The following is a 144,179-nucleotide window of genomic DNA, read 5'->3' on the forward strand; positions in this document are numbered from 1 at the left end:
CATAGTGTCCGTCGTGAGTGCAAAACATCGTCTTGTGTAAATCCTCTGGTGCCACTCTAATCTGATGAAAACCCGAGGTCAAATCAAGCTTGGAAAACACACGAGCTTTGCCCAACTCATCCAACAATTCGTCAATTGTAGGTAAAGGAAAACGGTCACGAACAGTGATTGCATTAAGAGATCGATAGTCGACACACATACGCCAAGAGCCGTCTTTCTTCTTAAGTAACAAGACCGGTGAGGAAAAGGGACTCGTGTTGGGTTGAATCCAGCCTGTACTAATGAGCTTAGCCACCTGTTTTTCAATTTCATGTTTTTGTGAATGTGGGTAACGGTAGGGTTGCACCTTGACTGGTGAAGCATGAGGAGCCAAAGGGATGGTGTGGTCAGTGATTCTAGGAGGGGGGAGAGCAGAAGGTTCAGAGAAGAGATGAGAGTATTGGGTGATTATAGTTTGCACTTGGGGCTCAAGGGTGGCTAAGTCGGGAAGGGTGGGAATTGGTTCAGGTCCAGTATTTGGGGGTGGGTGTATCAGGTTAGTATCTGGGTTGGAGATGTGGAAGGAAAAAAGTTGGGCCTCTGGTTCAATTCGGGTTAGTTTGTTAAAGGAGTGAAGGCTCATAGAGTGGGGGGTGGTGTCGCCATGCAATTCTATGGTGGAATTATTATAAAGGAAGGTGAGTGACATGGTGGAATAATTCATCAGTACAAGCCCGATGTGTTTAAGCCATTGGACCCCCAACACGAGATCTGTTCCACGCAAGTCCAGAACAAACAAATCCAAGCAAAATTTGTGACCTTGAATTAACACAGTTACTTCCCTACAAGCATGAGAACAGAGGAGGACTTGGCCACTGCCCACCATAACGCGAAAGGAGGTGATTGGATCAAGAGACAATCCCAATTTATCAACAACAGAACCTCTGATAAAATTATGTGTACTCCCTCCTTCAACCAGCACGCTAACAGAGTGGGATCCGATGATGCCTTGGACCCGGAATGTGTCTCCGGCCTGGTCGCTGGAGAGGGCGTGCAAACTTAACTGAGCAGCCTCCGAGACAACCTCGACATTCCCGGAATCGAGTTGAGCCACCGCAGAGTCCAAATCACCTGTTACAACATCATTATCATCATTAGTAAGCATGAGGAATATACGGGCACCACACTTATGATTGCGTGACCAGCGTTGGTCGCAATTAAAACAAAGCCCTTTCTCCTTGCGTTCATCCATCTCTGGCCCAGAGAGATGCCGGAAACGAGGTTTCCCTGGAGGAGTAGGGAGCAATCCCGCAGTGATTTTGGGTGGCGCCGATGGATCTAACATGCTCTTCGGAGGGGGTGGTTGCCAAGGACGAGATCTGTTGGAACGTGTAATGTCTTGTTGTTTCTCCTCCTATAAGCGTGCGAGACCGGCCGCCTGAGAAAGACAAAACGGTCGGAATGCCGGAATTTCACGGCGTATCTCGGTCTTGAGGCCGGATATAAAACAACTCAGCAAATCTGCTGGTGAGAGCCCCTCCAAGCGATTCGCCAGTGCTTCAAACTCCGTCAAGTAAGCAGCTACGGTGGTGGACTGGGTGAGCTTAAAGAGCTTTCCCCGAGGGTCATCGTAGGCCGTTAGAGCAAAACGAGTCTTTAACGCCGTGAGAAATTGCGTCCACGACACAATTTGTTGATTCCGGTGCATCCATTGATACCACGCAAGGGCTGGGCCGTCGAGGTAAAACGACGCTATTGTGATACGATCCTCCTCCAACGTCTGATGGTAAGTAAAAAATTGGGAGATCTTGAAGATCCACCCGTGAGCATTGGAGCCGTCAAAACGAGGTACATCGAGCTTCATGCGAGGTCGATTTGCAGAATCGACGGTAGAAGAAGAAGACACCGTGGAAGCGGGATCGTTCATCTGTTTGCGCATCTGCTCGACCTGGGTGGAGAGGAGAGCAACCTGACGTGTAAGCTCAGCGACGGGATCTGGTGTGTTTGGAGGAGGGTGAGCCATGGAGGTGAGGTCACGAGATGAAAGCACCAGTGATGACGGGATGATATTATCTCAGATATATGAGGTCTGAGAGAGCCTCCTAAAGCATAATGGAAGAGGGGAAATATTTTCATAAAATTTTCATTCATACCTTTCCACTAGGGAAAATACTGAATATAAAGCAACAATCCAAATCTAGTGCTAGATACTACAGCTCAGCAATCATAACAGAATGCTGATTCACACAGTTTCTAGAAGCAAAAGGAAGTACAGAATGAAAGAAATAGAAACGGCAATTTATTCTCATTTGTAAGTGATATAGTCTTGATACTTGTTTGGTAGCTGAATAGTACGCTTGGGCCTTGTAGTAGGCTGCTCTAACGGGCTGGAAGTGTCTGGATTAGCAGCATCAATGTTTTACTATCAGCACCTCTAGTATCCACAGCTGTATCAATTTACTTTTTCGGTTTTGATCTTTGTTTTGGTACTAAAGAATTATAACCTTGATTTCTGTTTTTTTTTTCTTTTTCTAGCTCTTGTATATGGGGTTTTCTACTCCAATTCTGTATGATTTCTACAACTATAGATCTAATATCCCTGAATATTATTTATTGTTGAATGATTTCGTTCAGGTATGTGCAAACTATTTTTATGTGTTTCTATCTCATGATTTTATAATTATTAGTGAAGTACTCGATATGTGAGATTAGAAAAAGATATGTGTATTTTTTTTCTATATGATGATCTTATAATTAGTAAAGAATTATAGCACTTTGCCGTGCATTGCTATTTTTTTATAGAGATGAAGTACTCGATTATTAGAAGGCAAATCAGGAAGAAGATCCCCAAAGTAAAGACAATATAGAGATTAGAAAAAGATGTGCATTTGTTTTCAGTGAAAAGGTTATTAAATTTCTTTGTTTTAGTATTATGGAATAATTGCTTAAACCTTTCTGCTCTGATGATTTTGTATGTTGGCACATAATTTGATTATGAATATGCTTAAGCATTCTCATACCATTGTGTTGTACTTGCACTAAGAATTTGATTATTTTCATTTATTTTAGGATTAAAATATTTATTTATGATTTTATATATAAAAATATTAATATATATTTTTTATTTGAGTAAATTCTTATGAGTTTACGATTCAATTTTACAAGTCGAGTTTATAGAGCTTTTACGAGTCTATGTAAAATCGCGAATCGGATAACCTTGCTAATAGATCCTTCTTATGGTTATTAGAAAAAGAAAATTCAAATATCCAGATATTGTTTGTGAATCGATGCCAAGGAGTTTCCAGCATAATATATACTCATCATGGGTGAACAACACAACCACAAAACTTACACATGCAAATGCTTATACGTGCATAAACCTTGCACCATTAAATGTAATGATGGCTCATTTAACAAAAACTGTAAAGGTCCAAATGGCTTAAATGAAAATATTCTTTCAAAAACTATTAAATCCTCCAAGGTACACAGGGCTTTAGGGAACAAGAAAACCATTAAAAATACAAAGAACCACCAAGTCAAAATACTCATTGAAAAAGAGAGAAATTTGGTAATAGAATTTTAAAAAAAAATCAAACGTAGGAAAGCCCACTAGAGAACTACACGAACAACTACATGATTTGGTCGAATAATCAGAATATCAGTGCATCAATATCTAAGGTCAACAAAGACCAGTGCATCATCTAAAGGATTAATCACATAAACTGAAGTGCATAACACAAAACTCAACTACTCATCTAAATTCAAAATAGAAGTACTGACGTGAGAAATCCTGCATATTACTGACTCATTCTGTAATATACTATCAAGTACCATCGAGTGTAGGAATATAATCAGCACGAGAATTCATGAATTTACCAAATACACGTAGTCCAATTTGGATAACAAACAAGGGAAAATGAGAAATTACAACTAATATACCCCAATATCAATTGGCTTAACCACAGATAAATCGGGATGACTCATGATGGAGAAGAGGTGAAACGTGATGACTCATGATGATGATGAAAATGGACATTCTAAATGAGGGAAAATGGACATTCTTCAACATGATGACTAACTCAAAATATGAAACTCAAGTAAATATACCATTATTGAGTTAATCTAAATAAAATGATACTCAATTTGATTTTGTCATGACCTAAATAACAAATCAATTATGTTTATTAAACAATTATACTTATTATTATATTTGTTCTAACCTAGGCTTGTTTTCTTATTTTTTTTAAGTATTTATTATAATATTATATTTTCAAACAATTAAAAAAAGAGAAAAGGTAAAAATTAAATTATAATTTCGATAAATAGTCATTGTTGATTTTAAATGTATAAAATGCTAACAAAGTCATCCTTAAATATGCCACATAAAAATGCTTTTTTTTTTTATTTCCTGAACTAAAATTTAAAATTTTATCTTTCATAAATAAATTTATCTAACACTTTAGACATTCATACACAAAAATTATTATTTACCCTATTTGACTAATTTGGCGTAAATTTATCTTAAACAAATTGTTGTAGATTTTAACACGTCACAATATAATTTCTTAGCACGAGTTAAAAAAAATCAATTGATACTGACATGATATGTAGGTCTTTATCACTTTATTTTTATAATTCACAGCTTTTGGACTGTCTCATTGGCTATTGAGGCAATAATAACATCCCGTGACACGCGTGTAATCAATACATTAAAGGCAGTGTCATTATTTTACCAACTAGAGAACCTTATTATAGAATTTAATGCAGTTGATTGATTAAGCATAATACATAAATTACTATAAATTATTTGTCTTTAATTTTCAGGATAAAAAAAATTACTAGTGAGAATTTTCAAAAATTTGGCAAGAATCTCACATTTTCATACACTAATTTAAATCTTCTCATTTTTTTTCTTTCTGCTCTACTAAACAGTACATTAAAAAGGTTTCACCTTAATTTATTTAGACTGTCATATAGACACTTCAACCTAATTCAATAAGCATCACAGTTAAATCTATCGTAATACTTTTTTAACTTAAAATGACTGATATTTAAAGTTTTTCACGTAGATTAAAAAAGCAAAAATTCCAAGAAAATAGTTATTAGGAAACAATTTTACTAAAATATCCTTATTCTCTTAATTTTAATAAATATATTATTAAATCAATCAAGACAATTGTATTTATTAAAGGATAAAATTGAAATGCATGTATAAATATCTCATTGAATAATAAGAAAATCAGTCAACTTGAATTTTTGAATTTTTTTCAAAGACTAAAAACTACAATCATTTTTTGACAGTAAACGGTTAAAATGCAACTACTTAAAACCCACAAAACCTTATAAAATAAAACTGACATAAACTCTTGTTAAATAAAACTAACACAAGTTTCCTCGTTATGCAAAAATATGGAAGAGGGTCATTATTCCTTACCCTTATATATGCAAGGAGACAATCACCAAGACATAACTTTACCATTGCATCAGGACTTGCCCTCAAAGTATTATTAAGTCGTTTATCCATACTTAGCATGACAAACAAGTCAGTCCTTGATGCTGAAAGTATATTTCTGATTTCAATTTCTTAACCAAAATTTCAATAACATTTAGAAACGTGACAAAATTACAGAGGAAAAAAATAATAGCAATAATATTTTGAAATATGGAACCTAAACAAGCCAACAAAAACAAAAAAATACTAGCATCAACCAACTAAGAGGCAATAATAAGATGATGCTCTTGTGAAGCTAAACGTACTGTGTCTTGAAACATTATTCGTGGCCACCTCCATTCTTCTAGTTTACACTTTCCTAACCTGGATATTGTGCGTGGATTGGAACCTCCATATGGGTTGCCTACCACTTTGTACAAGTGCTACTTCTTCTCCTTCCTTCACCATTCCTTGCTTCTGTGCACGAAAACCATGCAAATATCATCATAAAGAAACAATAAAACAATTGCACAAGCCCTGGTTTAAGCAGTCACTTAAGGTGAGAGTAGTATTTTTGAGGCAGAAGTATGTTCCATAAGTTAATGAATTTCATTTTATAGCCACATGTAAACAATCATATCGTATATCAAAACTATATTTGATCTAAGTTTGACAAAAGGCAAATCATTTAAAAGGATTTTTTTCCTTTGATTGGGAAATGCCTTTTAAAAAGGAATTGCAGAGCCAATTGTCCCTACTCATTAGTGGCATAGCACAAAAACATGCTTGTTAAAATCAAGGTTAGTTAGTAGAAACAGTAGATATTTTCGTAGGGAAGTACAACACGAAGCATTGGCATATGCCATACACCAGTGGCAAGAATTTCACATGATGTAAAGTACTGCATGCATGAATAGACTCAAACACATAAATCTTGAATGTAAAAACTAAAAACTACCCTAGTGGGAAACCATATGGAGATTTTAAAATCAGTTCAAACTACCATTTATCATGTTACATAGTAGAAGTAATTTGAATCCAAAACAACTAAAGTTTGTGTTTGGAATATAATTGAGTCATGTTCAATGCCAATCCACCGGAAGAAAGGCTTGGCATTGAATATGCATTGAAAGTATGAATCACAGAAAATAAACACAACACTGTAAATCAGTGTACACATCCTCCAAAGATTACCTGCAGCAAATTCAAGGCTCTTCTGAAAGTTGCCTCAGAATCGTCACAGAATTCCATGTATATTGGACAGACTCCTTGATACAAAGCCAGCCTCTGTTGTACCCTCTTCCTGCATGACCAGCAAAACTAGGTTAGATAATCAATCTGTCCATGCTTTCAAGCAGATACATGCAAAGTGATTCTCATTTTTTGAGATGCATACGCCATTGAAACAAAAGAAATCAACTCATGGGTAACTGTTGCATCTAACAGCTTCTCAAAAATGGAACAGTAGTGATTCATTTAAAGAAGCTGATTCATCAAATTTATTATCTGCAAATCCTAGAGGACTCTGAAAATCAGAACATTTCATAAGGTGACCAAACATGAAGTTTTGTATGCTACAGTGTGCAGACATTCAACTAAGAAATTGAAAAATCTTAGTTAACTTTTGAACAAATGTCAAACAAGGGAAAAAAATCAAAATATCCATACAAGTTTCTTTAAAAAAATATATAAGTCATTTTATCGATAAGAAGGGGACAAAAAGAACTCACTCATCTGTAAAAGCAAATATGGTGCCCGAAGGACGATAATGGCTCAGAAGGACAGCCATGAAACCCGTTCTAGTGAAGACAACAGTTGAGGTTCCAAGAGTGTTAGACATCATGGTTGCATGGTATGCAAACATCTCACTCATGTGGTTCTACATTGAATCCAAAAAAATAAAATACAAATTTCAGATCTAACAATTAAATGAGGAAGTGCAAAGGGTTAAATAAAAAGTCAACATGGCAACAAATAGAGTGACTTAAACCTTCAACACTGGACCAATATTAGGTGGCATTTGACCACCTGGTATAGTAGCTTCAGTCCGTAATGCTACTGTGTGCATTACTTTCACAGCTTTTAGTGGGAACCTGCAGTAAAATAAAATTATTTTTGGCTCGATAATAAAAACAAAACAATTCCATTATTTTCACAGTATCAACCCATACCCCTGCTTCTGTATAAACCTAAGAAACATTACAATTCAAAGCCCAGATTTGCCAAAAAGTCATATACATGCTACTAGTAATATAAAGTGACTGAATAATTGGACACTATAGGGGAAGGAAAACTATTTACTTACTTTCCATGAGCTGTTTCTCCAGACAACATTATTCCATCAGAACCTTCTCGAACAGCAATTGCTATATCCGATACCTCTGCTCTGGTTGGAGTTGGGTGAACAATCATGCTTTCTAGCATATTTGTTGCCACAATAACAGCCTTTCCCATGCTACGACACAAATTGATTATCTCTTCCTACAATAACAAGCATTACGATGTTAAGATGAGCTCAAAATGACATCCTTCCAGTGGCATAAATGATACCAATTGATAATTATCTTTACTATGGATTTAAGAGGTAAAGGAGTTTACCTGCAAAAGTGGAACCTCTTCAATAGGGAGCTCAGCGCCAAGATCTCCTCTGGCAACCATAGCCTAAACAAAAGGGTAAAAATAGACAGGTCACTATAAGCAATCGGTACAGAAATACTCTACAAACTTTATGACTCATAACCACAAGCAAAATACATGCAACAGTAAAGCATAAAGAAATAATGCAAGGATTAGATTAGCACCCCATCAGACGCAGTGATAATTGAATGCAAATTTGGTATAGAGTCTGCACTTTCGATTTTTACGATGACATGTATATCAGCACCACAGCCTGCAGTACCAAATGGAAAATTTATCATATTTATAATCAATATATGCAGCAAACTAATTGGATAAATGTTAAAAAGTATTTTTAAAATATTTTAGATATTTACTCTTCAAATAATTCTTCAGCTCATGAACAACTTCAGCATCCTTAACAAAGGAAACAGCATAAAAGTCAACTTTGTTATCCACTCCAAACTTGATATCATCCCAATCCTTCTCTGCAACAAATTAATGTGAATATTATGTCCATAGGAAGCCACCATAACATCAATCCTGAGCAACTACCCTCCCACACAACTAGAGGCACACAAAGAAATAGACACCAGAGCATCGTCAAGATTGGGATCAATAATCTGAATTCTGACCAGTGATTGAAGGCAGAGTTGCACTTTTTCCTCTAACGTTCAAATGTCGCCTTGACTTGAGCTCTCCTCCATCAACAACTTCACATTTCACAGAATCCTTTGTCTTAGACTTAACAACCATTGACATCATACCACCTACATCACATCAAAGAGTAAGCATCATTACCTTTTCACTCAAAAGTTCAAACCTTTTTTTAATAACAAAAGACAAGTGGATATATTGTACAACTATAAAGAGTGTTAAATAAAGGGTCTGACCCTTTTCTGGACCCCACATGGTGGGAACTTTATAGTAATAGCACTAGGTTTCCCTTATATAAGTGTCAAGTAAGTTTTTGCTATGTTATATATTCTATCTAGCCGATCACATTCTTAGGAAGAACATCAGGATTACATATTTCAACAGTTTAGTTAATTTCATATGTAGATTGAAACTTATGCAACAGAGCTAAACAGCATCCCATTATCTTGCACAAACAAAGATGGAAGGCAAGATAACAGGGTCCTAACATGTTTGTGGGCAAACTTAATGACAGTATACAATAGATTACAACACTTGTGTACCAACAAATGCTTTTTCCATTAACCCTGAACATGTTTCTTAGATCAAAAAAGCTACCAATGTATCTCAAAAAGAATTGATAACATAATTTCACCAGAAGGTTGCACCAAGATGCCTATCCGTAAAAATGCATTAACTCTGTTATGACTTTGAGATTTCTTCCGCATTGCAAGGAAAACTCCTCAATGAAATTTAATAAATATTCATAAATTACACTTATGTTGGAGAGCTAATTTATCAATCCATTAGCATAACAAAAAAGTTTATGGAGTTTGAACATTTAGTTGATCAGTTGATAACCATACCATCGACAAGAAGCATGTCCCCCACTTCCACATCATTGACAAAATCATCGTAGTTCACACTAACACAATCAGCAGTTCCAACACCTCTCTGAATAGTAAAAGTGAATTCCTGACCAGGCATTAATGTAATTGGTTGTGGCAAATCCCCACTCCTAACTTCAGGACCCTAAGAAAGTAGAAAAATAAATATTAGATAACAGAATCAAATACTCAAGAATTGAAAAGAAAAATGTTTGGGAGGAATTGTGTGTATATGCCGCATATTTGATCTTGTGTATGTTCATATTAGCTTTTTTTTGTTTGAAACAGCTTATAACCAAAAGAAAAACAATTATTGTCAAATTTAATTAAATCAGACATGCACTCTTATTTATAGCTTGAATACAATCAATCAATCAATTGAGAGAAAAAGGGGCATGCTGGAAGCTGACGGCCATTAAAGTATAATCACTAGCTAGTCAATTTGATTGCAGTTGACCAAGAGCTAACATTATAAGCACGGGAGCTAAGGACTGCCCTTGATCCTTTAACAGTATAATACTTTCGGCTGATTAGCTTTGGGGGCTCTGGTATAAGTAAAGATGTTAACTTTCAATGGCAATGTGCAACTATGCAATTATTTGGAACATTTGATTGAAGCATAACACATTTTTATCTAAGTTTTAATTGACCAGAAGTTAATTTTGGATCATAGTCAACGGCACAACCCAATGGATGTAGGTGGGTTTTAGTGAGGTTGAAACAAGGCTCAATGCAGAATGGCGGCCACTATTACATCCCACCATGGTGGCACTCCATACCACAACAGTGTAGTGCTCTGGTACATGCATTCAGGAGAGGCTCTATGTTTGCTATGCTTCTATAGCAGCTATTATGCTTGCATTGACAACCTTGTTTGGGAATAGATAAGGTAATTGCTCATTGGCTTGTTTGAGGTGAAGCCATTGTATCTTTAAAGGGGTTCCTCACCAGATATTCAGAGGACTGGACAGCCTTGCTCTATTGATGTTTCCTCTTTCTTAGCAGTTTTATTTTCCATTTTTGAGCAGAGAATCCCTTATGCCTCAATGAATGGCTAGTACTTTTATTACCTACACCTTAATAAATTTCTTCTTTAATCAAAATTCAAAACATATTCCTAACGCAGTTATCCATCCGAGATATTGAAGCATTCTGGATTTGAGGCCAATCCCAAAAGTTCTATAGTGGGATAGTAGATAGCAGGATGGCCGTCATTTCAAAGACTACAGTTACAAGCTAAATAATTTATACTACACATATATACATCTGTGTCTGGACGAAGCACACCCAAAGGTCCTTCTTTAGCCATATTTCTAGCATATTCCATTGTTCTCTGGCTAGCCCATGACTCCTAGCCAGCTTGTGATCTCTGCAGTTCTCTATTCTGTTTTGTTCCCATTTCTCTTAGATCTCAGTTACTGTTGCATCCCTATGTTCTTTCTGTTTCATTAGGTCCTTTGTGGAAGCAGATTACACATTCTGAAACAGATCTTTCAAGTTTTGTCTTTCTCTGATGCGAGTTCTCTTCTGCTATCTATTGTTTTTTTAAATGTCCAACGAAGTTGATAGGGCTGTTAGCTTTTTAAACGAGCTTCAACATAAGATTATTCAGCAACAAGGATCCGACAGGTGGGAGTGGACGGGAGACCGAACAGGTCAATATTCAGCACACAATGCTTACAAAATGCTAATGGAGGAATCTGTAGGTGAAAGCTGGGAGGACTGTTTTGACAAACTGTGGAGTGTAAAGGTTCCAACTAAAATAACAGTTTTTGCTTGGAGGTTAATTCTCGATAGGCTACCCACAAAAAATAATTTACAGCGTCGACAAGTGCAGCTCACAGAAACTTCATGCCCGTTTTGCAGAAACAGCGAGGAGGATTCAGCCCACTTATTTCTTCACTGTGATAGAATCCAGCCTATTTGGTGGAAAACTATCTCATGGCTGAATTTAAAAGGTGCTGTCCCCTTCACCCCAAAACAGCATTTCCTCCAACACATAGATGTTCAGGCTGATGGTGTTAGGATGCAGAGATGGCAATGCTGGTGGTTGGCTCTAACTTGGTCCACATGGAAGCTTAGGAACAACATAGTGTTCTCTAATGCAACCTTTAATGCTAACAAACTGTTTGAAGATGCAATATTCACTCTATGGACGTGGCTCAGGCACTTTGAGAAAGATTTTACTATCCATTTTAATCAATGGTCAAGTAGCATTAGACACAGCTTTTGCATCAGTAGAGGATAGATCTTTTTGACTAATAGATGTATATTTACTGTACCCATATACTGGTTCCCTCTCAGACCTGTTTTGTCTGAGTTTGGAACCATTGCTATGGTACCCATACTGCTGTAATATAGTACCTCTGGTACTTCTTTACATATCTATAAAATATTATCTTTGCTGATCAAAAAAAAAAAAATGTCCAACTTGGTCATTTTTAAACTTCTGATTGTTTATATATGAATCATATAAATTTTTAATCTTATGATTATAATTTTGTTGTAGTGGCCACCCTGCTTAGCATTTCCAAGGTTAAAGACATTTCTTAATCTTACAATTATCATTACGTGCCACTATCCAGGATTGATAGCTATGCTATTAAACATAGGGCCTAAATACAAATACATCACATTCTCAACTTCTCAGTGGTTAAAGAAAGAGAATAAATTGAAATTGTCACCCATCAAATTAGGAATACCTAGCTCTATAACACCATTAAATAGGATTTAGACAACAGAGAGTAACGACACAAGTTTCCAAATTAAATTATTACAATATGTAGCATGTGTCTAACCACTACCTCTTGGCCATTTAATTATGTTTCCAAGAACAGAAACGAAAGTGAAATAAATATCAATAACTGCCTATTGATATCATATTTTCCAGCTATTGAATCACTTAATAAGACACCAGCTTTTGTGGTTATAACATTTTATAACAAAAAAGAGCAACACTAAGTTGTGGCAGGAGTGGATAAAATATAACCTACATATAGACAGAGTCAATATCATAGCTAACAAAGCTTCTGCCACCTGGTTCCTTGGTAAACAGCAGAGAGGAACTATTATTACACAAAATACACCCTCACTTTCCTTGCATGCCCTCTCCTATAATAATCCACACTTCAACCTCAACACCACATTAAACTTATAAAACAAAAATATAATTAGAATCACTAACAAGGATCAAGGAACATTGTATCAATCAGTCATGCTATATTGCTACGTAGGAAATTCGTATTTTCATGTAGAAGCTTAGTTACAGGAGAGACTTAAAATATGAACCACTCATACCTGCCCGTATTAAATAATATAACCATCAATAAATCAAACTGTCATTCACCTAGAAAACTCACTCAACCCAATGAAGAGGAACACTAAACATCAGCAGTCACGATCATCATGCAGGGTGCAACAACAGAATGTTAAATCATTGCAGCACCCTCCAAGAATTGTCACATCTTGTATGTAGTATACCACATCTAAAAATATTGACCAGACTATCTTATCTGTAGGGAAGTACCAATCAAATCAAGGTTTTAAAAAATAGTTTGTGACTGCGATTTCGGCCACAACATCAAGGTTTTTAGGGCCAACACAACCGCAATTGTGGTTGCATCAGTTGCATTTGTCCATAATTTTCCGCAGTATCAAAGATCGCGTCAAAACACAACTGCGACTGTGACCGCAAATTAAAACCTTGAATCAAAGCATTTAAAAGTAAAAAAATTGACTTAGCAAGTACCCCTTCTGCTTGCCATTTTTAAAGAAAAATCCAAACATTATTCATACAATAATAGTAATTTGACCAATTCCATCAACAGCAGCATTACCATTAAACCATTGTTGAGGAAACTATCGACCTTATGTCCAATACAAAATTGTTACAAAGCAAATATACAAGAGCAACACAGCCCTGTCCAAAAAAAAAAAAAAACAAAACAAAAAGGAAAACAAGTTGTTTGAGCGAAGAACTAACCAACCTTTGTGTCAAGCATGATTGCAATCACATTGTCTCCATGAGAAGCATTATATTCCTTAACCAAGTCAATAACTTTCTGATGAGAAGCATGGTCTCCATGAGACATATTCAACCGAGCAACATTCATGCCAGCCTCAGCCAGCTTCCAAATCATTTCCCTCGTATTGGTAGAAGGTCCAATAGTACACACTATCTTCGTTTTGCGCCTAAACGTGGGCTTAGACCACATACCAACAGAGTTCTCACCAAATGGCTGCACCCCACGTAAATGTTGCAAATGCTCCTCAATCTAAACACCAAAACACAAAAAGGTTCACAAGAATTATCCCTTAAAAACTCAACCGATGCAAAAAGCACGAACCTTTGGATCATCTTCGGGTGACACGGGGATGACTTCAGAAGGGGCTGATTTCCTTGCACTGATCTGAAGGCCTCTGAGGCTGAGTTTGGAGCGTTTGTTGTTGTTCCCTACAAAAGGAAACACCTTGGAAGCAAAAGATGGAGGCTTTAACAGGTTTTGGGCTCTGTCACGTGCAGATCCAGAAGTGGGGCACAAAGGGGTGCTTTGAATGGATCGTGAGGCAGCTACCTGAGCCATCGTTGGAAAGAGAGAGAAGTGGGGTGGAAGAGGAAGAAGAGTGTGAGGCGTATATGAAGAAGGTGAGGGGAGAAAATGGAAGTTGGAAAAATCGCCGCTAAATTTGGCGGAGGTTCTGAGAAGGAGACCTCGTTCGTATCGAAACACAACGTGTTTGTTGGAAGACTGTGTTTGAAGTTTGAACTTTGTTCTACGTGTTTGTTTGTTATTGGAATTATATTGAAATGGACTGTACTTTTCTTCTTTTTTTTTTAGGTAAACATGGACTTTATTTTTTTTAAAATTAAAATATTTTTCCCGTCAATTTAATTTATGGTTTATTTTTATTTTTGTTCATGAAAAAATATATTTTAATTCTTCTAAAATATATTTTTTTTGTTTTCATTTTTAAAGCATTTTTTATTGTTCAAAATATTTTTTTCATAGTTCAAAATACTATCTAAAATATTTTAAGGAAAAAAATTAAACATATTTTATAATAATGAAAGAAAAAAATTACAGAAACAAAAATAGAAAATAGTAAATTGGAAGGATGAAAAAAATATTTAAACATTTATGAAAACTTGCTCATAAACATTCCTTCTTTCACATATTTTATTGGTTGAAATTTAATAAAAAAATATAAAGTATTTACAAATATGTTATGATATAAAGTGAAACTCATAATTTTATAATTTCTAACAAATTTTATTTGAGTGTATTTGAAAGAGTATTATTAAGGGACAAGATCTTGTTTAAGGTCTTGTTTTGGATGGTTGTTAGTTTATGATTTATGATTTTGAAATACTATTTAAAAGTCAAAACATGTTTAGCAAAATCTGTTGTGAGGTTTAATTTTTACTATATTGTAAAACTGCTTTTACCATAAATACAAATAAAAAAAATAGATTTTAGAATTTTGGGGTTGATTTTAACTTTTTCTTCTCTCAAACGTGGTTTTACCCTGATTTGTTCTATTAAGATCTTGTTTTACATTATTTTATACAATTTGTTAGACATCTGTTAAGATCTTGTTGAAACTGAGTTGAATGTATTTGAGTTAAATTTGAATTGAAATTATTTCTTGATCTGTTCTGTTAAAATCTTTTCTACTCTTTTAAGATTCAAATGGAAAAGTTATTTTTCTTTACAAAAGTGCAGTTTGCAAAATTTATTATTATGTTCTTATTCAGTTGCTTATGAATTTGTGTTGTTGATTAAAAATTTTGGTGAATAAATTAGCAAAGAATACCTTATCTTATTACTTGAATTTCATATGTTGTACAGTTTTTTTTAATACTTTTTAATTATTTTATCTTGTTTAATTAATTTAAATTTTTTTTATATTTCATGGTTTTATAATGAAACGCAATAAAATAGAATCTATTTTTAACTTATTCATTAGGATTATTAAATTTTAAAAATATAAATAATAAGGTTTAATTGTAACTTTTTTCGAATTACTTTAGGATTAACTTGATCCTTCCTTATAATAAAATGGTTTTTTAATCTCTTTTCAAAAATTAAAAATAAGTGAAATAGAAAACAATCTGAATTTAAGAATATGAATAGGCTTAATAATTTTACAAGTGAGTAGGATGATTATTCCTAGTTTCACACTTAGGGTAACAATTTTTATAATGGACGTCAAACGGTGCGAACACTTTTCTTATTCATAATTGTCTCTAATTTTTAGGATTTTTTTATACTTTTCTCTTAATAAACTATGATAGTGACTTCTCTTTTTCTAATTCTTTTCTGTCATCTCATTGTGATCATGACCTTGTCTACAACATTGATTCTTTAGGAATAAAATATTATTATTTTATCAATTTAGAAAAAATGTTAATTAATAATTCAAAAATTGATAACCGAATAATTTTAAGATCATATAAATCATAGGTTTTATATTATTTTCATTAATGATCAAATTAATCAACAAATTCTTTTATAAAGTGTAATCATTATAGGAATATATTTATTATGACTTAAATATATTTTTAGTTTTTGTAATTTAATATTTGTTTACATTGATAACTGTTTTTAATCCTAGTAAATTTTGTTTATTTTTTTTAGTTCTTAAGACACTTTAAATAACACTTTGAATAAATAAAAATATGTTATCCAAATATAATTTTGCAAAGACAAAAAAAATTATTAAATTATAAGGACTAAAAATTTATTTAAACCTTTTATTCAAATATAATTTTTAAGGAGTAAATAGTATATGTATGGACAATGCAGGTAAAGATAGTATATTAAGGTATATAAGTAAAATACATATTTTAAAATAATAAATTAAATATAATACTTCCTCCGAACTTAAATATAAGCAATAAAAAAATAATTTTAGACTTAAATATAAGTAAATATTAACCAACTTTTATCACATTTAATGATAGTATTCATGTCCTTTATTTAATAGAATTTTTTTTTTTTGTGAATCATTTATTCTTATTCTACAAGCACTACTATGAAGAATATTTTAGGAAGATTTTTTGAATTAAATGTTATTAATTGAATTCCTTAATACATGTGCGGGTAAAATTTACTTATATTTAGGTCCGAAGTAGTATATGTTTATGCGTAAAATAAAATCAAACACAAATGTGGACAGTATTCTCCAAGACCTATGAAAAAAGAATATATTAAAACTAATTAACTTATAATTATATATTATAGATTAAAAAAAACATAAATAGATAGGATATTTGACCTCATCATTAGAATCAACTTCTCCATATATTTTGCAAACGCTTATCTCCCAAGTCTATATATTGTTTCAGTCTACTAATACAAATAGAAACTAGAACATGAAAAGAAGGCTAAGGATTAAACAATCTAAAACAATAATTAAAACTACCAATAGAAGCACTACTAAAAAATCATGATTTAGCGACCGAAGAATTCTGTCGCTAAATTGTTAAATTCGGCCCCTATTAGTGTTAGTAACCGAAATAGCGACCTATGTAATCACGTCGCAAAAACCCAAGTCGCTAAGTTCATTGTCACCGAATTTATTTTTGGCTGCTATTTAGCGACCGAAATAGTGATGCACTGGAATATTAATTTCGGTGGCTGAGTATTTGATTGTTATTTTCCTTGGGACCAGTTCTGTAATCGAACTTGTCCGTTACTAATTCGGTCGCTATTATGTAATTAAATTTTATATTTAAAATAAAATTGAAAAATATTCGGTCGCTATTTCAGTCGCTATAATATAATTAAAGTTAAATATAAAATAAATTCGGAAGGTGTTCGATAGCTATTTCGGTTGCTATTGAATAATCAATTTTAATATATAATTTAAAAAATTACCTTCGGTCGCGAATTTAGTGGCTAAATTTGCAATTAAATATATTTCAGTCGCTAGTATATAATTTATTTCAAAATTCATTGTATTTCGGTTGCTAATTCGGTTGCTATTTAATATTAAATTTTTTAATTTATGTTTTGTTTTTCCAGTTACATTTTGACCTGCTTAATAATTATCGAATATAAACATAAATTTTAATTAAATTGTATAATCAAAATTATAAACAAAAGTGGACATTCATAATGAGTAAATATATCTAATAACAAAGTTCTATTTTAAAGATTGATAAAGTGCAAATTCAAAGTTTTCAAAGTTTAATCAAATGCAACGTAAAAGCTTAATAAAGTTCAAATTCATAACTAATGTGGCCTAATCAAAGTAAAGTAAACAATAATCAAGAGTCAATGATCATTTCCCATGTCATGAGGACGATCAACCTGAGCATCATTAACATGGTGTTCTGTTCCATATGCTATGGTAGGTGATAGACTAGGAGCTGGTATGATAGACTGAATATGTAAGTGTTGTAGTATACGCTGCATTTGCTCATTTTGTTGACGAATTTGCTCATTTTGTTGTTGCATCTGTTGTCGCATCTCCTGACTTTGGTGGTCATGATTCTCCATCATCTACAACATCATTTCCTCAAGTGTCTTCTCCTTATTTGTCTTTGCCAAAAGCTCAGCATTCAATTTATTAATTGTCTCACGCATTTCCTCTATTTGGTCTTCCACAGGAGCAATAGAAGTAGATGAAGCTGATTTTGAGCAACTAAACTTTTTGCTTAAAGTACCTAGGCCGTACACGTTCCCCTTGTAATTTGGACCTCCAACAACATTCAAATATATTTCATTATCATTAACAGAAGTAGCAGTGTTAGGGGAATCCTGTGTAGATGTGCCTTTCTCTGTCGAATGTTGTAAGATTTCATCTCGACGATGTTGATATTTCTCCTTCAATATAAAGTGAGGTATGAAGATAAATTTTTAAATGTGTAGACATATAAGGATTAATATTCATGAAAATCATCACTAATACAGGATAAAAATTGACTTTAATCTACTATAGTAGGCTTCAAAGTTTATACTTTCCAATCACCAACATTTAACACTAACTAAAGAAAAGCAAATCAAGAGGTGTAAATAGGTTCAAGAGATATTCATCAAAGATAAGAGTTCATTTATAATAGCAACCACTATATATGAAATAAAGTGATAAAATTAGAAGAAACAACTTACAGCAAATTCGCAGAACTTGTCATTGACTCATTCTCTTGACTTCAATTTCTTAGTTTTCTCCATCACCTCCCAAGCAGTTGGTGGTCTTTGAAATTCCTTTGACTACATAAATTTAAGAAGTTAAAATTGTAAAACATTTAATTAATTACATTGAATTGAAAATCAATGAGGTGTGTGTGTGTATATATATATATATATATATATATATATATATATATATATATATATATATATATATATATATATATATATAGTAAAATTACCAGCTTTTCAAAGAGAGTTACAGTAGATATGGAACCACCACAGTATGCTGAGGCTCCTTTATCAACAGACCGATTCGCCTTGACAGTGGAGCTCTTGTTTAGGAAATCTGTAGAACCCCAATGTTCGTCCAAGGCTACTCGAACATTAGTTGTTATCCACTTTCCTTTATCTTGACCATTTCTGATCTTGTTCATTGCACTTTTTAAAATACGTGAACCTTTTGTCTCAAAAACAGCTCTAATGGCTTGCTCTTCTTGTGGGTGCCACCTATACTCTTTCTACATAAAATATGAAACCAAAACTAAATTAGAAATGATACAAGAAACAATAAATTTTAAATTACACCATAATTCAAGTTACCTTAAACTCTCCAAACCACCTATCGCGAAGGTCAACTGACACCTTCAACCAACTTGGAGCTGGTTCATCAAATTTTGCCCTAATGATATTTGATATGATATTAGAACACCCATATGTTGGTTGAAACCTATGTACAAAGACATTGTCAATACCACATTTAAAAAATATTTAAGAAAAATTATTAGTTAAATCAAATGCACTTACTCTCCTTTATATGCACGAATGAAAGGCCTTTCATCAACAATATGTTCACAATTTGGATCTGGTGGGTACTCAGGTGTAACAGAATCATCTGGTGTTGAAGGTGAAGCATCTCTAACAGGGGTAGTGGGAATTGACTCCCTTACAAAGGTAGGATTTGGTTGGTCTTTAGCTGTAGGAAGTGTATTTGGAGTCTATGCAACAACATGAACCATCGACTTTGAGGTTGATATGTGAATGGATGAAGGGGAAGGGTTGGTGGTAATTGAAACTCCCAAACTAAAACCACGTCTTGTACCACGATTAAATGTTCTACGACCACCACCTCTGCCTCTATCTGCCATCTGCATGTTTTATTTTGTTACACATGTGTGTGTGTATGTGTGTGTGTGTGTGTGTGTATATATATATATATATATATATATATATATATATATATATATATATATATATATATATATATATATGATGTTTAAGAACAAATAAATAAAAAAATGAAGTACCGCAAGTAATACACTTTAGTAACCAAATAAATCCAACTTGTTAATGAAAACTCATAGAAACATGTTTTCTACACCAAAATAGGTCACTTATCTTCTCTTTCATATTCACTACAAGAATAAACGTAATAATTATTGCAAATCATAGTCATACAAATGTAAAACTACACACACACACACACTGAACATATGGCATGCAATATATTTAAGAACAATAAATAAAAAGTGAAGTACCACAAGTAATACACTTTAGTAAACAAATAAATCCAACTTGTTTATGAAAGCTCACATAAAAATGTTTTCTACACCAAAATAGGTCACTTATCTTCTTTTTCGTATTCATTACAAGAGTAAAAAACATGCAATTAACTTTAATATATGAATTACCTAAGAAGTATCTGTATCATCAAAATCACTCTCAATGTCATTCTCACTTAATATGCATTCATCCTCGTCTGGTTCAACCAAGTCTAATTGTTTGAGTAAATCTGCATCTATCTCTTCTCCATCTCCATCAACATCTGCAAGAGACTCATTAATGACATCAACGTCAACTTCCAACACTTGAAGCTCTATAAGCTCATCATCTTGGTATGGAGCCTCTTGCTCAGTTTCACTTACTATATTGTTAGTGATTCTACTACGAGCTTTTGTCTTCATTACGGTTAACCATCCACGATGTCCCTTGGGATATGTTGTGTAATAAACTTGTTCTACTTGTTGTGCAAATATGAATGAGTCATATGCTTTAGTATATCTTTTTGATTGCCTTACTTCAACAAGCTGATACTTTTTATCTACTCGTGTCCCTATATAAGGAGTATTATCAAACTAATCACACTTGAATAGAACTAACTTCATAAATGGGATGCCAGTATACTCCAATTGAATAATATCATACAACATTCCATAAAAATCAGATTCTAGTTGACCATCAGTTCCCCGTACGTGAACACCATAATTTGAAGAATTCATGCCTTCATTCCAACTAACTGTTTGAAATTTGTATCCATTTATAATGTAGATAGGCCATGATTCAAGTTTTCTCTTAGGTCCCCATGCCAAATTAACCAATCTTGAATCTTGAATATTATCTTTTGGATTTAGAACCTAAAAAATTTAACAATTAACATCATATATAACACTATATATTTGAATAATACATAAGGTGTTAACCTACATATTGCTTGAACCATGTAGGAAAGTTGGATGAAATGTCTTGGTTAAGTTGAGCATCCGAAGTAGTGAGATTCAGCTCCCTCAAAAAATTCTCATAAATACTGTAAAGGAGAAAACAAATTACTCAAAGTACACAATATAATATCATTAAAATATTAATTAGAGTTATAAAAGTATTAATGTCATCAAAGTGCATTTTGGAAATTACATTTTGGGATAGGTGTTTTGCAAGCTTTTAAAGGTGTAGTAAGCAACTACCATTTTGCTACCTCTAAATATGGGATAAAATATGTCAATAATTAGATAAATTAACATGCATTTTTTTTTTGGGTGCAAGAGAGGGGCTAAGGCCCCGAGATAAAGAATTTATTTAAAACCACGAGGGAAAGATATCTAAGCTAATATCATCTCTTATTTCTTTTTTCTATCTCCCACCTTTATTTTCTTTCCTTCTTTTTCTTCAAATTCCTATGCTACTCATCTTTATATATTCAATATTTTAAATAATGGGACAAGGGTGCAACGAAAGGAACTGGACTATTTTTAGAGGACACTACAATATCAGTAAGACTAGTTTAGTTCTTGTTAGGAAATGGACTATTTTTAGAAAATACTTACTTTTTAAAAGCTTTCTAAAAAAGTTGAAAAAAATGAGATTATTCATTCAAAATAAATTTTATCAAACAAGCAATTACTTTAGAGTTTAAACTAATTAATTAACGCCTAAGGAAAGAATACTGAAATGGAAAAATTAATAGAGTATTCCTCAAAATTTAGCAGCAACAAACAATAATGCAAGCAAATATTAGATTTATTTTCTCCCTCCTTTCATAGCAAAATCAACACAAATTGGAACATTAGCAGTTGTAACACTAGGCATTATCTCGGAAGAAAGCGCAAACGAGGTAATATAAAATTATTTCAAACCACACCAAAGGCATCAAGATTTAATTACTCGCTACAAAGAAGAAGAAAAATACTTTTAAGAGAAATGCTGATACAGAGAATTCGTCAACACTAACTAATTTTTCCATATGAAAGCAAGAGTAAGCATAAAAATAGTGTTATTATTTAGAACAAAGAGAAAAAGAAATTGCTGGTAAAGAGAGGCAAAGTGAGCACTGGATGCAGAGGTTAATCACTCATTACTACTTTTCCCATTAGACAAGACTTCTCGTGGATATAACCCAAGAATCAATTGCTCCATTAATATAATAACTAATTATCAGTCAATTAAAGAATCTAATTATTTATTAAGAAACCAAACCAAACCTGATAGCTTCGATGCTTCCTCTCTTGTGCAGCTCAGCAAAGTATCAAAATCAATGGATCTTCGACGTGGTTGGTAGCACAAGCCTGGATCTACGATCGCGACCAAGAACAACTGTGGAAGCTAGCGCCGTTCAACGAAGCAAGCATTGTCCACACAAATAAAAAAAAAACTCAGATCTAGAACAACATAAACAACAAGTTTCAAAAAAATTGCAAAATACGAGCTTTCTTCATTCCCTTGTGTTACTGTGAACCTTGTCCACACTCCCCTCTTCGATTTGCTAACTTTGTCGTTCAAATCAATGATTTCGATGACGGTCTCCGATTTGCGGTTGTCTTCGGAGGCCACCGCAACCTCGATCTGGTTGTGGTTTTGGTTTTGAGGTTATTGATTTTTTTGGTTGTTGGTTCTGGTTCTAGGAAGGGGAGGGGAAAGAGAGAAAAAGAAGGGCAAGGGGAAGGAGGACTCAAAAGGGCAAGGTGAACGAGGACAGAGAAAAAGACCACACGACCTGCACACCTGCCCAAAATCCTCACCCTTACTTCATTTTTAGTGGCTTCAAAAGCACACTCAAATTAAAACCTACCTTCGCTTCCCACTCAACATGCTTGAAGTCAATTCCTAGCAAATATTATAATTATGTGAGAGATTTCAATTGTAATTGAATTTAATTATCATATTGTAATTGAATTTAATTACGTGAGAGATTACAATGCTCATAAGGGTGAGTGGTTTTTGGTATGATCAGAGTGCTCATATTTCATATATTGAGTATCAAACAAATTAATTACATGAGAGATTTCAATTGTAATTGAATTTAATTTATTTTCCTTTTTATCTATATTACAATAAATAACATGAATTTCTTAATAGAGATAAAAAATGTTGTCACTAAATCAAAAACATTATTTTAAAAGATAAATATAATATATAAAATAAAAAAAAACTTATATAAATATATATTTTAATTTATGTGAATAATATTTTTAACATATATTAAGATTAAGATATTTTCATTATTTATTATAATAGTATTTTTTTATTTATATTTAAATTTATTTAATCAAGTCGTTAATTTTTTTAAAAGAATTAAATTATATAGTAAATAAATGTACTTAAATAAAATGAGAATATTTTCTATTTTAAAAATATTTATTTATATAATTTATTGACGGTATTTTTATCTATATTATAATAAATAACATGAATTTCTTAATAGAGATAAAAAAATATTGTCACTAAATCAGAAACATTATTTTAAAAGATAAATATAATATGTAAAACAAATAAAACTTATATAAATATATATATTCTAATTTATTTGAATAATATTTTTAGCATATATTAAGATTACTATATTTTTATTATTTATTAGAATAGTATTTTTTATTTATATTTAACTTTATTTAATCAAGTGGTTAATTTTTTTTTTAAAAGAATTAAATTATATAGTAAATAAATGTACTTAAATAAAACGAGAATATTTTCTATTTTTAAAATATTTCTTTATATAATTTATTGACAGTATTTTTATCTATATTACAATAAATAACATGAATTTCTTAATAGAGATAAAAAAATATTGTCACTAAATTGGAAACATTATTTTAAAAGATAAATATAATATATAAAACAAATAAAACTTATATAAGTATACATATTTTAAATTATGTGAATAATATTTTCAAAATATATTAAGATTAAGATATTTTTATTATTTATTAGAGTAATATTTTTTATTTATATTTAACTTTATTTAATCAAGTGGTTAATTTTTTTTAAAAGAATTAAATTATATAGTAAATAAATTTACTTAAATAAAATGAGAATATTTTCTAATTTTAAAATATTTATTTATGTAATTTATTGACAATATTTTTTATCTATATTACAATAAATAACATGAATTTCTTAATAGAGATAAAAAATATTGTCACTAAATCAGAAACATTATTTTAAAAGATAAATATAATATATAAAGGAAATAAAACTTATATAAATATACATATTCTAATTTATGTGAATAATATTTTTAACATATATTAACATTAAGATATTTTTATTATTTATTAGAATAATGTTTTTTTATTTATATTTAACTTTATTTAATCAAGTGGTTAATTTTTTAAAAGAATTAAATTATATAGTAAATAAATGTACTTAAATAAAATTAGAATATTTTCTATTTTTAAAATATCTATTTATGTAATTTATTGACGGTATTTGTATCTATATTACAATAAATAACATGAATTTCGTAATAGAGATAAAAAAATATTGTCACTAAATCAAAAACATTGTTTTAAAAGATAAATATAATATATAAAATAAAAAAATTCATATAAATATACATATTCTAATTTATGTGAATAATATTTTTTACATATATTAAGATTAAGATATTTTTATTATTTATTAGAATAGTATTTTTATTTCTATTTAACTTTTTTAATAAAGTGGTTATTTTTTAAAATAATTAAATTATATAATAAATAAATGTACTTAAATAAAATGAGAATATTTTCTATTTTTAAAATATCTATTTATGTAATTTTTTGACGGTATTTTTATCCAGATTACAACAAATAACATGAATTTCTTAATATAGATAAAAAATATTGTCACTAAATCAGAAACATTATTTTAAAAGATAAATATAATATATAATATAAAAAACTTATATAAATATAAATATTTTAATTTATGTGAAAATAGAATTTAATCTTATATGTTATATTTTAAAATATAATATATAAGATTACAAAAATATAATAAGTAAAAATGAATTTGAACTATTTTTGCATAAAATTTATATTAATATTATATTTTACATCAAATATTCTAATGAGTACTTAGATGTCGTCATATAAAGGAGTGTGTTTCCCATTCTAAACATCTTGGTTCTTGTCTTTCCTCAAGCATTTTAATTTTTTTTTTAAATGTTACTCAACTTTTTATTATAATCAATGTTTGAAATTTAACCATCAACAATTAAAATTAGGAGTGGGTAAGTGGACCGACTCGTCCCGCGTAAGCCCACATTGGTAGCAGACACATCAGTCTATCCCACACTCTTACAAGAACTTAATACATTGGTTCGCTCTCGCTTGGCGGCATTATCTTTTAAAGAAACACTTAAATTTGAAAATAAATATAGTTTTTTCTCTTAAAAAAAATCAATTACATTCAATAATATATATATATATATATATATATATATATTTTTTTTTTTTTAAATCTTAATAATTCTCTAACAAATACTCAATTACAAAAATTTTAATACAACCAAATAAATTTTCAACATAAATGAAAAGAAATTTTTTATTAGGCTTTTAGGATTAATTTGGTTTGGGTTGGCCTTGGTTAGTAGTTGTGGGTTTGCGGGTCAACCCATGAACCCCGTTGTCCAAACCGACACAGCTTGTGGATTATACGGTTTGTTGCCTGTGCGAACCATAGACCCTGTTATCCGATCCATGGACCCAAACCTGTTTACCCACCCCTACTTAAAATCATCGACTAAAATAGTGAATTAAAAAAATAGGAGGACTAATTTGGTGAAATTATAGGTAAAATAACGGGACATATTTTGCAATTAAGCCTTAAATTAAAGTAAATTTGGGATTTTAGTGAATGCATATGTTATGCATTGCAGCTTATTGGGCCTTGTTCAATGCACATGTTATCCTAAAGTCAAATTGGGTCTTCATCAATACATAAATTTTACTTATGTCATATTTAAACTTATTGAATAATTGGTGTTACACTTATACCTTATATTTTGAATTACTTAATTTTATAAATTTTGATAATCATATATTTTCAGAATATAAAGGGTATTTATTATCATTTTTGAATATTTATTTTATAAAAAACACAAATTAAAAGACTAATGATAAGCATGACTTATTTATCTTAATAAAATAATGTAAATATTATATTCTTAATTGAAAAATATTACTAATATACTAATTTCAATATTTTCTAGTACAAAACATATTTAAGTGCATTATATATTTATTACAATTTATGATAAATAAAAATTTTGTTACTTCACTTATATAGAAAAAAGTTATTTCAGTCGCTAATTCGGTCTCTAATATAAAAACTTTAATATCCACAACGACTGAATTATTTTCAGTCGCTATAATCTTCATATAACCACCGAAATTGCTTTGGTTGCTATCTTCAACTACATATCGTTCGCTATTTCCGTGGCTAAAGTACTCTTGTTTTTTTTACATATACAGCAATCGAAATAGCCACCGAAATATTCAGTGACCATTCATTTCGGTCACTAATTCAGTTGCTGACACAGGTTACACATCATGATCAACTTCGGTCGCAAATTCAGTCGTGAGTTGCAACACTAACTTTGTGGTTGCTAATTCGGTCGCTAACAACGACTGGAATTTTTCGGTTGCTAAATTGCATTTTTCTAGTAGTGGTAATCAATTACAGCTTTGTAAATCAGTTTGAAAATAATGCTTACTACTCTTGATTAAAAGATTTTTCTTTTTGAAAAATTCTCTTGATCAAAATTGTGCTATTCAATATTTTGAAAAACTCTTTTAATACTTATCTTAATTGATTATTCTCTTGATTCTTTTATTTGAATCTTGATTCTTGATTGAACGACTCTTTAATTCTTAAAACTTGCTTTGATTGAACAACTCTTTGATTCTTGAAACTTGTTTGACTCTTGATTCTAGACTTGAGTCTTTGACATCCTCAAAATAATCTTGAAAAACATTGCTTTCACAGAATAGATTCTAAATTCAAAGTATTTTATAATTAATGTCAAAGAATATTTTTTTAAAAATTTATTAAAATTTAAAGATAGACAATATTTTACCAAAAAAAAGCATTTTCGATCAAATTCCGTATAAGGTTAAGTCTTTGTGGGAAAGCAATACTTAATAAATTAGTAGAAACAATTGAAGATTTTTACTACGTACTAAAACATTTTCATTTCTCCATCATAGACACACCAAAAAACACACACACACACACATGTACTAAGTTCTCAATTTCTGACCTTATGAATGTGAAAATACTTTGGTGAGAGATTCAAAAACCCACTTTAATAAGTTGGAACTTAAAAGGTACGTGTTAGTCACTAGTTGTTGGGTGGAAAAAAACTTAAGTTCACACCAAAGTTTATGTATTCTATCAAATGATCGCTCTTTATTTCCTAAGAATGACCCTTTATCTAGACTAAATCTTTGGCAGTATTAGTATTTATTAGTGATTCTTAATTAGCGTGTCCTTCAAAAGTTGTCATTATGTCAAATATCAAAATGACACTTTGTATTTTTATTTACATTGATAAACTATATATTACAAAATGAGGATAAACGAAGACGGGTGGGGGACACAATTTATAAAAAAAATGTATTTGTGGTTGATGTCATCAAATTCCTTGAAGTTGTCATGTAATTTGGTTGTTACATTATTAATTGATGTTATTATTGACAACAAAAAGTAAATTTGTTAGTAGAGAAAAAAATGTATGAACCGAAAAACGTTTGAATTTTTGTTTAGGGATTAAAAAATGTAAAATAATTATAGGAATTAAAAACATTTTAACTCTAAAATTATATTAATATATAAGTTTAAGCTACGTACTTTGATTAGCTTACAACTCTTAAACATGATTCAAATTTAGAATACTACTCTTTGTAGCTTACCTTCTCTTCATAACATGTAATGAGTTTCATATTTTAATTAGGAATCATATATAAGCTCAGTAACCTAAAGATTCAGTTCTACAATATTATAATACAACTTAGGTTCTTTTTATAACCTATGTTTCATGACGTATTGCCAAGCTTCATTGATACTTTCCTTAAAGGTTTCAATAGTTGAGGTGTTACAGGTAAAATAGGGGATCCGTGTTTATAAAGAGAGAAAAAACTGCTTATGATATAAAACCTTCCATAGTCTTTGTGTCAATTTGACTGATCATGAGGATGCTAGGTAGTTTGTTCCTTCCTATCCTTACTTCTAAATGCACGGATTAAAGAAATTAAAGAACCTTCTTTTTTGTTTTTGGTATCGATATGATAAGTTTTGTAGCTTGAGGGCCTAATTTTTGGGGTCATTATAGTATGGGCAACGTAACACCCTAAGAGGTGTTACCTAGCTTGGCCATGCCTAGATGGCTAGACATAAAAACTTTGAATAAAAAACAATAATGATCAAGAAAAAATTAAAATATAATTCTATTATAAAACTTAAATTGAATTGTAATTTTAATTTCTCTATGATTTTTGGTATGTTGTAATTTTAATTTGTCTATGATTTTTGATATGTGATTTTTGTTTTCCTATTTGTTTTTCATAATTTTAGTCACACCATTTTAAAAAATTCATAATTTTAAACTAATTTTAAATTTTACATATATTTTATGACTTTTATTTTTATCCAATACAATCTTAAATTTAACATATTCATCTAAGATACTATCAAGATATGTTTTGGATACACAGATACTATCAAATATAATTTAATTATATATGTATATATAAATTAAAGAAATAAATGGACGTGAAATTAAAAATTTAAACAAAATTACAATTTTTCTAAAATGTAAAGATTAAAATCCCATAAAAAAAGTAAGGGGACCAAATCAGACACCTGTACCGACCTGTTAGAGATAACAAATCTACTCCATCTAATAGAGTATTTGCCTAACCTGAATTTTGTTTTTGTTGAATCCTAACCTGATTTTTTTATTCAGTTTCCTAAACTGATTTATAGATAACAAATCTACTCCATCTAATATAATATGCAACGCTTGGAACACTTTATCGTTTCCAACACTGAATGAGTTCACGCTGAAAGAGCTTTGAAAACCCTAAAACTAAAACTAAAACTAAAACTAAAAAGTGGGAGTTTATCACACTTGAAGCATCGTTGGAGGCACACCTCATCTCATACTTAAGCAAACTAACACACAACACAATGTCATTGTCGAGGTTAATTAAGGTTTCCTATCTCTCCCTCTGTTTACATGCCAAAGTTTCTTCCTTCCATTCTTGCAAGGCCCTACTCTAATCCCCAGTCTCAGTCCTTATTTATTCACAATGTTAATGATAGTGTTTGTCTTATTCAACACATGGTTCATATATGCATATTACCCTACCGTACTACTCGGATTTGGCATGCCACCCAAGATGACCTCCTAAATGATGAAGACTTGATCATTTTAAAAGTAAAGATAAAAAAATGTGAGACCCATGTTAGTTTTTAAATTTTTTTTCTTGAATATTAATTTTCTCAATCTAACCAAACCACTCCTTAATAACACTTAAATAAAAAAAGTTAGGCCCACGGGTTGGAAGGTCTCTATTCATCCCCCTCCAATAAGCAAGAGGTAATCCAATATGATTTCTAACCCTAATCTCGATACTGCCGTTTTACGTACCTTGCAGGTACCCCAACTGCCATGCACGTTCTGCCAAATTAACCAGAAACACCACTCATTATCCCAATTAAACAAGATTTTGGGATCCTTGTAAAGTTGAATCGCTACTCAACTGCTATTTTCCTTTTTGAACCTTGTTACCTTGAGCATCTTGATCAATTGTTTAGAAAGGGAAATAGCAGTTGAGTAGTGCTTCAACGAGAAGTTACCGGCTTTAGTATTTATCTTGTTTTCGTGCACTTTGTTTTGCCAGATGAAGGTATGCGATTTTGTCTATGATTCCTAATACAATAACCTACAATTCTATCATTCATGGTTTGTGCAAATCTAATAGAACCTTTTATGTTTGAGTGATGAGATCAATATGCGAATATAATAAGCTACAGTTCTATATTAGATGCTTTGTGCAGAAACGATCATCTATACAAGGCTATTGGATTATTCAAGAAAGTTAAAGACTAGGGAATTCAACCGGCTATGTACACATACATGATACTTATCGATGAGTTGTGTAAATGTGAAAGACTTCAGAATGTAAAAGTGGTTTTTCAGGATCTATTGATTAAAGGCAACCGATTAATGTCTGTCTAGAGATATAAGGTTGACTTAGTGGTAAAAGGAGACGGGAGGGAGGGATAGGTCGTGGGTTTGAGTCCTCCCGCTGACAACAAACTAACTTATTAACAACTAATATTTGCGGATCTAAAAAAAACTAAGTGCTTGTCTGTACTCTGTAATGTTATGATTCATGGGCTTTGTAAAGAGGGATTGTTTGATGAAGCATTGGTCTTGCAATCTAAAATGGAAGACAGTGGTTGCATCCCTGATGCCACAACTTTTGATATAAGTATCCGTGCTCTCCTTGTAAAAAACGAGAATGATAAGGCAGAGAAACTTCTTCATGAAATGATTGATATTGGTAGAGGCTTATTGCAAAAGTAAAGAAGATGGACTGTGTAAATGTGTAATGGCTTACTGTCACTCTCATTGTCATTAAATGTTATACATGTTTTAAGATCATTTTTGATTTTGTAATGATAGTAGTGGTCAATTTTTGGATATTACATAACTATTTTTTTCTCTTCTCATTGTACTGTAGATCTGATTCATCTACTTTCAAGGATAGTTTCAGTCACTGGTGTAATTGTTTGTGTTTTAAATATCAAACCTAGCTGAAACGACATGATTATTTGCAAATTTCTCTTTTTAAAGAAACAGGAGATTTAAGATTTAAAACACCAGCGTATTTTGTTTGCACAATCCAAATTGTCTTAGGTGTAAAGTTGCTGACATTTCCCTGGATGTCATTGCTGCATAATTAATTGGAGCCTTTTCAAGTTCTATGGTTTATTTTGTTGGTGATTATTCAAGGAATGTGTCAGTTTCAGGTGTTATTCAAGGAACGTGCTGCACAATGAACTCAAACTATTTTAAAATGCAATTGATGATTCTGCATTCAATTAATTATCATCTGACTTTTAGTCTTTTACCAGATCAAACGACCGAACACATGAGATATAATCACCAGATCAAAAGAATGAAGACGAGATATAAAGAAGTGGTTTTTCTTTTTATTCACGGAAGATTTAGATGATATTATATTAAGTTGTTTGTGGATGCTTTTATATGATTTTGTTTTGCATAAATATGTTTACTTTTTTGTTCTCATTCCTTTCCATGATTTCATCCTGTGATTTAGCAGAAAACGTTTTCCCCTGTTGTCTTCGTCCTAAAGTTTTGGATTCTTAGTTTTTTTATTTTAAAGGAGGTGGACATGTTGTGTAGTGGGAAATTTCTCATTTTGATGATCGAATACAAATCCATCCCCTAATGATCCTTACTCTCAGTCTCTTAATCTGTGATTGTCGATCACTCATTCCCTCAGTTGTTAAGTCTTTAAATCATGGATTCTGTTCAGTTGGTGGAGATCTGTTGATGTGTCTATGCCACTTGTCAATGAAGCATTGCTTGTCATATGCGTAAAGATCCTCGGGTCTTATTGTTGCATGTAGAAACTCTGAGGGGTTTAGTGTTGGCAATTTTCAATAAACCTTATACAATACCAAATGAACATTAAAACACATTACGTCAGATTATCAAGAGATTTTAAGGAATACCTGGAACCATAGAGCTTGATTAACACGCAGCGGAATCTGGCAGTGGTTACGAACAATTGGTTTAATGACCTTCCTCAACCAAATCACCTTCTTTCTTATGGGACCTTCGTTTTCTCTTCAGATGGGAAGAGGAGAAACTGTTTGTTGATTTGGTATATTGGGAACCATAACCATCCCTTATGTTTTAAACCTATTAGGATTCCTATTATCCCTTAATGGGTCAAACTGGTTTCCGCAGTCCATATCAATTTTTTGGCCGGGCTCACTTAAATAGATCACTTTATATTGAACCTTATAATATAACATGTAGCCCATATTAATTAATTAGAAATTATAAAATTCCTAACATTTACATCATTGAGGTTGAAGCAATTGATGATTGTTGACCAGTGATCTCCGTAGATATTAGCTAATACCTTCCGTTACCCCTCATTAGGCTTTTAATATGTGGACATTAATTCCTTCAGTCTGCTGGCCATATCATACGTTGATTTGGTCCTCTGTTTTCTTAATATATTTGATATGATGAGTTAAGCTGTTCCAAAGAGAAAAGATTGTCATCAAACAACTAATCTTCACCGGTATTTAATTATGCTGATTGATTTCCCCTTTGCTTGTATATAATTTATTTATAAAATCAAATGATTGTGGTTATTGAAAGGGTTCTAAGGTGTTGAACTATGCATATTAGCTGAAGGGTTCAATGAAGTTTGTATGTGATAGTTTTTATATTTCTGCAAACAGGATGCATCTTGTTTTATTGAATATTTGACAATGGTAGTAATGAAAGTAGGCCTATGCATATAATGTGAGGCATACTTCTAGTACACTGTCAAATAAATGTCAACCCACATTTCACTCAAACACTCATAGGCCCATTATAAAGGTTTTTAGGAGGAAAGCAAAGAGGTTGCGGGGAAATGGAAATGGGCCTAAGGATATAGGCGTGTGAGTGAATGTATGAGAGGAGGAAACATGTTGCACAAGGGAAATTAGTGGGAGAGATACGACATAACAAAATTGACCTGTTGCAAGGAGGGAATGGGTGAGAGGATACAGGAAGATGGAACAAGGAGAATGATTATTTTAGGATGTGAATGTAACTCAGAGGGGGGATTTCATGTTGGTAATGGAGGTTTGGTTAGGCTGTTCAGAGGAGAGATTCCTTTTCTCAATCTATTGGTGTTACTTGTTAGCATTCGTTTTTTTTTTGTTTGTTTTTGTTTTTCCCTTTTCCATCTTGTAAGGAGTTTGCTCCTTTTTTTTAGTTACTCCATTACCTAAGTTCTAGTGAGTTGAAAATAGACTGGAGCTAAATTGGGTCTAAATTGAAAACCTATGAAAGGAGCTGTTTTTTCCTATTACACAACTTGTATTTTTCCTCCTTCATTCATGATTGACTAACCGGATTGGCTTGAGGATATCAGTATTGGATTTTTCTTTTCCTAATCTTACCGGATGTAGCAGATGTGTGAAATGACATAATTCAAAATTCAAAATCTAATTGAATTCCCTAAATGATGCCAAGTGATAACAATATAAAATTCCTTATCTTTTTGTGTCATTGTATACGAGATAATTTATATGTTAGGTGCCCCTGATTACTCCAGCTTTGAAATTCAGATTTTGGGAAAATTTATTGCATCTGAATGTTACTGTTACAAATGCTGAATAACATGATTCTATTGTTAATAAAGCCCCATTTTTTAATGACAAGGTTCAGTTTTGCTGTTCAATAGTTAGGATTGAGTTTTGGACAGGTTGGTTATGATTAGGATATATATTAAATGGAAAAATTACTGAGTGTAAAAAAAGGTAGAGACACCATATTAAATTTAATGTAAGTCATTTATCAATGAGTAGTAGTATAACACAAAAATGATTGTGAAGCAAGTTACAGATTGTGTTAATGATAGGAAACAGGTAGAGTTATGCATTAATAGTCTTCTAGGAAACAAGGGCATGGTGTTACATTTTTCTAATTTGTATTATTGTTGTTTTATCCTGTTGGTTGATTGCCCAGAATGGCACTATGGCTTGCATCATGTCTACAATTACAAAAACTAAGTTGGTTTGTGCAGGTTGTGCTCCTCTGGGTTGCCTCATTTTTTTTCAAGTTCTGCGCACTCCATGTTGGGTCTTCGACTTGCTTGGCGGTGTTTCAATAAAGTAGGGCGAGCTTTGTGCACTAATCGGCTGATGTTGATGAAGGTGTGGCTAGGATTACAACACTTCATCTTTGCCTTGCAAAGTATCAACCCCTTGCATCTAATTGTTTCAAATTTAAACTTGATGTCAAGTGACAGTTTGATGTTAGTTTAGGCAGCTTCATGTTCTCCTTTACAATTAGCTGTCACTAGTGAACCTAAATATTTTGCCGGTTCACTCAACTATTCTGTTACCATCTCAATTGTAGAGCAGCCAGTTGTGGCACACAACCTTTGCAAATTCCCTCTACAGTTTTATGTTTTGGTTCTCTCAGTTTATGTTATGCCATAATAAGGAAAGAGATTGGCTTCATCGGTTTCCTTCCTCCTTTAACTAAGTACTTATCTATGTGCTGTGCTTTGTTAGTTAGCTTAGCAGCTTTTTTTTCCTTGACACATTTTTATAATACTGAGGCTGCTACCTATTGTTTTTCTTAGCATGGTCATGGATTTGTCGTCATTTGGTCTAGGAAACTGTTGCCACCAATGTTGTTTCATAGATGTTAAATGCTTTTGTTTTACTATATCTCATGTAATAATACTTGATTATTTTCTTTTCATGCTGCCATCATCTCTGCCTTCTCAGCCTGCATTGACCATGATTTCATTTATAAAAGCTTACACTTAAGTTACCAAGAAAATTAATGAATTTCCATTTCCCACTACTTGACCAATTAACACGAGGAAGACAAAAGGATTTCTATTTCCCATCACTTTTGACAATATAACTTTCTGGCATCAGGGTAATATTTCCAAAAATGTTTGCAGGGATGGTATAATATGAAACAGCATTCATAATTTGTACTTTCTAGAGTGTCATATAAAATCTCCTAGCAAACTCTCACTCAAGCTGGTTTGATTGGAAATTTAAACACCTATGATTGACATAATTTTTTTAAAAAAAAGAAAAGAAAAAAAGAAGTGGTATGCTCTAAAAGGTTAAGGATATTTCTGAAACTAAAATTTGTGGCTTCATTTATGCAGTACAAAACCATTTAAATATAGGGAATGTCATTGCACTGTGACATATTTTTCCTTGCTGGCCCCAGAGAGTGTGTGACTCGTTGACAAACAGTTCAAGGTGTGCTAGCTGGCTTGATTCTCTTCTCCATTTGAAGTTTATCCTTAACTATATATATTCTTGCAGTTAAATTTTCTTTCGTACTTAGGTTCCTTTGTACTTGCATGAATGGTGTAACGTCTTTTCAGAATTAGACTGCATTAATGAGTGATGGATTTAGCAGCCAATACTCATTGTCTTCAATGGGGACATGGGAAGGGGACCAATTGGTTTCAAGTCACTCTGTAATCCTTGCTTAGTGGCTTTTGTCCCCAAAACATTTGTTGATGTCTACCTCTTTATGCAACATCCCTGGGACCCTTGTCTGCTCCTATTTTAAAATTTTCCATAAATTGTTTTTTTTTTTTAATTTAGCATATCAGGTAGCAGATAATTATATACTAATTTCTCGATATACTGAAATTCATTTAAAAGATTTATATCTCTTAACAGATGTTCTTCTATACATATGGATCTGGGAATAGAACTTCTGACTACACACTTAACAGACATAATTATCTGTCAACTACACCACACCATATTAGTATTTATTGTAAATTGCTTGCCAAATCTAATTAGTTCATTTCTTGATGAAAAGGACAGTTTCACAATCAATGTTTTAAACTAGAGAAGATTTGTATGCAGCACCACACATGGCTTGTAGTGGATGAAAAGGCCTGGAATTTCCTTACCCTGAAAATGATCATGATATTTTTTTAGTTCATATTTCATATTTCTGTTGAACTGATTCAAGGGCAACAATACAGCTACGTGTGTCTCTAGTACTCTAGTGGTAATGGTACCGTGCAATTTATCCATTTCTGCGCATGCCTTGAGAATGAGAACACACCCGTTGTCCTTTTTACATTTGTTTTTATGCTTAAGTTGTAAGTACTATAGAGTTTTGTAATTGGTTTCTAATTCTTATTTGTATGTTTTTATTTGGAAAAAATATACGGAAGATTTTTTTTGTGGAGATATACGTAGTATATGTAGGGATTAAGCAACATCGTTACATATTAACCGCCCTCAACACATCATTAATCGGTTGAAGGGTTTATCGTTTGCAAAATCTTTGAGATAATAGTTTTATTTCCCCAAATATACATGCAAAATTAATTTATTCTTTCGAAGAAATTTGACATTGATTTACTTCTTCAATTAAGGAAAGTGTCATCAAAATCATCTTTCGATGTAGGAGCTTCTAATTGTGGGACTCAATTTATATCATATTCTATGATTAATGAACTAAACTGATGTGCTAACCTTTTTTTTCTTCTTCAGAAGATCATACATTCATGTCAATTTATCATCCATGTGCTCCATTAAATTCAACTTTATTTAAGGCATCAAATTGATTTTCTTTGAATAAAATAATCTGTTTGTTTTGTTTTGTTTTTTTCCACTGTAATTGCGTTTTACTTGAAAGGAATATATATTTTCCTTTTTGAAAAACTTTAGAGTGCATTGAATGTCGAGATGTGGCACGGAAATTTAAATCAAATTGACGCTAAAATGTATGCTTGCACGGATATTTAATCAAATCGACGCTGAAATGTATGCTTAATAATTTTTTTTTTGTTTCTACCAATTTTGTAAATTTTTTTCCTTATTCTCTCTTGTAGCCATGTCATCACTATTCTTATACTGCAGTAATTTCATTCTTTGATACCGTACAAATTTCAAAGTCAGATAAATTTTCAAATAAACTTTTTTTGAAGGAAAACTACAAGAAATTTTCCTATAAACTATTCACACCCGAAAGCGAAATGCGATTTTGACTAGTGACACAAATTACAAGACGCGTTTAACGGGAGTCAATTTTTAACGTTCACCAAACCATGTTTAGTCTGTGATACAATTATTATACAAACGGAGCCTTAATAAATGAAATTGAAAACTTTTCTTTGAATTCTTTGCTTTATAGTTTGGAGACATTTTGCCCCACTAGGCATAGATTTGCCTATGGAATATTTTGACAATAGGGCTTACTTATAGCATAATTTCTAGATATATTAGGTGTCGTGTCTTAATTAAGACTCTAATCTAACGTATAAAAAATTGCATGACTCTTGTAGACATACGGAACACCGCTTTATTTTGCGTCTTCCATGAAACAATTATTTTGTCTAGAATATCTCATCCATATAATAATGGTCCAATAGAATATGGCATATCAATGTCCTTTAGGTTACATGCACGTAATGAATATGGTACCATGGGATATTTTATCACTTGTGCTCAACCTTATGTTGCAGCAGTTGGGATGTGATGATCATCGAAGTGATGAAATCACCCCTTCCAATATGGTCATATCCATCCAACTATAAATAAACACTACACAATAAGACAACAACCAAACAGGGCACACTTTGCAAAATCAACCAACATGGTCCCTATTGTTTTCACGAAATTGGTTTGTAACACAACTTTGGAGGATTTTGAACTAATTATTCTTTTCCTTAAATTCAACATGTGTGGTAACAAAGATTCCCTTTCCTTACTTTTTGATTTTACTGAACAGAAAAAGCTGTAGGGCTACACTACACATTCTAAAGCACAAGACTAGCTAGTTAGTTCTGCTTAATTTTTTTTCTAGATTCTTAATGTGCCACATCTGAATAACATGCATGATTCATGAACCCTCTTCATGCTTTACATAAAATATAGTTTGATATGATAAAAAATTAGTCCCAAGTTCTAGAAACATAACCGTCCAACTCCCTTTGTAAAATTTTTTTAAAGCATCAAATAATTAAAAAGAAAGGGTGAGGTTAACTACTGATGCAACAAGACATTATGGGTCTAGTGGGGCTCACATTTCTGTTTCTTTTTTTTCTTTTCTCAATTGCAATTATTAAATTTCATTGTCTCTTGCCAGACAGCCATATACTCAATTGTTGGAGAGAGATGATAGATTAAGGTATACATATATATATACACACACTGAAGTTAGAAGATATGCTGCATAAGAAGAGAGGCTTAAGGCTTTTTCTTTACACTGTCCAAATTGTGAATTATTTCAAGAATTCCTTCCACACCTTCAAAGTTACAAGCCATGGATACTTCTCATCCTCTTTCTATTGAAAGCTTCTCTTACAGCTGGTTAGTGAACCTGAAGCCATCACTAGAAAGCCTTGATGGCTCCCTTAGAACTTCCCTTGATGCTTCTGATGAAGCTTCTTCCTTCATTGAAATGGACCCAAGAATGCCACCTTCTAAAAGATTCTTCAGAAACTCCCAAGATTTCAAATTTGACTTCCCAATTTCACAATCCCCTCTCACTCTTGTTGATGCTGATGAGCTCTTCTCCAATGGCTACCTCATGCCCCTTTTTGTTGAGTCATTGAAGATGGAAGCATTTGAGGCCTCAGATGCCAATCCAACCCTACCTTCCTCATCACATGTGCCAAAAAGTGCGGTTCCAAATGGTCATTCTAGATGCCCTTCATTGAAAAGGTGCAGAACATTATCAAGGAGAATATTTCGCAAGTACCTCAACTTCTTAAGGCCCTTGTGTAGAAGATTGAGGAGTGGCAAATCAGGCTCAAAACCTGAATCTGTTGTTAAGAGAACTGAGTCAGCAAAGAATAGGGGATACTATTCTGAAACATCACCACGGATTAGTGTAGCTTATTCTGCTGATGACTGGCGCAAGTCCTGTGATTCTGAAAGCTCAATTTATGAAGCAGTTCTCCATTGCAAAAGATCCATTGGTATGTACAAATTCATTGTGTATATGAATTAAGCATATGTTGATTTTCAAGGTTTTAAATTGCGGTTGTGGTCGCGGTTTCATCGCGGTCTTTGACACGGGAAATTGTGGCTGCAATTGTGATTGTGATGAGTCAGAAAACTTTTACATTGTAAACAAAATTTCGGTCACAGACCATTTTTTAAAACCTTGATGTTGTGTTCCCTTGGATAACATTTTGTGCCTTTTTTGTGGAACTAACTTGATCAATTGACACTTAATTTATTGCAGAAAGAATGAATTAAGGATGCTGCAAAAGGGTTGCATTTGGAGATCAAAAAATGAAAAAGAAAAGAGAAGATAAAGGGAAAAGAGAGAGATGATCAAGGCTAAACCACCATGAGCAACTCCTCTGCTCCATTGACCATTATCCTCTGCTTGAATGATAAAGGAATGTTAATAGGAAATAAAGATGTGGTTGGCCAGGCATTTTCAAGCTTTATGATCAAATCCTGAAAGAAGAAAAAAACATAGTACAATTTTGTCTGTTCATCTAATTTAATATGAGAAGGAACACTTTTACTACAGATGAGAATCTGCCTCCTATTTCAGTAAAGTTCTTATTCAACTGATTTTGGAATCAGAAATGTGTGCTACAAAACAAATTATGTACATATGATTCTAATAACTTGGTATATATCTTATCTCCTATGTTATTGCCTCCCTATTCCATAAACACGATCTATGACATGCCTTGAAAGAGAGGGTTTTTGATTTTCTCTTTCTCCCTCTCTTTCTGTCTCTCTCTTCTTGTTCTCTTGTGTGTGCTGGGTGTGAATAGACGGTAAGAAAATGGTAAGAGGGAAAAAGTTTTTTCTGAGAGAAGTGATCTAAGAAAGTGAGGAGTTTGAAAAATCCTCTGCAAGCTTGACAGGCTTGTCACTTATGCAAATTTCAAGGTAATGATGAAGAAACGACACTTAAGGAGACAAAATCTGACGACAAATGTGCGGAGCCATTGAATTCTATGTGGACACTTTTAGCACAAATTCATAATAAATCTAATGATGTAGAAATGAGTGATTTTTTTTTAATTTTCTTTTATTTGTATACCCTCAATTATTATTATTATTACAACGTTAATTTGAGAAATTGAGTGTTGTTTCTAGCAAAAAGTTGCAACAGGGAAAATGTGGAGTGAGTGTCTATCAAATTAGTAGCCTTACAGAGTGACGGATCCATGCTTTCTTGAGGGGTGTACTTGCATCTTTTACTTTTAAAAAGTTAAATATAAATATATTATATTATATATTTTGTTATTCCTAATTTTATATGTTTGGATATCTGATTCTAATTTTTTCCTCTTTTTATGATAATAATAATTATTACTTTTTAAAATAAATTATCTCCCTTAACTTAAGATTCTAGATCCGCCACTAGCCTTGGATAAATTATTAAATTTGTAGATATTTCTTACTATTACAAGTTTAGCTTGGCCTTATAGCTGATAATTTGTGTTACTTAAGCACTTGAAAGTACACATTCACACAAACTGATTCTGAAAAGGTGATAATTTCATATCCACCCGGGTTAAGGATTATCTTTCACAAACTAATAAATCAAGATTTGAATTTCCATTGAAAAGGATATTTACATTGTTTAGTATCGGTCTACAGAGGGAGGAATATTCAAGCATAATCTTTTCTGATCTGCATGTGGTGTACTTGGAGGTACTCTGACATTCAAGTTAATTAGAGTTTGTAGAAAGAGGTTAAGAGCATAGAAATTAGATAATATAGTTGAAACCTCTATGGCTTATATTTATATTCTTCTTCTATAGGTTATGGGAGTGTTTCTTATGTAATTAGACATGAGAAACTTCTCTAAGCTTAAATTCTGTAATTTGCGCTTGGACCGTGTCACATCTCATGTGAAAATCAATGCAGAGTCAAAAGATTCATGACCTCTACAATGCGTTAGACTTTGCAAGCCCATGCTTGGGCTTGCTGGTATTAGAACAATGTATTAACATTATTCTTTATTGAGAGCCTAAATTCTCTTGATGAGATTCAAGACAATATTTAGTATTAATTCTATGTTTTAAATAGGATTATTTTTTTTAGAGATTTTTTGTGGAAAACTAAAAAAAGGACAAATTTTAGGTCTTAATTTATCAAATGTTTAGTAATACCATGTAAATAATCTAGTTAGAAACTAATGTAAAATGTCTAAATGATATCATAAAATTATTATTTTTAGCTATCATTTACTATTAGGAATAAAACAATAAATTAATACTTTTGAAGATCTAAACTCATTTTGAAAGTTTCATATTTGAATTAAAATTAGTTTCAAAATATGTTTATGTAATGGTGACGATAGTAATTTCAGTGGTGGTGACAACAATATCAATGCTAGTGTTGATGATGATAATGATGTTTGTAGTTGTAGTGATTATGATAATGATTATGAAAATGTTAATTGTCAAATGTATGGATAGAATATTTTTTTAAAACTAAAAATCAAATTCATATTTTTTTTAATTTTAAAAGTGAATATAAAAGTACTTTAAAATTGAGTTAAGAATCACCTTGGTTCATTTTTGCCAAATAAGATTTGTTTTGGATATTGTATTTGAAAATAAAAAATGAAATATTCACAATCACCTCAAACAACCCCTAAGGTTTGAATTAGCCAATTATAATTAGCACCAAATTGGGTAATGAGAAATGCTAACAACATATTTTCTAATACAATCTTTTGAACACTTTTTAATTTTTACTATGAGCTAAAATTTATCAAAAATCTCAAATTTTGATAAGTCTCACTTCTTATTTAATGATTTCTCTCTTAATTTTATAATTTTTTAAATAAATTTAACCAATAATAGAGCTTATATTAGAAAGAGTGTGTTGTTAAAATTCCTCACCGAGAATTTGCCAAGAATGTTTTTAATGCAAATTTTGGTTGAGTGATGCTTTTTTTTCTTGTATATGGAGATATATTATGTAGAAGAGTTTGGTCAATATTTCATTCACTTTTATGATGAAGTTTAAATATATTTTTTTTATCTTTAATGAATACTTAATTTTTGCATTTGTTCCTTAATAAATTTTTGTTTTGGGTGCCTATTAAAATAATAATTTTATTTTAGGTCTTTGATATTTTGTTCTGATCCCTGATAAAATAGCAAATTTTGTGTTTGACTTATGATACATTAACAAATTTTGTTTTAGTCTTGACTAATTACAAAAGAATTTTTTTTATTAGGAAACAAATACCAAATTTGCTAATTTATCAAGGACCAATAATAAGATTATTATTTTATTATAGACTCAACATAAAACAAATTATTATTAGAAAATAAAAATAAAAATCAAATATTTATTAGGGATAAAAAAATATATTTAAGTCTTATTATAAATTTTTATGTAAATAATATTGTAAAAGTTTTAAACAAATAATAAATTCTTAAAAGATAAACTAAATTATTCTTTTCTAAACTAAAGATAAATATAAATCAGATGTTCTGAACAGTGGGGGATGCTTCGTCTCATTAATGTCTGGTGTCCCCAATTCGCTGACTACTTAGATGAGAGACTTACAAATAATGAGCTCTCACATTTAGCATATTCATGAATTTGAATCCAAGTCATATATTGGCCATGGGTAGATGGCTATGACTTGTGCCAACTTAATTGTTGGACCACTCATGGGAGAATAACGATGTGATGTTGGTAATTAAAAATATGCATGAATTAGTAACAAGTGTTATAAGCGATTGGGGTTGGGGGGTGGTGCAAACTTTCATGAATTAGTTTTTAGGTTAAAAACAAGTCTTACAATCTTCCACGATGCGTTTAGGATCGATTTTTCTTCTCTAAAATGTGGGAAAATTAATAAAGGATATTATAGATTAAAAGATTAATTGTAACACTCAACGTTAGAGGAAGAGGTAAAAAAACAAACAAACAAATTTTAATATATATAATTATATTAATAAATTATAAGACTATAAATTCTTTTATATAAAAATTAGAGTTTACATATATTTTCAAAAGATAATTAATGAGAAGGAAAGGCCATGATTCCCTAAACGCGTCCCCCTTTAGATTCATCCCTAGTGCTAGGTTAGGTTTATTGAGTTGGCTTGGCATTTAAGTTAATGTTTTCTTGTGTATAAACGAGCAATCATCTAAGGTTTCAAGAAAGCACTTTGTATTAGTAAGAAATTACAAATTTGAGTAGATAGTGACACTTGAATATACGAAATCAAAAGTACTGCATGATGAATGTAATCCCTAATCAGGAAATGTTTTCTCTTTGGATGGTTTAGGTTTTGCGCGCTAGTTCATATTGTTTTGAATCGTGCTTTTTTAAAATCAAAAGTAGCTAGCTACCATTGTGAAACATAAAGCATGGAACCATGACAAAGCTTTTTATAAGAAAAGGTAAAATTTAATTCCAAATGTATAAGATGGTTTGATGCATGAAATTTGCATTTACTAACTAACTTCTAGTCACAAAATTAAAATAAAAGACATATAAAAAAGTGTGGTCTTTCAAAGATAAACTGTATACTCGTGTTTCGAGCTAAGTTTGAACCTATTTATCTCTTGAGGGCCACGTCTCATCATGTATGTTATGCCTCATTGTGAGTGATTCTCTCATGGACCATATATTGTAGACCCCACCTCATGCATTTATCATCACTTACACTGAGGGTTGTGAACGGACAAAGTATCAGTTTCTTGTGCCCAAATTATTTACAGTTACTCTGCCTCGGAAGCATTATCAGTTTGAGTAATGCTATCAATGGAAAGATGTCCATCCAACAAACTACATAACTGAATTTGATAATACATCCAATTCAAAATCTTGTATACGAATTACTGTTTATAACACTACAAAATAAATTAACATTAATTGCAAAACAATTTATATGTAATTTTTAAAAAGTTGTCACTAAAATTTGTGCGATAATATTAGGAAAAAGAAAGTCATTTTTGTTATTAAACTTTGTTACTATTGAATTAACTTGTTACAGTAATATAGTATTACTTAATTTGTACTAAGTGTGGATAATTCAGTTAGTTAAACAGGTTGTAATAAACCTTCTAACATCTCTTTCGTAATTCTTATAAATAAAAAAATATATATCTATATCTAATGTGAAACTTCTTTACTCACTTACACTTTAACATTTTGGTTTTTATGTGAAATTAATTTAAGAAAATTTACAACTATTGTATCAGTTTTGTACTATGATGAGAGTGATGAATGGAGATTACAAAGCAGTTGGTACATACAATACTTTGTGTCCTCTGAAAGTTAGTAGCATACTGCCATATAGATCAAGTACAAGCCATTCTTATGTGTTGGGAGCACCATACAAGTATTAGTTACTAGTACTACCTAATGCTGAGATGTAACCAGCAATTATGCTTCTAACAATGAGAGTCATTATTAGAAATGACAATCATAATGGAAAATGCTAGGGAACCCCAAAAGACAGGCAACTTCCACAACCACATCAACATGTCACTGTCTAACTTAAACCTGTATGCATAAAAGGCAGATGCTGCCTCTTTGAAATGTAAAACTGAAACTGTTAAAAGAATAGTGAAAAAAAAAATCATCGTTCATGACTGAGATAGCTAGCTAGCTCCACAGTCAAAAAGGTTATCTAGTATTACTATATATTATGTGAATGCCACTTTAGTATTCTACAAGCTGATCCAATTGGAAAGGTCTAAGTTGTAGGCATCCCTTTTGGTTTAATTTAACTTCACCTTAAAGACTCATTCATTCTTGTGCTGGTGAAAAGACATGATTAAAAACACAAAATGGTCCCAAAAGTTATGGGCCCAACAAAGTGATGGGTCTTGAAGGCTAAGTGTTTCATTGCCATATGGAATCTAACCCGAAGTTTTTGCTGGGACAATGTTAGCCATTGATAGTGGTAAGGGATTTTGGCAAAGAGCTACAAGTTCATCACATGCCAACAGGAGTGAGAAGGGGACATGGACAAGATGTGCTAGGAGAAATGCCAATGCCTGATAACTCTGCCTTTTCTGTTTCTTTCTACTTCTTTTTGTCTTCCTCATTACATTTTATACTTTGCGGTGAGGAAAGCACAACAGTACCATTATCACATTGTTTTTCTATTGTTTCTACATCAGCTTTCTGTGGGGGACCAGAGCTTTTCACATGATGCATGTTCATGATATTGATCCTTCCACTATATATGGCTCTTTGCAAAATTATAGAAATCATATATAGCTGCATCTTTCACTAAATCTAAAACCATAGATTCTCCAATTAATTAAGGCAACAAGTAACAATATTTACTTGCTATATGTAGAACAGTAAAAGTTGATCTAGCCAAACAAAAATTGAAAGGGTCTACTTAGGTTAACTGAATTGATTAATCTGTAAAACATGAATTATAAGTGTCCAAGTTTGATCTCTTACATTTCACTCCTCCCCTTTCTCACTTCCTTTTTCTTTAATCTTTCCTCTTTGAATGGCCTATATATTATGAGCCTCAGGAGAAAAAACAAGGGATAAAATAAAATGCATGTTTTCCTTTTGCCCTACATTTAGGGTAAAAGGGATGAGCAAAAGTTTTATAATTAATCAGAAAGAAAAATTAATTAATTAATTAAAAAAACAACTCTTTGTGCTTCACTTTTACATTTGATCTGTATGTCATGTACTGAGTTTATAATCACCTAGAAAGTTTGAACTGAGTCGATGCTATTATGAGACTTTTAATGATGAATGTCCGAAAAAGTGAGAGATATGGGGCTCAATTTTGAAAACAACCATAAGGATAAAATATGAACATAGGTTAATGAGCTAAAATAGCTCTCCCAATGTTAGTAACAGCATCAGCATTGTAACAACATAAATCTAAGAATTTATGCCTACGAGTAAGAGAATGTAGATAAGGATCCTTTTCATTGTTTAGGCATGATGATTACTAGGTAAAAAATTATGTAATAATTAACTCAAACCTAACTTTGAGACATCGAGCCGACACAACTTCAGATTGATGCTGACAGACTACGTTTCTTGTGGCATAAAGATGCTACTGAACATAATATTGGGAATATGATGGTTAATTGCTGCCCCTTCCTTTAAAGTAATAGTTGTATTTTATATATCGTGTCTTTTTTTTTCTTTCTTTCTTTGAAGATTCGTGAATCTTTGTCTAATAGCTAAACAACGTTTTTCATTGAAAGTAGCAAAGTGGATAAGAAAAACCTAACAAATTGTATGCCCAATTTTCATGCATGCAATTAATCGCATAAACATTATCATATTAAGAAAATTGGTTAGTTCATGCTTTCCATTAATCACATACATATAGAATCTCCAATTAATTAATGCAACAAGTAACAATACTTACCTGCTTTAGACTAAGGCACCTTCCTTTCACTCCATAAAACAATACAAAGAAAAAAATCAGTGTGACTAAGGTCGTATTGTATCATATGACACTGTTCAATTGGTGTATTCCACCACAATTGTAGATTTGTAGTCTAGTGTTGTTATGGTCATTGCTGCAATTGAAATATATGTTAGAGCCAGTGCCAGCCACAATATGTGATGTGATCTGCAACTTAATTAAAAACACTTTTGATTAAATATTCCTGAGAGAAAAATCTCAATAATCTTTAGTATGTGTGATCTATATGCTACATATATACAAAGGTTATGATCATACTCAAGGGTATATAGCATCATTGAAGATCCTTGAAACAAAACATGTCATGAACTTTGGGATTTTAGGGGTTGTATATTTCGAGAAAGATTTTCTTGTTTTTATTTTTAATTAGGTAATACCCTCTTTTCCTTCTGTTTTCTATTTTCAAGGTAGCATATTAGACCTCGGTAATTAAAAAAGAGAAAACTAAAAGTGAAAATATATACAAAGTAATTTTTAAACCGTTCCAAATGATCGATCTCTTAATTTCCTCTCTTTCTTTCTTTTCATTGAAACACGAATTTGACATGTCCTATATATTTGAGGTTTTAAGTATTTTCCATACAAAGAATTGAAAAATAGTAAAAAGATTAAAAATTAAAACACAACGCCCTCTAAAATTTATACTATGTATGTATAAGAGTTTTCTGAGCTATTAAAAATTTCATGTCCAAATCATTCACCATTTCGGACTACTCATGTGGCTTATCTTTAAGCATTGGTAGAGCACAAAGATAGCTAAATTAATAATTACGGATAAAATGTATTTAATTCACTAGTTAGGGGAAGAGCACTATACATCGACCCTTATAATCTGTGGTATGTGACTCAAAATCACTAAAGGCACAAATGAGAAGGATTCTAGTGCTGTTGTCATATCTGAATTCAGTTATTATAACTGAATTCAGTTGTCATAACTGAATTGGTCTTGACACCAAAGTATAACCTTTGTTCCTAGAGCTAGCAACTAGAATATACATACTCTTGATCATGTTATTCAAAGAGAGTTTTTTAGCAGAAAAACAGAGAGAGAGTTCAACAGAAAGAGAGCTAGGAGATTGAGGGAGGTTTTGCTAAGAGAAACTGAGAGAGATCAAGTTAGTTGTTGCTTGTATTGAACTTGGAATGTTTCATGATCAATGTGATGATGATGAACTGCATTTCTCGTGGATGTAGGCACATTGTCGAACCATGTAAACTCATGGTATAGATTCTTGCTTGTTGCTTTGCTGTGTTTTCTATTTTTCTTTGATCTTGTGCAGGTTCCAAAGGTAGGAGAAAAGGTAGAAGAACTAACAAGTGGCGCCGTCTGTGGGGACAAGATCAAGAAAGATGGGAACAACAAAATATAATATTGAGAAGTTCTCAGGGGAAAATGACTTCGGGTTATGGAGGATCAAGATGGAAGCAATCTTGATTCAACATGGCTGTGCAGAAGCTCTTAAAGGAGAAGAAAGGATGTATGAATCTCTAAGCTCAAAGGAGAAATAAAAAATGATTGATAGAGCTAGAAGTGCAATCATTCTATGCCTTGGAGATAAAACATTAAGAGAAGTTGCAAGAGAAAGGACAACAGCCTCAATGTGGCTGAAACTGGAATCCTTGTATATGACAAAGTCTCTTGCAAATCGGTTATGCTTGAAGCAACAACTATATACCTTTAAGATGATAGAATCAAGAACAGTCACTGAGCAATTGGTTGATTTCAATAAGATCCTTGATGATTTGGAAAATATTGAAGTAAAGCTTGAAGAGGAGGATAAAGCTCTTTTGCTTATGAATTCCTTACCAAAATCCTTTGAACATTCAAGGATGCAATCCTTTATGGCAAAGATCAAGACATTACCTTATAAGAAGTCCAGAACTCAATAAGGACCAAGGAGGTGCAAAAAGAACAAGACTCCAAATATGAGGATAATGGTGAAAGCCTGAATATTTCAAGGGGAAGGAGTGAAAAGAAGGGAACAAGAGGAAAAAAGTCCAGATCAAGGTCAAGGGATTCAAAGAATGGCCAAAAAACAAATTTCAAATGCTTTAATTGTCACAAGACTGGTCATTTCAAGAAAGACTGCCCAGACGGGATTAAGAAAGGATCTATGGACTCTACTGACATAGTTGAAACCTCTGAAGGTTATGAAAGTTCAGGTGTTTTGTAGCTTCAAATACCAAGACACAAACAGAATGGATTATGGATTCTGGATGCTCATATCACAGTAGCCCAAGAAATGACTATTGTGAAACCCTGGAACTAAAACCAGCAAGAACTGTACTGCTAGGAGACAACTACCCTTGCAAGGTACAAGGCATTGGAACTATGAGACTGAAGATGTTTGATAACAGAGAGTATCTATTGAAAAATGTAAGGTACATTCCAGAACTCAAAATTATTTCCATAAACATGTTTGATGATCTAGGATATTCAACTAGAACTTTGGATGGTGTTCTTAAGGTTTCAAATGGATCTTTAGTCATTGCCAAGGGTAACAAGAATAAAAGTAGTGGTTTGTTTATTCTTGAAGGTTCCACTATTATTGGACATGCATCACTAGCTAGTAATACATTAATTGATAAAATAAAACTTTGGCATTTGAGATTAGGTCATGTTAGTGAACGGGGATTACATGAAATTGAGAAATAAAATCTGTTAGGTGGCGATAAACTAGATAAACTTGAATTTTGTGATCATTGTGTGCTTGGTAAATCACATAGAATAAGCTTTGGCACTGGTATTCATGTTTTATCTAGGCCTTTTGAGTATGTGCATTTTGATTTATAGGGACCATTTAGAGTGAAAATTCATGGTGGAAGCTCATACTTTCTCACCATCATAGATGATTTCTCAAGAAGAGTATGTCTGTATGTTTTGAAAAATAAATCAGAAGCTTTTCAAATATTCAGAGAGTGGAAAACTCTTATTGGAAATCAACTTGGTACAAAACTAAAAATTTTAAGGACTGACAATGGCCTGTAGTTTGTTTCAGAGCAATTCAATGAGTTTTGCAGGAAAGTAGGTATCAAAAGGCACAAAACAATCCCTCACACACCACAACAAAATGGATTAGCAGAAAGAATGAATATGGCCATTTTGGAAAGAGTGAGGTGCATGTTGCTATGTGCAGGACTGCCAAAGACCTTTTGGGGAGAAGTTGCAAACACAACAGCCTATGTGATTAATAGATGTCCATCATCAGCTTTAGACTTCAAGACACCAATGGAAGCTTGGAGTGGTGAACCACCTGATTACTCAGGATTGAAGGTGTTTGGATCACTGACCTTTTCTCATGTTAAACAAGGAAAGCTGAATGCAAGAGTTGTAAAGTGTGTGTTCATTGGCTATCCTGAAGGAGTTAAAGGGTACAAGTTGTGGAAATTGGAACCTGGTGAGACAAGATGAATCATCAGCAGGGATGTAACCTTTGATGAAAGTAGAATGACAATGCTAAGCAAAGAGTAGAAGGATAACAACTCAAGTAGTGAGAGTGCTAAATTTGAGGTGGAGCATTCTGAGATTTCAAATCATGGCAATGGAGATGCTATTGATCACACTGATCAAGCAGAATCTGGAGATAATGAAGAGCTGGGTACTCAGCATGACTTGTCCAATTATTAATTGGCTAGAGATAGAGCAAAAAGGGTGATAAAGCCTACGTATGGTCATGTTGACATTATTTGCTATGCCCTGAATGTTGCTGAGGAGATTCAAAATTCAAACCCAAAGACCTGGAGGGAAGCAATTGACAGTGAAGACAGCCAGCTATGGCTTCATGAAATGAATGAAGAAATGGAATCCTTAAGAAAGAACAAGGCCTGGATACTTGTGGATCGACCCAAGAAGCATAAGGCTGTTGGATGTAAGTGGATTTTCAAGAAGAAAGAAGGTATTCTCGGAGTAGAAAGGCCTAGATTCAAGGCAAGATTGGTAGCAAAAGGCTTTACATGGGTTGAAGGAATTGATTACAATGAGATTTTTTCACCAGTTGTGAAGCATTGCTCAATAAGAATCATGCTAGATCTGGTAAATCAGTATGATTTGGAACTTAAATAGCTAGATGTTAAAATTGCTTTTCTTCATGGAAATCTGAAGGAAACCATTTACATGAATCAGCCTGAAGGTTTTGAAGAAGGGGACAACAAGGTGTGTTTGTTGAAAAAATCTTTGTATGGACTGAAGCAAAACCCTCCAATGTGGTATATGAAGTTTGATGAGTTCTTGATCAGGTATGGCTTCATCAGAAACAGGTATGACAGCTGTGTATATATCCTGAAAAGGAAGAAAGAGTGTGTTCTCTACCTTCTCTTGTATGTGGATGACATCCTCATAACAAGTGCTAACAAGGAAGAGATTAGACAACTCAAAGAAAGCTTGAACACAAAATTTGAGATGAAAGATCTAGGATCAGCTAGAAGGATACTCGGGATTGATATTCATAGGGATAGGGCAAAGGGTGAACTATTCTTGTCCCAAAGCAATTACCTCAAGAAAGTGGTGGAAAGGTTTAGGATGCATCAAAGCAAACCTGTTAGCACACCACTTGGCCATCATACAAAGCTATATGTTATTCAAGCACCAGAGATAACTGAAGAAAGGTCTAAAATGAATCAAACACCCTATGCCAGTGGTGTTGAAAGCATAATGTATGGAATGGTTTGCAGCAGACCTGACTTGGCTCATGCAGTAAGCATAATAAGTAGGTTCATGGGAGATCCTGGCAGTGCACACTGGGAAGCTTTGAAGTGGACACTAAGGTATCTAAATGGATCTTTGAAAGCTGGATTAAGGTACAAGAAGACAGCACACGAGGTAGCAATCATAGGCTATGTAGATGCAGATTTTGTAGGAAATGTAGACACAAGAAAGTCCTTAACTGGATATGCGTTTACTTTGTTTGGTACAACAATCAGTTTGAAAGCAAATCAACAATCAGTTGTTGCTCTTTCAACAACTAAAGCAGATTATATGGCCCTAGTTGAAGGAGTGAAGGAAGCAATCTGGCTAAAAAGAATGGTAAATGAATTTGGAATAGCACAACCTTCTGTTACAATTCACTGTGATAGTCAAAGTGCCATTCACTTAGCAAATCACCAAATTTACCATGAGAGGACAAAGCACATAGATGTGAAACTACACTTCATCAAAGATGTGATTGAATCTGAAAAGGTAAAGGTGGAGAAGGTTCCAGTAGAAGAAAACCCTGCTGATATGTTCACAAAGTCGCTATCTAATGTCAAGTTCAAGCACTGCCTGGACTTGATCAATTTTGAAGATGCCTAAGGAGATTTAGTAGAAGTGCAGCCCTGAATCACAAGATAGACACTTGCTGATTTGGAGTTAAGGTGGAGATTTGTGATATGTGACTCAAAATCACTAAAGGCACAAATGAGAAGGATTCTAGTGGTGCTGTCATAACTAAATTCAGTACGTTGTCATAACTGAATTGGTCTTGGCACCAAAGTATAGCCTTTGTTCCTAGAGTTAGCAACTAAAATATACATACTCTTGATCATGTAATTCAGAGAGAGTTTTTTAGCAGAAAAATAGAAATTGAACTTGGAATGTTTCACGATCAATGTGATGATGATGAACTGCATTTCTCGTGGATGTAGACACATTGCCGAATCACGTAAATTCAAGGTATAGATTCTTACTTGTTGCTTTGCTGTGTTTTCTATTTTTCTTTGATCTTGTGTAGGTTTCAAAGGTAGGAGAAAAGGTAGAAGAACCAACATAATCTCTAAAGACGATTTTAAAAAAATGTTACATATGAATACCCCATGTTCTGTTTGACATCTAGAAAGGGAGAAAAAAAAGAAAAAAGAATATAGATATAATAAAATTCATGATTTAATTTGATGATAAAAATGATAGAATAATATTTTAAATAATAAAATATTTAAATATCATTATTTTTTTTATAAGTCGTCATACTAGATAGTTCCGTAGCCATAAATTAAACAAAATATCTTTTCAGGGAGAAGTTTTTAATGGATGCATGTAATATAGAACGATACAAGCCAAATGCCAATTACAACTAGTATGGATCATGTTCCAAAACTTTGCCTCTTTATTCCTATAAACGACTTGGTGCATAGATAAGTATGCAGAAAAATATCTAGAGGACGGAAATCTGGTTACATATATGCCTGTTGTCGGAAGCAATTTTCCGAAGTATTAGAAATATCTTGATAAGCATAAGGCAATAATATATCTCATATGTAATGCAAAAAGTATATAGCTCTGGTTGTTTTTGGTATGAGCCCTAAGTATAGTCACACTTTATGCCGTGATTAATAGGCATATCCTATCAAAAGGGCACAGCTTCTTCTTCTTCTTCCACCATTGGCACGGGGCTAATGACAACGATACTCCTTTCAGTACTTTCGGTGAGCCATTGGTCTTATATGCATGAAGCCATGCACTCACCTACGGAGGCATGGACCCTTCCCCCTCTTGATCCAGTTTTGTGGATGAATCTGCAATTTCCCTTTTGACAAGTGTGTCACGACGACGTTTTTGCTTGGATTTCTCATTTAAGTACATACATTTGGCTGTAGCATGTAATAAATTAAGCAAAATGTTACTGATGAACTTTTATTTCTTCACGTTGGGAAAACGGAGTTCATTGCATCCAAATTATTTGTTCAATTTTACACGAACTGGTTTCAAATGTAGTCTTGCAAAATCATATCCAACATTGTTAAACGTCGATGGAGACCGTACTAGGGAAAGGAGTGAACAACAATCACGTACTACTCTGATCACGCGTGAGGCAGGATAGTTGACAATCACGTTTTTTGCATTGGAAGTACTATTTGCATTGTTTCGTATATATCATATCCTAAATTGGTGGGAGAAAGGAAAACGAATGAACAACAAAAAGTTCGTAAGCCCCATCGATCCCTTCGAGTTTGCTTATTGCTTGGAAGGTTGTGTATGAATTTCGAATCAATTTGTCACCCCTTTGGTAAACGTATTTACCCTTAAATGCATAATAATTTGCCACCCGTTTGCATCTGCATAATTATTCTATAATTATTCTATTTGATTCAAATGAGATTATTTTCCATAAATAATACAATTAGATTTTACCATAAAGAAATATTTAATATATAATATTAAGAAAATGCTTAAATTTACAAAGGATGACCGCACAAACACTTACGAATGTTTTTAATTGGTTAGTTATTTAACATTAAATCATCTTTTGATTTTCATCAAATTTAAATAATTTCTTGCTCAACTTAAAAAGATTTACACATGTACTTTCGTGCATAAAGGTCTTCGTACTAAATAGCAGCCCTCATAATATTATTGATGAAATAATTTAAAACAATTTATACATAAGTTATTTGTTCAATACATTCAAAGATGATATTACAAATAAAATAAGTTTAATTGCTTTCATCATTTATACAGAAGTTATTTTTTTTTACCTATATGCATAAGTTATTTGTTCTAACCAAATGTAGACGTTAATTTTGTAAAAGAGAACAATTAAATGTGTTTAAATTAAAAATTATTCTTAAAATGCGTATTTTCAATAAAGTGTTATATCTTAATAATTTTAATTATATTATCTACCTTAATTACAGTAAAAGTAAATCGTGATTTTAAATTAAATAATTTTACTTTCAATATAAAGCGTTGAAGAATTGTTATGCTCAAAATATTCCTTTTATAAGATATTTATGTAAAGAAATTAACATTACTATAATCATATTCATCAACAAAATTTTTGTATATGAAGTTATAAAACATAAAATAAAAATTTATTTTATAATCAATATAGTCACTAATTTAAAAAATAGATTTGTTATCTATAATCATCTTATCTCACACTCGAAAAGAACTATCTTTTGATTGTAGATGATATTTGTTGTCTTTATCATTAAAAATTAAAACAAATTTAATTTGTTATATTATTAATAAAGTAATTCATAATTATTTTGTGATGAAAATATGTCAATAAAATAAAAATAATAAATTTATTATATATTTATGAAAAAATTAACATTATTTTAAAAATATTAATAAAAAAATTGACGTGGAAATACTTTTAGGAATATTATATCCACTAAATATTGGACAATCCTTGCACACAAATTTGTTAGCAAATCTTATATGGAGAAAATAAATTTTTTTCCTTTCTAAAATAGCTTTAAAATGAAACTTTTACTGCAACGCATAATATTTTTCAATTTTTTTTTTGAAGAAATAAAATTGTTTTAATAAATAAAAATTGAATTAAAATGAAATATAATATAAATTTTCAAAACATTGACACGTGCATTGAGCTGGACAAAATAATAATAATTTTGATAGTTACTAAAGTTCCTATATAATAACAGATTATTGAACTGCTATCCTTCTATGGTGCAGTTGTGTAAGTATTTTTTTTCCTTATAATGTTTGTGTTTTGTAGATTATCACTTACTGATAACTCTATTAGTCTACCTTGACCTTAGGGTGGACACTAATTTGATTAGTCTCTAATTGGTGCCGTGGATTGTGATAGACTAGAAAACAAATGGGATTGTCGACTATACATCTGTGGTTTAAAATATTTTGAAATTGCAATGTAAAAGAGGTTCCGGGTCAGTCCAATGAAATCTATCCTTTCCAGCTATTTATTTATACATTAACACCTTTTTTTTTTTATTCTTTTATGCTAAATGACGATAGAAAAGCAAATGAATGCAAGCATGCAACAGAAAAAAGAGTAAAAGCAAATTAATCAGTACTTCAATTGCTGCAATACCCATGACACATCCATGTGTGTGAAACTATCCTAACAAGCATGAAACAAATTTGTACAGTTTTGGCTAAACATATATCTTAGCTAGACAACGAGCTGAGCTTAAGAATAATAGACTACTCTGATCACGCGTGTGGCAGAATAGTTGACAATCACGTTTTTTGCATTTGAAGTACTATTTGCATTGTTTCGTATATATCATATCCTAAATTGGTGGGAGAAAGGAAAACGAATGAACAACAAATTGGTCGTAACTCCCATCCCTTCGAGTTTTCCTATTGCTTGGAAGGTTGTGCATGAATTTGGAATCAATTTGCCACCCATTTGGTAAACATATATACCCTTTTCTTTTTGGAAGGCAAGCATATATTATTAATTAAAATATAAAGTAGGGCATACATCAAAAGCAAAAATGTACAGTGAAAAACTATTCTTTTTGTATCCTATCCAAAAAACCAGATCACCAAAAAGATCAGACTCAAACTACTAATTAGTTAAAAACACTCCAATGGATTAACACACTATGAGGAATAGAATAAGCCCGATTTGACTCCACCTTTGTACAAAAGCCATTGTCACGAAATGTTTTTTATGGAGTTCATTGCACACTCCACCACACTCCACCGTGGTAGAACCTCCCCTAAACACAATATTGTTCCTATAGCTACGGCAATGCCCAAACCGTGACATGCCAATTCAGCCTTGGATATTTTGCGACAATCCTTTACAAAATGTCCCATCTGATCATATAGTTGTCTAATTATATTTGTTGTGGCAATATACCATGTCAATCCCCATCCATCTAAAAACATCAGTCCATACTGAGTCTGCAAATGGACAAGTGAGAAATAGATGTTTTACCTCCTCCACTGCAGAATGGCAAAACATTATGGAATTCATGGTTTTAAATTGGAGCCACAGTTGCGATTGTGTTGTAGTGAGCCCAAAAACCTTTATATTAATATACTGCTGATACGATCATAATTGTAATTGTAGTGCGGTCACGTTATGATTGTAATTGCGGTTGGAGAGCACTATTTGAAACCCTGATGGAAGCCTTTCTTTTTGCATGTGGTTACCATTTCTTGCTCCTTTTTCGGCTGATTTATTAGTCGGATATGTTCGATAGGATCAAGAAGGAAACCTTGAAACAAGAAATACTATAGCTAGGTATTAGTCTTAGGTCCGTAAAAGTTCAGACACGTGATAATAATAAATATCCAAAACGGGTTTGTTTCACCACTGTGATGTTCCATTTTGCTTACATATATATGGACGTGAACATTAAACTTTTTCATATATTGACGTGAGGCATGGGCCTAACTTGCATGACAACGATACCTTTTATTTTGGTGCCAATGATCGAATTTGAAGCCATGCAAGCACGGAGGCATGGACCCTTTCTTCTTTCTATCAAGTTTTGCCGATGAATCTTCAATTTTTCCCTTGAGCTTGACAAGCATGTCACGACAAGATTCTTTCTTGGATTTCTCATTTTCATTCATACTTTTGGCTGTAGCATGTAATGAAGCAAAATTTATCTGAAACAGTTGATTTCTTCACATTGGGAAAACAGAATTCATTCTTTCCCAATTGTTTGTTCATTATTACAAGAACTGATATTTTAAGATTGTCCAATATATATCCTCGTGCAAAATATATGAAACAATGTTATAAAGGTTGATGGAGACCAGCCATGAGTGTTTAGTCGATTTCATTGATTTTTATCAGCTTGCTTTGAAATTAATTATTGTTGAAAGACCGGCCGGAGGCTAGACCAGCCATTAGGAAGTTGGAGTTTTTTTTTTCTTCTTACTTAATGATATTATTTATCTTTAGATATATGTGCAATATATATATAATTCTTCAATTATATACACCATGTTAAGCCCTTGATCCCTATCTTATAAAAAAAATTATATACAATATTAACATTGATATATTGTGTCAATAATTTGAGCTGACCCAGTTTATGTCCCATATGTTGTTAGATCTTATTTTGATCGAGTTCTAGAATATGCGTTTCTATCAAAATTTCTAGTTGAATTAGGCTGAAGGTTAGCAATAGATTGTTTTAGGTAAACTATAATTTTGATTTCTTATAATTTTAAATATGTAACTTTTTCTAATTTTCAAATTAAGATATTTATTTTTTTAAAATTTTTTTAAGTCAATAATTTTAGTCATTTATTCAGTTAATTATTCAAAGACAAATGTTGATTTTCACATGAAAAAAAGTATAATTTAGTCAAAACTTTATAAAATAAAATAATTATATTATTTTATATTTTTTTTCTTTTTATGTTATTTTATTTTTATTATATTTTTAATTTCTTTCTTTCGTTTATTTTTTATATTTTTCTTTTTATGCTTCTTGTTTTCTTTCTTTGTTTTGTATTTTTCTTTGTATTTACACTTATAAGACTATTATACTGTTAATATAATATGATATACAAATAATAAAGAAACATCACTAAAAAGATATATAATATTGTAAAAAAAAATATTTATTTATATGTAATAACTATAGCTATTCGTTATCTACTGCAAACAGTCTTTAAACAAATGATCTTTCAAAATAATTTAATTTTTTTTGTCTTAGATAACAAATAGTGTAACTTTTTATTTATGAAACTTTAAGTCCAAAAGTATTATAGAATAAAATAATTATTAATTTTGTCTGTCTACTTCTATTAATACGCATACAAATAGCATTTTGACAGTATTTAATATTTTTTTATATAAGAGTATATTATATATTATTGAACAATATGAAACCAATAAGAAGGAATGAGAATGAATAATTATCAAATAAAATGATTTATAATAAAGAAATTATATTATAATAGTATTCAAATTATAATTATAATTGTTAAACAAATAATAACAAATATAAATAATTAAACACTTTTTTTTAGTATTTTAACAATTAATTACAATAATTATAAAATAAATAAAATTTTTCCACAAAACACATTCTTGAAATGAAATGAGAAACTTTAATTATAATGACTAAGCTTATAGTTAGGAATTAATATAATATAAAAATTATGATTGTACATTGTATTGATAAATTAATATATATCAGCTTATTAGTGTATAAGTAAATCATTTTAAAACATGCATGAAAATCAATGCGATCCGTGCAATTGTACAGATACCTGCTAGTTCTACAAATACATGGTCACCGGAGTTACAGTCAAAACTGCTACTTCTGTTTATGCTTAATGAATGATTATTAATTAGGCAAGCAACTCATAACATTCTTCTGTCTTTTGAAAGACACATTACTATAATATATAACAATTATCCTCTGATAGATTATGGTGAATCCTCTGTGCCATTTGGTAGTGAGGTAGTAGAAGCTTCTAAATCAATTTTATCCGATGAGTTCACAAACTTCAAGTAATTTTCAATCTCTACGGAGTCATGGCTTCTGTTTCCAAGACCTAGCCACTTCTTTTCTGGCCTTCTCTTTCTATGACTTATGGCAATGGCATGGTCATTGGGGAAGAGGTCTTTGAAGACGAAGGCATGCAATATAGTTGATACAAGCATTACTGCTACTATGAGTGTGGAGACGAGACTCAGTATAACACACAGCGTCTTTGTAACTGTATTTGTCACCTCATTTGCGTATCTTACTGTTGCAGATGCTGCACTAGCCATTGGAAATGTATAGGCCCACCATGCAAGCGAGAATCAGTACAATATATAACATCCAAATTATTTTGTCAGAAAAATTCAATAGTACTCTCTATGTTTTTATATATAAACATAAAAAAATGATTAATTTAGTTGATAGTAACATTTTTATCTTAAATTTATATTTATTTTTAAAATTATTATTGTCATTAATCTTCTAAGGATTTATTAATATATTTTTTCTTTGTTTGAATGAAAAACATTTCTAATCTAAAGATAATTAATACAAAGAATAATATAGATTAAATATTATAAAAAATAAATATGATTTTAAATTTAAATCTTATAAATAAAAATAGAGAGTATAAAATAAACAATATAAGATAAACAGGAGATGTAACATACGTGAATCCTCTGAAAAAATTGATCCGGACTGCCTGCAAAAGCATATGATACTACTAATTAGTAATTTGGATATCAGAAATCTCTATTTATTAAGAAAGCATGTGAAATTATAGAAGCCTTGTTGACTTATTTAGAAATGAGTAAATAATTTATGCATTTAGTGTATAAGATTTTCATTCCATCACAAATTATTATTTATAATAAATTTTTTGATTTATATAACAAAATTGCGTAAAAATTCATCTCAATAATAGTTTTAATTAATTAATAGTATTTTTTTGCAATGATAGTACATAGATATTAAAGTCTTTAAAAGTTTGTCTTAATTATTATTATTATTATTATTATTATTATTATTATTATTATTATTATTATTATTATTATTATTATTATTATTATATGTTGCATTTTTCTTTTAAAATAATTCACGTTCATCATTTATTTTTATGTACAAAACTACAAATAGTTCAATCAGCACCTTTAGAATAACAAAGGGTGTAACAGTAGGGTTCGAAAACGATATTAATGTTAAATCAACTAACCTAGACTTTTTTGTATAAATATTATTTCCAGGGATCGATCTATATGTACATGTGAGAGTCGACAAACGCATCCTCTTGTATTAATAAAATCACATATATTTATTATAAAATTAAATATTTTGCATTTCTTAATTTTATATATTTAAATCCCGTAACTTGTTTTTATGTGAGGACATAAATAAATACACCTTTATTTATAAATATTATAAAGAAATTAACATCATTTGGTGTCTATTTTTTTTTAACATTTTTATCCTTAATTATTAGAAAACATTACACCATTTATTTCCAAGTCCATGAATAAAGTGTCTATTTTGCAGTAATCTTAAACCTTTATATATATATATATATATATATATATATATATATATATAATATTTAATCCAGCATGTTAAATTTATCAATTATTTATTATTTTTTTATAAAATTATCATTCATTTCTCTTTTCATTTAATTACTTTTCATCAAAGAGTAACCAATGTCTAAAAATATAATAATTTAATTAACTAAAAATTTTATAAGATAAAAATAATTAATGCACTATACTTTTATAAGATGGTCTTATAAAATATGCAAACAATAAAGTGAAAATGGTTTTATATATAAAGACAAAGGTAACATATTATTAGATTAAATTTTCTAAACAAATAGCCTCCCACTTACCTCGGATCTAGATCCGGCGCTGATTATTTCTAACTTTATAATTACTCAATATATACACTTCTATTTCAAATAAAGAATGATGTAAAAGAAAAAGAAAAACTTACCAACGACAAATAAAGGAAGAGGCCAATGAAATAGGCAATCCGTGACCCATAATCAAAAGAACCCTGAATGGTTGCCCATGCCATGGAAGCAACAATAGGTGGTGCAACAAACATAAAGAACACAGGATGGAGGTCTTTTGGGAGGGTCTCATTTGTTGGAAGTCTCTGGTAGAGAGTTATGAACACGACTACGTAGTGGGCCAGCCCAATAGCAAAGAAGAAAATGGGCCCTTCTTTGAGGCCCATAGAAGCCCCAAGTAATGCCCTCACAAAATTTCCAACAACTGATAAATAGTTTGTAGGATTGGCCACCTTTGAGAGCCTCCTTGAGCCCCCAGACATCCACTGTCCATAGATCTTAAGTTCAAGACACAATATTGGTGTCATTAGAATGTACCAAAGAGCATTGGGCAAGTCTTTGATCACTGATGGTGGAACCCCTTGGGCCAAGAACAAGAGAGCTATCCATGGTGCAAAGAAGTAGTTAACACGGATTGGATGGTAGTACTCACGAAGAGTTGCTTCAAAGTAGAGGATGATTTTCAGAAGATAGGTGGTGAAAACTGCGATAATAAGAGCAATGGATATGAACCAGAATATTAAGTTGATTTTGAGGCTTATGTTAAGAAACTTAGTGGAAGGAGATGTGGCAATTGCTTTCCATAGAATTGTTTGGCTGCCAACTCCAAGGCAAATACCAAAAGATGAAATAGGGAACCGAAGAATAAATGGCCATTGCCTGTCCTGTGGAAGCACCGTCTCTTCTGAAGCCTGTTGGAGTAGAAAAATAAATTTTTACAAATTATATAATCTTCAATAAGCAAAAGCAACATGTTGTGTATGACTACAAGGGTGATAATGTAAATTTGTATCATGGTTTTTTTCTTTATGAACTGATATAATCCTATTTGTCATATCAATAATAGAAATAATCACTCTGATCCTGAAGACATAGTTACAATTGTCGAACTTGCTAAATCTCGTATTTGTGTGTGCGCGTGCAATTACTCTGTTTTAGAATTTCGACTGATATTGCTAACACAACCATTGATGAGGACATGACCAAGAGCAAGGGCAAGGATCCACTTGAAGGACTTGGAGGACCTATGACAAGGGCTATAGCAAGGAAAGCCAAGGAAGCTCTTCAACAAATGCTGTCCATACTATTTGAATACAAGCCCAAGTTTCAAGGAGAAAAGTCCAAGGTTGTGAGTTGTATCATGGCCCAAATGGAGGAGGACTAAATGACACCACTTTGTTTCAATTTTAGAGTGTTTAGTTTGTCTAAATAATGACCCAATCCTTGTAAAGTTGGCTGACCAAAAATATGTTTTGGGTTAATCAACTAAAAGGGCTTTAGTTAGGTTTAGTTCAAGTTGTAATAAGGGCCCAATTGGCAACCTAGGCATCAGCCTTTTGGGAGACCAAATGGTGGCTGACTTGTTGGCTGTTGGGGGTGACTTTTGGTTGCCACAATTTCAGTTACACTCAGCCATTAAGTTTTTTTTTTTTAATTTCCTAGGTTAATGGCATTAAGTTATTTTAATTCTAGGTTAGTGGGTCATTACTAAAATTTGCTGTAAAGCTTCTATATAAGCTGAACTATTTTATCAATAAACACAAGTTGAGTTTTATTCAGAAAATTAGAGTTTATCTCTTTTATCTTAGTGAGAGTGATTCTCCTAAATTCTTGAGTGATTCAAGAACACCCTGGCTGTGTCAAAGGACTTTTACAACCTTTGTGTGTTGCCCTCACTGGAAAGAGTGATTCTTTCCTTCCTTTCATCTTCACCCTTGTTCTTTCAAACCACAATTCCAGAAAATCCACCTCTGCCCAGAATTATCTCGTGGCCATAACTCCCATTTTACGTACTCAAATTAAGTGATTCTTGAGCCTAAATTGACTTTCAAAACGAGACCTTTCACCTCGTTTTGGAATCACCTCATTTGGAGCCCTGTAGCTTCCGTTATTGCCATTTCTATATTTCTGTCCATCCACCTTATTAAGACCCACGAAATTAACCACCTTATTTTCCATCCTTTCCTTAATCAATTTCCGCATTTTCCATCAAGGTTTAATCCTAGACGATCCTAAGTCAGCCCTTGTGCCATGAGGGTTCATATCAACCATACTATGAAATTATTTGGAAGAGGAAAACAAAAGTCAATAAAATTAGGATGTTCAATAAGTAAATGTTGTGTTTGATGCAAATGAAACATGTCTACCAAAAGCTTGTTAGTTCAAATTGCATGACATTTGAATTGATAGAAAGAAGGTATGCACATACCCTGAGAGTTTCTAACTCTGGACCTTCCAATGCATCGTAATACCGATGAATAGGTAAAGGCCTATCAGTGCTCCTGGAGATGTTGTTACCATCTTGTGGAGTTTCTCTTTGTCGCTTTCTTCGTAGAATTAATAGTTTTCTGTTTAAACTCCCAGACCATGTTTTGAAAGAGTCAAACCTCTTGTCCTTGAATGCTTTGATTTCAGGATGATTGTTTGTTTCATCTCCATTCTCTGCCTCTTGGTGCTTATGGTCATGGCTTTCTAGCATTGGTTGAGAGTAACATTTTGATGGCTGTGGATGGCTAGAGCTAGCAGTTCCAGATTGAGAAGAGGAAATGGGAATACCATCTGTAATTGTGTCCAGTGGTTGAAGCTGAGCTTCTTCAGAACAAAGTGGCATGCTGATAGAAATAGATAACTTCCTTTGATGATGGATGACTGCAGATTCATCATGTTGTCTTTCTGGTGAGATTGCTTCATTTCCCTATTGCAAACATGGGAACAGTTTGATTTTACTAATCTCTTGAAATATAAACATATAAATAGCAATTGTAATAAATTGCTTCGAATTTAAAATAATATAGAGTTGTAGACACTCTAAATCCTACATGCCATAAATTAAAAGGAACTCAATTTTGTAGGTGAAGTACTAAAAAAGTGTTAGGGAACTAGTATCGGAAGCTAGAATTCGAGGTCTAGCACCTCCAGAATTAAGGAAGAAGCAGAGCACACACAAAGAGGAAGAAGCTTGTAATTTTTCTTATTGCCTTTGCTTGTTATTACATGGTTTTTATAGAATTCCTAATATGGAATAATCCTAGGAATATTACAATAACCGTTTTATTGATAAGAATTGCTCAGCAGGATCACAATTCCAAGCAAGGCGATCTGGGAAAGGATTTGCAGAAGCTTCTGTTTTGGCAGGATTCTTCAAACGAAGTCGTGAAGGTAAGTGGGCCTCTTCACCTTACGTTTGGGCTTTACTTCGTTATGCACCCCCTGTTTTGTAATTCCCACCTCCGAGCTCATCTAAGAGCTCATCTATTGTGGGAATTGGGAACTGGTCTTGGACCATGACAGCATTGAGGGCCCTGTAGTCCATACAGAACCTTCAGCTCCCATCATGTTTCCTTACAAGGAGGACGAGTGAGGAGAAAGGGCTTGTACTAGGTTGGATCAATCCTTTTTGAAGCATGAGGTTGACCTGGTGTTCAATCTCATTTTTCTAATAATGGGGTATCAGTAGAGGCGCATATTCACGGGTTCTGATTAGGGTAGTAAGTGTATGTGATGATCGGTTTCTCGAGCTGGTGGAAGGCCCTGAGGCTATTGGAACAAGGCTGAGAATTGGTCTAGTAAGTGTTGTATGGGTTGGGGTAATGGTGGTGAGCTCGTGGGTGATGTGTTTTCAATGAGGATGGCTATATGAAAGTAAGTGACAGGTTCGTGTGTCTGGTGAAGACGACGAAGCTGATGATGGTTCAAAAGGCCCAATTGAGCTTCACTTTCCCCTTTTAATTAGACCAAGCGGTGCTGATAGAAAAATTGCATGCTTAAGGAATTATAGTCCACGAGAATGGGGCCCAATGTTTTGAGCCATTGCACACCCAACACGATGTTGGCTCCGACAATAGGTAGAACATAAAGATGCACCAAGAATTCAATGTTCTGAATTGAAATAGGAATAGCTTCACAGATTGTAGTGCATTTCAGGTGATGACCGTTGCCCACCATAACTCGCAGTGGCGGTGTGGAACGGCATGGTAGTCCCAATTGAGAGACCAGTGGCTGCTGAACGAAGTTATGGGTGCTTCCTCCGTCAACGAGGAACACCAGAGGATGAGCTCGTATGATACCTTCAAAACACAGCATTTCGGGAGCAAGCATATGATACCTTTTGAAAATTAAAATGAAAATTTCAAGGACTAAAACATCTACTTATTAATTATAAAGACTTTAAAGAATAAATTTAAAAATTATAATAACTAAATCAGTAATTAAACCTATTTTTTTTTCATAGAAACTATGTCCCTCGTAGGTACAAAAATCCAAAAGGCATTGCGAAATATGTAGGCCCTAGGCAGTCATATACAAAATAAATTTTTCTCTAATAGAGAAGCCTCCCCTCTTCATGAAAGGTACTGGGCTATGTTTGGTTTTCCGTTCGAAGTGCTTCAAATTCAGTTCGGAGAGTAAATTCAGTTTGTTTGGTTACACTCCATAGTACGTTTACATATTAAAAATTTGCATAAACTCAGTTTGTAAAATTTCAATCCCTTCCATCTTCTCTGAAGCTGTTAACATTAGTCTATTTTGGATGAAGCCATAAATGCAACACTGCCCAGCTATTAATTCAATTCAATTCCTATTGGTCATGGATTCATATTCCACGTGATAGGGCCATCACTGAATTATGGTGACATGAAAATCATACAAGTCTTTGAAGAAAAGAAATCAAAGGCTAATGCAACCTCAAAAATTCCAACACTATACACAATGCATACTTCAAGTTTGTACTACTACAACTATATGTACATAGTACATAGCTGGATGATGAGGAAGTTCATTGTGCATGGGAAGGAAACACAAGAATTAAAAGAAAAAGGAACAAGAGTCATAACCTTAAAGCCTTTTTCTCTTATCTGCCAGAGGACTGGTTGTAGAAAGCTTGGACACGCTTTTTTAGTTGATGAGCAAAAAGATAGAACTTGAATATGAACAAAACTATAGAATTTGAATATGAACAAAATTAGAATTCACGAGACAAAATGCACCACATGCTTAAAACAAATGACGGTGGTCCAAGATATGGCCTAAAGTCCATAGGATCGGGAAGATGATATATATATATATATATTAAGGCTTTGGTAGGGCAAATGTACTTTGCAGCCGTAACCTTGAAAGGTTGGGTCCTCATTTTTTATAATCATAGCTATTCATTTGATTGAAAATGACGAATCCAAGGAAAAGGGAAAAGAACCATTAAATATTATTGTAGGACAGGTAAGAAGGTATATTAACTTTGGAATTACTTCAAATCATTAATTAATTGCCCGAGTTATCATTTTCTGGATGAACAACAGTGTTTGACAAGATATATAAAAAGATATTAAGTGGTGCATTCCAGGGTGCATGGTGAACGACGATGATAATATTGTTAAAAAGAGAAATCCTAGCACATTTTAATTTGAAACGCACTTTTTTAAATGTGTTTTTGAGTTCAAAATTATCGTTGTGACACTTAATATGTAGAGAAACTAGCATCACTTCATGTGTTTTCAATAAATTGTGTTAAAGATTATTTTTATAGTATTGGTTGTAAAATGTATATCTATAAATTTATAAGTTATAAGTGAGCCAACATATATGTATGTATACATGTAATAATTTACTTGTGAATTAGACAATAAAAAATAAAGATGTTTCTGGGTGGTTGATCATTAACAGCCTCTATCGTGAAAAGAAAAGAGTTGAAGTTCTTTTAACGTACGACCACAAAAATTTGGCACTAGATTTTCCCGTAAACTACAAACAAGTCCTTGGATGGAACAATATTGTAAACCATTAACTACATAAAATATTAGGAGACAAAAGAGTAGGGTGATATTCTCTCCCCGATTTCCCTCCCCAAACCAAAACAAGTGGACAAGAAGAAATGACGCCAAAAGTTAAAGGAATGGAGATTTTAAAACGTTGTTTCCGCGTGTTACCACTACTGCAAAAGCGCCTTTTCACGTCCTGGTATCTACATCGGTTATCAAAAACCGATGTAATACATAATGCGGTGCTATTTTCATAATTTACGCCAATTATATTATGCCGTCAACGACGGTTTTAGTGAAACCGCCTTTGATTTTAATCTTACTAAGGCGGTTTTATAAAGACCGTCTTAGATTCAAGTGATTCTTAATTATTTTATTTACTGAAAAATTATTTTTAATTATAAAAACTCGTGTTGGACACTGTTCCCATCTTCGTTAACCCTAAATCCCCTTTTATATATGCAGTTGGCGAAGAAGCGAGCCGACAACCTCGCTCTGATCGACGAGTCCGGAGCGGTGGCGGCTCTGATTCCGCTGCTCTGGTGCAGCGATTCGTGGACGCAGGAACACGCGGTGAAAGCGTTGCTGAACCTGTCTCTTTTGGAAGAGAACAAGGCGCTTATAACGAATGCGGGTGCGGTGAAGTCGCTAATATACGTGCTGAAAAGAGGGACGAAGACTTCGAAGCAGAACGCGGTGTTAGTTTCTTGTTGATTAATCTCTCATTTTTCTCTTAATCTTTTTTTTTTTTTTGAAAACTTTCAGTTTTTTCATAAAAGGCTTGGTCTTGGTGTTAGTTTCTGTTGATCATTAGTCTCTTTTATTTTTCTCATTTTTTTTTGTTTTGAAAACTTCCCGTTTTTGCAAGGAGGTGGTTCATCAAATAGGAAGCCATATTTTAAGCTGAAAATATTGCTTTAACTAATTATAATTACCTTCAATTTTTGCAAGGAGGAATGACAAAAGCATAAGAGAGACCACAAAAGAGGGCTTCATTTTGAAAGAAAAATCTTGGGAAGAAATGAGCAGGTTAATCCTTAAACAAAGAGGGTAGAGTTTTCTTCAGGTTTTTCTTCAGGTTTTTCTGAATAAATTTGTAAATCCTGGAAGGTATCGATTATTGTCTGTATGTTGGTTTCATCTAACAAAGTTGTTGGGTATTGCAACGGTTTCTAATTCTATTTAGTTGTTCATAAGTTCTCGAGGGAGTTGTGTCGTATTGTAAATTTTCTGATGGAATGATGGAACAAAGACAGCTGATAATATTTCTTTCTCAAATTGAAGAAATTCAAGCATATAATGGCCATTATCCCGGATAACTTTTATTTTGTCTTTTGATTTTAGATATACTTTTAAGATGCAAGTATATAAGAAAGATAAAGAGTAAAAGATACAAATAATTATATACAATCACATAAGATGCCAACTATTAGATTTCCAAATAATGAAAGCGTAGATTTTATGGAATGAGCTATTAGCAAATAGCAAGCATATTAAAAGATGGAAAAAGTTTGAAGTAAGCTAGCTCCAGCAGCCAAAGTCAAAGGATTAGCACGATTTTGATTTTCACATTCAGTCCTTAATCTTATGAGTACTGCAAATACACGGCTGCAATTGTTGCTAAATTTGAATTGCAGGGGTTTTAGGTTTGAATCTTAGGATTTTTATCTATTTTTATCTATAACGGAAGACATGTTTTAGCACGAAATTGAAGGTCTCTTTTATAGTGTCTCTCAAATTCACTTCAAGGTGTTGGAATTTTCTATTCCAATAATTAATGTGGACTAATATTATAAGACAATTATATTAGTTATTTATCATTAGTGTGTTTTATTTTATGTGATCAAATTAAGTGAGTCTGTTAGACAACCACATTAGATGATATGGACTTAAGTGAGCAGATATTAGGGGATAATGAGAACCTTATTAGGTTAACACACTATAAGAAGACTATGGTCCTCAATATACCGAGCCGTCACATATAGTTTCTTTTCTCCCAATTTGAAGAGAAAACAAAGGTCGCATAAGGAAGATGTGATTTGGTTGAGAAAGGTCATTCAACCAATTGTTCGTGACCGCACTGCATGTTGATCAAGCTCTATGGAACCAAGTAATCCTTAAAACCTATTGATAAATATGTTTTTGATGCTCATTTGGTATTTTATAAGGTTTATTAAAAATTCCAACACAAGGTCCCTTCCTAATCACAATTTTTCATCTACAATCATATATAGAACTCAAGATCACTTTAAAAATGCGAGATTTATTTATATTTTTATTTATTTATTTATTGCTATTTATTTCCATTTTTATTATACATGTCAGCAGCGACGGATCCAGACAATAAATATCAGTGTGGCTAAAATATAAAAGAAATTATAGACTAAAATATATTGAAAATAAGAAATAATGTTGTTTAATTAAGGAAATGTATTTACAATAAAAATCGTCTACTATCCATTTTTTGAAAATGAGCTAAAATAACATCATTGTTGATTGTTCCAAGAACATCTCTTTCTATAAAAGTTACAAGACGATTATTTAACCATTGATCATCCATTTTGTTACATAGCTGACTCTTCATAAACTTCATAGCTGAAAAAACACGTTTCACACTTGCAGTTGCTACCGGCAAGACTAAAGCCAACTTCAGAAGCCTATAAACTATATCAAATGTGTTGCACTTTTTTGTTTTCACAAGCTTTGCACAAAGGTCTGAAAGTCTTTTTAACTTTGCAAATTTTGGATCACATCAAACATTTCTAACATAATTATGAAGCTGATGTCGCACCACCACTTCCGGCACATCTACAAAATCATTAGGATAAAGTTCAATCATCCTCAACAATTTTTTCACATCAAAAGCTTCAAATGATGATGAGGGACTCAAACATGAAACACATTGTAAAAGTTCAATATTATCTTCATCAAACCTATCATTGAGCTCATGCAACTGCAAATCTAAAACACTAAATAAATAATCATGCTTATAATGATGCAAATCAGAAACACTAGAAGTGGTAGCATGTCGTCTAGATTTCTTCCCTTGCACATACAGTGCATCCAAATCAGACACATCAATATTATGCTTATTGCAAATTTCCATAACCTTAGATATAAGTTCTTCCCATCCATCATTCCTCATTTCTTGTAATTCTTCTTTGGTGGCTTTGACAAGTGATAAAGCATTCAAAAGATCTTGATCACGCTTTTGTAGCACTACACTTAAATCATTTGTAAATCCTAAAATCTCAACCATCAGGTATAACATGAAAATAAAATCAAAGGACTGAAGCACATCTAGCAAAAGCATAGTTTCACCATATTTTTCAAATGACGTATCTTTCCTGACTTCTTCAAGTACCTCAATAATGACACCATATATAATCATCAAACTAGTGAAAGTCCTAAAGTGGGAACCCCAACGAGTGTCACCCGCTTTAGTAATAGATGATTCTTGATTTAATCCACTATCAGTCTCTATCTGACACTCTTCAATCAATTTAGCAAATTGAGATACTTGTTTGTCCCGAAGCAATTCTTGTCTCTATCCTTTTGAATCGTAGGAGCATTCATAAAGTTATTACCCGAAGCACAACCTATTACATTAGCTATCTCTGGGTTATATATTTATTTCATTAAAATTTTATTATAATACTATATGTTTATTATTTTAATATCATAACTTAGTGCTGATTTATAACTACGAACATGTAGCCTTTGTAAAAAAAAACAAACTAAGAACGTGTAATTATAAAAAGAAATGTTATTTTTAACATTATATTATTTAACATTAGTAAATATTTAATATTTAAACAAAAATAATAAGTATAAAAAATTATCTTAAAAATTAAAACTAATGATTTTTGTTATAATTACATGTTCTTTAGGTTATTTTTTTATTTATCAATTAGCATAATAGTTAATTTTACTAAATATCTTTAATTTAATAAACTAACTTAAAAAGTTTTAAGTTAAAATTATAATTTCAAAAATTCTAGTGTGGCTATAGCCACACTCTGCCTCAACGTGCGCCCGCCCCTACATGTCAGGGGAAAAAGGATTGGATTATTTGTTCGACTTCAAATAAAATAGTCAATAGTTTAATTTAGGTATAATTTTTAAAATAATAATTAAGAAAAAGTCAATAATTTTCAATTATATGTAATCTATAATTTTATGATAGTAAAATAAAAAATTATATTATACTAAATGAAATTTCAAACACGGTCACATCAGTTAGTGCATATTTGTTTAAGCGTTAGAACATCCATTGAGCGATGTTTCATGCTTTCCTATGTACCAAACTAGTTTAGTATCCTTGCATACGCTCGGGTAAGCCGTGAAAATTGACAGTATAATTAGATTCGTGTGACTATAACACTCGACAATATTATGAAATATTTAATTGGAAACTAAGTAAATGAGAACAAAAATGAATATGACTCAAAAAATTTATGATCAACACGTGTAAACTAAATTGAAGGTCTACCATAATAAAACAAATATTAGATAAGAAACAGTCAATTAACAAAGTCATAATGTTAGAGACATTGTTTGTAGGAAAAACACGCCCACAAAATAAAGTGTCAATTTACAAATATTTACAAAAGTCAGAATAATATTGTTCTTAATTTATAAACATGACCAAAATAAAACATAGTTAACTGTTGGATAAGGGAATTTGAAGACAATTTCCATGCCAGGTTCGAAAGATTGTGTTTCACAAAATATTTTCCATCCGGCTCCAATTTTAACTATCTTTCTCCAATGATTGTAAACAATGCGGCATTCCGGAATGTCTTTCAGATTCAAATGAGTGAACAATTTGTCTTTCATAAAATAATACATTCTGCTTGGAACATCCAGATATTAATAATAACATTATGTGAGAAATAGAAGAAATTTAAAAGTTGGCAGATAAAGGTTGGCTGATTGATTAAGTAAATTACTAAGTAACTTACCAAGCTGTTGCAGGTAATTTTGTACTAATTTAGAAGCACGTTGGAAGTGGCAAAATTCGGCACTTGATGGTATAATGAGTGCCATTTTGGGAACGATTTTGGATGGCTACTGGTTTTGAATATAGTCAGCAAGAACAGACTTTGACCATAATGGGTTAACATCACTTTATGATCTCCGGTCAGTTGATAGAAATCCCTCAGCGCTGTCCACCTTGATACAATGGCTTGCCATTTATAAAATATCACAATTGTAAATTGATGATACCTTGCAGATAATAACCTCAGAAGTCGATTATCATGTCTAAAAATGAAAAGCTACACCATTACAATGCCATAACACAGAGAGGATTTGATACAAAGTCAACTTTAACTTACACCACACCTGCTTAAGACACTAAGTATAAACATTGCATGAAGCATACATGCATTCAATGTAAAACTGAAACCTTGTGGTTGGATGATCTTGCTGCATCAAAATATTAGTTGATTTTAATTAGTCATACAACAATGATGTTTTAATTCAATGAGCAACAACAAACTCTTACACTGTCAATACAATATTGAACATAGTAATTAAAAAACATAATTATTCTTAAACTGAAACCAAGTAAATAAACCATATCTAAAGAACTCATGTTGCAAGCTTAGGATAATGAAGTTGTGACAAATTTTGTCTTCAATGAAATTGTACAAAAAGTAGATGTCATGAAGTTGTTACAACATATAATGTAGTTAATAATCATGCAATTAACTTCAAACAATCTTAATCTGATTGCTTTGGAAATGTACTGATGTCAGGACAAATGGTCATCACATACGCAACAGAGGTATAACCATCCTAATTTACTCACTTACATGAAGCTTGTCATGTTCAAAATATCACATATGCAAATTGATGATACCTTGCAGATAATAGCCTCAAAAGTTGATTATTATGACTTAAAATTAAAGGTTGCACCATTACACTGTCATACCATTTAACCACAACACAAAATCTAATACAAAGTCACACTAAACTTGAGTTACACAACATTTGCTTAAGACACTAAGTATAAACATTGCATGAAGTATAGATGCATTCAGTGTAAAACTGAAACCTCGTGGTTGATAAGCATTAATGCATCAAAATATCTGTTGAATTTACTTAGCCATACAACAATCAAGTATTTATTCAATGAGTAACACCTAACTCTTACACTATCAATACAATTTTGCACACAGTAACTAACAAACACATGTAGTCTTAAACTGGAACTGCAGTAAATAAATCATATCTAAAGAACTCATGTTGCAAGGTTAGCAAGATAAAGTTGAGGTGAATTTTGTTATGTATGAAATTATGCAAAAAGTATATGTCATGAAGCTGTTACAACTTGCAGATTTGTTAATAACCTTGCAGTTAACTACACATGATCTTAATATGATTGCTTTGGAAATGTATTCATATCATCACAATTGGTCATCATATACGCAACAGAGATATAGCCATGCTAATTTACTGGGTTACATGAAGCTTGTCATGTTCAAAATATCACATATGTAAATTGATGATACCTTGTAGATAATAGCCTCAGAAGTTGATTATCATGACTCAAAATTAAAAGCAACACTTTACATTAGCACAAGTTTTGTCGTTAATAACCCTACAGTTAACTACAAATTTTGTAGTACTTCCTTGAAAACCATATTGGTTGTTGTATTTAGTGGTTTTCGTTCTTTATCGTGAATAAGAATTTTCAATCCAATTTTGCTCTGAACTCTTAGGAATGCCACATAAAGCTGACCATGGCTGAAAACTGGTTGAGGAAGATATAATCCAACACACTGAAGAGATTGGCCTTGAGATTTATTGATTGTCATGGCATATGACACAATAAATGGGAACCGTATTCTAGTCATCTTGATAGGCCAAGGAGATTGAAATAGTGATAATGAAATTCGTTGAATGTAAATCAAACTTCCTACACTTTTTGCTAAAATTATTCGTGCCCCAATAACATGGTTGGCCATTCTAGAGATAATCAGCCTTGTCCTATTGCATAGGCTTTCAACTTGATCTAAATTCTGAATCAAACTTACAGGTGTGCGTGTTTTCAGCCTAATTTTATGATTAGGTATTCCTGATGTCATCAATGAATGCAAAAATTCTGGTGAAACTGATTCAAAGCATTTAGTTGTTGCAACATTTGTCATGTCAATTGAGTCACAACTAAAATATTCTTTCTCTTCACCTGGGATGATGTTTAAAATATAGTCATTAATTTGGTCTACCACCTCATTTGTTGAAGTAAGTATAACTTTGAATTTGAGAAATTCCTCATCTTTATACTTCTTCTGGATATCTGGGTAGGTATGGTTGACAATTGCTTCAATAGGATCGATGAAGTTTGTTATTAAAAGATCAGGTGGAATTTCTATCTCATAACACCCATCATCACCTTTGCCAAGTTTCCCATCACCAACATATATTAGCCATTGGGAAAAACTCTTGATTTCTTGTGCATTTCTCAATGTGAGGTTGGATTGCAAACACATATTTTTTGTCAGCTTTAAGATAGTACAGTAGTCCCACAGGTATAAGGCATTTATAATAGCATGCACTATGTTTGATATACTTCCTCTAGGTATGATAGGAAGAATTTTCCTAAAACCACCTCCAAATACAACAACTTTTCCACCAAATGGAACATTGTCAGAATTAGACACACATGATGTCATTCAATGTTTTATCTAATGCTTCAAAACAATACCTACGAGCCATAGGAGCCTCATCCCATATAATCAACTTGGTGGCCTTTAACAATTCAGCTTGTTATGTACCTTGGTGGATATTACAGGTTGAGTTTTCTAATGCAGGCACATGAATAACAAATTTTTTATGTGCAGTTCTGTCATTTGGTAATAACAATGAGGCTATGCCACTTGAGGCAACAATTAACACAATATCACCTTTTGAACATAATGCAAAAGCTAATGTCTTCCACATAAAGGTCTTCCCAGTACCTCCATACCCATACAAGAAAAACATTCCACCAGCCTATCTGTTGACAACATTGATGATACTATCAAAGATATGTCTCTGTTCATCTATATTTGCATACAACAAAAAAAGGAATGTAGCTACTACATGAACCATCATTGTTTCTATTGTATTGATATTACATAGTCAATTAAAAAGAGCACTAGTTTTTGCTAACCTATTAGAGAAGCAAAGTATATTTCAAAATCATGTTGTAATTGAGTCTTGTCATAATTTTGTTCAGCATATATATATATATATATAAAACCAAAATGTGACAACACCACATGTCTTGGAAAAGGCATGGTTGGATAATCCTTTAATGATTTTTTGTTGATTGTAATATCTCTTCAATCTCTAGCAATGCCAAATTCTGTAACTCTTCTGTTTCCCGCTATAAATCTTTGGACACAAAAAAGAAATTGAATTTTTAAGTTTTCAACAATAATTGTAATTGAAAAGAGAAGTCATGGTTTAATCTTTGTTACCTGGTATGTTTCTTATCCTTCTCTGATGATGAAGGATACCATCCATTAGGCACTCCCATGTTTCAGACCATACATGATTTGGTCTCTCAATGATGTTTGATAACAACATTGTTACAAACAATATCATAAGGAATTTGCCATAACCTCAATGGTATGCTTTTCTTAAAGCCTCAATATATTCCTTATCATCAACCAAGAATCCCATAACAAAGCAAGCTTCTCTAAATGTATAATATAGTTGACCATTGATTGTACAAATTTTTTCATAAGTGGTTGGTCCTTTAACCACAACCAACATCATCCTAAGATAATACAATTCTCTAGTACATGGAGGCACTCAGTTAAGCTTTCCAATTGTATAGCCTCTTTTACGTGGCTTCCAACATCTTATTTTGCTGGTGTATGTAAATTGTTATGAATTGCAGATATGTAAGATCTTTTGCTTGTTGGGAAATGTTGTTAGCTTGCAGCCAAGAGGTAAACATGGACTCTTTAATGGTTGGCTTGGACAACAAAGCATCAATGTCATCACCATCTTCAAATATTACTGAATTATCGCTAGGCAAATGAAAGTACAACCTTTCAACAGCAGGTGATCTCTTGTGAATCTGGAATGAAAATATTCTCCATCAAGCTTCACAAGGAGAAATATACATACCATCAAGATAGTGCTTAATCTCATCAACATTTTGTTCAGTTGTTCCATCGTCATTTTGGATAGGCACAAGAGTCGCGGTTATGTGATCATAACCTTTATTAATGTACTTGAATAAATACTTGATGGACATTAATTGATTGCACCATTCTATGTTGAGGTGAGCCTCATATTTCAACAATAGGTATGAATTGTATGGTACCACATATATATTGTCTAGTGCTATGTCATTATTGTCAATATATTTACCATCATTACACCTTCTATAAATAGGATAGCCCTCTTGGTCAACAACAGTTTCAGCTTGCCTTTTTTTTGGGAAATATCTAGAACACTTTCCATCTTTCATGCATGGCAACTTTCTGTTTGCATGACCACATGGACCATACATCATATGTTTCTTGACATACTCATAGAGTTGTGGTTGTTCAATAGAATCTGGCATCTCAACTGATATGACGCCATCAATATCTGCAGGAGATGGATACTTGCTGGCAACATCCAGAAACAACAAGATATAGGCATATGGAAAACCTCTCTTTTGGAATTCAATCATGTAAATATCTATAATTGTAAGATGGTTAGATTAACCACAACTATACACACAATGGTCAGTTTAGTACTAAAAGCATTAGGAATGAACAACTTACATGCAAGCACATTGCCTAAAACTTTTCTATCTTTTAAGTCAGACATTAGTTGTTCTAGATTGAGTTTAGAATCTCTTGTTACTATGTCTGGCCAATCCTCTGCAGTTAATTTAAGAGCTGAAATAGACCATTGAATCTCAGGCCAATACGGATTGCAAGTGAATGTTAAGAAAAAATCCAGAAATCCAACCATGCTACATATGGCCATTCCATCAAAGAACAATTGATCCATATACCTACGGCTACCAATAAAAGATGAAGGTAAGATAATACGCTTTCCATAACTGGCATGCTGATTTTCAACTGGATGTTGTGAGTTTTTCAAAGTATTATATTTAACACAACACAACTTCTTCATATGAGTTTTGATAAACAACAATCGTTATGCTTCCATCATTGTGTAACCATTAACAATAAATTGCTGAAACAATCTTCTAGACCTCGATAAAGTTTGTGCTTCACCTTTTCTAGACTACAACCTAAAACACTAGAACTCTCTAATAGTTAGCATGTTTCTCTTCCTTTGATGAGAATCATCCATATCTCTATGTTTGATATCACTACAGTACCTATCTTCATCATAAGAAAATAATAGAGGATATTACAATCCAAGATAACTTGGATAAAGCTTGTTGATTTTTTGTAATCATTCACTTTGCTTTTCAAGTATTATGTCTCGATTGATAGGTTGACTTGCATCACCAACAATAACTGGAGCCACCTCTCAAACTATGGGCAAATTATAAATCCTTCCATCCTTCTTCTTGTTTACAAGCAATTGTAGGTTAAGATTCTCTGTCTGATAGTTATCATATCTGTCTTTTGCCATCATAAAAGACTTAGCATACACATTGTATTCATCAAGCATATCTTTTAACTTCGACACAAGTTCTGAATCAAGTATATTTTGCCTTGCACAAATACAGAAAATGTCATGAGTGATATAAACTAAATAATTGGGTCCATCATTTACCTGTGTGACAACTGAATAAAAGCAGACATATAGCCATTCAAAGCAAAAAAAAGTCAAAAAACAAAATTTTGCTAATTGCACAAATTTTGTTTTCAATTTCATTTTCTGTATCATATATATACAACTGGGCAAATTTTAGTGGTATCCCAGGCATTGGTAATAGGCTTCCAATCAAATGACATGATTGTCCATGAATTTTGTAAATTGTTGGACCTTTTCCTTTGAGTAGATTTGTACCTATCTTGGCCCCAGGCGAGCTGAATGCAAACATAGTAGTTGTTGCAAAAGCATTGCAGGATTCTTGAGAAAAGGAAGTTGTATCCTTCCCATGCTGCAACAAAGACTATATTTGGGATTAGCTTGCTTTCTATTTTTCCTCGTCCTTTCTTGATACCACATAGCAGCTTGGCAATATGCACATGTTTCAGAAGGGTCGCCTAGATCAACATATCCTAAAAAATAAATGTTATTTAGTTTGACATAAATAACATTGTGGTTAAGCTAAAATTTCTGCATGTTGACAGTAAAACCTGTGTTAATGTCATTAGCATAATTATCAACACAATCTGATAGTTCATTCTCATAATCTAGTACACTGTCATTTATTTCTACATAACCACAAACAGTTACATGATTCTGATTATTACTTTATGTGTAATTTATTTGGTATAGTATTTCAAATTATTGTCACCTGCATTTTCAGTACTGTTATCTGAAGAGGCTTCATTAGTATGATGAAGTGGATCATTTGTGTGTTGAGGTACAAAGGAATGATCATGGATTTCATTATCTAGTAGTCCAGTAGAAGTTGAAGATGCAACCACAAAGTCATTGTACAAATTACTACGAAGCCTACATATGTTATTGATAGTTTTCCTCTGTCTGGTTGACACGTGTTTACTGTTTGGCTAAGTATTAGTGATATCTGCTAATGCTATTTGAAAAGTTCGTTGGTCGCTTCCACTTGTTCCAGATGCATTAACAGTTCCTGTGACATTCATAACAGAAGCTTAGTCTTCATAGCATATGTAGCAATACCACTTATAACAACAGTGCAACTTGAGGATATTAGTATACACATGCAAAACCTATATTTTCATTGAATATGTATGCCTTTTTGGCTCTTTCATTCTGACTTCTTCTTAAACGCTTTCCTTGCAATATTAGTTTTCTTTTTAATCTTGCAGATTTAACAGAATCTCTTGTGTTAGAACCCTCTTCTTCCATGAATCATTAACTGGATATGAAAGTGCTTCAATAATAACCTGAAGATATCTTAGCAGAATATGATAAAATGAAAATGTTAATTCGTATTTGAAGATTGCCAAATTTTTTTGAAGTTATAATACTTTAATAATGAGCTGAAGATGTTAGAAGAAAATCACTATTACATCAAGTCTAATTCACCTACCAACTGTGACAGTGATTTAAAAAAATTGCCGGGAAAAATGATACACAAACTCTACTAATTAGAAAATATTGTGCTTTTCATTAGGATTTTTGATGATACAATGGTTAGAATAGAAAAAGGTGACTTAGTGGAAGACTTAATACTCTTGATTGTTATGCTTTCGTAGGTAACAACACCTTTTTGGTAGATGGTAGACATAGTATAGCTTATACCTACCTTGTAGCCACTTGTTGGCAGATTATGACTATTTTTTTATTGCCTACAAAATACTATAATCACATCATAGCAAATTTTAGACATATCCCATCCAATTGGTAATAGGCTGCCAGAATACTTAAAAACAAACCTTCTATTGCTTTTGATAATAGCCTCCCACGAGTCAACTCCTAACTCTTTCATGATTTCTATTGGACACTCATCTACTTTGCTGTGATTTGTTTAAGACCATTATGTTGAAATTGATTTGGTTTTGTCCAAAAATTACTTCATACAAAAAATGAGTTTTTTATGCTTCTATAAGATCTGCAACACATGTTTTAGAACAGAGGCTAAAATGTATATAGGCTACAAACAATTGGAAAATTCTGCTCTTTTATTTTTGTGGAATTGACAAAGTTCAATTTAAAGCCATGCTTTGTTGACCTAAATTGTCCAGTATTCTTTTCAACTTCAAGATTTTGGTTCATATATGTCTTACCCACTTTAACAACATCATTCCACTTACCAGGATCAACATTTTTAATTTAAGCAACAATCTTATGAGTCTATGCAAATATTAAAAACTGTCATATTAGATGGAAATTATTTGATAGTGACTCATTTTGAACATATCAAATTGCCAAGGATTTCGAATTTCCTTTTTCATATTGTTTAGGAACACTGCATTACATTTGATTTGAACAAAAAATAAAAGTAATATCCCAAAATTTACAAAACAAAGCCCGAGTTTGAGCACAACACAATTTACAATACTTAAGAAGATGTCGATTCATCATAATAATCTTTTGTAGCCTGGGGTGCAGCACTGCTACTTTAGCCAAAACCTTCATATCTTAGGTCCTTCTTTTGCTTTTTAATCCATTCAATTAACACTATAGGTTGTGCAATAATCATCTTAGTATTTTCAATTGATGATATTTGTGCAAACCATAAAGATTATAAATTATATTGACCTTATATGTAGGAAGTCTCTTTGATAATAACATAATTAGATCTTCATCCTCTGATATTTGTGACACAAAATACCGGGTATTGTTCGGCATAACCTTAAATCTAAAAGCCAATTTTTTGCCCAGTATCCTATCAATAGCCTTCGGAATGTCCTTTGGATCAAATTCACCTTCCTGCCAAGGATTAACATCAAGTTAAAATTCAAATATATAAAAACCACAAGTTGACTATGATGATTAACTAAAGCTATTAGATTATAGTTTAGACCTGAGCAATCATCTGTTGTTTAATCTCACTTGCACTTTCATTAATGAGTGCATTGCACTCACGATCCCATAAAGTAAAGTTAGCAATTTCATTTAGTTGTCCAACTCTCACTTCCAACCAAAACCTATATAATATAACATAATTTAACTTAAGTTATCATAAATCATTTAATGACACATCAATTGGAAACATATACATAACATATCTAACATAAGAAACATAAGGTTTAAACACATAACCTGACCATAGTTGTTGCATTTTCATTTCCACAACCTTGACAAGTGTATGGAAATTTCTCACATTCCACTTTCTTGTTACATTTAGGACAACTCTCATATATACAACCATTGCCCACTAAGAACTTGGTTATTGTGGCAACAATCAAACAAACACATTCCTAGCAAACACAATATATAAAATTTTTAACATCACATTATTCTTAATCGTGAAAGATACTGAGTCTTCAAAATCAATCCTAGCAACCTTTAACATGTACCTTTTTCAACTCACAAAGTTCACTCAATGATTTAACTTGAGCATTATAAAGAAATCTATCCTCTAAAGTAGTTTGGGAAGAATAAGAGATTTGACTCAACCTTTGACTGCAAGTCATAAGGCTTAGCTGACTCTGATCTAATCTACAATAGAGAAAGAAAAAGGATGTATAAATATTGAACAAAGAAAGAGGAAACATAATCACTACCCATTTTTATTTTTATTGAAGAAAGAAGTATGATTCATAATCACTACCCATTTTTATAATCTTCAATGTCCTTTAAATCTTCATGAATAAATAGTCTAGAACCATACATTGAATTTTGAATGGACATTGCATAAGCCCCTACATATGTATTATGATTATTAAGGCAATCACAATATAATCTATAATTCATCTACATATATCATAAGTGAAATAATGACCTCGTGCTTCCTTAATTTTTGCCAAATGAAGCAAAAGTATAATTGGTTCATTTTGATGTTTGTCCAAATAATCTTTCAGCATGAATGCAAAATCCTCCCATAGAATACAATTGACAATGGTGCCACTACTAGAATAAAAAAAACATAACTATAGTCAATGAAATGGATAATTATAAATATTTCTATTTAAGATTAAAATAACAATGATAGAAAGTACCACTTATCCTTCATAGTGAAGACCACCTTTTTGGGGTTTCCATCCAGGTTCCATTGTAATACATCAACTAACCACCGATAACATCTGTCCATAAGCTTAGTTTTATTAACTTTTGAATACATGACAATGGGTGGACTGAATAAGAAGTAAGTAATAAACATACCTATTAAGTAGTTAGGAGTGACATTGCCAGTAAAAACATCATCAAATTAATAGTGTAAAATCATACACCATTTCTGGTATCATTGGAAAATCCTGCTCTTTTACTTTTGTGGAATTGACAAAGTTCAATTTGAAGGTATGCTTTGTTGGCCTAAACTATCTAGTATTCTTTTCAACTTCAAAATTTTGTACCATATATGTCTTACCCACTTTAACAACATCATTCCACTTACCATGATCAACATTTTTAATTTGAGCAACAATCTTATTAGCCTATGCAAATATTAAAAACTGTGATATCAGATGACAATTATTTGACAATAAACATGAATAATATATATTATACCTTCTCATCCATCAAAATCATTTCAATGTTAATCCTTACAGCCCTTTGAATAACCCACAAGTTAATCACACGTACACTAATTTTCCAAGTCTCATTTTGAGCAGTAATGTCCATAATGGAGTTGAGCTTACGTTCCATGATGAACTACTAACATAGATAACCATTAAAACATCAACCATGCATGCGAATAAAACGAACTTTTTAAAAGGAACAAAGACATGAAGATGAACACTAAGATAGTGGATAAGCTACTGCAAATAGAAAGGTGGCAACATAGAAACTAAAAAAGAAGGTTGTGCATAGAGCATGAGCAAAGATATATAGAAAGAAACTTACCAAGTGAAGTCAATTTCTTCAACCAACACAGGTGGACAACCTCTGTACACTGGAGAATGAAAATGCAGGATTTTGGTTAGGTTGCGGAACATGCAACTGGAATGCAAAAATGAGAAAGAACCTTACCAAGTGAAGTGAACTTCTTCAACCAACATAGGTAGAAGTGAGGTAAAACCGGAAGCTTGCGGTTAATGCAACTGGAATGCAGGAATGAGGGGAAATCAAAAGCTTGCGGTTTATGCAAAAGGAATGCATAAATGAGGTGAAATCAGAAGCTACTCACATTTGTCGGAAATCAAAAGATATTGAACAATGTTTCATAGGCTTGTGTCTGTGACAATAGCTCGGTGATGTGAATCAATCAACTCAGACTACAAAATCGGCATAGCCTGGAACCTAGACGAACCGTAGCCTAGGCTTTTGAATTTGAATTTGAAACTAGCGAGAAGCCCATGCCGATGCACGGGCTCAGAAAGGGTTGAACGAAGAAGCAGCAAAAGCAGAATGCGATAACCTTGTGCAGAAGTTGATGGAAGATTGAGGAAGTGTTAACACGTGTCACGAAAAAATAAAAAATTGGTAGAAATGGATAGTGTTGGACACGTGGAGGAAGCTATCATTCTTTTACTTTTAACATATAGATATTAGAGGAGGAAAATAAAATTTTCCGGTCAACATAAAATTAACATGTATTCAAACACTCCAAGTGACCTGGTACCAAATTTGTTTTTATTGTACAACAGTTTTTCTTAGTAAACTACATTAATCATCTTTTAGATTTCGTGAAATTAAACAAATTTTCAGTACTTTTTTAGTAACAAAGTAAAGTTTTTCATACCAAGGGAATTAGTATAATATATAAAAATCTATTAGTGTATATCTTTTAAAAATTAAGAGTGTAAGAATAGATATGAGTAGGGACAGGAATTTGTGTAATTTTACGAAAATTAAAAGAGTAGTTAATATTATTTATTTATTTATTTATTTTGAGGAATTGATTCGTAATTTGATAAACCCCATATGTTATATCTGAAAAGTGTGAGAAAATATGCTTCGATCATGCTATACATGCATTGAAAGCATTTTTGGTCCAATCTGATTATATCCAAAAGATACCACATATGTCCTAAGTGGATATGCAAAGATCATCCTTTGCCATTCATTGGCCCTTTGGTCCCGTTTGGAATAAAAGAAAAATCTTCTGCCATTCATTTTCTTTGACTCAATCATACTGATTATTTACTCATTTAGTAAAACAACTCAATTATTTTACAAAATAAAAAAGTGGGAACTGTTTCTAATGATACTGATTATTTACTCATATAGTAAAACAACCCACTCATTTTACAAAATAAAAAGGTGGGAACTGTTTCTAATGATACTGATTATTTACTCATATAGTAAAACAACCCACTCATTTTACAAAATAAAAAGGTGGGAACTGTTTCTAGTTTCTACAAAAAAATGCTCTTCCTAAACCCTAAACACACTCATTTATACACAAACCTTCATATTCTACTAAATACTATGCATGGTCACCGGAACAGTCAAACGCCTACTTCTGTTCCTCACATGTGTGACTAATGAAGATTATTAGCCAAACAACTCATAATATTCTCTTTCGAAGGACACATTACGATATAATAACAAATATACTCAGATAGATGGTGAATCCTCTGTGCCATCTGGTAGTGGGGTAGAAGCTTCTAAATCAATTTTATCCGAGTTCACACACTTCAGGTAATTTTCGATCTCTTTGGAGTCATGGCTCCTGTATCTAAGACCTAGCCACTTCTTTTGTGGCCTTCTCTTTCTGTAACTTATGGCAATGGCAAGGTCATTGGGGAATAGGTTTTTGAAGACAAAGGCATGCAATATAGTTGATACAAGCAGTGCTATTACTATGAGTGTGGATATGAGACTCAGTATGACACACAGGGTCTTGGTAACTGGATTTGTGACCTGATTTGAGTATCTTACGGTTGCAATTGCTGCACCAGTCATTGGAAAAGTATAGGCCCACCATGCAAGAGAGAATCTGCGGAATAACATCCAAAAAAAATTGTCAGAAAAGTTCTATAGTATAAAGCAAACATTATAAGAGAAAGAGTAGATGTAGCATACATGAATCCTCTGAAAAAATTGATCCGGACAGCCTGCAAAACATGTGAAACTACTAAGTAATTTTGATAACAGAAATCTGTTAAGTGTCTCGGATGTCAAATTTATACAAGGCCATGTTTAAGAATATACATGAAAACTTAGAAAAAATGATTATGAACATTTGAAAGGGCTAATAACATTGATTTCTGTTGAGATTAGTACTAATTAATTAAGTATACTAAGAAATTTAATTGAAATATACTGACATGTAAAGTTGTTTACAGTATCATCTATATCTAGTCATGATTTATTATATAACTAAAAAATGTTGACTTTTGTAATAATTATTACTTTAAAAATCATATCGTAGGTGAAGTTTAATTTTCTAACCAACTAAGGTATACGTGTGATTAAATAACCATTCCTATTTCAATACAAGGGTGAAAAAATGATAAAATAACTTACCAATGAGAAATAAAGAAAGAGGGCAATGAAATAGGCAATCCGAGATCCATAATCGAAGGAACCCTGAATGTTGGCCCAAGCCATGGAAGCAACACTTGGTGCTGCAACAAACAGAAAGAACACAGGATGGAGTTCTTTTGGGAGTGTCTCATTTGTTGGAAGTCTCTGGTAGAGGGTCACAAACATGACTATGTAGTGGGCCAGCCCAATAGCAAAGAAGAAAATGGGCCCTTCTTTGAGGCCCATAGAGGCCCCAAGTAATGCCCCCACAAAGTTTCCAACAATTGATAAATGGTTGGTAGGATTAGCCACCTTTGAGAGCCTCCTTTGACCCCCAGACATCCACTGTCCATAGATCTTAAGTTCAAGACACAATATTGGTGTCATTAGAATGTACCAAGGAGCATGGTGCAGGTCTTTGGTAACTGATGGTGGAACTCCAATAGCCAAGAACAAGAGAGCTATCCATGGTGCAAAGAAGAAGTTGACACGGATCGGATGGTAGTACTCCCGATGAACTGCTTCAAAGTAGAGAATGATTTTGAGAAGATAGATGGTGAAAACTGTGATAACAAGAGCAATGGATATGAACCATAAGATTAAGTTGACTTTGAGGCTTATGTGAAGAAATTGAGTGGAAGGAGATGTTGCCAGTGCTTTCCAAAGAATTGCTTGGCTGCTAACTCCAAGGCAAATACCAAAGGATGAAATAGGAAACCGTAGAAGAAATGGCCATTGCTTGTCCTGTGGAAGCACTGTCTCTTCTGATGCCTGTTGGAGTAGGAAAACAAAATATGTTATAATCTTCAATATGCACAAACAAACATAATTAGGAAATTCTGGGGAAAAGAAAGAAAAATTCAGTAGAATTAGGATATTCAATCAGGAAATTATGGTGTTGTTGAGTTTGGTGCAAATGAAGTGTCTACCAAAAGGTTATTAGTTAAAGTTGAAAGAAATTTGATTACTCGATATGAGACTTAAGCACTCCATAATACCTAATACTTATCATAGCACCGACCCTGAGTGCCAATGTCTTATCAGATGCATTCTACAGCCTTTCTAGTCAATCCATCCATTGGTACCTTTTTCCAAGACACTAACAACCAGTTCTGATACCAATTGATAACAAGCCTAGAAAATGAAAATAGCAAGCACCGGGAGCGCGTAACCCTTAAGCAGTCTCTATCTAGCTATATTCCTGGTTAGTCATGGATCAAAGTGGTTTTCACTTATGTCTAAATAAATATACTTGCATCTTAGACTAAGTTTCATTTAAGATTAAGACACAAGACATAAATGAAGAAAATATTTAGGATCTTTTGGAAGTGGGGGCTAATTTTTTAGTACCAAAAATTGTATGGCCTGTGTTATGGATTATTTTAGTTAAATCACACAACTAGATTTGAATTGATAGAATGTAATCACATACCTTGAGAGTTTCTAACTCTGGACCTTCCAATGCATCAAAGTACCGATCCACAGGTAAAGGCCTATCAGTGCTCTTGGAGTTGTTGTTACCATCTTGTGCAGTTGCTCTTGGTGACTTTCCACGTAGAATTGTTAATTGTCTCTCAAGTCTCCCAGACCATGTTTTAAAAGAGTCAAACCTCTTATCCTTGAAATCTTTGATGCCCGGATGGTTATTTATTTTGACTCCATTATCAGCCTCTTGGGGCACATGGCATTTTGGCATTGGTTGAGAGTAACATTTTGATGCCTGCGGATGGTTAGAGCTAGCAGTTCCTGATTGAGAAGAGGAAATGGGAATACCATCTTTTTTGGTGTCCATTGGTTGAAGCTGAACTTCTTCAGAAGAAAGTGGCATGCTGATAGAATACTTCCTTTGATGATTGATGACTATAGGTTCATCATGTTGTCTTGTTGGTGAGTTTGCTTCACTTCCCTATTACAAACATGGGAAAAGTTGGATTTAATTAATTTCTTAAATTAGAAACATTAAAAAGGTATATTGTAATTCATTATAAATTTAGAATAATATAAGTATTCTAAATCCTACACGCCACGAAGAAAACTCAATTTTTGGTAATTGGCTTGTGGTATTCAATTATGCAGGTCAAGTACTAAAAAGGAGTCTTACTTGGGCAGATGCGCTGGGAAGTTGAGAATCAGCAGTGTCAAAGCCAGCAACTTCACTTGATGATATATACCTTATGAGTGATGGAACTTCTGGAGAGCCTTGTTCTGAAATTTCAATGTTTATGTTGTTTTCCATGCTAGACCTGAGAAAGGTATTGTTAGACTCCCTTTGTACTTGTATATTCATGAAAGGTTAGATCAGATAAGATCAAATAAAATCTAATATATAGCTTTGCCATTAATTCAGAGGATCTCATTGGTAAGCATAGATGTAGAAACAAGTAGAGGCGGCAAAATCCAGATCCAAATTAGACAGTGAAGAAAAAGATGAGATGAGTTGACAAAGAATTATGCATCGGCTATTAATTATATCTTGCTCTCTTTATAGACACGAAGTCACAAAGGCAATCGTGTACATGTAAATAGGATGATCACATTCATCCACCTAGTTCACATTTTTTTTTTCATAAAAACTATGTCCCTGATAGGTACAGCAAATCCAAAGGGCATTCATTGCTAAAGTCAAAATCAGTGAATATGCGAATATCTTTTTTTCTACTAATTGAGGAGCCTTCCCTCTTCATGAAAGGTTCCTGTCTGCTAAATTAATAAAACAGGGAAAGGTCTTTTTTCCATCCCCACAAAAAATGGACAAGAGAGAGTTGACGAGTAACAGCAAACATTTTAGGATAATGACTGCAGAGATGTCAAATTTCTGTCCCTTCCATCTTCTCCGAAACACTATGTTAACATTAATCTATTATGGATGAAGCCATAAATGCTACACACCCCAGCTATTAATTCAATCCAATTCCTATAGGCCATGGATTCATATTCCATATGATGATGCCAATGTTGAATAATGGTGACATGAAAATCAGATCAGTCTCTAAAGAAAAGAAATCAAAGGGGCGCGAATGCAACCTCAAAAAATTTCAACACTAAACACATGCAGACTTCAAGTTTGGATTAGTATAACTATATGAACATAATACATAGCTGGATAATGAAGAAGTTCATTGTGCAAGGGAAGGAAACAAAAGAATTAAAAGAAAAAAGAATAAGAGTCATAACCTTTAGCCTTTTCTGATCTTCTCTGCCACAGGACTACTTGAAATCTTGGACAAACCTCCTTGTGAATTGATGATCGAGAAGAGAGAATTTAAATATGAACAAGATTAGAATTCACCGCAGAAAATGCATGCACCCTATGCTTAAAAAAAATGACGATGGACAAAGATGTAGCTTAAAGTCATAGGATTAGGAAGATGATTCTTTATGGTCTAAGGCTGTGGTAGGTCAAGTGTACTTTGCAGCCGAAACCTTGAAAGGTCCTCATTTTTTTATAACCACAGCTACTTATATTTGTTTGCAAAAGAAGCATCCAAGGAAGAGGACAAAGCAGCATAATATATTATTGTAGTATAGGACAGGTAAGTAAGAAGATATTAAGTTATTAACTACAAAATGACTTCAAATTATTTTTTTTATGGGCAAATGCTAATTTGTTAGAATGTTAGTTTTTGTTAGCATTCAACACGTCTTATATATTTTTCCTTTTTCTTTTTTTCTTAACCATCGAACACATCTTATATCTCTGAAATGACTTCAAATCATTAATTAATTGCCCCGGTTATTTTCTGGATGAACCACTGTGTTTGACAAGATATATTAAAAATATATATTGAGTGGTTGGCCTACAATTGAATACAGTGGTGATGGTGCATTCCGATTTTATGGTAACATGTATTAGCAAGCAGAACAAAAGTTTGAGTTAGTTTGAAGTAAGCACCAGCAGCCAAAGTCAAAAGGATTGGCACGGTTTCGATTTTCACATTCAGTCCTTATCAGTACAGCAAAGACACGGCTACAATTAATGTTGCTAAATTTGAATGGAGCCATTTCAGGTTTCAACTTTTAACCTTAAGAATTTATCTATAAAGGAACACACGTTTAGCACGGAAGATCAAAGATGTCACATCTACTCACATTTTGTGAACTAAATTGAAATCTACTCAAATTCACAATATTAGCAAAACAAATAAATAAAAAATCAAGGATACTTTACTATTCGTCTTCGGTTACAAGGAAAATATTTTTCAATCTTCTTTTTACTTTGAGATGACATGTATGTTCTCTCTGAGATCATATTATTTGACCTGAGCTGGATTATTGTGAGCATCAAAGCTCTCATTTTACCTATTTAACACAATTGCATTCGAAGCTTAAACTTGACACTAGTTAAGTTGCAACAACTTCAAACTAGCTTCAAACTAGTTGATTTATTCATTTGGTAGTTATGTTTCAATCTTCTTTGAGAGTATTCCTTCCATTAAAATCCTAACACTTATCATATATAGTATTTTTTTTAAAACTTTTAAGTTTTAAAAAAAATGTGAGAAAACTTGCAAATTGAAATAGAAATCTTTGAAGCACAAACACTAACACCTGACATGAACACAGACATGATAGAAAAACAGAGATTTTGACACCATTAATATCTAAAAGATAGGACATTGAGACATCATATACACATATAAAAAAATATTCTAATAAAATGAAATATGAATAACACATGGTCATGTTTAACGATTAGGCCTAAGGAAAAATTTACATTTAAGTTTTAATTTATTATCATCATTTTATTTATTTTTTCTATATTCATCAAAATTTAATATTTAAATATTTTTAATATATAAACGACAGATTCAATCAACCTATTTTTGAAATAGGTAATGTTATATAAGATTTAAATAATTTTAGTTTTATTTTTTTTCAACAATAATTATAATTACAAGTGCTATTTATAATATTTTAGAAACAATGCATGTTTTAGAAAAAGTAATCTTTTGATATAATGTAATATTTTAATTAGAGTATAATTTTTTAGTATGCACGTTTGCAATTTTTAAAAATAAATCAAGAGTAATATACCATTTTTTCAAATTTTAGAATTCAAATAAAAATTCATGATGATTTAATATTTGAAAATGTATTCAAATTGACTTCCAATTAAAATGAACTTTTAAATACAAAATATTTTATGCAAATAGAATATTAGTTAAATGTACATGGTCTTGACATCAACATTTGCACCAAAATATTTTTTTCATATATATCAATTATAAATTTAAACTCTATACTGATTTCAATAAGTTTTAGGAAAGGAAAGAGGTAGAGTCCAAAATAGATGTAAATAATTTTCTTAACTTTCTTAAATAAATAATAAAATTACACTTAAATTATTTATAATAATATTTACATCTATATTTAATATTTGTGGTCTTTTTTGAAGTAATAATATTTGTGGTCTTATAAATAAAAATAAAAGTAAATAATATATCATATTATAACAGAATTTATCATTCAGTCAGTCAAATTAATAAAAAAAATATTTTGTTAAAAAATGTATAAAATTATTGAGGCCCTAAAAAAAATTGGAGACCGAAGGCCATTGCCTCTTCGGCTTAGTGGCTAACACGGCCCTATAATAACATAACAAAATATATTAATAGTATCTTTAACTTTTTAAACTAATATTTTATTTTATTTTTCTATGATAACAAAGCTTAAAAAAGAACGAGACATTATTTTTTAAAATATTTTATATTATATTTTAACATGACTTATCTGAAAGTTATAATATTAGTGTGTGCCGTTCATATATGCAAGTATCAGTTCAAATTTTTAATTGTATAAAAGAGACATTTTAAGTATTCAAGCTAACTCTTTTAATTGAACATCCAATTAATTAGAAGTGCTGAACATGTGTTGGACAAATATTGAGGAGTGTCCATGTTAGAAACCGTATTTAACATGGCAAAACTTTGAACAAGAGAAAATATTATATAGGGTAAAATCTATCAAGAAATCTGATTAAAGTACTGCATGAGTACAAAAATTTTGATGGTTATTACAAGGAGGAGCAAGGCCCAAATTAAGGGCGCTATATTACAATCTGATCACCATGAAATAAAATAGTTAATCTACAGTCAGTATAGTAAGTGACAACCACAGAATAAAGTTGACATAAAATGTAGTTTTACATGCGTTAATTAAGGTGATGAGAGCTTCTGAGAAATCACAGTCAACGACGAGAAGGTTTGGTCCGTGACTTCTTTTACAGTAAGTTCTCACAGGTGCATGCCTGACTACTTGGGCATCGCCAATCTAGATAGCATTCCTTTCCAATCCCTCTCAATGGATCAAAACCAATCCTTGATTGCAAATTTTGATGAGAAAGAAGTCAAAGAAGTCAAGAAGGCTATTTGGGAGTGCAAGGGATCAAAGGCACTGAGACCTGATGGTTTTAATTTTAAATTTATTAAGGAGTTATGGGATTTAATGAAGGAGGATATAATGTGGTGTGTGAGGGAATTTCACCAAAATGGATGTCTACCTAGAGGTGCATGCCAACGCTTCATTCATATGACTTATCCCAAAAGTTGATGAGTCGAATGGGTTAGGTGAATTTCGACCAATCTCGCTTGTGGGGTGCCTTTATAAGATCATTTGAAAGCTTTTGGTCCGGCGCATAAAGGTAGTTATGCCAAACATCATTGATACAAGGCAAAGTGCCTGTATTGAGGGGAGACATCATACACATAGTGCTGTAGTGGCGACAAAGGTGGTTGATGAGGCCAGGAGAGAGAGGAAAAAACACATTCTCTTTAAAGTGGATAACGAAAAAGCTTATGACTTAGTGAGTTGGGAGTTTCTCTGGTACATGCTACAGAGGCTAGGGTTCTGTGAAAAATGGGTCTCATGGATCAAAGGGTGCCTACACTCAAGTTCTATTTCAGTCCTTATCAATGGTAGCCAGATTGAAGAATTTTCAAGGGGACCCTCTCACCCCTTTCCTTTTTAACATTGTAGTAGAGGGGCTGAGTGGCATGATGAGGGAGGCCAAGTTACGAGGTGAATTTAAAGGTTTTGAGATGGGTGAGGACAAAGTGGTGGTTGATCTAGTTAAGTATGCAAATGGCACACTTTTTTTGGAGAAGCGACAACATCTAATGTGGTAGCAATTAAAACCATGTTGAGGTGTTTTAAATTATCATATGGCTTAAAGGTAAATTTCCACAAGAGTTGTTTTGCAGACATAGGGGTTGAGTTTGGCGAATTGGAAAGGTGGACCAGCATCCTTAATTGTAAACTTATGAGTGGATCTTTTACTTATTTAGGTTTTCCAATTGGTGCCGGAGATTAGGAAAATAGCATGGGTGAGTGGTAAGGGAATCGCTAGTTACTGGTTTCGAGGGACCAGCTCCTCCAAGAAGAAGATAGAGGAAAGATGAGTATTCTTATATTCATGATCTGCAGCTTATTACATATGCATACTTATATTATGAATTCCCTAACAGAATTGTGATTTTGTGCTAGGAAAATATTACAATAGCAAAAGCAAAAACGAAATTGGTTATTGTTGTCCCCTGGTGATCGACAACAATATTCTGCAGATCCTTCCTTGCCAGCTCAGCTACATGATCATCACACATAGTCTTTCAGGTATGCAGGCTTGGTAATTATTCTCTTTGGTTTTTCTTCTAGCTGCACCCCTGTGTTCATTACTTCACTAGGCCCACTGCTAGCTACTCCTTGCACCTTTGTTTCTCTATCATTCTGCGGCCTTTGCGAAATCACCTTATCCTCAAGGTGATAGTCTTGGCGTAATTGCGACCAATCTTCCCAAGACGTCTCATTGGGAGAGAGACCCTGCCATTGAACCAAGACCTCCCAGTGAGGACTATCCCCTGATGAATTGTAGCGAAAATTGAGAATTGCCAATGGGGATATGATAGGTTGAGCATGAATCAAATTGTTCGATAGTTAAGCAGGTTCGACTGGCTCCGACAACCCCCTAAATTGTTTCAGTACCGAACAGTGGAACACCGGGTGAATGCATGCTCCCTCGGGAAGTTGTAGGCGATAGGCAACCTGGCCAACTCGTTCGAGAACCTGGAAGGGTCCATAGAATCGTTTGGACAATTTGCCTGAGGAGACCTACTTATGCTTGGCAGACATTTGTTGGTGTGGTCTCAACTTGAGCATAACCCAGTCCCTGGGCTGGTATTCGACCTCCCTACGTTTGGTGTTAGCATATTGCTTCATGAGAGTTTGTGCCTTGAGAAGTTTCTTACGGATGGCACGGAATGTCTCCTCGTGGTTGACCAGCATATCGTCAACGACATCCACCTTCGAAATCCCGGTGATGTATTCTGGAAAATTAAATGGTTTCCAACCAAAGGTGATTTCATATGGTGTGGAACTAGTACCTGCATTCCATGATGTGTTATGAGACCATTCCACCCACAACAATAATTTTCCCCAAGAGCTTGGTCGGTGATGAACAGAAGCGCGAAGGTACTGCTCGATCACGAGATTCAAGACCTTTGTTTGTCCATCACTTTGTGGGTGATACGCAGAACTCATGTGTAACTGGGTTCCACTGAGCTGATGAAGAGAGGGTCACGATCCGAGACCAAACTCCGGGGAATGCCATGAATCTTCACTACAATTTCCATGAACAAACAGGCAACAACATGAGCCATGTGAGAAGGTGGTAGCATGCCCAAATGGATGCCCTTAGAAAAATAGTCAACGACCACTAGGACAACAGTGTTTCCATGGTAAGGTGGTAGGCCGATGATGAAATCTAAGGAGAGGTCCTCCCACGGCTGGTGAGGAATAGGTAGGGGACATAGCAATCCGGACACCTTTTTGGTCTTATACTTTGAATGTTGGCAATCGAGGCAACTAGCGACAAATTTGGTGACATCCTCTCGAAGTCCGTCCGAGTAGAAATTCTTCGATAAGCGGGCTATTGTCTTGGTGGTGCCCAAATGACCTCCAGTCGGAGTGGCGTGGTACTCAGTGAGGAGCGTGGGAATTAGGGAAATTTCATGGAAGCCAAATGCGGCCTTTCCTGAGGACAATGTTATTGGAGAGCGTGAAGTCCGAGTGTGCGGCCAGAAAGTCCTGGATGGCCTGACATTGGTGTTGATACTCTGGGTCTTTGGCCAATTGGGTGTGCAACTCCTCCATGAAAGTTAGACAAGGCATCGAAAGGGTCAACAACAAAGAGGGATCATGTTCTGGGAGTCGTGATAATGCATCAGCCTCCTGATTATTAGCACCAGAGCGGTATTGAATTTGGTAATCATACCCCATCAAACGAGCAAGGTACATGTGCTGCTCTGGGGTCTGAATGACCTGTGTTAGCAGCTCCTTGAGGCTGTGGTGGTTAGTGATGATGGTGAAACAATGGCCCAACAAGTATTGTCGCCACTTCTTGACCGCCATCGTAACTGCAAACAATTCCAGGACATAAGTGGAGGATCGTTGGAGCTTCGGGGGAAACGGCTTACTGTAATAAGCGATGGGGTGGCCTTGTTGCAATAGGACAACACCCAAGCCAACTCCTAAAGCATCGGTTTCAATGGTGAAGGGCAGCTGAAAGTCAGGCAGTGCCAAAACAGGGGCCTCTAAGAGAGCGTGTTTAAGTCACTCGAAAGCTATTTGGGCTGTAGCTGTCCACTGAAATGGTTCCACGATGGTTGCCTTGACCAATGGGGCCATAATCGTAGTATATCCTTTTATAAACCTCCAATAGAAGCCAGCGAGGCCCAAGAAGCTCCTCAGAGCTTTGGTGGACTGAGGGACCGGCCATTGACTAACGACACCTACCGTCGAGGCAACAAGTTTGACTCCCTTTTGGGAGACAAAATGGCCAAGATATTCCACCTGTGGTTAGGCAAACGAGCACTTGGATGATTTGAGGACGAATTGATTGTCTAAGAGGACCTGAAATGCTTACTCCAAGTGAGCCACATGATCATCAAAGGTCACATTGTAAATCAGTATATCGTCAAAGAAGACGATGATAAAGCGTCGGAGGTACGGCCAGAAAATCACATTCATTGTCGCCTGGAAGAAGGAAGGAGCATTACACAATCCAAAGGGCGCGACCTTGAATTCGTAATGTCCATGATGCGTGCGAAACACTATCTTAACTATGTCCTCCGAATGCATTCTAATTTGATGATAGCCCTGCAACAAATCCAACTTCGAGAACCAGCAGGCTCTATCCAATTCATCTAAAAGTTCATCTATGGTGGGAATTGGGAATTGATTGCATACTGTAATCGCATTCAAAGCCATGTAGTCAACAAAAAATCTCCAGGAGCCATCCTGCTTCCTAACGAGCAGCACCGGTGAGGAAAATGGACTGGTGCTGGGGCGGATGAGTCCCTTCTGAAGCATGGACTCAACCTGAAGCTCGATTTCGTGCTTCTAGTAATGTGGATACCGATACAGACACACATTTACCAGAGTTGACTGGGGGGAGGGATGAAGGTGGCTGGAATAAAGCACCAAAGTGACTTATTAAGGCCTGGAGTCGAGGAGGATGAGGAGTCGTACTAAGGGCCGAGTGGGCTTCATCTGAGAGCACCACAATATGATAATGGCAACTAGTTCCCTGTTTTCTAAGCAACCACCGAAATTGCGGTTGCGTCAACAAATTCAAGGTGGGCTCAGTATCTCCTTTAAGTTCAACTAGTTGACCACCATGAAAGAACTTCATACACATAGTGTTGTAGTCAGTGAGCACCGGCCTAAGGGATTTGAGCCATTGGACACCAAGCACTATATTCGCTCTTGCAATACAGGTCCACGACGAAGGTAACTGCCTGAATGTCAATAGAGACTGCCTCGCACCATCGGGTGCATGCCAAGTGTGGTCGTTGCCAACCATAACTCACAAAGGTTTGGTCTCCTGGGTAGGAAAACCAAGTTGAGACACCAAGTCCTCCTGAATGCAGTTGTGTGTACTGCCACCGTCCACGAGGATGACAACTTGGTGACCGGCGAGCATGCCCAAAAGGCGGAGCGTTTCCGGGGCTAAATAACCCGCTAATGAGTTGAAACTGATTTGGGCCAAAAATGGGTCGTGGATATCGGGTGGGTCAGGAGCCGAGTCAATACCCTCCATATTATCTCCAACAGTGTCGTCTTCATCCGCAACCAAGAGAAAAACCCAAGAGGCACAACGGTGGCCTCTATGGTATTTTTCATCACAATTAAAACACAGGTTGCGTTCGCGATGAGACGCAATTTCCTCCGATGACAAGTGCTTAAGAGTCGGCAATGGTCGTGGCGGCGAAGGAAGTAGAGCTGGGGAAACCATAGGGCGAGATTATGGCATCGACAGGATGGGCAGCACACTACTACAGAAGGCTTGACAAGTGTCCAGGAGCTTCTCCTCCTGGAGGCGGGCAAGGCCAGTCGTTTGAACAAGCGTCAAAGACTGCAATGCCTGCACCTCTCGATGGATTTCGGGCATGAGCCCCAAAATGAAGCAGCTCAACAGGAACTGGGGAGGAAGACCAACAATTCGATTGGCCAAGTCCTCAAACTCTGACAAGTACTGTGCGACGGTGCCCTTCTGAGTTAGCTTGAAAAGAGTCCCCGTAGGGTCATCATAATGAGAGGGTGCGAAATGAGTCTGGAGGGCCTGGAGGAACACAAGCCAAAAGGTGAATTGACCATTGTTGGTCATCCACTAGAATCAGGCGAGTGCTCTGCCTTCCATGTAAAAGGAAGTGATTGTGAGTCGCTCCTATTCTGGAGTTGCATGGCACTGAAAGAATTGATTAATTTTGAATACCCACCCAAAAGGGTCAGTGACATTGAAGCGTGGTATGTCTAATTTCATGTGATGGTGTGTTGCAGGGACAGGTGGAAGAGTGGAGGTGGATGGGATCATGGACGACGGTGAGGAAAGCATGGGTGGCATGCGAAGAAGCAATTCATCAAATTTTTGGGTCATGGACTGCATAGATTCCCTAAGGGACACCTGGTGATTGGTGAGCCAGAGAATTGCGTCCTCAAGCTTAACAGAGGACCCCATGGCCCGAGAGGTATTGGCCATGGAAACGAGAGCACCAAAATGATAGGGGAATCGCTAGTTACTGGTTTCGAGGGACCAGCTCCTCCGAGAAGAAGAAGAAGATAGAAGAAAGATGAGTATTTTTATATTCATGATTTGCAGCTTATTACATATGCATATTTATATTGAGAATTCCCTAATAGAATTGTGATTCTGTGCTAGGAAAATATTACAATAGCAAAAGCAAAAACAGAATAGGTTATTGTTGTCCCCTGGTGATCGACAACAATATTCTGCAGATCCTTCCTTGCCAGCTCAGCCACACGATCATCACACATAGTCTTTCAGGTATGCAGGTTTGGTAATTGTTCTCTTTGGTTTTTCTTCTAGCTACACCCCTGTGTTCATTACTTCACTAGGCCCACTGCTAGCTACTCCTTGCACCTCTATTTCTCTATCAATGAGTTAGAAAAAATATGTCAAGCAAAGGAGAGAGGAGGGCTAGGTATCAAAGACATCATTATCTTCAATGGAGCATTGTTAGGTAAATGGAGGTGGAGTCTCTTCCATGGGGAAAATGCCCTATGCAAAGAGGTCATAACCTCTAGATATGGAGGGTGGAGAGGGTTAGTTAGTGAGAGGATTATTGTGGGGGATTCTATTTGGTAGCAAGACCTAAGGGAGGTGTGCAGTTTTGAAAATAGTGTGAGGTGGTTTGAGGAGGCCTTAACTTGGAAAATTAGCAATGGTAAGGTCGCCGAGTTTTGGAAGGATAATCGTTTAGATGAAGCACCTTTTTGCCTTTCACTCCCTAGACTCTTTTCTTTATCGGAGCAAAAGGATATCTCCAACTTTGAGATAGGGCAATGGGTTGAGGGAGTTTGGAGTTGAGAATTTAAGTGGCGAAGAGGCTTGTTTGTGTATGAGCAACAACTTTGGAACACTTTGCTTTCACGGATATCACCCCCAAGTCACTCGGGTAAGAATTCTTGGGAGTGGGGAAATGATTGCTCATATGGAACAAAGTTGACTTACTCACACATTTTCAAGTTAACAAGCTTGTACACACAAGAAAATGAAACACTTCACCTGGTTTGGGATCTAAACACTTTCATGTGGAAAGCAAAAAAGAGGGTCCACTACCTATGATGTTAAGTAACATAAATGAACTTCTCCCTTGCTATCATTCTGTTTCTCTGTTTTTTCTCCCTTGCTAACAAAAAGTTCACACATTCCTTTCAAGTTGTGTGTGATCAGCCAATTTGTGCACTGATTAGTGTGTGTCATCACTCATCAGCCAATTTGTGCACAATTTCTAACAATTTCATGCCTAGGCTAGGTATAAGGTACTACACTATTTAAAAGGCAGTCCTGAGAAAACAATTATTGTTTCCAAATAATACTCTGGCCTTAGAACCTTGCACTTAAACTATATATGGCTTAATCCATGTAATTAACACCTTAACAAATTTTCATAAAACATACATTTAAGCAGAAATTTCAGATTGAGTATATGGTAAAAAAACCAGCAATTTCAAAGACATTCTCAAGTAAGGAAGCTTGAACGAATGTAAAAGTTATCAATGAAAACTCACAAATTCAAGTGAGATTATCCAAACTTCTCAACTCTCTGTCAGCTTAAAGCTTCTAGGACTTTAACACCTAGCTGGCAGTTGTATTTGGCTGTAGTGTTTTAATACAGGTTTTAATACAGGCTTTACACATATACATGTATATATAACAAGTAGTAACAATGTGCTTTACCTGGACTTGATATAATGAAACAACTTCCACAACAACACCAATGGACAAACCAAGTTCAACTACAACAAACTAATTCAGCTTTACCTGGAGTTGATATAATGAGTAATGACATTAGAAGAACTCAAAGCCAAACCAAGTTCAAGTACAACAAACTAATTCATCTTTTTCTCAACCAAAGTATGTCAAACTACTTGTTGGCTATTAAAAGTGTTACTTATTCATGTGACAGGCAAAGAGAGTTGTAAGACGATAATTCTTATTTCTATTCATGATTAAGATTGACCAAGCAGATATAGTGCTCTTTCTCCAATGATTGCTATCAGATGAACAAACAGATTTGTTAGAGCATAAAGGTATGAACACCAAATTTTGGGATTTCAAGATTGCTCCCCAATGATGTAAGCCATGTCTCCCCAGCTCCACAAGGGTCTCTAAGGTATCTTGACCCTCAATATTTCCAATTATACATGCTCAAGGACAAGAGTGATGTCTATAGGTTTGGGGTTGTGCTTATTCAGCTGATATATCATCTATGGCAACAATTGATGTAGTCAGGGAAAGAGATGAAGCTAATACACACAACATATGGTAATTATGTATTTTGTGCCTTCAACTTAGCTTAATTAGAAAATCCCATTATGTGGCCTTCTAAGCTAGGGGCACTGTACCATCCACTTAACCTGGTAGTTCAGCCTATAAAATTAAGGGATATTCCTTGCATTTTGCAACTTTGACCAATTATACCTACCTTGTTGCTTCCACCAAATATTTTTTTGCTACAAAATATGTTTCACTCAATATTAAAAAAAGGTCATTCCCAACATGCTGCAACTACACCTTTTGAGCTATTGTACCTCGGTGTTTCAACCAAAAATGTTTCATTTAATATAGCAAGTAGTTCCATAGCTGACTATATTTCGTACAAAACAATACATAGACATAGTTCTAAATTTTGATGCCCGTAATTTTTCCCTTTACATTTCCTTGTCACAACTCAATTTCAAGCCATGGTTGGTACACAAACTATAAACAAAAACTACTTATCCTGGTAAGCCTATCTATCATAATAATTCATTAAGCAAAATAATATCCCAACAGAATAGAATCATGAACAAAATTTTGAAGAACAAATGGGTAGAAAAAAGGGAAGCACAGAGTAGGGTAGTTTTTGCATGTAATTACATTTACATCTAATGCCTTCTTCCATCATTCTCTACTAGAATCACTACACTATCATACTTATATCTCTTTTCACTAAACAAAAAGCCTGAAGGAATCACTGAATACTCAATTAAAAGCCTAATCATGGATTCGAGTCAACAACAGATTCAATAAATCACTACAAGTTACTAACAATAACAACTATCTCTGGGAGTTACAATCTTACATTCTTTGAATTGTTATAGCTATCAAAAGTTGAGAAAATGATAAAACACTTACAGAATCAAAAGTGGCAAACGGAACAATGAACTCGCGAACCCACTGGATAACTTTTATGTTCACAGCATTTCCTTTCCTACGAACTCACCAATCCAGCAACAAAACGAACTTAGGAACCTGATTTTAACATTCTAAAAGGAGAAAGGTTTGAGCAAGATGAAGGTTTGAGCACCCACGTACCTAAATCGAGGAAGTGACAAACACAAACTCGTGGAGTAGCGTAGTTGCAGGTTTGCGGCAGTCACATGAACTCGAGGTTTTGGGGTATGGTGAGGAGGAGACGACGGGCTGAGGGGTAATGAGCGATGAGGAAGAAAGGGAGAAAGGGTTTGGGGTTTTACCAGCAATGGCAATGACGACGGCCTGAGGGGGGTTTTGTGAGGGAGGGTTTGTGAGAGACTGAGTGCACGAAATGAAAGGCTTTCACTTGGTAAGTTTAATTAAAAATACAACATCGGTTTTTAAAAAAAAAACTGATGTTAACATAGCCTCATTAACATCGATTATTTAAAAACTGATGTTAACATATCCTCGTTAACATCGATTTTCATGAAACCGATGTTAGTTACATCATGTTAACATCGGTTTTTAAAGAACCGATGTTAATGATTCTATGTTAACACAGTGTTTAAATAACTGATGTTAACGAGGCTATGTTAACATCGATTTTTTTAAAAACTGATGTTAATAAACTGGTCTTAATTACAAGTATTCCACCGCATTTGTGTTAACATCGGTTTTGTAGAAAATTGATGTTAACATACCAATGTTAAATGTAAAATTTCTAGTAGTGACAACATATTTTGTTTGGCTAACCAAAAAAAAACATAGTTAAGAAAACAAATTAGTAAACAATAGCATAATACACGGCAAATACACATTACTAAAAATGTGTGTTTTTATGACAGTGAATCTACGACGGCTCTTTTGGAACCGCCTTAAAAAATGAAACGGTGGCATTTTTGTAATTACTTTACTAAAAATGTCACATTCTAAGACGGTTATTGAAAAACCGCCTTAGAATGTGTGTTGGTGATAACAATAACAACGAGTTTTAATAAAGATCGTCATTATCTCAACTAAAATAAAAGCCCATATATATGTGTGACTGGTGCACAGCGTAGCCAACAAAGGAACCCTAACCCCCAATCCCTCTAGAGGCTCTGTGTTCGCGCCTGCTCCAAACCTCTGCCATCGAGGATAAATGCCTCTCTGTCTCCGCCTCGCTCTCCCAACTCTCTGCCTCCTTCTTGCCGCGCTCCCCCGATTGTTCCCCACCGACGTCGCGCTCTCCGCCGCCTTCTGCATCCGCGAGCTCTAGGCCCTCCAGAGCGGGCTCTCCCTCTATGCCAATGCCTTCATCCCTAAGGGCTGGCATCGCCTCCTTCCCTCCAAAACGGAGGGGTTTTGCCTCACGTCGCTTTCCGCAATATAGTGCGAAGGCGTTTTGACTGGATTCAGGCAGTGATCAGCACCGTTCAAGTAGCCTTACTCTCAGCAAGCAGCACACCTCACTCAAAACACTCACCACCTTCACTAGTAAATACACAAACAGAAAAATGAAAATAAAAATAATAGTGTTCTCTTTCTGAACCAAGAGAGAAAAAGTTAAAAGCAAAATGTTTATTTTATTTTATATTTTCAACTTAGAAAAACAAGAATGTGGAGAAATCTCATTATTTTTTTTCTTGATTTTTGATTTTTTTTTGGGGGGGAGGTGATTTTGGAATAGGTGTGTTTTGATGAGATCGGGTTCTGGGTGTGGTGTTGGTTACTTGCATGTGAGATTTTTTGGGGGGTTAGGGTTTTGTGACATTTTGGGTTTTTGAGGAGAATAAGGTTTCGGTTTTTGTGATGGTGTGTTGGGGGGTGAGGTATCATTTGGATCTAAGGTTTGTTTTGGTGACTTAGTTTTTTGATGGAGAGAGAGTTGTGGGGTTCTGTTTTCATCTATTGGGTGTTATTATCTCGCCCATTATGGTTGGTTTCTACTAACATGGAAGGTTTGTACTTTGTGTTGAAACTCTTTGCTTTGTGGCTCTTTTTGAAAGGAATGTATGCTCGTTAGTTCTTTGGTTGTGTTTGAGTTGGAGTTTTTTAAATGGATTGAACCTTTGGTGTTTCATTGTTTGTGCCATCTGTGTTTTTGTTTTGTCAAGTGGTTGTGGAATGTTAAGTGTTGGAGTGGTTTGTTGGAAGCGCCCACGTTCACGTTCCGCGCCCACGTTCACATTCCACGTCTTTTATTTTATTTTATTATTTTGGAACATTTAGTTATTTTGAATCTGGTCCATTTTCCATCCACATTCAACCCATATCTTTGCAATATATTTGCAACCACCTTTAGTAACAAATCAGTACTCATCCTTTATCTCACGTACTGATAACTTCCTATCTCACATTCTGATAACAAGTTGAGCTCTGTGATGGACAGACTCTATAAATAGGATGGGGTGCTCTCAGTTTTGTATCACCAAAATCACTTCTCTATTCAGAAAGAATACACCATCTATTCAGAGTGAGTAAGGGTCTGGAAGAACAAAACTGTTTTTCAGGTTCGTGTGTGTGCCGCTTCACGTTCAATTTGCAATGGTTGGAGGTACGCTCGTAATATTTTAATTTCTGCTGTTTGATTTGAATATGTCATTTAAATTTATTTGCATGTTTAGATCAATATATGTATATTTTACATTTGGTATCAAAGCCTATTTGTACCTCTGTCTTGCTTATTGGGTCGTTCCTATGCGGAGTTTATTTTCTGAGTATATGGGTGTTATGTTTTAAGCCTCATTAATTCAAAATAACATCAAAATTAGGAATGATATGAGTTTTCTAATTTTTCTATGATTTAAAACGTATTTTTGGGTGTCTAAAATGCATATAATGGTGTGGGTTTTTCGAAATCAAGGTAATAATCATTTTTTTACCCCCCCCCCCCCCCCCCCGCTAGAGGTTGAAGATGAAGTTTTGCGGGTTTTGTTTACTGTCTTGGAATTGTTAATCTACATTTTAAACTAATAATATTAAACAAAGCGTAACTTGATCCAGTGGTAGATGTGGTTTATATTACCTCTTTGTTGTGGGTTTGAATCTCAGTGGAAGCTTTTTCTTCCTTGTTTTCCTTTTTAATTAATTAAAAGGAATGCATAAATGAAACGAAAACACCTTGGGCTTGCCTTGAACCCTTGTCCTACAGCATGAAAGGACTCCCTTTGCCGCTAAGCTACTGCAATTTAATTGTTTATTAGGTGCAGTTCATGTGTATTTATAACTTCTGAAGGATAAATCATTTATGCACAAACTGTTTAAAATTGTGTGTCTCTAAGTTATGTTGAACATGCAATATTATGTTAAATACTGGTATGCATTGGATTTAATCCTTTAAAGTTTATTACATGTTGAATGGTATACATGTAATTTTTATGATTTAATATTAAGCATATTTGCATTATTAAGTATGTTTATGCAAAAAATTATTTTTGAATGTTAAGTGATTAATATAATTTTATTAAATTAGAGAATAGCCACAACATCTTTAATTGAAAAAATTATATGCTAAATTTATAATCACATTAGAAATATTAATTGTGATTAATCATATGTAATGTGATGAAATCTACCCACAGGAATTTTGTTGTATTTGTATGATTAATTAGGATAAAATATTAAATTATATTTCTTAATTTACCCACATGAATTAAGGAAAAGAACATGATTTAATAGTTTTATCATAAAGTTGCATGATGAATCTAATTGGGTAGGACTTTAGCCCATAGGCAAGTTTTGTGTCACTAGATTCATATATTGAGACATGATTTGCATTGGCAAAACATGGCATTTGTTTAGTCTCAAATTTTCTTAATGAGCATGTGTGTTTGTTTGCAGTTTCACAATCTATGAATATTTCTTGTGACCTTCCCATTTTGAAAGGTGATAATTATAAGGTTTGGAAGGAAAGAGTTCTCCTTCATTTGGGCTGGATGGATATTGACTATGCTATAAGGAAGGATGAGCCACCAACTATTACTGAAACTAGCGAACCTAATGTTGTTGATCTTTATGAAAAGTGGGAGAGATCTAGTCGTCTCTCCGTTATGTTCATAAAAACCAACATATCCGCTAGTATCCGGGGTTCAGTTGACCAGCATGATAAGGTCAGAGATCTGTCGAAAGCCATTGATGAACAGTTTACGACCTTTGAGAAGTCGCTTGCTAGCACACTCATTATGCAATTCTCTTCCATTAAGCTTACTGGAACGAGAGGTGTGCGTGAACATATCATGCGCTTAAGGGACATAGTGGCTCAGTTGAAAACCCTGGAAGTTACCATGCCTGAATCCTTCCTGGTACATTTCATTTTGTGCACCCTACCTCAACAGTATACACCCTTTAAAATCTCCTACAACACACATAAGGATAAATGGTCTATTAATGAATTGATGATCATGTGTGTTCAAGAAGAGGAGAGATTGATAATGGAAGAGGGTGAGAAGGTAAATTTGACTACTTCTACTTCTGGAAAGGATAGGAAGAAGTCTGTAGGCACCAATAAAGGAAAGATTCCGACTCAACCAACAATTAAAAAGGAGTCAAAGTGTTTCTTCTGTAAAAAGAAAGGACACATGAAGAAGGACTGCCCCAAATTTAAAAGTTGGTTTGAGAAGAAAGGTACTCCATTTACTTTCGTTTGTTATGAATCTAATATGATTAATGTGAATCATAATACATGGTGGATTGACTCTAGTTCTACAATCCATGTTTCTAATACCTTGCAGGGTATGGAAAGCCTAAGGAAGCCAGTGGGAAGTGAGTAGTGCATCTACTCAGGGAGTAGGATGAGCTCGCATGTAGAGGCCATTGGAACGTGCGTCTTAGTTTTAAGTAGTGGCTTTAAATTACATTTGGAGAAAGTTTTTTATGTTCCTAGTTTCTGTAAAAACTTAATTTCTGTTTCTAAACTTGCACCTTTGGGATTTTATTTTAATTTTACAGACTTCGGTTTTAATTTACTAAATAAATCTGAAATTATTGGTTGTGGTCAATTGGTTGATGGTCTTTATTCGATTGAATTGAAAAACGACGCTACTTCTATGCACATTTCTGTTGGGTTAAAACGATGTATTGTGAATGAAGAATCCTCTATGTTGTGGCACCGGAGATTAGGACATATCTCTATTGAGAGAATCAAATGATTAGTAAATGAAGGAGTACTTAGTACTTTGGATTTCGCTGATTTTGAGACTTGTGTAGATTGCATTAAGGGTAAGCAAACTAACAAGTCTAAAAAGGGTGCAAAGAGGAGTTCTAATTTATTAGAAATCATACATACAGACATATGTTGTCCAGACATGGATGCAAATAGTCCGAAATACTTCATAATCTTTATAGATGATTATTCACGATATATGTATCTCTACTTACTTCATTCTAAGAATGAAGCTTTAGATGCCTTTAAAGTTTTTAAGGCTGAAGTTAGGAAACAATGTGGAAAACAAATTAAGATTGTGAGATCAGATAGAGGTGGAGAGTACTATGGTAGATACACAGAGGATGGACAAGCACCAGGTTCATTTGCGAAATTTCTTCAAGAACATGGGATTGTTGCCCAATACACTATGCCTGGTTCTCCGGATCAGAATGGTATGGCAGAATGAAGAAATCAAACCTTATTAGACATGGTGAGAAGCATGCGGAGTAATGTAAAGCTTCCTCAATTTTTGTGGATTGATGCTCTTAAGACGGCTGCATATATATTAAACCGAGTTCCAACCAAGGCTATCTCAAAGACACCTTTTGAGTTATTCAAGGGTTGGAAACCAAGTTTGCGACAAATACGCGTTTGGGGATGCCTGTCTGAAGTAAGAATTTATAAAACATAAGAGAAGAAACTAGACCCTAAGACTATTACTGGGTATTTCATTGGATATGCTGAAAGGTCTAAAGGGTATAGGTTCTATTGTCCATCCCACAATACTAGGATTGTGGAATCAAGGAATGCAAAGTTTCTTGAAAATGACTTGATCAGTGGGAGTGATCAATTTCAGAACATTTCTTCTGAAAGGGATCACTATGAAGTTGAACCTTCTGGGACAAGTAATAGGTTGGTAGTCATTCCCACCCCTCAAGTTAAAATGGGTGTTAGACAACCAGTGATTGAAGTTCCACAAGCTGTTGAAAGTGATCATGTAGATCAAGTTGTTTGTGAGGAACAACATGATGATATTGAACAAACTGGTGAAGAACCAGTTGAACAAGTTCCTCAGCAAGATGACCAAACAACATTAAGAAGATCTACTAGAGTAAAAAAGACAGCAATTCCTAGTGATTATGTAGTGTACCTACAAGAATCAGACTACAACATTGGAACCGAAAATGATCCTGAGACGTTTTCACAAGCCATGAGTTCTAAGGAATCAAATTTATGGTATAATGCTATGAGGGATGAGATGGATTCTATGGCATCTAACCAAGTTTGGGATCTTGTTGAGTTGCCTGTTGGTGTAAAAGCCATCGGATGTAGATGGGTCTTCAAAACAAAGAAAGACTCAGAAGGCAACATTGAGAGACATAAGGCAAGACTTGTTGCTAAAGGATTCACTCAAAGAGAAGGAATTGATTACAGAGAGACCTTTTCCCCTGTATCTAAGAAAGACACTCTTCGAGTAATTTTGGCATTAGTAGCTCATTTTGATCTTGAGCAACATCAAATGGATGTGAAAACGGCGTTCCTGAATGGTGATCTAGAAGAAGAGGTTTACATGAAACAACCTGAGGGATTCTTATCTAGTGTTGGTGAGCACTTAGTCTGCAAGCTTAATAAGTCCATCTATGGATTGAAATAAGCCTCCCGCCAGTGGTATTTAAAATTTCATGAGGTCATTTCTTTATTCAGCTTTGAAGAGAATGTCATGGATCACTGTATATACCAGAAGGTCAGTGGGAGTAAGATTTGTTTCCTTGTATTATACGTAGATGATATTCTACTTGCGACTAATGATAAGGGTATGCTATATGAGGTGAAACAATTTCTCTCAAAGAACTTTGATATGAAGGATATGGAAGAGGCATCTTATGTCATAGGCATAAAGATCCATAGAGAAAGATCTTGAGGCATTTTAGGCTTGTCTCAAGAAACCTATATCAACAAAGTTTTAGAGAGATTTAATATGAAATATTGTTCACCAAGTGTAGCTCCCATTGTGAAGGGTGGCAAACTTGCTTTGAGTCAATGCCCCAAAAATGATTTTAAGCGGGAACACATGAAAAATATTCCATATGCTTCAGCAGTTGGAAGCCTTATGTATGCTCAGGTTTTCACTAGACCTGATATTGCATTCGCTGTTGGAGTCTTAGGAAGATATCAAAGTAATCCAGGTATTGACCACTGGAAAGCTGCAAAGAAAGTGATGAGATATCTTCAAGGAACAAAGGATTACATGCTCATGTACAGACAAACTGATTGTCTGGAAGTGATTGGCTACTCCGACTCAGACTTTGCTGGTTGCGTTGATTCACGAAGATCAACATCTGGATATATTTTTATGTTAGTCGGTGGAGCTGTATCTTGGAGAAGTGCCAAGCAAACCTTAACTGCTACTTCCACTATGAAGGCTGAGTTCGTTTCTTGTTTTGAGGCTACCTCGCATGGTGTATGGTTAAAGAGTTTCATATCTGGCCTTAGAGTTGTGGACTCTATTGCTAGGCCATTAAAGTTGTATTGTGACAACTTTGTTGTGGTGTTTATGGCTAAAAACAACAAAAGTGGAAGTCGAAGTAAGCACATCGACATCAAGTACTTAGCCATAAAAGAACGTGTTAAAGAAAAGAAAGTGGTCATTGAACACGTCAACACTGAGTTGATGATTGCTAATCCTTTAACTAAAGGCATGCCACCAAAGAATTTTAAGGATCATGTAGGACGAATGGGACTTGGTTCCATGATGTAATTTCATTGTACGTACATTTGTTATTTTCAATGAAACTTTTATTCAGTTAGATATTTTCTCATATGGTTTTGTGCACATATTTATTTATTTTGAGAAAAATCATTCGGTTTAGATATCGAATAAACATATGGTTTATTCATTAAGTTGAGAGCTAGTGTTGAGAGACTTGATATATTGTGGTACATGGAAGATACTACTCATCATCAGAGGACCTATCGCCATGACTCATATATTATGTTTCTTGTTATGGTTGATGTTGGGTTAAATGGACCAAGTGGGAGAATGTTGGAAGCGCCCACGTTCACGTTCCGCGCCCACGTTCACATTCCACGTCTTTTATTTTATTTTATTATTTTGGAACATTTAGTTATTTTGAATTTGATCCATTTTCCATCCACATTCAACCTGTATCTTTGCAATATACTTGCAACCACCTTCAGTAACAAATCACGTACCCATCCTTTATCTCACGTTCTGATAACAACTTGAGCTCTGTGATGGACAGACTCTATAAATTGGATGGGGTGCTCTCAGTGTTGTATCACCAAACTCACTTCTCTATTTAGAAAAAATACACCATCTATTCAGAGTGAGTAAGGGTCTGGAAGAACAAAACTGTTTTTCAGGTTCGTGTGTGTGCCGCTTCGCGTTCAATTTGCAATGGCTGGACGTATGCTCGTAATATTTTAATTTCCACTGTTTGATTTGAATATGTCATTTAAATTGATTTGCATGTTTAGATCAATATATGTATATTTTACATGGTTTTGATGGATCATCATTGAGGGATATTGTATCTCTTGATTCTTAGAGTACTATTTTTTGTCCCAATGGTCTTATTGGTTTTTTGTTGGAGAGTGTTTGATGACAATGCCTTTCCTCTTAAGGTGCTCGGAAAATGGGTTATGCCCTTATGGCTAGGGTATTCAATGATTGCTCATATGAAAGAATAGGAACAATGTTCATTAGGCTTATCTTCTTCCTCAATTGTTTGTACTTGTTTGTCTAGTAGGGGACCTGAACCTAAGGTTCTCATTCACTTACTTCAATTGCTGCTCAACTTGTTTTGTTTTCTTTTATTTGTGTGCGTGTGCGTGGTGGGATGGGGTGAAATGTGTTGCTCAAATAGTCAAATCCAACAATACAGTGCTTTCTTAGCGGTAGTGTCTAGCAGATTCTTTTTGCAACTTTGTTTCTGTAGGTGATCATCTTTACAGCACCTGATCTTTTGTCCTTGTATAATGAAACAAGTGACACATTACATAGCCTGAGGACAAATTTACACGATCCTAAAAAGGTAATCCAAGGCCTCCTGTGTTTTGGGATTGCATGGATCATATTCTAAATGTACTATTATAAGGAGCCTTGAAACAAATCTGGTAGCTAAATGCTAATTTTACAAAATATTAATTTGGATATTTGATATCTTCATATTTTTATGTAATTTATTTTTCATAATAGGGAACTTTACAGCAATAACATTAGTGGACCAATTCCAAATGACCTGGGGAATCTTACTAACTTGGTGAGCTTGGATCTGTATCTAAACCGTTTCAGTGGACCTATCCCACAGTCATTGGGCAAGTTGTCAAAACTGCGCTTTTTGTGAGTATACTTATTGATAGTGGAAATTTTTAAGAAATTATTTTTATTCTGAATTCCATCATTTACCATCAGTATACTTTGTTTGCATTATGATTTATGAACAACTCTCATTAGTGTATATGAAAAAATGAATATACCAAAGTGCCTTCTTGAATGGACTGCCCTTCTTGCAGTTTAGTTGTTGTTGGTGCACCCAGCAATTGAATGAACTTCCTAAAATACCCTTCATTTAAAAAATAAGAGTTAATATATTTATAAAAAAAACATTTTCTTCTTCTTCCGTTTTAAAAAATGTTTTCTTCCGCGGTTTCCTTCTTCTCCCGTGCACCCAGCAACCTCCCCGCAAGCTTCTTCTTCCTTGGTTTCGTTCTTCTCCTTCCTTCCAAAAAGGTTCGTCTTCTTCCTTCGTCTTCTATATATACAATGGCAAACTTCTTCTTCCGCGCTTTGAAATTTGGTTCCCTTCTCCTCCACAGGTATTGGCATCCTCCATTGACTAGCTTTGTTTGTTTCTTCCGCCATCCAGGTTAGTGTTCTAACCTCGTGTCTTCATTTGGAAGCGTTAATGGTCGTAGGATAGACGACATGAGTGATGTGTGGTGGCTGAGGTTGAAGACGAAGGTTCTTCCGCCAGAAGAACCTTCTTCTGCGCATGTGGGAGGGGCAGTTGGATATTGAAGCGGAAGAAGGAGTTCTTCCGCGGGAACCTGTGGAAGAAAGCGGAGAAGGTTCTTCCACGCGTTCCGGCAGAAGAAGGTTCCGAAGGTTCTTCCGCTGGATCCAGCGGAAGATGGTTCCGGAGGTTCTTCCGCGGGCTCCAGTGAAAGAACTATGTCTTCCGCGGATCCCACGAAAGAACCTGCGGAACCTTCTTCCGCAGGCAACATTTCCTGCTCGCGGAAGAACTTGTGGAACCTTCTTTCGCAGGCAAGCTATCCTTCTCGCGGAAGAACATTCGAAACGTCTTCCGCGGAGCATGTTTTGGTGTTTTTTGGTTTTTTTTTTGAAAATTTTGTCTGAACCACCAATTTAATGATATTAGTAATTATTATTTTTCATTTATTTGCTATTACAAAGTGTATATGGTATTTAACTTACATAAACTCCCTAATTTTGATACATCACCTATTGTATTTTGCTTTCATTTGGTTAGGATGTCCAAATTGAATTGTTATTTGCTATCATTTGGTTAGGATGCATAAATGACTGTATACACTGCATAAATTATGTGGATTAGTTAAAATTCTTTTTCCCTGATGAATGAGAGGGTTAAGAAAAAAAAAAGGTTAGGATACTAATATGCAACTATTAGACTACTATTACACTTGTAATTAAGAAAAATATGAGACAAGAAAACAAAGTTTATTTTTCTAAATTTATTTTGATTTTGAAAAGAAATTTGTGTAATCTAATCTAATAGCCTGCAACCTGTCAAGAAACATTGAAAACTTAATTTGACCAAATTAGTAAGAAACATACAAAACATGTGTTTGAACAAATTTGTAATGACAAAGCTTTGTTACCAATTATTTGAATATTTAATTTGACCGGAAAAAATAAATGTTCTTCATGATTTCAGATCATGGTTAGAACACGAGGTTTAGGTTGTGCGTTAGGAGCTGGTAGAGGCATTAGTGAGGATACGCATGAGGCTGATGTTCCTCTGCGTCGCAGACCTACTGCTTCAGCACGTAGGCAACAGGTTCATCTGCGTGAGGACGTGACAGAGAGACCTGAGGATGTGCCTCAGTTGCATGAGGATGTTCCTCATGTGTCTGATGCCACCCCAGAAATGACAGGCGCCGCCGATGCTGTTCAGACAGAGGGAGTGGCTACTGATGGGAGCTTGGGGTCATCTGCTGCAGATGAGGGTTTCCCCGGTGGACCACGCGACCCATCGATTTTGACTGATTTTGCTGAGCATGTCGCACACAGCATCTAGAGTGGACGGGTTGATGTGCCATCATTTTCTTCTATTTTCTAAACCCTTTTTGCACCATTTTAATTATTGATTGGTCTTAATTGTCAATTAATTAGGCAGTTTTATTATTTGGGCCCATTAAGCTAATTTGATGTTTTTAATCTAATTTCAGGAATTAATGAAGCATTGGGCTTGAATCTAGCATTGGGCTTGAATCTAGAATTGGGCTTGGACTTGAAGAGGGCACGGGTACGTAGATTTTAATGTTGACTAATTACATAAAAATTATTTGTAGTTGGATTGTTTTTTATATACACGTTATTGTAAATTGTTATTCAATTTAGGAACGACCCGATCTGAAGTTGGTCTCCCACGGTAGAAAAGTAGATAAAATTGGGAGACCAGCGCCTGAGATCGAAGGGTTGCTTGTTGGCACCGGATTGAGTCCACTGATCAGGTGTTCTGTTATCACCACTGATCCTGGACTGATATTCGCCTTCGTCGAGAGGTGGCATCGCGAGACTAGCACGTTCCACCTGCCAGTAGGCGAGTTTACGATCACGTTGGATGACGTGGCGTCACTCCTACACCTTCCCATCACTGGCGCGCTGCATACGTTCGAGCCGCTTGTTACTTCAGACGCCATTTGTCTACTGATGGAGCTTCTTGAGGTCAGTCATGAGGAGGCTACATTCGAGACCCGACAGGCTGGTGGGCCTCATGTCCGGTTGGGGTGGCTTCGAGACTTGTATCAAAGCCCGTGCAGGACTAGACGATGGGTTGTAGCAGCCCGTACGTATCTGCTCCACTTGGTGGGTTGTACTCTTTTCGCCAATAAGAGTTCAACCCATGTACATGTCATGCACCTGGAGGCTTTCAGGGACCTGGCCCAGGCAAGGGGATTCGCCTAGGGGGCGGCTGCATTAGTCCACATGTACGACCATCTGAATGACGTGTCGCAGGCCTCTACACGGCAGCTGGGCGGTTATATTACACTTCTCCAGGTACGTATTATCACTGATAATTTAATATGAAGTAGCATTGAATCTCTTTTTTTGTATACGAGCACTTTCCTACAGCGCATACATCCGTCGTTCATGATGCTTATGATGAGGGAAGCCCACGGGCCTGCAGGTGGCTTACGGGTAAGGCTTATATTACGGGGATCAAGGGAGCCCCGTATCGGAGACGTTTAGATGCCCTGAGTGTGACTGACGTGTGCTGGATGCCCTATGGTGAGCACCGACGAGTCAGGGCCTTTGACTTGATATCGTCGTACACCGGCCAGCTCAGATGGGGTCAGATTGTGGTGTACGTTCGACCTGAGCGGGTTCTTCGACAGTTTGGCTACCTTCAGACGGTCCCTCTTCCACCGGTTTGTGATTCTTTGACGGGTGATGATATAGATGACCGGTGGCTGAATTTTCCAGACCATTTGGTGCCTTCAGGGGAGCTCTGTGTAGTTCCTGGACAGGTGGTGGCAGACTACATGGAGTGGTTTTTTCGGATATCGCACCCATTCGTCACGCGGACCGAGGAGACTGCTGCGCCGAGACATCCGCCTCCCCCTCATCATGAGGAGTTCATCGAGCCACCCATCCCCGAGGTTTTAGTCATGACCGATCTCCCTACGCATTCAGTGGTAAGCATAACTTCTGCAGTTTTTCATAATTTAAATTTTTTTAAAATGTGATACTGACTTTGTTATTTTGACTGTGACAGGTTCACTGCGAAGGATGTCAGGGGATGGCTCAGGATTTAGGAGCGATTGTTGAGGATTTGGAGCGGGTCATCAACCTCAGGATGGTCATTGAGGGCACTGACTTACATGACATCATGACTCGTAGTCTGAGGAGAGCTAGAGGTGACACCGCATATGGAAGTCTTAGGCCGCGCTAGAGACGCCGCATAGATTAGGATTTGTATTTTTATTGTACTTAAATTATTAATTTTTGTATTTGTTTATGTATGTCATAAAACACATTTACTTACATCATTTATGATTTTTGTTTGTCTCTCTATAAATATATGGTTTGAAATTTAAATATAAAACCACACACATGAGTCACATTTATAATGGCATTTGAATATATAAAATAAAGAAGATAAAATAATTTGTAATTTAAATGTTAACATTTATAACTATTCTGAAATTATATATTTTAACCATATATAACGTACACTAAAGAATAAAAAAAATTGGTTTTGTGCCTTTTAGAAACATGCCTAAGTACTCCTATTCGGGCTTTTTTTAAAATTATGTGGGAGCCGCTTGAAACTGTCCAGGGCCTCTATTTGGCATGTTTGCATGTCAAGGAACCCAAAAAAAATAAAAGCAGCGCCCCGTTCTATCGAATCGCACCTCAAACGAAGGCACCAAAAATCAAAAAAGTTGGTTTTCGGCTTATTAGAAACATATAACTACCATTCAGTTCAACACAAATATAACAATTTGACATAGTAACACTTGTTCACGGAACAATTGATTAATTACATGAACATAAATCCAATGTACATATACATACATAAATATTACAAGTTCAGTGCCCGCTTAGGTCTACATGCGTTGTATTAATTGTCATTAGGCTTAAGTATTGCTGCATTCTACCTACATATGCAGTTGGCCATTGTTTTGCATCCAGATACGCATTGCTTGACCACAACAATGCCATAGGCGGTAAGGGACAACGATCTTTCAGAAAAACCTGTTGTAAGTGAAATTACAATAATAAGTTAAACAAACAAACCAACACATTCAATAATTGAAATTATTTGAGTAAACGAATTTTCAATGGACCTGAACAAAATGACTGCCATACACATGGCCGACACATATTATGCGGTGCGTAGCAGAATTGGCCGGTGGTCGACTTCTGAGAGGAAAAAATGTGAAGCTCTGTTGTCATGACAATGATACAAGGATTACATTATATCTTGACGCAATTACATATCTCATATCCGTTATATCCATCCATTTGTCCATACTAACCTAAATCAAATAACAAATACACGTGTCAGTCATGTAAACATTACTTATATTTTTAAAAAGCATAAAACACATACCTTGGATAACCCATCCACGTGTAGGGACAACCTCAGTTGTTCATATCTCTCCGTGCCACCAAAGATCTTTATGTAGTCTTGCGACCATTTGCCAAGTTCTTTAATCAATTCATTACACATCATGCCCCAACACTCTTCTCTCATACCTAACAAAGCGGAAACTGACCGATATCCACAATTACCATCCGCTTTCACATCAACAACATCCTCAATGAAACCATGCATAAATGGTGGAAATTGATCCAACATGGGGATCATCCTTGCTGGCTTCGGTGGTGCAAAAGATGATGCACTGGGTCTAACTGAGGTGTTGCTGTTTTGAACCGAATGATAAGCATCAACTTACTCCCAATAAGATGGATCACGCTTTGTCGATCTTTCGCTTCTTTTCATTACCTTTTTCGGGACACCTTTCGTCTTAACCTATGTTGGAGGAGGACACATAGAGGTCTCATCGGGAAACGTGAATTCTCAGAGTTTACTCTTGAAAGTAACTTTCCCACAAACATCAAGTTCATCAAATCTTTTATATATTCTATCCATCTCTTCTTTGATGCTCACTTCGGCCTCACATAGCCCCTGGTCTGAAAAATTAAGTCTCCTCCAGTACATATGGACTGCATCCAGTGGGATGCTGCCACCCTCATACCTTTGTAGCTCGCATGCACAAGGAAGACCTAGCGTGGTTCTCAAGACACACCCACAAGAAGACACATTGTCTTTCAAATGATGTACGCGCTCAAACTCAACCGAAATTTCATTTAAAGCGTACCTTGACACCATTCCCAGAAGCCTCTTGTATAAGGTTTTCTTAAAAACATGACCAACAACATGTGTACTTGTTTCGAATGATGCTCTAATTTCAGTGTGCTGCAGCGTCATCATGTTGTTCATTGCATCCCAAACACTATAGAGGTCTCCAACGCTATTCTGTAATATCATCTTCAAAGACCAATGAGCAGATTCAACCCTACATTTTAAACACACAACAGAGAAGACAAATTAATAACAATAATGTTCCAAACAATCATTAAAAGAAACTTGACTAATATAATAAAACATTTAAATACCTATTTGTTGTTGTGTTGCCTAGGTGCATCACCTTATTCGTCCAGGCCAAGATAAATTTCTCCTTATGTGAGACAATCCATGTCTCACATACGTAGTCAATGAACATTGGCCACGGGGAACACACTACTTGAAACCTTTGAAGGTGCTCAGGGAACTCCTATTCCGAAGGACAATCTACCAGGTTACCCCGGCTATCCATTACGTAGTCCCAAGCATTCTTCTGACCAACAAGCGATTTACACTTTGCCTTCACATGCTTGTCTATGTGAAACCTGCACAACAAATTCTTACACTCCAGAAACACAACTTTCACAGCATTCATCAGGGCTAGGTCTCTATCTGTGACAATAACAATAGGAAGGCGATCATTTCTTAAAAAAAGGCCTCGAAACCGTTCCAATGCCCATACAAGATTGTTCACGCGCTCACCCTCCAGATATGCAAACCCAGCAGAGAAAGTCATCTCGGTTGGTGTTACCCCCACAATGTCAAGCAATGGGAGCCTGTACCTATTTGTTTTGTAGGTACTGTCTATCAAAAAAACAAGATGACATGCGTTACATAACTTAATTGCATCTGGGTGACACCAAAACAAATCACACACCACATCTTCATCCTTCAATGTATGCCAATGAATGTATTGGTCACGTTCAAGGAGCCTCATTAGGTGTTGCATTTCACTGTCATCTCTTCTTATTGAAGAACGGTATGCACTTCTTGCATTGTAGATTGTTTGATTGTGGTGCAATTGCTGCTGTTATGCTCCTTCAACGTCAGCAGGATGTTTCTTGGTTTCACATTCGACTTCGTCATATCAGCAATGATATTCTTCTCATCATCTGTCAATCTCCCAGCATATGGATGTCCAACTAAGGTCTTCGCCAATTCATGGTTGTGAATCCCACATATCAGCTTCACCGTCCAACCTTCACCTCCATGCACTGGTTTTCCACGAATCTTAAATGGACAACCACATTTTCTAGTACCTGTGTCTTTTCTAACAAATTCTTTCTTCCTACCCTTGTACTTACCGCTCCTTTCACACCCAATTAAGACAAATGAAGTTCTTCCTCTACTGCCAGTATATGTATCAGATCTCATAATTACTGCAACAAAACCATTTTCATGGGCAACCGTTCGAGCCCACTTCAAAACATCTTCTCGGGTTTCAAAGACCTAGGACACAACCACGACATATTAATTTTTACACAAATCATACATTAGACCAAACAATTAAAACTGATCGACATGATTACCTGAGAAGTATTAAAAGCATCTGAACAATCAACGTGTGCTTCATTCACACCACAATCTTCTTCTTCATTTTGAAAATCCATATCAACTTCTTCGGACATCGCACTGTAATATGTCCATTGATCTTCGTCCATCTTAATTCAAAGTATAACTATCACCTGATTCAACATTCAACTAAATAATTTGAACAATACAACAACCCAAAAAAATTTACAAACTATCAATATCAAACTAATTCAACATTTGACAACCTCACACAAATATTTAATCTACATATACATAACCAAATTCAACTTTTAATTACATAATTCCAAAATTATAACCTACAAAGCTCATTTAACCAAAAAATACCTCAACCTAGGCAAAAAAAATCAACAATTCAACCAACAAATATATTTTTATGTTTCACATAAATTACAAATAGAATTAACCAAAATAATATTCAAAATAATCTTAAAACAAAAAAATCATAAAATAAAACAAATTACTCCACGGAAGAAGCAGTCTTCCACAGTTGATATTACAACTGCGGAAGACTGCTTATTCCGTGGAATCTCACGGAAGACGTCTTCCGCGAGACTCCTCGGAACAAGTTTTTTTCTTCTGCAGTTGTAACGTCTTCCCCGGAAGAAAATTTTTTGCGTCCAAACTTACACCATTCTACTACCAAAAACATACAATCAACCACACAAACCAGCTATGTACCTTACTTGACAAATATCACACCAAAGAAGAGCACAAGCACAACCAGCATCGACAAAAATCGCACAGCACAAGCACCAGAACGGAGAAAACGCACCAGAATGGAGAAAACGCGCACCGGAGTGGAGGAAACGCAGGAGAGAGAAAGCAAAAAGGAAGAATGAAAAAAAAAATAGTTTTTATATAAGGAAAAAGTAAAGGGGCATTTTTGGGTTTTTAAAAATTGCTGGGTGCACCAGCAATGTTGCTGGGTGCCCCTAGCAATTCCCTTGCAGTTTTAACAACAACTTGGACCTATGTGGCCCAGTCATCGGGCATCCTTGTCCTGGGTCTCCTCCATTTTCTCCTCCTCCCCCTTTTGTCCCACCATCCCCAATCTCAGCTCCAGGTAACCTGGGCCATATTCCATCATACTTATTTTTGTACTTTTTATTGATTGAAATATAATTATAGGTCTTAATACGGTGTTTTTTATTTTTCTTTTTTTAATTAAATGTGTTTAGACTCTTACTGTCTCATGCCAGTGAGTTTGCTATATCAATTTACGTAGACTTGTTCATTATCCATCATTACTGTTTATTGTATTGTTAATTTTTTAAGACTAAATTAAGTCAACTTTCTCAATGCTAGTGTGTATAAATTATTATTGTAAACTTTCTCAATACTAAAATTTAAATATGTAAAATATTAGTGACTAACTTTAGTTATTATTTTCTTGTCTTAATTATTCTTATAATTCATTCAACTATGATCCAATTAATTATTATGATATATAAAAAATTTAACATAATAAACTATCTCAATTCTCGTAGAAAAGTCACGCCAAATTAAAACATAAACATTTTAGGGTAAGCATTAATAAAATTGATTTTAAATTAAATTAATTTTGAAGTAAAATGATGGTTTATATTTAAATATATTTATTTTATCCTAAAAATAATTTAATTATAAAGTTCACTACATTTTTTATTTAACTTAAAAGCATCTCGAAACATTAATTTCAACTCAATCAATTTTACTCCAAAAGTAAATTCTTTCATATTGTATATTTCCTTAAAATTATGTTACTTGACATTTCAAAATAAATTTAAATGATTTAACCACAAAAAATGAGGCTCTTCTTGTTCATGGTTCCACTCTTAGTGCTTGCGGGCTTTGCTTCTTTTTTATTTTTATTTATATTTGTTATTGATGCTTGGGACTAGTCAAAGGACTAGTGATCCACGTGGGCACGACTTGAGTATTGAAAGTATGAGATTATAATATTAGATTTAAAAGGTTTTGGAGAATGCTAAATGCTGTCAAATTAAGGATTTTTTTTTTTATTATCAAGTGTTATAGAGGTTTTGAATTTGAGTGGTGTTGTGTTAAACATTTGGAAAGAGGTTTGCTGTCTTTAGTAGTCCTATTTAGCTTCAACAAAATTGTCTGAAGGATATCTATGATTTATATCAAAATAAATTCTTCCATGATCTCTAATTCTAATTTAATATTCAATAAAAAAAATTATTTATTGAAATAAGCTGAGCGTACATAGAAATTGTCTTTTGCTTTTGTTCATGTCCGTGATATCTAGCTTTGAATTGGTTTATCTTCTATTGGGCCAGAACTTCTATTGGGCAATTGAACCCAAGTTTATTTACGCATTTAAAGAACAAAAAGCTTATATAGACTATTTATTACCGCCTGCTTTGGGGTTCTTAGCCCAAAAGTATATATATATTGGGCCAAAATTATAAGAAGATTGATCCAAACACAAACTTAAGTTTCGTTTTAATCCATGAATCACGTTTTTATAAATGATTTATTTCCAGGATCATTATGGCACAATTCACTGTACTGGAAAAGTTTACAGATATATTTATTGGATGGTAAGTGTCCACGTTTTAACCATTTTCTCTATGTTGCCTCTTGATTTAGCTTATAAATTTACTCTGAAATTTTATGAAGGCCGCCAATGTATGGATTGATGAAGCTGGTGCTCTTTGTCTACTTGTGGTATCCCAAAACTAAAGTAAGCCTCTTTTTCTTCTCTTTATCAACAATTTTACACTTGAGTTATTTTAATGTTATTTGCAGGCCATACTTTATACTGTCATCACACCTTTTCTTGTTTGAAGGGGGAAAGATGATTATGTGTTCATTGGAATGTTTATGTACTTATGTTCTATGAAGCACCGACACTGACACAGACACCGGACATGACACGGACATGAACACGTGACCACCTGTCAAATACATCAAATTCAACCCGGACACGGGCCTCGGTGTCGTGTCGGTGTCGGTGTCGGTGTCGTGTCGGACACTGGACACGGCAAGAGACTGGGGTGTCCATGCTTTATAGCTTATGCTTGATTATATTTTAAAAAATGGCAAAATTACTGTAATTAAAACAGTGTTTATACAATACTTTATACTATCTTTTCAACGTTCAATTTTGGCATTCTTTGCTGGAGGCATTCATGGTCCCATTAGGCCAAAAAACTTATTGGTCAGATATGCATTTTAATAGGTCCAATCTTTGTTTTTGCTACAACAACTTTACAATTATTTTATATGTTCTTGGAAACCTCAAGATAAAAGAAGCACTATTGTTTCAACTTTCCTCTGTTTGATTGTAGAAGGAAATAGTGCCACTGGTGCAATTGCTGGAGTAGTTGTAGGTGTTGCTTTGTTATTTGTTGCTCCTGCAATTGTGTTTGCTTGGTGGCGTCAAAGGAAACCACAGGAGTTTTTCTTTGATGTGCCCGATGAGCTATCCCATCCAATTCAATTGAATACTGTATTGGTTGAATAAATTAATTGGATGAAATTTGACTTAACTTACATCTAATTGCAGCGGAAGAGGATCCTGAAGTACACCTTGGGCAGCTTAAGAGGTTTTCATTATGAGAACTGCAAGTTGCAACAGATACTTTCGGCAATAAGAACATTCTTGAAGGGGAGGATTTGGTAAGATTTACAAAGGAGCTCACGCTAGTGGGGAGCTTCAGTTTCAGAGTACTAAAAATAGAAATGTATATGAATTTTTTTAATAAAAAAAACACATTCTAAGACGGTTCAATGAAAAACCGTTTTAGAATCCTCAAATATATTTGATTTTTTTTTAAAAAAAAAACATTGCATTCTAAGACGGTTCTGTGAAAATCCGTCTTAGAAAATAGATTTTCTAAGACGGTTTTTTTATAATCATCGTAGACTTTTTATGACATTGGTTATAACGACGGTTAACAATCATCATAAAAAGTGCATTTTAACCGACGTTGAGTAGTGTTTTTGTAGTAGTGACACCAACATGTCCACGTTTGGCATGTTGGTTCAACATTTAAAGAACAATGTAGGTTAGCGATTTGTGACTTAACTTTGCTACTCCGGTTCCGATTCACATGTAAGATATTACACATGTTATTTTAATAATTCTTCTATGCATTTGGCTAAATCATTTGAATCCTTTATGTTCTTTTTCGCTTTTTGAAATACGATTGTAATTTTTTATAATTTAGTTATTGTATTATTTTTGTATAATTTCTTGAAATTCTAAAATATTTGTTTTACATTTATTAGTTTTGAAGTTCAGAGAGCATTGCGGTGAAGTATCTCAACTCAAAGAAGTATATAAAACAATCCATTTGCAAGTTTGTAATAAAGTTTTATTGTGCTAACATTTTTTTTTTCATAATCTTGATTTGTAATTTTTATTTATTTTTTATACATTAGTTACTTTATTTCAAAATGTCAACTCGAACATTGTCTTAACTTTGAACGTTCATTAAAACATAATAATCACTTAGATATTGATGAATTAGATGTGTTTACAGAACTACAAATTGTAAGAGAAATTATGCAAATAGAAAGTGATACCCTGATTGACATACTTAATTATATAAAAAGAATTGATTCTTTTCCGAATATTTTTATTGATTATAAAATAATGTTAACAAGTTTGGTAAGTATTGCTTTGGCGAAAAGAAAAATTTTAAACTAAAATTAATTAAATGTTATTTAAGATCAACAATATATCAAGAAAGATTGAATGAATTAACTTTAATATCAATTGAAAAAAAATGTTAAAAGAAATCGACTATAATAAGTTAATAAATAACTTTGTATCCTTAAAAGCTCATAAAATAAATTTTCAATTAAAATATAAATATTTAATAAAATATTACTTTTTGTTAACAAAATTATTAAACTAAAAAAATCTTATTTTAAAATTCATTTTAGCCTTTAAATACGTTGAACCAGCCTCATCATGGATATATATGTGATCAAACTAAAATTATTCATAGGGTCAATTTTCGACAGCCAGGGAATATAATATGTTTTGCTATGATAGCAACATGGAAAACCTGAATAATAAGTCAAATATGTGGTGTAAATGCCACCAACGCTGGCACAGGAATTAGGTAGCAGAGCAGTCCCCACTTACCGCTAAACAATAAGATATGCTATTAAATTTTGCAATAAATTTTGTAAAGCAATGATATGCTAAAACTTGTAGTTGTAAATCTTGTGGCACGCCTCTTTCTGTCTATCTGTTTGATGATCTATAATCAAATATGCGTCGGCGTGGTACACAACATCTATTAATAAAGACCAATAATTAATATTTGTCAAAATATTATATATATTACTCTAAAACTATTGGTTGGTAAAGTCATCGAGAAAAATGTTCGAATGTTATTTCTCAATAGAGCAAAATTGAAAGAATTTGAGTTTCTAAATCTCAAATTGCTTACCCTCAGAATTGTTGTTCAACGGGACTACGGGAGCACCCTAATCGATCTTTATGATTATTTTGAACCTAACTTCAGCATATTGATCATCCAATGCAATTACATTGTAAATAGTATTCATTAGCGGAATACTTTTCTTTTAAATAACTAGCTTAGTTTTTTTTTCTCATACGAATATTAATTTTAGGCTTAAATATGTTTTTAATCTCTGATATATATTTATTTTTTTCATTTGGTCCTTAATAAATTTTTCTTTCGAATTGAATTCCTAGTATTTAAAAAGATTTGTCTCAGGTTGTGTCTATTGTCTCTTCTTCTCGTACCGGATTTTGATTGCGATAGAGAAGATGAGTTTGACGGTCTAAGATTCACACTAGTACACCTCCGTATAGTTTTTGGTTGTTCCGTTGAGGGTTTCACACGGACCAGAGAAGAGAATGACATCCATGGAAGCTTCTTGTTCGTCATTTGGGTTCGTTTTGTTCGTTGTTGGTGCAACAAGATTCAACTAGCATCTCGAACCAAAAAGCATCCTAATAAGATATTTGGGCGATGTGATGAGTATAATGTAATTTTTTTTTTACTTTTGACATATTTGGTTTCTGGTTTGTTTTTGTTTGCGTTGTGTTTTTGTGGTTTATTTATGTTGCTTTCTGGTGTGTATTTCAGCTTGTTCTTCGTCATTTTTGTTTTGTATCTGTTGTATAATGTGCAGGAAGATAGGAGGTGTAAATTTTGGTCTGTGATGATGATTTGGCAAAACAGTTAAATCAAGGTTGTACAAGTTCTTTGGAGGTTAATCCTTATCTATCACAAGTGGAAGAGTTGAAGCAGAAGCTTATAGCAGCTGAAGAGAAACTTGCATCTCCTGAGGATAGAATTTGTGTGTATGATGAACAAATACAGGAATTGAAGAAGATGCTTGCAAAAAAAGAGGCTCATTGTCGAGGATATGCCATTGGAGTTGAAGAGCTACAGAAAAAAATAGCAAAGCAATATATGAAGACAACAATTCCGAGAAAAAGGGGGAAGGTCCTAAGGAACATTGTGGTCTTCTTTTGGGGTTTGTTGTGTGTTGTCATAGTTGCATTTGCAATTAAGTAGATCATGTAATATGTTGTTGTTTTGTTTTTTGAGATGTAGTGATTGAAATTGTGTTATGACCAAGTTTAAGGTTTTGGGTTTGGTGTTTAGCTATTGTAAGCGCAAGTTTGTATGAACACATAATTGGTAATGACTTTTTTGTGGAAGTAATTATCCATGTTTAAGGTTTATGTATTCTGCAATTTTATTGAAGAGTTGTGTTTTAGGTCCCTATCAAATTCCAAAACACTTTATGAAGTCAATAACAGATTGTCAATACATATTGAGGCAACCTAAATTTGCATTATTGAGGAAACAAATTATATAGACTCGTGTGCCATAAGTACTCAGTGCAAACACCACAAATCTACACTTTGGTATAACTCTTTACAAAATTTCTAAATAGTTGCAACATCATTTAAGAAGGGAACCATTTGCTCTTCAAATCCTCTACAACATCCTTAATAATCTTATCCATTGGTATGGATTGCAAACTCAAATCCTACAATATTTTGTTTTACACCATCCTTTGTTCTCAATAATCCTAGTCTGAAAGAACTATTCAACTTCAAGTGCTACTTTAAAAGAATTACTAACGACTTCGTCATTTTGAATTTTTTGAAAAACAACGCCAGATGGACATTAACATACTTGTATGAGGTCTCTATCAAGCCGCAGAATTTTAGTCTAATAACAATGACATTAATATCACTAACATTAATTTCAATATAATAACAATGACATTAATTTCAATCTAATAACAATGACATTAATTACAATCTAATAACAATGACATTAATATCACTAACTTTAAAGAGTATTGAACAACATGATGTCTAACAAGCAACAAATCCTAGAATATTAAAACAGAGTGAAAGTTTGGCTACTAACAAAGCCATGTGTTACAGACCAAAAAGCCAACCAAAATGGCATAATTACAGACCAAAAAGCCAACCAAAATGACATCATTGCATGCACGGATAAATTTAAGTTCAAGTCACACTAGAAAAAAAAAACAAAAAATTAAGTCTTCTTCAATGTTGGTTCCAAAATATCATCTTCACTTCTAGATCATTACTACTTCTTATGTGTTCCTTGCTACCCGACAAAAAGACTACTACTTCAAATGTTGTTTTGCCTTTGCTTCTTGTGACTATTGTTGATGGGCTATTAACTTTGGCCTTGTCCTTTTTGCTAAGAAACCTGAAATTCAACACTTTATCAGTAATGTATATAATTAATGAAGGAGAAGTGTTGAATAAAATTAAATACAACCTTCTCAACACTGGCAACAACACCAGATGTTGGCTGTTTTGGAAAAGCCAATTTGCCACAAAACTCGGTCAATCTTGTTGATTACAAAATTTTCCTTTGAATCATATCATTTATATATAGATTGGCCTTCTGACAACTTTTTTAGACTATCAATTCTAGTAGGAACTATTCGTGCAACAGGTGTTGATCTTTCAGACTTCCTGACCTTTTTGGTAGGTGCTCCACTTCCCTGCAAATATGATGTAGAATACATTAATAACATACTTCTATGGTGACCAACAACATATTTAAGTTCAACATCACTTGTAATCTCACCAACTTGGTGGACTTTGCAGTCTCAGCAGACAACCCTGTAACTGGTTGAAATGTTGGTTGAGAAGCTGGTTGTGATTGAGAAGTTGTGACACCTTCTACCCAAAAATATATATTTATATAATATCATACATGAAAATGCGGAATTAATTAAATAGATTTTATTCAATACACATAAAAGAGTTCGCGTGGGTAAAAGATTCACATCCATGTTAATCATCAAATAAAAAATTTATCAAATAAGGGTATGAAAACATCTCCGACCCAAAACAAGGTTGTCAGATTTTTTTTTACAAAGGAAACAAGTTAAGTACCAGAATAACATAAAATAACATGTTCAAAACATTATGCAAATAATATAGAAAACCATGTCCCAATGCCACATCCTATCAGAGCGTTGTGTCCCAGCAGCCTTTAGCACAAGATTTTTTAAAACCATCTACCTAGTCATTTGCTCCCACGAACCCAAGGTTCAAGATCATCATAGGATCCAAACACAAAAAATACACAGGGAGTGAGTTATCACATTCCTAAATAGGTAAAAATAAATAAAAGCGCATATATATAATATAAGTATAACAAGTTCAACATAATACAATTCGCATCATTTTACCACTCATTGCGTAACATCACTTGTCCCAGGGATTTAATCACAAAATTACATTCCACACCTTCACAATTAATCACATATTCATGACAACACATCTCGAATACAATACTGCATCTCGCACTAACACAATTTATTACACATCATCACATAACAAGTCACAATAATCATTACACAGGTGTTACGCAACATATGCATTAAGATTTAATCCTATATGCAATGTGGTACCAAGTCAGTTAAAAACAACACGATGGCGCCCAGGAGTATATAACAAGACATGCCACACAATAGGTATGTCAGGTCACTCTCACTAAGTGAAATCATAAGGTAACCAATCAGGATCAATCTGTTTTGCGAGAATACTCCAACCATATGAAATCAACATAGGCTTAAAGGAGCACTCAAACTGAGTGTATTTACCCCCAAGGCCTAGACCCCAAAGAATCCATTAGGGCCTCACCTTTCTAATTCAGGTCCAACCCCTAAAACAACTTTTGCATGCAGACACTTCTCATGAATTATACAATACTCACAACCTCACACTTGTTTTCAAACATGTTTAACACGTTGCACTACAATTTAACACCTCAATTTCCTAACTTGGAACCCTACACTTTTCTTTTAACACCTCAAGTTCCTAACTTGGAACCCTACACTTTCCTTTTAACACCTCGCGCATAAACATTTTTCTCAAGGTAAACACCAATTGGGTTATTCTATAATTCACAATTCACAATAGAAATAATATCACATCAAGTATTAACTAAGAACTTATTCATAATCATATCCCATGTCCACAATTTAACATCTCACAACAGCACAATGCACCGTCACATGTTCACGTGTATGTCACAAATGAACACATGCTCAACTTGCCACTTATATTCAATCTCAATCACAATTTTATAATCACAAAATGACATGTCATTACCCCTTAAGAATTATATACACATTACACAATAGTAATATTTACATGGCACAAAATATATATGTGTGTGTGTGTGTGTGTGTGGTGTATCATACAATATCCTTCTTCCAACATTTAAGGCATATAATCATTCACTTATTTATTCAGTTAATAGCAACCACATGTACATGTATAGTAAACAAGTATATCCTTAAATTTCCTCCTAAGTTATTGTGACCTTTGTAGAGTAAAACTACAAGTACATGGGATGAACTAATCCTATTAATTTTATACTTGTCTTGTTTGAAATCTAAGATAATTATCTACAACTCTTATGTTGATCACAAAAACTTGTTTGACCATTAACTATGTCTAAACCTAAGGTAAACATTGAATCATTGCTTAGTCCTGACAGCTCAACCTTCTCTCAGTAATTGGACTATCTAGGGGGATATACAACTCTGGATTGGGTAAAACCAATGACATTTGTTAGCTAGGGCAACAACATTCATGAAGACTACAATACCTAATTCAATCATTTTCTTAGTCAATTTTAGGTTACAATTAACTGACTATGTCAAGAAAATAGAACGAGCTTAAAACAATTGACTTTCACTAAGCATGAGCATGCTCTCATCCAAGGTTATTAAACTCAAGAGTTTACGTAGACTCGTGAGAGTTCCATAAACTCGACTCATTGACTCAACTTGTAGACTCGTAAGAGTCTACTTCATATAAAAATAATAACAAAATATCTATAAATAACATACTAATTGAACATTTCAATAATATAATAAAGCAAAACAATAAATCATAAAGTTCAGAATATTTAAATAATCAAGTTTAGTAATAATACATCACTACTAGACAATAACTTATAGAGGTTATAGTAGTAGTAGATCATTTTCATCGAGGGTTTGATATTATTAGAGAACAAGGGTTTGATATTATTAAAGGTGAGAATTTTGTATTTGAGAATAATACGTTAAATGAAGGTATGTTGAATGTTAAATAGACAGAAAACAATAAAAAATGACTTACATTTTGATCTAATCTTTTTCACTTGTTAACTCGTTGACTCGGTGGTAAACTCGAGAGTCTATCAAGTTTACTTAGAGTTTATAGAGTTTAGCCAGAGTCTACTAAAAAAAGGGTTTACTCAAGAGTCAACTCGCAAAGTACAAGTGGCTCGTAAGAGTTAGCGAGTTAACTCGAGAGTTTGATAACCATGCTCTCATCAAGCATGGTCGTGCTTCATGAAAAACCTCTATTTCCTAAAGCAAAAGAGGCACAATTCAGACATCAAAACACCCAAATTCAAAACGAATAGCATAGAACACGTAATCACATCATGGGGAACAAAAACCCTCTATCAATTTGAAGAAAATATGCAAGAATCAAGAATTCTCAAATTTCTAGATTTCTAACATTCAAAGCTAAATAGTCATTTAAACCATCCAATTCACATTAGGGCATCAATTGACCTGTCAAACACGAGCAATTTGTAGTTATCATTGTACATGCAAAATTAAAACGCATAAAACACCCCAAAATTAAACCCAATTTGATCCTCTAAGGACTCCTACACATGTTCACTCTAACCCCAATTGTGATAAACTCATCCCTTACCTCTAAGCGGCTTACATATGTTGTCCGGAAGCAATAGTGGAGTCTCTAGCAGTTCCCTAAGATTCTTCAAGTTTTTCCTCTGATTGATCTGCTAGGGTTTTCTAGCATTAAAGAGAAGGACAAGAGATTAGAACATTAATTTCATTGTTTCTGTGCAAGGGGAATATCTCTCTCTACAAACATTATTTTGAAAATCCCAATGGCGGGGATGTTGGAAAATGAGTTTTGAAGGTTGTTCCCAAATTTTAAGATGATCCAATGATTAAAAAGTCCGAAATCATAGTTTTACTGGACATATTTGGATGTATGCGAAAAAATAAAAGGTTTGGGAAGAGGAAGAAGGAAGGACGAATATTGGAGAAAGAAAGAATATAGAGACGTATCGTAATTGTAAAAGTTGACCTAATATATTTTTATTTATAGCTATGGTACTCATAACCTAGTATTTTCTAAAACATTCTTTTATTTTCTAAAATATCATTTTACTCTATTTATTTTCTAATATTATCAAACTTTTATTTTAATTAACAAAAACTCTTTACTCTCTTTTATTTAATTTCTAAAAACTCTATTGTTTTTTTTTTAAAATTCTTTTTATTTGTTTTACAATAAACAGGGTGTTACAGAAACTGGTTCAAAAGCCTGTTGAGTAGCTAGATGAGGAGCTGGTTGATAAGTTGGTTGAGAAGCTGCTTGTGCACTTTTGACATACTTTGAAGAAGATTGTTTTGTCTTTTTCTTTGAACCAGGGTGCATTTGAGGTGCTTGTTTCCTTTTATTAAGATAACTACCTTTTGGTGTTATTTCCTAAATCAATAATAATTGACATTTTAAATAATTAACATATGATTTTAAAAGATGTAACTAATGTTTCTTTTTTATAATTTTTAATTACATGATGTAAACATGAGTTCACCTTGGCTTTGTAAAACTCATATAGCTTAATATATATTGCAAAAAAAAAATATATTGCTAATTAAAAAATAAAAAAAGGAATGAAATAAATTGATCAATCATTTTTCGTATTACATTATTATACAATATTAGAATCATTATTTAAAAATATTAAAAAATAATGAAATAATTAATTAAAAATAAAAATTCTAAAAATAGAATTGTTTGTATTTAATAGAATAATAATTGAATATAAGTCCAATAAAATAAATAATAAAATAAAGTTTATTTATATAATAATATTGATTTTTTTTATCAAGTGGAATACAAAGAAAAGGCAAAAAAAAAAAAAAACAAAAAAGCTAACAACTAAGACATCCTAGTAAATAGGGTGCCTATAGCATTAGAGTTAATCATAGGTAACAATTTTGCATGATAGAGATTCAGGAAACTAAATTTCATAATTGATAAGAGCCTTTATTCGCCAACCAATCAGCGACATAATAATATTTATTTGAATTAATAATTGGGTTGAATAATAACATTTAATAGAATTAATAATTGGGTTGAATTAATAATAACATTTAATATTGAAAAAGGACTCCATGATTTTGAACGTTTGATTTTTTTTTCTCGAAATATTATTTATTGAAAATGTCTAATGGCACTTATAAAAGCATAGGATGCTAAACAAAATGTATCCCAACATTGCACAACAAATTAAATAAATAACTCAGGCATGCAAGTTCGAAGTTAAATAGCTACTCTAATTAGTAATTCTAAGACAATAAAACACACCAAAAAACCTCCTATTAAAAAATAATTAAACATGATAGAACCTGAACTTTCTACACTTTTTTCTTCCTTTGTAATTCCTTCTGGATCAACGCTTGTTCAGCGCAACCCAAATCATATCGAGACAATTCAAAACAATCCACAATAAATCTAAGTAAATAAGTGTTGTGGTAAGTTGAACAGTGTTGTTTAACAAAACAACAAAACAAAAAAAAATGCATTTTAAATTGAACAGTGTTATAATTCAATAAATAGTTTTAAATTCCAATTTCGATATGTAGTTACGTTAAAATATTAAATGATAAAAAATTTATTATTTATAATAATTTTATCCGATTTAAGTGGATTTGTCTTCCATAAAACAAACATGTAATATGTTAAAAAAAATACTATACATCTAGTAAACTTTCTCCTTTTTCCGACAATTATTTCCATAGGCATGGCAAACAACGCAGACTAGTAGACTATATATTAGGGTGTGTTATTGTATTTCCATTTTTTGTTTTTATTTTCTGAAAATTGTTTTTATTTTTAAAAAAGATTATAATTCTAAAAATATGTTTCGTTTCACTTTTTCTGTTATCAAGAGATAAAAATACTGAAAATATGTTTTCATTTTACCCAAAACAAAGTTTTTGATTTCAATTGAAAACACTGAAAACGCGATTTTATTGTTTCCAGTTTTTGGTTCGTTTGAGAAAATATTTTTACTGAAAATGTTTTCAAAAATCCAACCAAACGCATTCCTATTATTACTTTTTATTTTCAGTAAAAATGAAAACAGAAAATAGTCAAACCAAACGTCCCCTTATTTTCCCAATTATTCCCACATCCTATTTGATTCGAACCTTTGTCTTCTTCGAGTACAATTACCATACTATTTATTGCATAAGTCTTTGTAAGATTTAATCCAAACTGTCATTATGTCAACAACAAATCAAAATTAAAAGTACTAAGTGATATTAATTAAAGTGGGCCACAAATGTCAAATTGTAAGTCAACTAAGGCTGATTCTTCCTACACCCCATAAATCTAACCCCACACTCATCGTACATTTTGAATTAGGTAATCTAGAATGTAAAACCATTCCTTATATGCAAAGGGGACACCCCTGGATTAAGTAATTGTACAAGAATGTAAAATTTTATTCAATGAAAAGAGGTGTAAAGTGAGATGTATCGAGTGCAAGAAGAAAACAATTGTCAAGTGAGCCCAATCCACTGAAACAGACCAGCCAACCGAAACCCAATTCACATGACCTTAGGTTGCGAGGCTTTTATTGGTACACTTTTTCTTTATTATTATTTTGACGGCAATACCTTGACGAAAATGTATTTTTAATTAAGCATTTATATAAAATGGAAATGCAAATATGAAAATAAAATGTGTTTTCATTTTGTCAAATTTTTTTAAAGAAAAATATGCATCTATGAAAATAAAATGGCATTATAAATGCAACTACCAAATAAGTCTTACATAACACAAAATAATAAAACCATACAAAATACATGCATATTGTGAAACAAACAGGCGGTAATCAGGACAAACAAATGCATATAACAAAGTTTTGTTTAAGGTTTAGGGTTGACTCAAACTAGTGATAGTCTTACTGTCATTGGAGAGCCAGGTCTCTGGCTCTAGTTCATCACGCAACTTTGTTATGATTTGGTCAATTGATTTTGGTTGACGAAAGGAAGCCCTGGATGGAATTTGGAGCTGGTTGTTGACTCAGGTTAATGCAAGCAGACTAAGATTTAATCAATAGATCTCACCCGCATTTGTCATTCATCCAAAATGAAAATGCATTCCCTCCCCATTTTGAACCTTTTTCAGATACATTTCAGTTTCATGGTTACACAAGGAGAAAAAACTGTAGTCGGCCGGAAGAAATGCAGCTTCTTATCTTGTTCTCTAATGACATGAGCTTGTTGGAGACGTTGCTAGGGAGCTACACAAAGTACGTTTGTGGAAGCATAACGGGTGTTAGTGGCGTTAAAGGGGAACCATGAGAGGGAGGAGGGGCTGTGGGATTGGAAGAGGAAGAATGAGATGAAGGGAGAGGAGTTTTGATGTTTGAGGGGGTGGAGGGAGGGAAAGAGTAGGGGCAAAATAGAAAATAAATTTTTAAAAGATGGGATGTGGCAACAGCAATAAGCAGGAGGGTGCCAATAATAATGGCTTAGCTCGCATAACGTGGATTTTGAGTTCTAAGTGGTTTGTGTATTATGGACCAAGCCCATTGTGTCAGACCCAAACGGTTTATGCCGGGCGTGTGATTTGATGAAGTGATTGTGAATTTATTAGTCGATGTGTCAAGATGTTTTCCTTTTCTTGAAGCAAGAACTCCAGCAGGAGAAACTCGTATGTGAATAAGGTGGGAAAAATGAGTTGAGTTTTCCCTTTATTTCATATTATCTTCTTTGTTTGTTATTTTTCTGTATGGGAGGAGCCCCTAGAAGTGTGGCCTTATTTGTGTGTGCGTAAAACAATCTGAACCATCACAAATGTTTTTCCATTTCTTGGTTAGTTAATTGGACGTTAATTATTGGCTAGTTTTGCGGCTTACATGACTTGGACAAACCTATATGGAACATCGATCTTTGTGAATGTTACAATCATAGATCATAGATCCCTAATTCTTTGTGACAAGGAAAGCACGTAAATTCAACATATGGATTACGTAGAATCACATTTGCAACTGAAATATATTTTAAGGGGAAAAAAAAAAAAAAGTTCATCACCATCATGAACTAAACAAACACTAGTAGCATGCCCTTTTCACTGTTTGTGGAACTTTTCTTTCACAACTGTCAGTGTGTACATTGAGACTATTCTTACCTGTTAAGGATGTGATATATTCAGTTACATACTAGCTGTGGCTTTTATTCTCAAATGTTAGTAATATCTTTTTTTAACATATATTTTGATAATATTTTTTCTTACTAGTTAAAATTTATTAAACAATATATAAAATTGTAAGTGATATGTATTAATTAAAAATATAAAAAAAATTAAAAATTATAATTTTCAATAAATTTTAAACAATATATAATATATGTTCAAAAGACGAAAGAGAGTATTAGAAGGTGTATCAATATAAAAAATCTCCAAGTCTTTTTGCATTGTTAGGTAGACATTTATAAATTAGCATCTTTAAATTTTATTTGACCAATAATTTTTTAATTTGACACCGACAGAATTCATGAATATTCAAGCTAAAAGGACGTTGAGTATCATGGCCAACAAAAGGACTTTAAAAGTTAAAAACAAAAGAACTTGAACATCAATAATTAATTACCTTTGTGGGATTTGGTTGTTTACTTCCATTCCAAGGTAGTTTTCTTCAGGTTTGGGCGGTTTGTCCCGATGTATTCATTCCAAAAGAAAAACTTCGAGGAAATTAAAACAAAGTTGTGTTTTTTCAGGTTACGTTTTATAATTAGATCAAGTAATAAAAGTATAGAAGATGATTACATTTACATAAAGGTATAAAGACTAAAGAGTTCTCTACTTCTCCAAAATATATAATTAAGCTTTGCACGCATGATGTTAATTTAATCCACAATTAGAAGAAAAGAAGAAAATAATAAAACCTACACTAATAGGAATTACTAAAGAGACTATGACTCACAAAATTAACTGTTTAAAATCCTCTAAGTATAAGTAACTTATTGACCAATCAAACAATTAATATTTGTTAGTATATGTTTTGGTATAGATTTTTTTTTAGGTTGAAGAGGACTTAGTCATTTAAGTATTTAAGAATATTAGACAACACCTTTAAATGTTCAAATGATTAGGTCTTCTTTAACCTAAAAAAAAAAGTTATACCTCTACAATATAAATTTATGAAATATGCTTCGATTAGAATGAAATAAAATGATTTTCAGTAGAATTTGAAGTAATTGTGCATGGTTTAATCGATTTGATCAGATTTTAATGAACATCAATTGGAGGGTAATAAAAGCAGCTTACTTAGATTACTATTATTTTGTAATTTGTAAGCATAATCAAGTATTGCTAATATCACAAAGAAAGAAGTCTCAACATGCTAAAGGTATGCATGTTAAATGTATGAAGACATCGAAGTCATAAACATATCTTATCAAATATTACATTAATCCTCACAAGTACATCGAAGACATATTAAATTTTACTTAGTCTTAATCAATACCAGCATTTAGGCTTCTGAAAACTATGGATGTTCTGATGTTCATGCACCGTCATATGGAATCTTGTTCATTCTGAAAACGACTTACCCACAAAATTACTTTTAACTCAAGTTTGTGCCCAAGTCTTTTTCCATGCCGAAAAGGAAAAACAAAATTTGATTGGAGAATGATAGCCTCATAACTTTCTAGTATGGAAACTGCTTTAGTCCGCAAATATATCATTGCTTTTATGGCCAAAGTGAGATGGTAGTCCATGCCGTGTCTGCCGTGCCTGACTTCTGAACTACTCATTTTCGCTGTGTTTATTTTACAATGAAGTTTGAATCCATAACCTTATACATATTATCTCAAATCGTTTTTGCATAATGATCATTTTTGCTCTTATATAAACTCTAAGGAATTTTATATTCACATTTTTCTTAATGTATATTCATAATTTAAAGTTAACTATATGCAACAAGGTTTATATAAAAAATATGTTTTTAATCCTTAAATTTTTGTATAAATGTCATCAAATCATTCTACTTTCATATTGATATATTTGGTTATCAAACTTTAAAAAAATCTGAATTTAGTTTCTCTTAACTTTGAAAAAACACAATGGACTCTTACAAATGATAGATTAAATCCACATATTATTTAAAGTTTAAGGATCAAATTCATTAATATATATAATGGTATAGATCCTTAATTACGTTTGACTAAACATATAAGAATTAAAAATATATTTTTCCAAAAATATATGTTACCAAGTTGCAGAACATTATGAAAATACGTTAGGATTAATTTTTTTTTTACAGTCAGGATTAAATTTTTTTAATCACTGTATATAATTAGTTTTAAATTTCTAACGTTAGTCCTTATAAAAAAAATTGTTCTTTTTATAGTCTCATTTGGTTTTCATCATTAATATTAGTTCGTGGAAGCAAGGATAAATTTTTTGTTCTTTTTTTCTTATTTTTAGTCCCTTCCAATGACTCATGTAGATAATGGAAGATAAAGAAGAGGCAAAATATGGAAAAAAAATTAATGGGAATTAAAATAAAAAAATATGAAATTTTACAAAGATATAATTAATCCAATAATTAATTACCACATATTTATTTAATATATTTTAATTTTTAGTCTATTATGTGCTGCCATAAATTTGACTAATTAAAATGAGTGGCAAGAAAATTTTCATACTCTTTTAAATATAAGTGAAAATCAAAACATTTTTTTAAATAAAATACTGAATAAGATTTAATATTTTATACATGTACATAATTGTAACTGATACGTTACTAAAAACTATTCCAATAATGTGTCACTTGCCACAATGGCCACTTGCAAGGTAGCAAAAACGAAAATAATGGAGATGAAAAAGTGGCACCCACTTGCATATAAAGAAAGCCAGTTGGCAGCTTGTAACTGGACCAATCTGGCTTAATTTGTTGTTTTCTCAATCTCTCTTACTGCCAATTAGGTATGTTAGGTTTACACTCTCTTTGTCGGCTCTACCTTTGTTTTTTTCTGGTTTAGTTTCATGTGCATGATAGGAGTTGGGTAAAAATTTTGAGCAGAAAAATGAAAGGCTAAATATATTTTACACACAGAAAAAAATAATTCAATAATTTTTTTATTTTAATATTTTGCGAAACTTACGTGCACTAATATTTTGTGCAACTATACTATTTATTGTTTCATTTAATAAAATCTATTAAGAAATTATAATTGTACAATAAAATTTGCAATTTAAACAAAGAGAAAATTGAGAAAGGAATAGGAATTTAAATTTGAAATGTAGTAAATAATAAAATAATAAAAAAAGTTAAATATAATAAATAACATTGTATTAATTATTATATGTATGGCAACAACTAGTGTTGGCACATACTGTGGTGGTAACATGATTTTGGTTGTGATGGTTGTGGAGACGAGCTATGAACACGGTGGTGATCTAGTGGTGTCGTGGTGTGATTGTGGTGGCACGATATGGTGTCAGTTGTACCGACAGTAAAAATAAGATGTGGTAAATTATGTTGGTGATGATGTGATAAGACTTTGAGGAGGAGAGATTAAGGTAAGAACAAAAGGGAATTCAAATTTATAAGGATGTATAGACACTTTTATATTAGTTATTATTTGAACTTACGTAGAATATTCAATTTTTGCATAGCTTAAAATAAGTATTGGAGTACAATTATTTATTCTAAATCTATTAATTTTAAATCAAGATAGTGTACTTTTATTTAATTTCAAAAATATCATTTATTCATTATGTACTTCAATTCTTTAAGAACCAATGTACTTAGAAAAGTTGTAGTAAAAAGTCATTTATGTAGTAGTAAGGTGAAGTAAAAAGTTATTTATGTAGTAGTGATAAACTATTTTTTTTCTTCATTTAATTCAATTAAATTCATTTGAATATTCCGATTCAATTCTGATCCAATTTCAATTTTAATCTTAACGAGCCACGTACAAGTAGGATTTATGTGTATTACAAAAATTCCTTAATTGTATTCTCTTCATAAAAGCACATGCTTCAATTCTTGAATGTGATGCCAACAATATCCTCAAAACTCATGCTCCACAGATATAACAGTAATTAAATAATTACAAAACAAATATCACTAAATAATTGTAATTTTAAATATAGTCTTAATTGAAACACATGTTAAATTAAGATATATACTATTTTTTGTTCCTATGAATAATAACAATTCATTATTTTGGCTTTTCAAAAACAGAAAAGTTAAGAAATATATTGCCCGTGGTTACATATTAAAAGGTAATAGGTTTGTCCGTGTTATCTAAATCATTGGTCCAAATCCAATTGAAGTTGAACCACACAATGATCTTTTGCATAAACGAATGATAAATGATTAACTATTTGACAATTAGGACAAGCCTGAATAAAGTGGGACAATGCTCGTTCCTATACTTGATACAATCGTGACCTAAAGATCGAAAAAGTTTCCCGTCCACTATTGTTCAAACAAAGGTTGGCAAACAAACTGCTTTGCATTGCTTTGCTTTGGTAACACACAACAAGACATTCTTTCCCATCACTATTAATTTGTTATGCATAGTTAATTTATTGAAAGATATATCATTCTTCTCATTCTTTTTTATCCTCTTCCAACTTTCTCTTTGCTCATGTATAAAATATTTTCTTTGATGGGTGGGTGGGGGTCTATGGATGAGTGCCCGAATGCTACAATCGAGGATTTTGTTGGGTCCATATAGTAAAGGCATTCTAAATGGCTCTAAAGGTGTGACTTTTGGATTTTCTCAAATATATATGCTATAGGGTACAAACTGATGAAGAAAAGTTCTTAGAAATGTGAGCAGTGAGAGCTCTTATCAAGTTATCAAAAGGGCATATAATACTTGAATCTTTATGAGAATTTTCATTTTTTTCCCTTCCCTTCATTCTTGGTTAAACTCTAAATAAAAATATTTTCAGATTCCTTGGGTATCCTTGCCATCTTCTTTTGGCCTTAGTCCCTTTTTCCAACTCAGCACCACATGCTTTGGTTCTAAATATTTTGTTAACGTTTTTATTTGTGGGTTACACGCAATGCCACTATTATTTTTCATGACTTCTGTACACTTACTTTACCCCTGGAAAGCTCGCATCACTCCAAAAGCTTCTTTTTAAAAAAGAAAAATTAAACTAGCTCGGAAAGTAGAAACACAAAGACAGCATTAGTGGTTCTAGTCAAGAGCCATGGTATATACTAAACCCACGAGTGACCTTTTTCTAATTAGGCCATCAACATGGGATATTCATCAGATTTAATTTTATAGTTGCTATATCTTTATAATGTCAAACATATATATCTTTATTTATGAAACTTTCATTAAGTTTCTAAATTTTATCACAATATCGTCCCTATTAAATGACATGTAAAAAATAACGTCTACATATTTTAATTCTACATGTGTTTTTCCATGCTGCATATCGTCCCTACTACATAATTTAATTTTAAATATGGGGTTACGTGTGTTTCTTGCATATGTGAAAATTAATTAAAAGCCAATAAACATTTTCCTTTCTCTTTCTCTGCCTGAAAATTAAAGTTTACTTTGCCTTCAAGCACACGCTTAGAATAGCTTATATTGTACATAATTTTTTTTGGTGAATCTTGTACATAAGTTTTTAAAACATTGAAATACTTATTTGAGAATAGGAATTGGTCATTGTTGGTTTCTTTCTCCACAATGTATTTTTATTTGTCGTATATGGAAAATGTAGTTGTAAATATATAACCACAATAGTTTATATATAAAAATTAATAAATAAAAAATAACGATAAATTTGAAGGTAGAGGGGACTGAGAAAGAAAAAAAAGAATAAAGGATGGAGACTAATTTTTCATAAAGTATATGGGAGAAAAATATTTGTCTAAATATAATATTATTACTATTAAAGTATATAATTGTCATCCACAAGGAGGCTACACATTTTCACAATCTTGTCATAGTATTGTCTGTTTTAGGTAAAATTTGATTAAGTTATGAAAATCAAATTTTGATGTAATCACTTGAAGATAAATGGAGGAAATCCTTCAAAAACAAGCATAATAGGAAAATTTTTGAGAAATATGATTGTGCAATCCAAGGAACTTATTTAGATTGGAATTTTTCATTTTTATAATTTCATTCATGCATGTAAATTGGAAAGCACTGAAGAGCAAATTATTTTTCAACAAATTGAAGTACCAGTTAGCGTGATTATGAAGAAGTTATGCAAAGACAGTTATCAATATTAGATCATTGTGCATATGAATGTCTTTGTACACGCGTCAAAATTATGTAATTCAACCGTTTGTATTATAAATCTATAAATAAAACTGTTTACTGTCAATTTCGGGGTTGATAAACAATCACTTAATTCCTCAAAACACCAACAAGTCTATTATCGAAATTGGTAAAGGTTCAGTGGGTCATCGTGTATGTATTTAATTCCACACTTTTATGAATTCATGTCTGTTTATTGTACTGCACATTTCTAAACCCTTGACTCTTTCCAATCTCTATTTTTCTCAAAATTTTAATTTACTTTTTCAATCCCTATTTATTATTATTATTTAAATTACTTACAAATTAATTATTGAATCAAAAACAATTTTATCAAAAGTCATTCTAGTATCTTATGAATTACAACCATATTATAACTAAAATGGATATTTTTATCGAAATTATTATTATTATTTGCATTAATTAAATATTAAACAATTCTCTATTAAGTTGAAAACTATGAACTTGCTTGTTTGACTAAAAATAACTCACAATCGAAAATGAATTTTATGTTTCACTTTTAAACATTTATTTGATAATAGAATCATCTAGTAAAAATTCATTTACTATTTTGAAAATATTTTCTTTCAATGAATAGGTACAATTTTCACAATTAACACGTAGATGATAATGAACCGTATAAAGGGATGTTCGTGGGCCGGTTTCGGTTCGATTTTCACAATTTCGTTTTTGAAACTCAACCCAATTCAACTTATTCATAAACGATTTGGTTTGATTTCGACCAACGGGTTATCCATTTAAATTTGATCTTTTTTTTTTATCTTAGAACCATTATTTTATACCATGATTCATCCAAATATTCAATACAATTAACACAATATTATCAAATATATTAATATAAGTTTTATGCGAAAATAGTTCAAAATTTAAATTTTATTCTTTTTTAATTTATTATATTTTTATAATCTTATATATTAACTTTTAAGATATAATATATAAGATTAAATTCTATTTTCACATAAATTAGAATATGTATAATTATATAAACTTTTATTTTTATTTTATATATTATATTTTTATAATTTTATGTACTTTTATCACACTATTTAAAACTTATTTTATAAATTAAATATATAATATAAATTTTATCTTTAATATATATTTTTTTACATAAATTATAATATCATAAAATGACAGTATTTCATTATCTTTTTAATATTTATATAGGTAATTTAATGACAATATTTTTTTTACCTATATTAAGATTTTTTTATTATAATAGTATTTTTTATTTATATTTAACTTTATTTAATCAGGTACAAATTTTTTTAAAGAATTAAACTATATAGTAAAGATACATAATTAAATAAAATGACAATATTTTTTATTTTTTAAAATATTTATGTATGTAATTTATTGACATTATTTTTTTTATCTATATTATCATAAATAACATGAATATCTTAATATAGATAAAAAAAATATTGACACTAAATCATAAGCATTATTTTCAAAGATAAATATAATATATAAAATAAAAATAACTTTTATATGTATATTCTAATTTATGCAAAAATAGAATTTAATCTTATATATTATATTTTAAAAGATAATATATAAGATTATAAAAATATAATAAATTAAAAAAGAATAAAATTTGATTTTTGAACTATTTTCATGTAAAAATTATATTACTACTATATTTTGCACTAAATATTTAAATAAACACTTGGGTGCAGTGGTAAAAGAGTGTGATTTTTACTCCAAAGATCGGTTCATTTTAGTTTTGATCGGATCTATAAATACATATATCAACTATTTTGATCGGTTCGATTTTTACTCAAATACATAAATGATAGAACTCAAACTATTTGGATTAGTTAGAATCAATTCGAGTTCACAGATGACTCATAACCGTGAACACCCCTACCGGTATAACTATTAGCATATTATTGATTTCACTCTGGAGTCACGATTCAGTCTTAGATCCTATATGGATCAATCTTTATTAGTGGGGTGGAATTCAACTTGCAGTTAGCATGGAAGCTTAATATGAAGTGTTTAGGGCCATTAATTATACACTAAAGGAAAAAATATAACGGGGAAAGCATAATAATAATCACTGTTTGGTGTGCTTTTTAAAATCTTAATATGAAAATGCAAAACATTTAATAATATTTTCATATATAAATTGCATATGTTTATAGATTATATGATACTATATTTATACATATATAATTATGAATATGTAGGATATTATTCAAATTTAAAGAAGAAAAATCTTTTAATTAGCTTATATCTCTAAATGAGATTCCATGTAGAAAGTGCATATTAATCAACCTTTATATGCAACAGATATCCTTGCAATGTCAGTGATGATAATTTCCTTTAACGGAAAATTTGTTGTGGATTTTATAGACCACATATATGATATATATGGTTACACGTACAGAAACCAAAAGATACAATTACTGGTTTATACAAAGTCTGTGTAACTTTTTTTTCCCTTTGCTTTTGTCCTTTCATCTCCTTCCTTTTGACTAATGCATAAATGTAATCTCTTACTTCTCTTGATCAGATACATGAATATTTCCCACGTTAAGTATCAAAAAGCACTATGTTATATATTTACTTTGTTAGTTTCTGTTTTGCTTGCATACTCCTTTTCTGTTTCGCTAAGTAAAGCTTTGCTGGTCAAAAGGGAGGGCGGAAAAGGGGGGCAAAAGCAAAAGGGAGAAAACTAATTGAAAATGTGAAAAAGAGAAAAAAGATTCAAGAATATTTCAAAAATTGAATAGAACAATTTTGATTGCTTATACGTGAGCCAATCTAATGTGCACTTTCAATGTTCTGAAAGTAATTATCTCAAGAGCGCGTGAATAGATTCTGTTAACTTTCCACCAAGTTTACCAATGTAATTTTGTTGTTGCATGAAATAGCAAGGTTAGTCAAATATGTTTTAGTTAAAGCTTGTTCCCACACGATTCTAAATTTTGAAATATGATCAAGCAATTTGTGAGTCTAAAAGGAAAACATGTCTTTCAATTGTAATGGAAGGTTCTCAACTTACTCCTAAAAGCACTTGATTAAGGTGAATTGTAACAAGATGTAGAGATAAGCGGGACTTAAAGATAATGAATTTGAAAATAGCAAGACGTAAAACAAGTAAACTACAAGAAAAATAGTTGGAAAAGATAATTGTATTGATTGATATGTTAGTCCACATTAGGCCACTACTTGGTTGTCTAACTATCAATTTCTGCTGGTTTACGTAGGATTCGGCTAATCTTATCTTCCTATCTTCAAGGTACGCTCAGTTAAGTTTATCATCCCACTGAAACTCCAATCTTAACCGCCTAGTTGATTGTTTCTAGTTTTACGGATTCATGATGAGTAAAGATTTCTTGTTGACTTTGGTTGACTCTATTTCTACCAAATCGTAACCGTTCAATGATAGAAAAAATCAAATAATTCAAAATAAATTTGAATTTCTTTCCCTTATCATCATCCTTATAATTCGGCAACAATCTTGACTTTCAACTTTATCATATCGGCTGACAAGTTTCGGCTAACAAAAATATTTTGAGTGATAACAAGTGTCCCTTTATATCTTAACATTGATTGGTTTAAATGTAGCACTTAAGGTATACCTTAATATCTTTTTGTTTTTCTCGACTTAAATTGAACCTTTTTTCAAATTCTAGCCATTACAAACGTTTCTTTCATCTTTCTTTAAATAGTCGACTTTACTGCTTCTTCAAACCATCTAAATTAACTTTATCTTTTCCTCTTCCTTTGCTTACCTTTTCTGCTTCTTGTTTTTCTTGCACTCCAATTCACCATGTCTTTAAACAATAGCTCTCATTAACATCACAGTTATAGGCATGATGACGATGAATCTTAATAACCACCATCGCAAGTTTCCAATTTTTCTGACTATGACCGAACCAAGCTTTAGGCCCTCTTTGTTTGCCGAAGAGGTGAAAAGTGTGACTCGCCAAAACTAGTAGATGTTGAATTTGTTTGAATTTAGATCATTCAGTCCTAATCCTAGAGAAACATTAGCTTATGTCAATTGGTGGTCATCGACTGTCAAGGAAGAACTCTTCCCTTGTGGGACTTTGCATTATATACTTATTGCCAATGATCAACTCCGAGCTAATCTTGATGTTGTCTAAATGCATGTTCCACTACCATCTCCCCCACAAGTGACTTGTGTTTCATCCAAACAGAAAACAAAGTTTGTTGGGATCACCATTGGAACACCTCGGCTAGATACAATCAACTCAGTCCTTTATTTTTTGTTTGCCTTTGTATATTTCAAATAATTGTTGATAACTCCTAAGTATGAACTATTTTTGATAATGAAAATATCCTCAAAAGTGATTATCTAGCAGTTATTCATGCATAATTGTTAAGAATTTATGTTTTTCCTATGCAGCTTGCAGTTATAAAAATGAGGGATTAAAAGCCTAAAAGATGAAGAAAATATGAAAAAAGGGAAGATTTTGACATCAGCCCAGCCTAAGACGCGCTCAGCGTGTAGGGTGCGCTCAGTGCGAAAATAGGCACCCGCACTAAGCGAGAAAATGGTGCACTAATCGCAAATACAGACACTTGTGCTAAGCGTCGAGTACGCAAACTCAAGTCCACTCCAGCAACTATAAAAAGAGAAACAAGTTAAGGAGAAAAGACACACCGGGTCTTAAAGCACTCTAATACACACCCAAAGCACTCTAATACACACCCAAAGCCTGAGAACTCTCATATAGGGAATTCTTTCTTCTATCATTTTCTATTCCCTTTTTCCATCCCTTCTCCACCATTAGTTTCTAAACCCCTCCTTTTCAAGTGTAAGACCCCTTATGGTTATTAGAGGCTAAACCCTTAGTTAGGCCTAAAAAGTCAAAAGATGTATTTTATAATTTCTTAATGAACTAAAAGGAAGGGATATCTTAATAAAATCATTACTAGACGTAGAATGATTGCATTATGCCCATGCATCAAAGCAAGCATCTAGAATTAGCAATTCATGCATTTTATCTATTGAATTTTTGCACAAACATTTGGGAGATAGATAGGTTAAATAGACTTGTCATCGTGAGACATTAGGGGCAAGTAATCTAACATAGGTGGGCAGGATAAATTCACCTAATTGATAAAGAAAAATAAAAAATAATACATCTTAGACAAATAAGGCATGTTAGGTCTTAACATTCTCATCTCATTAAATTCCCTACTATTTCCTTTGTTTTCTATTAATAGTTATTATTTTATATCCTGTTCTTTTAAATTTATCTTTTATGCCTCACCTTATCTTTTCTACTTATAAATTAGAAATTATACAACACAAGTACAAAACAAAATCCCTGTAGAAATCAACACTCGTACTTCCGAGTTTTTACTACTTGGACATTTGGTACACTTGCCAAACCGTTAATAAGTTTTTGGCATCGTTGTCGGCGACTTTGTTCTTCGTACTTGGTTGCCATACATTTTCAATTTGTAAGTATTAATTCTTTTACTCTTTATTCTTTATTTTACAATTTTAATTTTATTCATTATTTTTCTTCTCTATTCTTTTTCTTCTATAATTTGCACAGTAGTGCTTGTTTTTGTGTATGCGAGGTGGAACTGCAACCGAAGATTTAGCTCCCCTAAATCTGGAGATTGAAGCCACTTGTAGGCATAACAACGCTGCAAGAAAAAGAAGAAAGCAAGAAATACAAAGGAGCA

General features: G+C 33.3%; 9 protein-coding genes, 1 long non-coding RNA gene, 1 other non-coding gene and 2 pseudogenes across 13 annotated transcripts; 5 read left to right on the forward strand and 8 right to left on the reverse strand.

Moving 5' to 3' along the window:
• LOC102665108 (uncharacterized) overlaps positions 1 to 2,846 on the forward strand; it is a 7,772-nt pseudogene extending 4,926 nt beyond the window's left edge.
• A 2,683-nt stretch (positions 2,847 to 5,529) lies between these two features.
• LOC100803036 (plastidial pyruvate kinase 2) lies at positions 5,530 to 14,322 on the reverse strand. Its single transcript, XM_003533914.5, has 12 exons — positions 13,896 to 14,322; positions 13,536 to 13,823; positions 9,529 to 9,694; positions 8,662 to 8,796; positions 8,404 to 8,514; positions 8,212 to 8,300; positions 8,009 to 8,071; positions 7,716 to 7,891; positions 7,401 to 7,503; positions 7,141 to 7,289; positions 6,605 to 6,713; positions 5,530 to 5,887 (listed from the first exon to the last, which is right to left on the reverse strand). The coding sequence occupies exons 1-12, from the start codon at positions 14,130 to 14,132 to the stop codon at positions 5,780 to 5,782; spliced, it is 1,734 nt and encodes a 577-aa protein (XP_003533962.1). The 5' UTR covers positions 14,133 to 14,322; the 3' UTR covers positions 5,530 to 5,779.
• A 3,435-nt stretch (positions 14,323 to 17,757) lies between these two features.
• On the reverse strand, positions 17,758 to 20,650 carry LOC102665235 (uncharacterized). The gene is made up of 6 exons (XM_041005482.1): positions 20,407 to 20,650; positions 19,494 to 19,662; positions 19,290 to 19,416; positions 18,929 to 19,207; positions 18,666 to 18,767; positions 17,758 to 18,380 (listed from the first exon to the last, which is right to left on the reverse strand). Exons 1-5 carry the CDS (start codon positions 20,648 to 20,650, stop codon positions 18,693 to 18,695), a joined length of 894 nt encoding a protein of 297 aa, XP_040861416.1. The 3' UTR covers positions 17,758 to 18,380; positions 18,666 to 18,692.
• A 9,325-nt stretch (positions 20,651 to 29,975) lies between these two features.
• Positions 29,976 to 30,065, forward strand: MIR1508C (microRNA MIR1508c). Its single transcript, NR_048802.1, has one exon. It is a non-coding gene; the product is annotated as a microRNA MIR1508c (primary transcript).
• Positions 30,066 to 38,149: 8,084 nt separating this feature from the next.
• Positions 38,150 to 39,676, forward strand: LOC100803567 (probable membrane-associated kinase regulator 6). Its single transcript, XM_003533915.5, has 2 exons — positions 38,150 to 38,971; positions 39,241 to 39,676. The coding sequence occupies exons 1-2, from the start codon at positions 38,314 to 38,316 to the stop codon at positions 39,252 to 39,254; spliced, it is 672 nt and encodes a 223-aa protein (XP_003533963.1). The 5' UTR covers positions 38,150 to 38,313; the 3' UTR covers positions 39,255 to 39,676.
• Positions 39,677 to 58,292: 18,616 nt separating this feature from the next.
• LOC100816030 (S-type anion channel SLAH3) lies at positions 58,293 to 65,547 on the reverse strand. 2 transcript variants are annotated; one of them, XM_006587196.4, is made up of 5 exons: positions 65,465 to 65,547; positions 62,842 to 63,327; positions 60,554 to 61,324; positions 59,245 to 59,276; positions 58,293 to 58,855 (listed from the first exon to the last, which is right to left on the reverse strand). In XM_006587196.4, exons 2-5 carry the CDS (start codon positions 63,241 to 63,243, stop codon positions 58,516 to 58,518), a joined length of 1,545 nt encoding a protein of 514 aa, XP_006587259.1. In that variant the 5' UTR covers positions 63,244 to 63,327; positions 65,465 to 65,547; the 3' UTR covers positions 58,293 to 58,515. The 2 variants fall into 2 exon arrangements, with proteins under 2 accessions (XP_006587259.1, XP_025979535.1); XM_026123750.2 differs by having other exon boundaries at positions 58,293 to 58,850; positions 65,465 to 65,523.
• Positions 65,548 to 66,796: 1,249 nt separating this feature from the next.
• On the forward strand, positions 66,797 to 67,685 carry LOC102670410 (protein spotted leaf 11). Its single transcript, XM_014761664.3, has 3 exons — positions 66,797 to 67,083; positions 67,337 to 67,414; positions 67,670 to 67,685. The coding sequence occupies exons 1-3, from the start codon at positions 66,845 to 66,847 to the stop codon at positions 67,683 to 67,685; spliced, it is 333 nt and encodes a 110-aa protein (XP_014617150.1). The 5' UTR covers positions 66,797 to 66,844.
• Positions 67,686 to 68,819: 1,134 nt separating this feature from the next.
• LOC102665523 (zinc finger MYM-type protein 1-like) lies at positions 68,820 to 74,067 on the reverse strand (annotated as a pseudogene).
• Positions 74,068 to 75,224: 1,157 nt separating this feature from the next.
• LOC102665652 (uncharacterized) lies at positions 75,225 to 76,393 on the reverse strand. The gene is made up of 3 exons (XM_006588125.1): positions 76,162 to 76,393; positions 75,714 to 76,075; positions 75,225 to 75,464 (listed from the first exon to the last, which is right to left on the reverse strand). Exons 1-3 carry the CDS (start codon positions 76,391 to 76,393, stop codon positions 75,225 to 75,227), a joined length of 834 nt encoding a protein of 277 aa, XP_006588188.1.
• A 3,250-nt stretch (positions 76,394 to 79,643) lies between these two features.
• Positions 79,644 to 82,464, reverse strand: LOC102670532 (uncharacterized). 2 transcript variants are annotated; one of them, XR_005886336.1, is made up of 7 exons: positions 82,248 to 82,464; positions 82,091 to 82,161; positions 81,965 to 82,013; positions 81,121 to 81,204; positions 80,222 to 81,031; positions 79,983 to 80,106; positions 79,644 to 79,888 (listed from the first exon to the last, which is right to left on the reverse strand). It is a non-coding gene; the product is annotated as an uncharacterized lncRNA (long non-coding RNA). The 2 variants fall into 2 exon arrangements; XR_005886337.1 differs by lacking the exon at positions 80,222 to 81,031.
• Positions 82,465 to 83,256: 792 nt separating this feature from the next.
• Positions 83,257 to 87,970, reverse strand: LOC100816556 (S-type anion channel SLAH3). The gene is made up of 6 exons (XM_003533085.5): positions 87,707 to 87,970; positions 86,634 to 86,775; positions 85,965 to 86,438; positions 84,533 to 85,303; positions 84,089 to 84,120; positions 83,257 to 84,002 (listed from the first exon to the last, which is right to left on the reverse strand). The coding sequence occupies exons 2-6, from the start codon at positions 86,766 to 86,768 to the stop codon at positions 83,621 to 83,623; spliced, it is 1,794 nt and encodes a 597-aa protein (XP_003533133.1). The 5' UTR covers positions 86,769 to 86,775; positions 87,707 to 87,970; the 3' UTR covers positions 83,257 to 83,620.
• A 28,054-nt stretch (positions 87,971 to 116,024) lies between these two features.
• On the reverse strand, positions 116,025 to 116,719 carry LOC106794400 (uncharacterized). Its single transcript, XM_014761666.3, has 2 exons — positions 116,588 to 116,719; positions 116,025 to 116,507 (listed from the first exon to the last, which is right to left on the reverse strand). Exons 1-2 carry the CDS (start codon positions 116,717 to 116,719, stop codon positions 116,025 to 116,027), a joined length of 615 nt encoding a protein of 204 aa, XP_014617152.1.
• Positions 116,720 to 119,108: 2,389 nt separating this feature from the next.
• On the forward strand, positions 119,109 to 123,127 carry LOC121172841 (putative HVA22-like protein g). Its single transcript, XM_041005483.1, has 3 exons — positions 119,109 to 119,158; positions 119,238 to 119,301; positions 122,789 to 123,127. The coding sequence occupies exons 1-3, from the start codon at positions 119,109 to 119,111 to the stop codon at positions 123,125 to 123,127; spliced, it is 453 nt and encodes a 150-aa protein (XP_040861417.1).
• Positions 123,128 to 144,179: the final 21,052 nt, after the last annotated feature.

Source organism: Glycine max, chromosome 9 (genome assembly GCF_000004515.6).
Source record: "Glycine max cultivar Williams 82 chromosome 9, Glycine_max_v4.0, whole genome shotgun sequence".
Lineage (NCBI taxonomy): Eukaryota > Viridiplantae > Streptophyta > Magnoliopsida > Fabales > Fabaceae > Glycine > Glycine max.

Bases quoted from the DNA above. Each gene is read 5' to 3' on its own strand.
- LOC100816030 (XM_006587196.4), bottom strand. From the start codon at position 63,243: ATGCCACTTTGTTCTGAAGAAGCTCAGCTTCAACCACTGGACACAATT. The intron at 59,277-60,553 runs GTAAGTTTTTCT...ATGCTTTTGCAG, and splicing joins TCTTCCTTTATTTGTCGTTG to GCAGTCCGGATCAATTTTTT. The intron at 58,856-59,244 runs GTATGTTACATC...TCCAATGGCTAG, and splicing joins AATTTTTTCAGAGGATTCAC to TGCAGCATCTGCAACAGTAA.
- LOC100803567 (XM_003533915.5), top strand. From the start codon at position 38,314: ATGGATACTTCTCATCCTCTTTCTATTGAAAGCTTCTCTTACAGCTGG.
- LOC102665235 (XM_041005482.1), bottom strand. From the start codon at position 20,650: ATGAAGACAAAAGCTCGTAGTAGAATCACTAACAATATAGTAAGTGAA. The intron at 19,663-20,406 runs GTGATTTTGATG...CACTTCCTACAG, and splicing joins AAGTGAGAATGACATTGAGA to CTAAAGACCAACCAAATCCT. The intron at 19,208-19,289 runs GTAACTTGAATT...TATTTTATGTAG, and splicing joins GGTGGTTTGGAGAGTTTAAG to AAAGAGTATAGGTGGCACCC.
- LOC102670410 (XM_014761664.3), top strand. From the start codon at position 66,845: ATGCAGTTGGCGAAGAAGCGAGCCGACAACCTCGCTCTGATCGACGAG. The intron at 67,084-67,336 runs GTTAGTTTCTTG...AATTTTTGCAAG, and splicing joins ACTTCGAAGCAGAACGCGGT to GAGGAATGACAAAAGCATAA.
- LOC100816556 (XM_003533085.5), bottom strand. From the start codon at position 86,768: ATGGAAAACAACATAAACATTGAAATTTCAGAACAAGGCTCTCCAGAA. The intron at 85,304-85,964 runs GTATGTGATTAC...CTACTCCAACAG, and splicing joins CAGAGTTAGAAACTCTCAAG to GCATCAGAAGAGACAGTGCT. The intron at 84,003-84,088 runs GTATGCTACATC...GTTATTCCGCAG, and splicing joins AATTTTTTCAGAGGATTCAT to ATTCTCTCTTGCATGGTGGG.
- LOC102665652 (XM_006588125.1), bottom strand. From the start codon at position 76,393: ATGGATCAATTGTTCTTTGATGGAATGGCCATATGTAGCATGGTTGGA. The intron at 76,076-76,161 runs GTAAGTTGTTCA...TTACAATTATAG, and splicing joins TTTAGGCAATGTGCTTGCAT to ATATTTACATGATTGAATTC. The intron at 75,465-75,713 runs GTACCATACAAT...TTTTCATTCCAG, and splicing joins CACTAGACAATATATATGTG to ATTCACAAGAGATCACCTGC.
- LOC121172841 (XM_041005483.1), top strand. From the start codon at position 119,109: ATGGCACAATTCACTGTACTGGAAAAGTTTACAGATATATTTATTGGA. The intron at 119,159-119,237 runs GTAAGTGTCCAC...AATTTTATGAAG, and splicing joins ACAGATATATTTATTGGATG to GCCGCCAATGTATGGATTGA. The intron at 119,302-122,788 runs GTAAGCCTCTTT...TTGGCAAAACAG, and splicing joins TGTGGTATCCCAAAACTAAA to TTAAATCAAGGTTGTACAAG.
- LOC100803036 (XM_003533914.5), bottom strand. From the start codon at position 14,132: ATGGCTCAGGTAGCTGCCTCACGATCCATTCAAAGCACCCCTTTGTGC. The intron at 8,072-8,211 runs GTGCTAATCTAA...CCTTTTGTTTAG, and splicing joins TTATCACTGCGTCTGATGGG to GCTATGGTTGCCAGAGGAGA. The intron at 6,714-7,140 runs GTGAGTTCTTTT...CTGGTCATGCAG, and splicing joins ATATTTGCTTTTACAGATGA to GAAGAGGGTACAACAGAGGC.
- LOC106794400 (XM_014761666.3), bottom strand. From the start codon at position 116,719: ATGGACGAAGATCAATGGACATATTACAGTGCGATGTCCGAAGAAGTT. The intron at 116,508-116,587 runs GTAATCATGTCG...GTTGTGTCCTAG, and splicing joins ATGCTTTTAATACTTCTCAG to GTCTTTGAAACCCGAGAAGA.